Raw genomic sequence first — 142,778 nt, 5'->3', positions numbered from 1 at the left:
GAATTTAATTTACTTGCCTTTAAGCAAAGATAATCACCATTATAGATCATAATTAGTCATGAAGTGTTAATAGCAAACACTATTATCCAAAAGAAATAGCTTTAGAATTTCAATATTTACCGTGGCTGACCTTATCCAACAAAAAGAATTTAACGATTACAAAATCACAAATATATGTCAATCTTGAATAAACCAGCACATTTTGCTGCAAATGATTAAAAAAATCCTGAAAGACTATAATTGTTCCAAAATAGCCAAAATAAAGCAAAAAAGAAAAAAAAAACCCCTAAATGCACATCAGAAGCCAAGAGTGCTCTTGGCCCCTTGGTTTAAAAATCGGGCACCCAAGTTTTGAAAGGATAGGGAAATCAAAGATTGAATAACATAACGATAATTTGCTGCTAAATGAAAAAGTAAGCCCTCTTATAATGTTCAAGCATACCATACAAATGCATTTGCTGAAGGATAAACATATGATCCCCCATAGACATTAGCAGCTGCAGCAGCGGCTCGGAGCCTAGCCTGATGCAAGCTCACATTATCCTCTGCGACGCCACCACCAGTGTTCTGAGCAGATGCTTCAGCTGTACCAGACCCTGCTCACAATAAAATACAAATCTCAAATCAAACCTTTTCAAATATAAAATTTTTCTCCAAACAATGTCATTCAAAAGGAGGATAAGACAAGAATAATATTGCACCTCATTTGGCAAGAACAAATTAATAATAAGATAAAATATAACATACAGGAAAAATTTTATATAAGTGCAATTCTCTAAACAATCAAATTAGGGCGCAACTCAAAAATTTCACTAGAAGAGATTGTTCTGATAACCAAATATCCTCAAATTGATCATCTCGACCGCAAGATGCATGGACATGAGAAAAACATGGATTTCCAGTTTTGGAAATAGTGCATCTTGTAATGCATTTTTGGACCATCAATTTTCAAGATTTTCAAGTTTTCATAAATCTGTTTGATCTACACTATTTTTGAAGCTTTAAATTTTATGACTAGAGATGAAAATATATTTTAAGGCTATCACAAAGATTTCCAGTATTGAAACCACATTTCTCGACACTATTTCAAGGTGTGCTTTACTTTGATTGTTTAGAGCCTCGGCTTTATACAAACCGCACGCTAACATAAATGATTCACGAATAGGAAAGAGATCAAAATAAATACAAATATATTCATATGAATATGAATAACAGCCAACAAAACACCTGAATCCAGACCAAAACAGACTAAAGAGGAAGTAAAAGGACGGTATATAACTAATTTTGACCCAATGAGCTAAGAATTATCCGTTATAAGTAATGCACATAAATTACTTATTGATCCATGGGCCATATGCAAAACCTACCATAAGAAAATCAATATGCACATGAATTATGAGGGGAGAAGATGAATCCTTGAAGGGGTAGAACCATACCTCCTGCACCACCATGTTGATGTCGATGAGGCTGTGCAACTTGATGCCCTCCAGATGAAGATGTTCCATTCTCAGGAGGAAGAACATATGATCGACAGGTAGGGCAAGTTTGCTGCCTTTCGAGCCATGATCTCAAACAGTGCACATGAAAAAGATGTCCACAAATCAACTTCTTGGCAGTGACCATCTCTTCACGACAAATTATGCATGTGGCATCACTTCTGCATCCGAATGTTGTCTTAGGAGATCATGGATACAAGATAATAAACAAGCAAAAAGCAATAATTAATATCTTACTAAACTATAATACATATAAAACTCACGCATTAAGTTCTTCAGGCGTTGCATCAGGGAATCGATCGTTCATATTAGATGTGATCTTGCGATAGCGAATATAATCAGCAACACGTGCCTTGAAGTTACGAAATGTTTCATAGAGTTCCCGGATCAAATGCAGTGGCAAGCCATAGTTTCTGAAGAACAAATGCAACATGGTTAAGAATTGCAAACCTTGTTGTGATTCAATTCCAAAGCGTAAAATGAACAACAATGCAAATATCAAGCACAAAGCTCTAACACAGTGGCACCTCACATCAAGGCAGTATTTATATTGGAAAGATTTATTTTATTATCATGTAAGACAGATATGAGTTCTTCATCTCTTTCCCTTTTTCTCTAAATAATGAAGCTCCTCAATAGAAGTAAATTCAGATCCATTATTCTGGTCCTGATTCAAACTTTTTTATATTTTATTATCCAGAAGTTGTAGTTTATCTTTCTAATAGTGTCCAGAGCACAGAACAAATTTTAATACCATGTCCAATGAAGAACAAAAACCATAAGCTCCTATTTCATGTCATATTAGACACTTTGAATTCAATTAAATTATTGGCAATACCAAATAGTACTTTCATTCAACCAGATGCACATCTACAGCAAAGAAAATGGTTCCAGGTATTATAACATAACTTGTCATCCCATCAATATGTATTTCATATCATATTTGTGAAATGCTTCATAAATCACCATAAATCCATTCTATAAGGTGGGTATGAACTGTCATCTAACGTTTCAGATACTGCAGAATTATATAACTTTTTAACAATGTAAAGGTTGACTTATATTCAAACCAGTTGATTCGGCATGAATATAGCTTCACTTAACTGAACCACTAGAGGTTGTAACATAGCAGTGTCATCCCATTCAATTAAGAAGCGGCAAAGGGGGCTTTCTAACATAAAAGATAGGCCCATTTTAATCATGAACAACATGTCACAGTGAACCAAAAGCAAATTATATGTACTTTGACTTACAATTGGGAAAGTCATAAAACTCAAAGAAAGAACCTAAAACTTAAATGATCAATATTATACTTACATGAAAATTGCTAGGAAGAAGAAGAGGTACATGGACAAGTGAAGCAAGTCGCGGATAAGTTCTAAGTAAAATGTGTAGACAGCCTTTCTTTCCCATTGCCCTTCCATCAGCATATCACTGACATAGAAAACATACTTCAAAAAAGTTGACACTGTAGTGGTTGCCAGAATCATGTATCTGTGGATACAAAATACCAAGTATAAGGATTTTTAACAATTATCTCATATATGCAGAGGTAAACTATTAACAATTGGCCTTTTTTACAATTAAAATCAATGAGGAACTTCAAAGGGATTAACATATTGAGGTAACTGCCAGTATCTCAAAGATATATCAGCATCTTAGTTTAATCCATTTATTACTTAACCCCATCACCCTTCTAAGATTACTCCTGAGTTGCATATCTGTTGTTTTGGTTGGGACTCTTGAGTTTCCTATCAATTTCCAGAATTCATAATCTTCCTTGTATGAAAAAGATACTATCAGTGGTGAAATAGTAGATAACACAAACAAAAGAAAACAAAAGAATCAGCGGATGCCAATAAAAAATTCTGGATAGATGATTTTTTTCATCAGTTATTTCCTCATATTCAGTTTTCATGAATGGGTACAAGATGCTAACCAACAGGAGATAATCATACAATCAACAAATATTTAATAGTGTTAGAAATATTTCTTGTGAGATTTAGCCCAATCGTAGAAAATATCATCAAAAATAGAAAAGGGAAGTTAAACACCTGTGGTCGGTACTAAAGGTTGCATCCAAGCAAAATTCCCCAAAAAAGAATCAACAGGCATATGAATTATAGAAAATAGAGAAACTTACTCAAATGAAAAGAAGAGTGCAACTGATGCCCGCCTGGTCCTCAATAAATATGATACTGAACTGTACAAAAATATGCAATCTAATAGCAGTAGAAACCCAAGGAATGAAACAATTCGAATATGAGATAACACGGTAACCGTTGGAGTCGTCTCAATGTATTCAACCCGTTTTTGAGCCAACCAATGGAATGCCTTGATTAGCAATAGTGCAGTGACCATTGAAAGAAAAGCAACCGAAAACTCTTCTCTGAATATGGTTATTGCAAATAGGATTTCCATGATTTCTCGCCATGACTGCTCATTCAACCTTTCCACTTCAGCTTCTCTGAGGGACCCAAGAAACAATCTCTTGATACATTGCCATAGAATGCACATTATAACCAAACCCATATTGAGAAGAAGCACCAAACTGATCTTTGAGGTCGATAGATACACCATGGCTGGGTAAAACTGGCCTCTACTATTAAAGGCATGGTAAATAATGGCCATTGCACCAACGAAACTAGCGCCCGCGTATGTGCTCAACCTCATCATGATGTCACAAAATAGGTCTAGTAGAGCATCAAGATATTTGAGTGTTGAACCTGAATCTGTAACGACAAAGTCTTAAACTTAATGACTAGAGGCCAAATGACAATTATTGACCATGGGAACACATTCTATGACAGGCCAGAACCTTCTTAAAGAAATATCTCAAAAAATCTAAATGCCAGCAATAAGTGAGTGTTTGTACCGTAGTATTTAGAACAACAGCAGCATGGACAAAAAACCCAAATAGTTTGTTAAACAAAAGTTATTTCATGGTCATTTCGACAGTACCCTAACTAACAACCATGTAAGTGAAAGTAGCGAGCTAGACTCAAGTGTGAAAGGATTCAACTAGCAGAAGCTGAGTATACATTATACACTAGCCCAACTTTCCAAAAGAATACAATCCTCAAAAAATGAGGTAACACATTAACCTAATCATATATTATAGCAGACCAATTCTCGATCATGACAATACCTGAGTAATATGCAATATAAACCTTTTTTATTGTTGTTAATAATATGCAATGAACAAATGATTCAATTGAAAATAGCTTTAAGTGAAACTTGATCAAGAATGATAAGAAGTTATGGGTCAGAGTCTCCAGGTTTTGATCAATTCAGTATCTTTATGAGTAAATGGTACAAAATAAGAAAATTTTAATAATGTGGAATGACAAAAATAAAGAAACCATTTTCAAATTCTTGGACAATTGAGGATATGCTACACAGACACGGATACGTGCAAGGGACTGACACAATACAAGTGTTAGAAATGCCTTTCTCAAAATTGGCTTTTTCAGACACTGCATACACTATTTAGATAAGGACGGAGGTAGGATTTTAGGTGATATTAAGCATTTTTATAGTGAGATATTGATAAGAAATGCTAAAAAAATAAAATTCTTAAGCATCAAATACCAATTTCGTGTCCTATGTATATCCACACATGCAATACACCATAGGCACATAATATCCATGTTACATAAGTTAATGATGCAATCAGAGCCTACAAATATTAGGATTTCCACACAATTGAAAACGACAGAAAATTCAAACCCTAGATTCACTCCAGAGAATAAGAGCCAAATCAACCATGGAAGATTCTTCCTTTCAATGAGCTGATCACACTAAACTTCATTTCAAAATTCAAACAAAAAAAAATAAAAATCCTAAAAATAAAAAATCAGCGAGATAGATAAAACCAAATTGACTACGCAGGCGACCCCAATTGGCCTAAAAATGAAGCAACCGATATGCATTGAGACCCAATTCAATTGAAAAACCATAAATTCCTAAAAACCCAAGAAAATTACATGGAAATGTCAAGTATGTAGCTCGACTAATATCATGCAATATCAAAAAAACATTCACGTACAAAAGGACGGACAAAAAAAAAACCAATTTTTGACAAAAGGAAGAGCTGGGTGCTTACCAGTTGAATCGGGAATTAGGGTTTAAACCTAACATCTTTGACTTTAGGCGTCACAAGAGAGAGAAGGCAATTTTGGCAGGAGAGAGAAAACGAGCGGGGGATAAAAAGGCTAGAGAGAAAGTGACAACAATTATGGGAATAGAGAGATTAGAAGTGGGGAGGTAAATAAATGTTGCAGAGAGAGAGAGAGAGAGAGAGAGGGACAAACAGCGATACAGAAGTGAGGATAATTTCCAGATGAATGGAGGCCAAACACAATATAGAGAGAGAAAGAGAGAGAGAGAGAGAGAGAGGCGAAAGGCGTTTAGAGAGTAAATTTGGTACAGCGACAGGCGAAAAGGAAATTTAGAGAGATTAGGCAATTTAGAGAGAGCAAATTTGGTGCAGAGAGAGAATAAATATGGATTTGTAAAAAAACTAAAAATAAATGATACGGGTTTTTTAATAAATGGCCACGTCACCCACGAATGCGAGGCCACATGTTAATTGACACGTGTCAATAGATGCCATGTCACCTGAAGAACTTAATTTTTAAATTCCCAAAGAAAAAGTTTATATAGAGATGGAGGCTTTTCAAGTTTATATTGACCATCAATTTTTTAAGTTTTTATAAGTTTTTTCAATCCACATTATTTTTTAAGTCTTAAAAAACTTTTTAAAAGGTGAAAAAAAAGAAAAAAGATTAAAAAAAAAGTTTGAGATAAAATAGTATAAAAAGATTTGTCGGAACTAACGAGAGATAAGAGATGAGGAGGTGGGTGAAATCTATAGGGATTTTTTATGTAGCTTGAAGAAAAACAGAAAAATGATTTACCATAAAATAATAAGAAAAATTAGGATTTTATATGATTTTTTTTTTTTTTTTTTTTGTATAAAGAGGTCATAATTTGTTTTAACTATTAAATGTAGAATCTAATAGATGAAAATGTATCACAACATTCAAAAGTTTTTATTGCAGACATTATGCCTAAACAATGACACATCTTCAACCACCCGAATTCAAAAATTGGGTTGAAAATGGTATAAAATTTTTTATTGAGGCTAATTTTTATAATCAAAATCAATAAAAGAAGGAGATAAGATATGAGGGGCATGGTGAAATCTTTAGAGGTTTTTTTTCGCCGTTTAAAAACAAACAGAAAGAGATCTACCATGAAATAATACAAAAAATTAAAATTCTTCATGAAATTTTCCCAAAAAATAAATAACCCGAGGATAAGCAATCCCTAGTCTCTTTAAGTGGATGTTTGAGGTACATCCTACTTCTACTTGGTTAGCATAGAGTTGCAACCTTATATAACATTTTTCCTATGATAAATTTTTCAAATTTTAAAATAAAAAGTTAAAGATTTTGAGAAGGGTGCGGTTTGTATAGGGCCGAAACTCTAAACAATCGAAGTAAACCATACCTGCAAATAATGCGAGAAATGTGTTTTTAATACCGGAAATCTTTGTAATAATCTTAAACTATATTTTTATCTTTAATTAAAAAAACAAAAAGTAAACATTCTTGTATCAAAAGTAAAAAGCTGTATTGTATACATTTTCTATTGGAGAACCCTCCAATCGATCATCTCGTTATCGAGATATGTGGATATGAAGGGGAAAAAAAAGAATTTGAAATCTTAAAAATAGTGTCTTGTAACAAATTACACGTATCGTCTATTTTCAAGATTTTCAAATGTTTATTGATATATTTGATCCATAGCATTTATTAAGTTTTAAATTTCAAAATTAGGAATACAAAATATTTTAAAGCCAACATAAGGTTTTGGCACTAAAATTACATCTCCAAGCAAATTTTTAGGTGCGCCTTACTCATTAATTAATTATTTAACATTCTACCCAATAGCAAGTACACCAAGCCATAATAAGGTATATTTTGATGAGTATTTTTAAATTAAATCCAGAATTTTATACTCCCTAGGGAGTATACTGTCTATTTACTCAATCCAGAAAAACCTAACATAAGAGTGATTTGAGGACCTCAATTTTTGGGGATGTAGTCCGTTTAACCCATACCTCAATAAAAAAATTTCCTAAATGAACTACCTATTGTTAGAGAAAAATAATGTCTTAAGATTGAACAAAGACTGTCCATTTTTTCATGGACAAAATCTAAGTGTCAAATAACAAAATCTAAGGGTCAAATAGCTCAAAGTTCAAATTTATTATTCTTAAATAAACATCTTGTGATTCTTAGGTGGTTCCCAATATTTTAGACCAGAAAAATACTCTCAATTAGGTCTTTTGATAGAGGGGTAGATCCACAGTATATGCTCCTATGGGAGCATAGTATACCCACTCCAACCAGACACCTACTTGTTATGGGCTCCAACCTACGATTATTTATTGTCATGCTCCTGGTTTGGAACCCAAAAGCAAGAAGCCGTATGTATATTATTTGGTCGAGATGCTTACGGGGGGGGGGGGGGGGCGGGGGGGGGCGGGGGGGGGGGGGGGGAAATAATCAAAATATTCATATTCATATTCAATCAGGATTCCAAATTCAGGACATATGCAATTCAGGGTATTTTAAAATGAAGTCGTTGAAGAGGTAGGTAACTGTGTAAAATGGTCTTTTGAAAGTAAGGATCAGGCACCATGTCTGAGTATGATATTGAAGTAATTTTAAATAATGTCTATGCTTCTAGTGGTGGTGGAGTTGAGCAATTGTTCCGCGTAAAAAAACCGGTGGATATAAAAGTGGGCACTAGCTAGGATGGTGAATGTTGCATCTGAGTGCCATGTTCTGAAACATAGACGACGGATGTTGAGTCCGAGTATCTTGTTCCATACTTTTACTGGTATGAAATATTTTCCCTTGAAATAATCAACTTCACTATGAAATTATTTTGATTTGACCACCTCAATGTTGTTCAATGTGGTCTTACCATTTTAATTGATATTTTCTCAAATCCATGGGTTCAGGTTATTTTGATTATGACTAACCTGGAGCAGAAATGCAGAACCTTAACTTATCCATAGGAAATGAAAGGAAAACTTAAAACAAACAAAATATACAACCCCTTGCAGGAAATTTGGGGGAAGTATTAAAAGAAAAATAAGAAATTGTAAATGCAAATTTTTAGTTCATGTAGATTCATAACCTCTATAACTAGCATTTTTCAACTTGTAAATTCTCTTGTGCACTTATGATTGATTACGAAGTTATTTATTTAGAAAATTAACATAGAAAAAGAGAAAAGTATCCAGAGATTGAGAGAGAGGTGTTTCTCCTCAACTTTTCAGCAACTGAATAGCATACAACATGATTAACAATTTTTTTTTTTTTTTTAACTTTACATACAACATGATCAACACGACACTGAGAGAGAAACGCACCACACTCATTCAAACAACTGGTTCTTGTAGCACAAATTCCAGTCTGAATCACTCGATGCCACGACTCCCTCGGTACTGATAGATTCAGCGCAAGGAACTGGCCGTATAAATTTACCGAATTCACATTCTGTCACGTCATCTCTCTTTTCATGTATGAATTCAAAAGAATCAACCAACTGTGGGGCCAGGATCTTCTGATCAGATCCTAATTTGCACTCAAATGAACTTTCTTCACAAGAATCACTCTCTTTCCCCTCTTCAAGCATCCAATCCCATTCATCCAACTCATCCTGCTCGAAAATCCGGCTAACCAGCCCTTCTCTCCATGAGATCCTCATCTGTGAGAGGCTTTCATATGTGGGGCTCGAGAATTCTCCCTCTTCGCAATATGCTTCATTGAATTCATGCCTACAAGGGGCTTTCAAAGAGTTCTGATGTCGTAATTGATCAGTTGAGTTATGAGGCGTTAATGGACATGAAAATGCAAAGCTCAAACCAGGCAAAGGGAGAAAATCAGATGAATTATCAGGAGAAGGCGTTCTAATAAGGTTTCTATTTCCCGATGATTCACAAGAAAATGGGGAGTTCTCTGGTGAAAGTTTATATCGATGAGTGGAACCATCTTGTACATAATCAGATTCAATGAATTTTAAGTCTCCACGAGTAGCTCTATCAGTGCAATTACTTAACCGTCTCTCACTAAAACCAGAGGATGTCTTCTCTTGAGAGGGAACCCCTGACACAGATCGTCTTCTCACAGGGCTACATGAGCACAGATCTGAATTTCTCACCTTAAAAGAAGAGGCTCCTCGCTCTTGAGACACAACCCATGGTGAACCAGATGGACGGAGTCCATGTGGACTACCTTCTGATAAATTTGAACTTGGGGTCATTTGCAAATCACTAACAGGGGATAGTCCTCTAATATAGGGCACCCACTCAGAATTAGAGGTCCTACCTTTAAAACCACTGAATTCGTGAACATCTACACGGTCTGAAATCACTCCAAAGTTATTATTTTTGGCACCAGAACTAGATGAACAAGGATCCAGCTTTAGGTCGCTCAATGGAGATGAGCTTCTATTATGGGGTATTCCTCCAAAACTGGGGCCCTTCTTTGAAGATTTTCCAAGCTGATGACTTGAATCCAAATAAAAAATCTGGTATTTTGCCATGTAATCAGAAACTAGGGGCACATCACACTTAGAAGAAGGTTCCCTCTTGTGGGTCACCCCTTTAGAATTAGTCGTACTAGTTTTAGAGTCACCAAACTGATCAATCACTTGAAAACCTGGATCTAGCCCAAAACTCTTGCCTCTAGCCTTTATATCAGATGGACAAGGAGGACCAAGATATGGGTCACCCCTAGAATTTTGATGTGCCCCTTCGGTATTGGAACATCTGCTTTTAGGATCACCAATTTGATCAGTTACTTGAGAACTTGAATCTAGTTTAAAACTCCAATCCTTGGCATTTAAACCAGTTGAAAAAGGAATATCATGAAATGGGTCACACCTATAATTGGAAAGGACACCTGCAAATCCAGAGTAGGTCACATTTTTAGGGCTAGTACTCTGATCACATTTCACTTCTTTAGGGGACTGTAGCCATTTCATAGAGGCTTCTTCAGGGTCAAGAAGAGAAGAAACCCTTATTTCACAACCTTCTGAAAACCCTAAGGTTTCATCCCCTTTCCCAACAGTGAGGATGCCCCTTGGCTTACACTTCCTTCTGTCACTAACCCTAGCAACTACATGCCCTGCCCCAAAAATGGCAGGTGTACCAATAACCAGTGACCCACTATGTATCTCAGGGGATATAGAAGCCATTACAGGTGGTGTTGATTTTTCTGAGGTCTTAGCAGGAGTAGATGACATTCTTTTCATGGAACCAGGTGTATCAACTGAAACTGCCCTGGAACCAGAGTCAAGAGGCTTACCTGTGGCCTTGGTAGCTGGTGTGGTTATCAAAGATTGCATCTTTAGGCCCTCAAATTGCACGATTGGTGCGATACAGTGACCTTCATGGCAGCTTTCGTCAGCTCCAATTGGCCTTTGCGAAATGGGTAGTTCACAATTTTCATGGAACTGGTCTGGGACACTGGAATTTGAAGTTATAGTATTTGGGTCTTTTAGATCGGATTTTGTGCCATTTTTGTTGGGTGGGTTTGGGTCCTCAGAAATTGGGTGTATATCTCTAGAGTTAGTTTCAGGAGCTGAAATTTCACCATTTTCATGGTGCTTGGAATCACTAGATGGGTTCTGAGAACTAGACTGTGAGCCATATCTGTAGGGGAGGTTTGGGAAATTCTTGGAGAGAAGTTTTCCATTTTCATGGGACTTTAGGGCATTAGCAGTGTCCTGAACTTTTCGTATTGGACCATTTTCATGGGACTGATTCAAAACGGTCTTGGATTTGTGAACTGTGTTTGGACCATTTTTCTGGGATGATGCTCTACAGTGTGGGGATAGTGAATTAGGGTTTCTGGGGAGTGATTTTGATCTTGGAAGGGTAGTTTTGGAGGAGTTTGGAAGAAAAAAGCTTAAGCAACCTTTGGGGGCGTCTAGAGAGAGAGTGGGGTTGTTGAGGTCCTCTAATGGCTTCCTCTGGTTGGGTTTCTTCTTGGCGGTCGGTGGCACTTTTGGGGAGCATCTGCTGAACTTTGCCCGTTTCTCCATAGCTGAAAACACCTTCTCTCTCTGGCGTTCAAAACCACTTTCTCTCTCTAGAATCCAAATGTCATAACCAGGCAAAAAAAGGATGAAGAGGGTCAAGATACCACATTCAATCCCAAGAGAGAGAAAACAGTGTAGAGCTTCTGCATATCTTGGGTAATTGGTTAATGGCGGAACCACTTTCTCTCTCTAAGATCCAGATACCCACCATGAAAAAAGGACGCAAAGATATACACGGTTTACAGTCAAAGGGAAAGTAGAAGACATTCAAATCTATGTGTGTTCGTGGATCAAAATAAGAGAGAGTAGAAAACATTCAAATCTGTGTGAACACAGATCAAAAGAAGAGAGAGAAAGTATAAAACATTCAAAATTTTGAACTGGGATAAGGGGGTGCTTTTTATACCCGTTGAGCTCAGGCTCAACTTGAAGTGTAAGAAATGGACGGCTGAGATTCACTCCCCCGAATGCTCGGACTTGAAGCCCTCTTCGCTTTCACTTAGATCTGAACCGTGCAACTTAGATCTGAACCATGAAATTTAGGAAAATAGTTTGATAGAGCGGCAGCTGTATCAAAATAAGAAAGCGTCACCTCATAACTAATCAAAAATTACAATTCAAGCATCGGAAAACCTTTTACATTGATCGTCACAGCTTGAACATTGTAGTTGTTAAAAAAAAAAAAGATTTTAAGCTCCAAAAATAATATATATTGTAACAAATTATTAAGACCGTCCATTTCGCCGCAAACAATAGGTGTCCACGAGATTTTTTTGAGTTTCAAAATTTATTGTCGGTGTTGAAAATTAATTTTAGAGCTATCATGGAGATTTTCTTTGTTAAAAATGCTTCTGGATGAGGATTTGAGATGAAATTTATTTTGTTGTCATAAAACCTAGCCCTTATAGAAACTTCGTGTGGTATGCATAAAGTTGCTACCTTAAACAATCCAATTAAGGCACACCACAAAATTTTATCATAAATGTAATGTTGGTATTAACAATTCTTACGATGATACAAAAATTTATTTTCATTATTAATTATAAAATTTTAAATCAAACAAATGTTTCAAATCAACTAGATCTATAAACACATGAAAATATTGAAAAATAGATAGTCTAGATAATGTATTGCAATATGCAGTATTTTGGGACTCGAAATCTTTTTTTCTATTCATATTCAAACATCTCAATGCCGAGATGATCAATTAGAGAGTTTTTAACATTAAAATAACCTTGTATGATGGAATTTTACGGTGCACCTTAATTCTTTTGAATCCTCGTATAAACTTTTTCTTTTAGAAATAAACAAAAAATTATTAATATTACTGAAAATGCCATTTGATTTTTAAATGATCGAAGTGTTCTGATCATATAAGGTCAATTAGTTCGAGAAAAGTAAAAAAACAATAGGGAAAATATAAAAAAATATATTTTTAGGTTACGAGATAAAATCTTAATTTTTTTAAAATCTCATTGATACCCCTTTTTCATCACTATTTATAATTTTATGACCAAAATACCCTTTGCAGTATGCTCGATCTGTAATGTTTTAAGAAATTTTAAATTTTATAATTAAGATTGAATATTGTTTTTCAAACCATCTTAACATTTTTAATCACTGAAATTATATCTCCCAACAAAAATTATACAAACCTCACCCATATCTAGGAGAATAATCGCGGTATTATAAGAAAAATGGGTTGTCTACAAAGAGATCATTTATCTTGATGTCACAAATCATTCCCACTTATTAAGTGCAAAATAGGATGGCTCGGGGTGACTTAAAATGTCTGAGAATTTTTTTTAGGAACTTTATTTATATTAAATGGCACCCATTTTGAAATTTAAGAAACAAAAAAGATCATGACTTCTATACACAAAAGCATAAAAAAAAAAGTCTTTATAAAGTTGCAACCTTAAAATGTAAAATTATTCTTCATGACTTCTATGTACAAAATAATAAAAAAAAATTTATATAAGGTTACAACCTTAAAATGCAAAGATTCACGTCGAAAATCCATCGTAAAATGTTGTTATAATGTTGAAAAACCTGTTAAATGATTGTCTTGACAAAGAGATGTATGAATATGAAAAAAAAAAAAAGATTTTTAGTCTCGTAAATAATCTATCTTGCAACATATTATCTAGACCGTTAATCTTCAATATTTTTCATATGTTTATAGATCTAATTAATTTTAACTATTTTTAGAATTTAAAATTTTATAATTAAATGTGAAAATTGTTTTTCAAATAATCTTAAGCATTGTTTACACCAAAATTACATGCTATGATAAATTTTGAAGGCACACCTGAATTGGATTGTTAGAAAGAAGTAGTTTCTTTATGACGAGGAAAAATTTTATATAGAGCCGAGGCTCCAAACAATCAAATTAGAGCTCACCTAAAAACTTTCACTAGAAGAGGTTATTTTGATGCCTAAATATGATCAAGTTGATCATCTCGAAATTAAGATGCATGGACATGAGAAAACATGAATTTCAAGTTTTAGAAATAGTGCATATTGTAACGTATTTTTGGATCGTTAATTTAAGATTATCAAGTTTTATAGATCTACTCGATCTACACTATTTCAAAGCTTTAAATTTTATAATTAAATATAAAAATATATTTTAAGAATATCACAAATATTTTTCGATAATGAAACTATATTTCTGGGTAGCATTTGAATGTGTGTTTTGCTTTTGTTTTTTTGAGCCTCCGCTTTATTCAAACCGCACCTTGTAGACAATCCCAAGAAACTGGCTTTCTAATCGATTTAAAAGGGTGCGGTCCTTTTTGGTTAGGAAAGGTTGATGTGATGGGCGAACGATGGGGATTAAACCTGCACGTGGTGGATTCACAATCTTCGAACTACTTGGTTACATCCGCACCTACCCCTCGGACAGGTTTCAGTCTCTATTTACGATTGTATGAAGCTGAGGCCGTAAACAATCAAAGTAAGGTGCACTTTTAAATAGTGTTAAATGATAGTTTCAATGGTTGAAACTTTTGTAATTGTCTTTAAATATATTTTCACTTTTAATTATATAATTTAAAATTTAAAACTCTAAAAATAATGTAGATCGAGCAATTTATGAAAACTTAAAAATCTTCAAAATTGACTATCAAAATATATATTATAAGATGTATTATTTTTAAAATTTAAATTTAATTAATTTATTTATTTTTATTTTTTATATAGTCGAGATGATCAATTTGAAGATATATGAGCATCAAAACAACGTCAGTGAACTTTTTTAGATGCGGTCTAATTGGATAGTTTAGAGCCCGGCACTTATATAAACTTTTTCCTTTAAAAATGATACAGGTTTCTAGTGGCACTCCAAGAAAAGTAGGGGTAATGTTGTCATTTTGATGAGAATTCCCCTTAAAAAGGACTGCTCTGTTTTGTTTCAATGACGGTACATCAAAAAAGCCATGGGACGTGCGAAGAAATTGATCATTGATACAGATCCCGGAATAGGTAAAAATAAAAATAAAATAAAAGGCCACAAATTTGGTTTTCTTTTTCATTTTACATTGATTAAATCAATTTTATCACCATTATTATGTGATTAATGTTTTCTGCTTTTCATTTAATTAACAGGGTTATATTCAACCTTGATTTTTCTCAGTTTTTTCTTTTCATTTTTTTTACTATGGATTAAAGTATTTATAGTGAAGATTTTGAATATGTGAAACCCAAGAATATGGAATTTTAGGTCCTGCTTTATTGCCAGTGTGCTGAGCTTTATACAATGAAACTCCAAATTATAGTAGATTGAATCAGTTTTTTCCCTTTTTCTGGAGTGCCCACTATTATCAGAGGGCCTTTGAAATTATGAATTATTAAGTTTTTAACTGTTTTGTCTAATTATCGTAAGGGGACTATAAACTGGGGCTACTTGAATCAGTTTGTTTTCAATTTATTTTGATTTAGTTCAATTCAATGTGCTTAGAAAGCCTCGATATGGATGGATCTGGGTTTTGTTGCTGCATAATCAAGATTAAATTAAATTTTGCATTTTTCTTTGTACTTAAACATATGTTCATTTATTGGTGATATGTGATGTCATTAAATGTAGAAAATGAAGCACAAATGTTTTGTTTATGTTGAAGTGCTTTTTATTTTTGATTAATTTTGATTTATTGATAAAAAGTCTATTTGTTTACCTGTGCATTTTATGCTGATATGTGCTGTGATTAAAACATTAAATGTTTTCTTTTTTTTCTTTGCAAAGGAATCCTGGCCAATAATTTGGGCTTTAAATTCTTGTGTTAAAAAACTAAGGAATACTATTTCTATCCCAAGAACAAAAAAAGATAAAAATGGATCAGTGCACTGAAACAATCTAGGGCAGAGCTTTTTTTGGATTCGTAGGTTGGGTCATCTTGCATTGACATGATCGAGGACATATGTGGATCAGATCATTCTTGGTGAAATCTACGCTTAGATAAATCTGAATGAATCAGAGCATTTTTTATGAAATCCATGATTAAATACATCAGAAAAGTGGGATTTAGAATGCAGGCATTGTCCTCATTCTTTTCATGAATTTGAGATAAATTGTAGCATTTTCAGGTGAATTTTAGGAAGAGGTTTTTCAATTGACATATATTTGGGCAAAGTCCTACACTACAAACAAAAAAAGACTCTGAATTTATGTGTTATTTAGCAATTTCACAGCATTGGTTCCCTTCTTTTCAGTGTTTCATGTTTCCTGAAATTTATAGTACTATGCAGTTTGGTCATTTATTATGTCAAACTTCACAGTGTTATAGTAATTTCAGTGTGGAATCCTGAAATTCAAAGTGAAATGCCAAGTATGGTTATGGGGTTGTCTTTTACTTAGATATATATATATATTTTTTTTTCTGTTATCCTTTGGAGAACTACTTGAAGAGTTTTTGCATGTACTTTTATGATGGTAATAACAATACGATGAGTCCGTGGAACTGTTCAATTTGTAGCCTTTAGGTAGATGATACGTGAATTGGATTTTTTTCCTCACCAATGAATTGAGTGGATTTGGCTTAAAGCTCAAGTGAGGCCACTCATTGAACAATGAAGGACATAGATTGCTAATTTCACGAACTGTTTTTCTATTATATAAGATATCAATATTTCTAGGATTAGTAGAAAATAGAAAATTTCAAAAAAGACAAATTTTTAGGAGAAATCTAATAAGAGGAACATGAAAAGAAGAGATTTACCAAATGAAAATGGTAAATTGCTATATTTTATCTTATATTAGGGGTTGTATAGAAGCTCATAATCTAATATCATTGAAAAATATGTTTTCTTAGATAAGACTTACATTTACTTTGCAAAGGCATATTTACTCCGATAAAAAGCACCTACTATGAAAAATAAGGGTTCAACAGATTATTCTTTTGGGCCATTTTAGCTTATATTTGTCTCACTTGGTTTTATTGTATGAGCAGATGATGCCATGGCAATATTTTTGGCACTTAAATCACCAGAAGTGGATGTCATTGGACTGACCACGATATTTGGGAATGTTTATACAACTTTAGCTACAAGAAATGCTCTACATTTGGTATCTCTTTTCCCCATGAACTTGGAGATGACTATGGGAGCAAATGCATGATACTTGTTTTCATGGCATTATGCATTATTATTTTATTGTTGTAGAGATTTCCATTTTGATTAAGCATTTAAGGTTACATCAGATGGTTAGGCATTTGCATCTTCCTTGACTGTTTGTCATTGTCTGTTTTAGCTGGAGGTTGCAGAGAGGCAAGAGATTCCAGTGGCAGAAGGATCGCATGTAACATTGAAGGTTAGCTTTTCAGTAACGCCAAAGATTAGTTTTTCTCTCCTTTATTTCCATTATAGGTTGGTCAAATGGGACTTTTTTCCTTGTATTTTTCACTGCTTCTATCTGTTAACCTTCAACTACTTGATAACTGGTGTTTTTGACCCTGCAATCCACATTTAAAATCTGACTTCTTGAGATAGTGGTTGAGGATTTTTTATTTATTGTCATTTTAAAAAAGAGAAGTGCTGAAACCCACAGTGGACTCTATCCCATTTCTTGCATCTTTCACATCATGGATGAAAAACTTTAAGCTTTTTCTCTTGCTTGTTTATTATTAATAGTGATTTTGCCAATAAAAGATTTGAAATTCCATGTTTGCTTAACTGAGTTTCTTGTTATTTGTTTGGAAAAGAAAGTTACAAAGCTTCGGATTGCTGATTTCGTCCATGGTGCTGATGGGCTTGGCAACCACAATTATCCTCCACCTAAAGGGAAGCCAATCGATCAATCTGCCGCATCTTTTCTTGTAGAAAAGGCAAATCAATTTCCAGGAGAGGTCACTGTTGTCGCACTTGGCCCTCTTACCAATATTGCCTTGGTCGGTTCTTAGCTCTTGAACTTGACACAATTCCATCTTCTGCTTCTAATTTATCACAGTACGCACCTATTAATATTGCCTTGGTTAGTCTCTTAGTGTTCCAATCGAAACAATTTTACTTCTATCTTCTGATTAATCGCATTACCCATTTACTACTTTTGTTGATCTCTTGGTTTTTGAAACTGACACAACTCCTATCCGTGCTTTTAAGAAATTGCAATATCAACTTATGAATGTCACTTCAGCCAGTCCCTTGGCTCTCCAATCGACCCAATCCCTCCTTTGTGCTTCTCATCAATCACATGAATCACTTACTAATATTGCCCAGGTTCGATTTTTGGCTTTAACTTGCTTCCCTTGTGTGCTTCTAATTAGTCTTACTACTGGTACAGGCAATCCAATTGGATCCTGAATTTCCAAAGAAGATTGGTCAGATCGTTATTCTTGGTGGTGCATTTTCAGTCAATGGGAATGTCAATCCTGCAGCCGAGGCCAATGTATGCCACTTTGCGTTTAGATAGCCTATGTGCACTTACGTAGAGTTTCAAATTCAAATCTGGGCATCTTGATTTCACCTTACTTCACATGCTTCTTCCGTAGGAATGAATTCTGTTCATTTATGAAAGAAACACACAACTAATGTAGAATTTATGGGATCAATTTAAAGATTTTTGGTGACCCAGAAGCTGCTGATGAAGTCTTTACATGTGGAGCAGACATCTTGGCTGTTGGGATTAATGTTACTCATCAAGTTGTTATGACAGGTATGTAATACCCTATAAGAATAAATAGTGGCCTGTTATACATCAAGAAATATGATGGAGCTTATGTTGTCAATATCACTACCCCACTTTTCTTTTAGTTATATAGGACCTTGTTTATCTTAACAAAGACGTGCCTAGATTGGTACACGTTGACGAAACTCTGTCCAAAACTGGTCAATATTTTAGCAAAATCAGATAGAATGGGTTCAAAATGGGCAAATGAGGCCTAAATTGGTTCAAATTGATCCATATTGACAGAAGGCCATCTATTTACTGGCCTTGGGCTGCTTCTGATTGCTAATTAACGCTTCAAATCCAATTTTAGCAGCTATGCTACTAGTTGATTCATAATCACATATCGACGTCCTATAATATAGCAGTGATAGCATTCTCACCTTCTTACTCCAACTTAATAGTGGGTTTGTCTTGTGATTTTGTTTCCATTTTGCAGTTGCAGATCTTGAGGAACTTTCGAGATCTGAGGGGAAGTGTGCAAAACATGTATGCCATATGGCAAATCTCTACTTCTCATATCATAAGGAGGCATATGGCATGGATGGTGGGTTTCTTAAGAGGTTTCTTTTTCAAATTTTATTGCTCTATGATGTGGTTGTTCTATCGGTTTGAGACATTATGTGCCTTTTGCTATATGTTTGGTTTGATACAGGCGTTTATCTTCATGATCCTACTGCTATGCTTGCTGCCATTGACCCAACATTGGTGACATATGCTGAGGGTGTAGTAAGAGTGCAGACATCTGGCATCATGAGGGGCCTCACGATATTTGCCAACATGAGGAAGAGGTCACTTTCCATTGTTTTCGAACTTTCTTTTCACAAATGAAAAAAATCTTTAGGGGCTGTCTTAGGTTATTGGCATGGTTCTCTTGGGCTAGCCTGACTTTGTGGGTTTGATATTCAGCAGATTAGTTTAGTTTGGTTTCAAAGTTTTATTCAAATTCTTACCTCTTCAATGACATCCTGAATTTTCCATTCAAAATTTGTTGACCCACTCAATTTTTTGAGAAATACCCAAAATATCCTTTATTTTCTTGAAATGGTTATTGTGGGAGCTGGCCTGACAAAAATTTAGCTATTATCGATTTTTTTGAAATGGTTATTACAGAAACTGGCTGAAGTGCTTATATCTGTGATGTTCTCAATTGACCAAATGTTATCCGCTTGTCTGCTAAAAATAGCTTTACATTTCAAACAACTATCTTGCCCTTCATGTTTTCTGTTTCTTGTATTTGAAATTATTGTTCCCTTTCTCTTCGCTCATTGTTGTATTTTGCTCATGGGCCCTTGGAGTGGTTCAGATCTGATTTTTTCATCTGTAGTTGGAATATTTCAATCTTCCAAGATATAGAGGACTCGTGTGTCAAATGTTTGTCAACTTGATTTCTGGGTATTTTATTATTTATTATAGGTAACAGTTGTTTAAGAGAAACAAATAAAGAAATACTAAAAATCAAAACATAGCACAATATTGAGATTCAGGTTTGAATTCTTTTACTTTCACTTTCCTCAACTACCCTTTTTAGATCTTTTAAAATTCAGGAACTTGACTAGAAAAGGCATGCGGAGTGAAGTATGACAAACCCGCATTAAAGTTTTTCATTTTCCTCTTCTTTCTTATATAAAAAAATTACCCAAAACAATTTTTTTGATTAATTTTGTTGGGTAATTCTGCTAAATTTCAGGTTCAGTGAGATCACAGAGTGGACCAACAAACCGACGGTGAAGGTGGCGGTTACTGTGAATGCAGAAGAAACGGTGAAATTGCTCATGGCGAGGCTTTCCAAACCCTAACAAAATTGGACATGTGCTGGACTGTGATGGGTGCTCATCTTTGTAAGCGACACGTGGCGGCTCTTGATTGGATGCCATGAATCTTTCTTGTGCTGCTCAAAATAAAGGTGTTTTTATATTTTCTTTCTTTTTAAGCAAAAAAAAAAAAAACCAGTCCAAAAGGAGTGAGACTTTCTTCTTGATATGAAAAAGTGGGGTATTTGAATGGCATTTATGCAGTTGGGAGTTGAATGGTAATTGGGCCTTCTCCCTCTCCCTCTCCCTCCCTCTCCCTCTCCCTCCCTCTCTCACTTTCTCTCTCTCTCAAGTTTTTTGAACATCTAAATAGTGAAAAAGAAGTTAGAAAAGGACTACAAAATTAGAAAAGGAGTAGTAACACTTTTGTCTTGATAAAAGTTGAGACCTAAGACTAAGTGAATGTGGTAGTGCAAAATTTAATGAGAGAGAAAGAAATGATCCAAAGAATGTGATACTGAGGCTGATGCCTTGGCTAGAGCAACTAGAACAATTTCATCAGTTAGTAGATTTTTTGTTGTATAATTATATTAACTCTTTTGATAGAGAAGTCATGTTCCATGTTAATATGCGTGTTTGTTTGGCAGAAGGTTTGGATTTGGAAGACGAACTTTCCAAATTTTTTGGCTCCATGGGAGGCATGAAAGGGGTGGGAAAAAAAAAATTGAAACCACTCTTTCCATGCCACCCCGTGGAGCCAAAAAGTTCGGAAGGTTCAGCTTCTGCCAAACAAACACGCCTTTAGAGAGAGAGAGATTGCCCTTCTTGTGGATGGAAGTGCATAGAATGATGTAGTGATAATGCCGGCATAAGCTTTATCACCATTAATCATTGTTTTGTACGGTGATGGAGAGAGCTTGAAGGCACATGGGAATCAATCCGATCAGCTCTGCAATCGCTACCGTCCAAAGAAGTAAGTGAACGATAAATATAAAGTTCATTCATATTGATCATACTTTCTCCTCTTTTTTTTTTTTTTGAAGAACATATGGATCCTATTTTCTCCTTGTTGATATGGTACACCACATTAGTATTTTTAGGAAGAAAAATATAGAATCATTATCCAAGTCTTATTCCAAGTATTTGAGTTCAGTTACATGAATTATGTTCTTCCATTTTTCGATCAAGAGACGTAAATAAGAAAAAGAAAAATTATTTCATTCGAGCTCATACTACATTTCAATATATGCGGTCCAGAAAGTGTAAAGCAACCATATTAAAGATGAACACAAGTAGGTGTTCCATCTAAAACAATAGAAACTAATGGTCCAAATGTTTTCTTACTATAAACCGGGTCTTAAGAAAAATGCAAAATAAGACTATTTATCTTTAGTACATGTACTGAAAGTGTAGAATAAATTATTTACCTTAGGTACAAAGATGTCATAAACTTCGTGAATGTTAGATTTAAATTCAAATGGTTAGGTATCAGTCGTTGACCAAGCTCAAAGTTAAAAAGAAAACATCTTGAGCTATGCAAAACATCTCAAGCTTTCAGATTTGACACCCAACAGAGTAATTGCGACTTTCTTATAATGTAGGAAAATCGTTTTATATAGATAAATTTCATGGTAAGATGTATGTTTAAAAAAAATCACATATCTATATAGGGCATCAACCTTATACTATTGAAATAAAATGCACTTTAGAAAAAGTTGTTCCGATGTTGAAAGACCCTCAAATTGATCATCTCAACCTTAAGATTGATCGATATTAAAAAAAAAAGAAAAAAGAAAAAAAAGATCTCAAGTCATGAAAAATAATTCATCTTATAACATATTATTTTGACTGTCTATTTTATAAATGGGAAAACATACAAATATATCATTTACTTTTAATACAAGGAGGTCACAATTACTTTTGTCTATCAAATTTCAAATCGGATGGTTGTGAGTATCATTGACTAGCCTCTAAATACAAAAAAAAAATTCTCAAATTTTGTGACATCCAAACTATCCAATTTGACATTTAATGGTTAGTATGAATTGTGACCTCCTCATACGAAAAATAAATAACCTCATAATATACAATCCTTTTAGAAATAGATAATTGTTTATATATCTACTTGACTTGAATCATTTTTTAGCTTTGAATTTCATGCATAAGAGTGAATAGATTTTTATGCCATTTTAAGGCTTTACAGCGCCAAAACTACATGTAAAAACCTCACACCTATGCATTACAACAAAGGTTCCCACCTTTTTGTCATCATTTTCAATCTCTAAATTACACTTTGAACAAACACTCAAAAGTTTTTTAAATTGGAAGACACCCAATGTCCAAATTCATCACCCCAAAAAATAAACCCCTGATTGAAATATCAGGTGTCTGAACCAAGAAACATCCACGATAGCTTAAATAGAGTTATTGCAGAGCATAGAAAATATGCTATCCTTTTTCAAATATACATCTTGTAGAGGGATTTAACTAGAAAATTCATCAAAATTTTATGCAATAAAAATTTAAAATATTATTTTTTTCTTGTACAGGGTTTAACTACAAATTTGTCATCAGATGTTTGTGGGCATATGTACTCGTGGGAGTGTTTCTTTGCTCATTTTCTATGTAAGTGCCAATGATGGTACAAGGTGTGAGCCATATCCTTGGATTTGCCTAATTATCCCTAGATATATACAAATTGCCACCCCTAGATAAGTGCATTTTTTTTCCCCTGACTACGTCACTAAATTAAGGAAAATTTATTGAAATACCCATAAAAGATTGAAATACCCATAAAAGATGAACTATTAAATAATTTACCATTAGCAAATACTTTTAACTCATGATCATGTGCCTTTTTTATGGATATTTTGAAATTAAATTAGGCAGAACATAAAACAATTCATCTTTCATGGATGTTAGATTAAACTTCCCCCAAATTAATAAAAGTGATAGTCTCATTATATGCATTGCTTTACCATAAACATCGAAAAGATGAAAAAGGTTTCTATATGACAGGAACTTGTAGATGTAAGACTGCCATACCCTACATTGTTAAAGACATGATAAATTTTGATAGTATAAAAGACATTAAAAATCTATACCATCAAACTAAAAAGAACATTATAGAGTACCAAACAACCTTACTTCAACAAGTCAGCTTGCCGCATTACATGAACTGTATAAAAAAGAAAGGAAATGTATAAAATGAAATCATTTATTTTGCATACAAAGTAGTCTCAATCACTATTAACCATTAAGTTTGAAATCAGTTAATTGAGGATGTATCATCGTCTGGTCATAAAGTCCAAAATAAAATTTTTCGAATATTGTGACAAACTTTAATCTATTTGATTTTACAAATAATGACTAAAATGATTGTGACCTCATTGGACCAACAATGGTCTCCTAATATACAATCCCATAAAAAAAGAAGTAAACTTCAGTATCATAAATGTAAGAGAGGAGCCACATTTGAATATTAACCCTGCTGAACAGTAACATGCTCTATAGGAAAAGAATGATGTTTCTTCCGGACCCAAACAAAATCCATCTCAAAGGGTCTCTTTCTCTCTCTACCAGAATTAAATATTAGCCCTGCAGAATTGTAACAAATCTCTCTCTCTCTCTCTCTCTCTCTCTCTCTCTCTCTCTCTCTCTCTCTCTCCTGTGTGTTGTGCTGAGCAACCCAGACAGTTCATTCCTGATCTTATAGAGTAAAATCTCACTCTCTCTTGACAATTTGGTAGGGGATATATCAACTCATCCAAACATATTGGGGAGGGGTCTCACAGCCATGAATACATCCACCATCTAGGAAGAAAAAGGAAACAAAACAATCAAACAAAATTGAAAAACACAAGTGTATATAGCTAGATAACAGAGGAAACAAAACTTTTAACAACATAACCAAATGCAAATTCAAAATGCAATCCAGGCACAAGTCCAGCTGGGCGGTAGACTTAGTTAAGCCCAAAACCGCCACGTCTTCAAAATCTAAATTTTGCCAAATTTTCAGACTAAAGGGGACAACCATATATTGAGGAAATAGTTTCCTAATTGAGTCATTACAAAGCAAAAATAGAAACAAAAACAATATATCGGACCTCATAGCTTTTATTAGTATAGCTATTTTACAAAGTTAAGGGTCACATAACTTAAATTAGAAGAAAACACCTTTTGCATGGATAAGAGAGAGGTTAGCGTTTATAAAAAGTCGGACTCGGGTTCCCACTCACCTCAGTCGCGAGCTAGAGCCCATCATGGAATCAGCTGAGTCAAAGTCAAGTCTTAGGTCCAACTAAACCGATATTAACCATAAATATCACAGGGGATCCTGGGATCGGGAGACACCTTATTTTTGGCTTCTCCATAGTTAAGGGAACCGTGGGGGTAGGGTGGCATTCCTGCTCTAGAACCTCGATCCCACGGTTCCTCCGAGGGATCTCGTAGGGACCCCGGTTTTTCAATTTTGGAATCTCGCTCCCATATAAAGGTGATCATGTTCCAACCATTAATGGATTCCAATACTATTTCGAAATAGATTCCTGCTCCCATCAAACATAGTCCAAGGTTTTGGTACATTATAATCTTGGGTTCTATATATGTGGAATCTACTTTCAAAAACAGATGAATCTAGTTCCACAGTATTCCTACACCTCTCTCTCTCTTTGATATAAGTAGCAACAAATTTAGTATCCATGCAAATGGCAAGTTTTATAACAGAACAACAAATTCAGTATTCATGCTCTGATCAATACTAGATTATCCAATAAAATGTCAATTCAAGACAAAGTAACCAACACAACATTCATATTCGGATCCTACATCCAGATTTATCACATAAATCTTAGAAATTCAATGCATCGAAACCCATGCAAAATTCGTGCTTCAATCCAAATACCTGATTATGACATAAATCACAAAATATATACGAAAAGCAACAAAAAAACATTCATCTTGTCACTATCTCTCCACTCTCACTCTCACTCTCACTCCTCCCTGCACACACCTCTCTCTACTTCACACAACTCTCTCTCTACTGCGAACACACAATGCTCTCTACTGCACACGCACAACTCTCTCTATTGCACACACACAACGCTCTCTACTGCACGCACACACACCTCTCCCTCTCTACTTCACACGCACGCAACTCTCTCTCTCTCTCTCTCTCTCTTGTGCACACACAAGAGTCATAGAAATACACATGGAAAAAGCACAAGCACACATACCTATAGCATGGAAGAGTTGGGAGAATCGACCAGATTCACCAGAATGATCACCACATGCTAATGGCAAAGGAGCTGTGTGGGCTGGTTTTTGGGTCCAAGGGTTAATATAGAGGGAGGGAGACATGTTGGTGATCTAAGTATGTAGTTCATTAATATAATAGAAAAAATCCAATGGTGTACTTGTAGATTATTTTTTGGATTTATGTGTAAGGAATATCTTGGTGGTCCGAGGGACTATGTTATTAAAGTTATACCTCTAATGAGATCTGTAGCATGTATAAGAATGGTGTACATAAGTATACTACGGACTATCTAATAGAGTGATCTATACTTTTAGGATTTATCAAGTACTATATAGGCACCTGATGTATCAAATTTTAGTAATACGCATTTAATTAAATAGATTATGTCATACACATTATATTTTGGACTAGGGAACACAAAATAAGTAGCAAAATAATCCATACTCTTTAGATTTATCATGCATATAGGCATGTGCCGCATAAAAATATGGTTTGATGCACTTATGTAAACATAGGATGCCATGCATATTACATTTTGGACTATGGACCACAGACGATATAGTAATGTGCCTAAAAGTATTTAATATTTCATCAAGTAGCATGTATGCCTAGAAATAGGGCACAGTGGAATTATTTAATTAGAGGTTGTCATACGCTCATATGTGCATATTGGATTTTGGAGCAAGGAACTATGGACATATACAGTAACGTGTTCAGTAGTATTTAGCATTTATCAAGTAGCAAGTAGCATGTAAGCAATGTGATGTATAGAAATGGGAAACTATAGATTTATTTAACTAGAGGATAACATACATATGGGACTCGTTTCCTTAACCGAAGGTAGTTGCGGACCTTGGGGCCAATCAACTGAGGACCTTGATTCCTATACTCGAAGAATCTCGATATTAGAACAAGAGGAACCCCGTTATACAACAAATGGAAACCTCGATCCCTTAACCAAGGGAACCCGTACTAGCTCTACTTGACAGCCATGTTTAATGTGTTATAGAGCTTAGATTCTTGCCAGTCAAAACCTCGAACCCATCGATATGGGATCTCGCTCCCATAAACCTAAAGATCTCGTTCCCTCTCTTGTTCATTATACGGACGCCGATCCCAAACCCAGGGAACTTCCGCAATAGGGCGGTTCGGCTATTTCCAAACGGATCCCGCTTCCGTCTTCAACAACTATGGGCTTCTCCCTCCGAGATTACCATAGTCCTAATCCAGAGCCATTTCCCAAAATCCAGCATCTTGTAGATTGGAAATGTATACAATGAGCAAAGCGGAAACTTCACATCAGTTAAGGTGTCAGATGTCAACAAGGGTCAGCTAAGGTGTGTCATCCCTCACTCAAAGTCCATGAATAATTTAAACGGGTTATGAAGAAAGACCAGCACCTGTGTAGAAACAAGCCTCCTTCCTCCCCCCCTATGCTGTGCCTCGAGGCGGGGAGGGTGCCTAAATACCTTGCCTGGGCCGAAGCAGGTAGCCTCAGTCAGCCAAGGTGCCCAATTGGGTTGCCAGATGTCAACAAGGGTCAGCCAAGGTGTGTCATCCCTCACTCAAAGTCCATGAATAATTTAAACGGGTTATGAAGAAAGACCAGCACCAGTGTAGAAACAAGCCTCCTGCCTCCCCCCCTATGCTGTGCCTCGAGGCGGGGAGGGTGCCTAAATACCTTGCCTGGGCCGAAGCAGGTAGCCTCAGTCAGCCAAGGTGCCCAATTGGGTTGCCACATGGACCAAAGGAAGAAATTGCCCAAGGGCCATGGCCAAAATAGCCTTTTTCCCTCTTTTAAGGGGGAAAATTGGGGGGTGTGGTTTGTTTATAATCCCCCCAAAACCTTTTTAGAACTAATCTTGAGTTAACGCAAACAATCTTTGAAGAGTTTTGAAACTTTTTTGAAATTGAAAATATTCTAGAACTTCAAAGAATCTTCTGGCCCAATTTATTTGAATAAGATCTCTTGGAAACTACCAAGGGAGGTTACAAGATACTTTGGGCGATCACAGCTTGATATTCATCTTGAAACATTTGAGGATCAAAGACCTAAGCAGCAAAGGTTAGTGTTACATGTCAATCAACTGATAGTACATGCATGCGCATGCATGCATATTTGTGTGTGTGTATGCACACACACACAGACAACAAAGGTTAGTCAAATTCATAAATGTGTTTCAATTCAATTAATTGACAGCACATGCATGCGCATATATACATACATATATAAAGATAGATGACTAGTACATGCACAGGCACACGGGCACGCACAAGAACATTATACAAATGTGCATATATGTGTTTGTCGGGCGTGAGTGCATACAAATGTGATTGGAGCTTAGATATATGTATGTAAATGTGCATGGGGTGCACATAGGTTCCAGTATCATGCGTAGGTGGCCAGGCCCCTGTGGCAGCCAAGGCATTACATTCCGCTTTTTGAACATTGAATGACACAACCCACCCGTCCACTATTGAAATCCAACAATTCAGCTGATGTGAAAGTTTCGGAAGATTCACTGCAGTCATTGTATACTAATTCTTACAAAAGCGCACAAATAAACACCTTCACCAAGCATGAAAAAACTGTTGGTTCTCCCAAAGAAGATACCAAACTCAAAAAGCCAAACTTAAACATGAAATCACATCTAACCCCACCTCAGAGAGCGAGAAAGAGAGAGAGAGAGAGAGAGAGAGAGAGAGAAGCACAACTTCTAAAGAAGAATCAAGACAAAAAATTATCCAGGAAACTAATTGGTGAAACATTATGTTACCTCCTCTGTAACAGCAGCACGAGCCTTGCGATGTCTCTCAACCAACTCAGTCAGGACTTGGATAAGCTTTTGCTTAACCTCGCCAGTTAGCATCCGCCCAGACCCATACTCCTACAGAAGAGAGAGATAAATAAAAGAACAGAGAAACATAACTGAAGTCTCATAACTCATAAGAAAGTATACTATAATGAACTATGGTTAAATGAAGATCATTTATTCAAGACCGTCCCATAAAATGGATGGTCATGGAGAAAGATTGGGAGCCAAATTGGAGACATGCCCCCTTCCAGTGAGTACCACTCTCCATCACCATCCATCTTTCCAAAGCAGCAACGAATCTATGGACTATAGTCCATTGCAGAACAATATACTTTGCATTAACTTATTGCCCTCTCCAATATAACCCCAACTTGAGAAAACATCACTAAATCCTGTGTCAATCCACATATCGAAAGTTTTGTCCAACCTATACACTCTGCATTAACTTATATAACCCCAATTGAAAAAAAATCTACTAAATCCTGTGTCAATCTACATATCCAAAGTTTTGTCCGACCTAGATGACATGATAGAGAAGAAAATCAAATAAGAACCACTATCATTCCAAACTTCACTATGATGAATGAGCATTTGGCTAAGTTCCAAGATGTTATACTCTTAAAAAACAAGAAAATAGATAGCAAAGGTCATCTCACCTTTCTTATGTGCTCTACTTCATCATCATCATCTAGAAAGAAGGTGAGGTACTTGAATGGTATGTCAACCTGAAAAATCCAAAGATAATTGACATGAAAGAAGGCACTGGATAGTATTTAATTAGATCCTCCAAGTCATTTGCATAGGTACAGAACAAAATCGCAGAGACTAAATTTGCACAAATATAAAATATTAAAAAAAAGTTCATAAAAACATAAATCAATACATAACCAAAAAAGAAGAACCAATGTTGGTTTTTTTTATTATGGATCTACAGTTTCATATTTCAGAGATCAGATGCCGCAAAGTTCACTTAAACATAGTTATAGGTGTTCCAATTATTGCAGATATAAGAAAAAGTACAATCAGTGATTAAAAAACCTCAGCAGTGAACTTGGGAATCGCCCAACCAGACAGGAGGACCCTGGCAATTCTGGAGGGATACACCCAAAAATCAGCTTCCGATCCTAGAGTCCCCTAAGTTATTTTTGGCAAAAAATCAATCATATCACAGTCTCGGACTAGGCCAATTTTGTGATGGACTTGGACTCACGACCCTGGTAAGTCAGAGCCTGTATCCGACTTTTTAAACACCGGTACAAACCATACTGATTGGTGAAGAGGAAAAAAAGCACCTTATTAACCTTGTATCTCTCTCCCTCTCTCCCTCTTAAATGCACCCATAAACAATATATTATTATATCCATAGATAACAATCTCTTTTTTTTGGGGTAAGTATAACAATCTCTCTATGTTTCTCAATGGGATCCTGGCCACCCTCAAAAGTATAAATATTCATTTCCTGGGAAAAAGTTACAGTTAAAAAAAAGAAAAAGGTTGAAACATAGACGGTCGTTCAAAGGGATGAGAACCTCCAAATTCGCCCCAAGCTCCCTATGTTTCTCAATGGAATCCTGGCCACCAGAAAATGCATGATTGTTCACCTGCAAACAACATATAAGGAAATCATCAAACATGCCGTTTAAAATCTGTACCTTAACATAAAGTTTGAATTGAAAAGGAAGGGTTTCAAGATTGTTCTCTAAAACGCATAAATTCAAGGATAAAGTAATTTCACAAAGAAACAAATACTTTGCAGTCCTTGTATTCATAGAATACCAAATATATGAACAAACAACATGAAGCCAACAACATTTGGCCCATAAGCAACTAAGTTTCAAGTATGATAGAAATAACTAACTAGTAACTAGATCTTTTTATATTTTCACTTAAGAGTATACTTTGATTTTAGAGTAATTTAGCCCGGTTCAGCCAAAAGATAGCAAAACACCTGTTTTTTATCTTTTTGTTTTTTGTGAAACCTATATGTGAACGGTTGAGTCCTTAATCCAGTTCGAAGCTCTAGAGCTATAATCCTCTGAGACCAGGAGTAATATGGGTGCAATCAGATGGTGGAGAATATATGGGATTTCATTACACTTTGATTTTGTCTTCATCATTGTTTTGGAAACTGTATTGCTTTAGTTTTATAATGAATAATTATTTCTCCGGGAAAAAAAAAAGTTAGCAATGGCAATGATTTTTAAATAGGAAGTTTCATTATTAGAAATTAAGTTGCCCATCTTTCATATTGCTTGATTTCCCACAAATATAAAGACTGCACCAGATGGCTGGTGTAAGTGTTCATCCGATCAGCTACGGGTCCCTTGGCCAGGCCGGCCCAAATAGACCAAATTTCATCAAGAAACAGTAAAAAATAAATATTTGCCAGATTTGGCCGGTTCTAACTGGTTGTACCTATCAAACAAGGTAAGTCAAAAAAATATATAATATATTTCGTAGTTTTGACTATTTTCCTTTTTTATTTACTTTCAGAATCCAAAACGGTCCAGTGGGCAATCTCACCAGTTTTGTCTGGCATGGACCCCTAACCAATTTGCTAGAAGGTCCAATCCTGATACCAGTGGTCTTCCAAGTTTTCTTTCCTTTAGTTGCCGCGAGGATTGCTAGTCATTGAATGGCTTCAACTAAGAAGCTCCTCAAATAAATATTAGAAGCTCCTCAAATAACTATTAGCAGCTGAATGACATCAATTTATCAATTATCTCTACTTTTTGAGAAAAGGCCTTATTAACAACATAAAGGAATCATACAATTACAGAAGAAAATATCAAGAAGGCATCTCGAACTAAATTGTTCTCTAAAGAACTGGTAACAGATAAAAGAAACTGGTTAAACACAAAGTGTTTTGCCATGAATAATATTCTAACATAATGAGTGAAAAATAAAAGAATTTTGTTAACTCTCAAGTATAAAAAGGTTGAAAACAAACCTTCTTCTTGATATCTTTGGCAGAATCAGTGACATAAATTGCAGAATTAGGGTCACTAGCTGACATCTTACCTGTTTCACCCTGCAAATTTCAAGGTCTCAGACTATCAAATTCCAAATTAAAAAGGAAATGGGAATCAAAGGTCCGCCAAAGGGGAGTTAAAAGCCAAAATCCAAGGCAAAATACAAACAGAAAAAAATAAAGGAAAAGTGTTTTGTGAGTAAGTGGACTCACTACCCCGCTCACTCACAGAGATTCATCTTTAAGATGAACCTCCACAACTAAAATTCCTATCCAATGGATAGGAAAGAATTCTTACAAAAATGTTTTAAAATTCTTAAAAAAATGTTTTAAAATTTTATTTTATCTTTTATATTCAGAAGCATCATGGATCTCTACAAATTTGGATCCAAGATCTATATAAAAAATGAGTGTCAAGAGGGAGCCCGCATGATAAAAGTATGAGTTGGGGGACTCATAAAAACCAGGTCCAAAAATAAACAGGGGAAAAAAGCAAAAGAGAAGAATGAGCAAGCCCATTACATTCTGATTACAATGGCATCATTTCCTGTAAGAAAGGATACAAAATGGTCCACTATTTGGGAGTTGAAATAGAAATCAAAATATATAGCAGAATGGAAAAGGAGGGAATGTAAACCAGAAGACGTAAAACAGAAAAATTAGTGAATGTATAACATTCCAATCACAAAGACAATCTTTGCAAAATAATGAATGATAAAAATGCTCCATAGCTATGTATTCAGAAGACCTGCAGCGCTGGGAAGAACGAAGATTCTATCAATGCAGGCTTTTGATATCCTATCCTTGGAGCAACATCACGTGTCATCCTAAAATAAGGATCCTGCACAAAACTTTGAGAAGTTAGCAGGGCAATGATTTGGATCATACAAGGAAAAGGAGCAAGTACACAAGTTAACAAATAGAACTGATGTAAAAGAAAAAGGTAACGAACTATGCCAAGTTAGGAACAGAAAAAACAGGTGAGCAAAATATAAATTTCATACAGGAGAGACTGGTAATATCATTGTCCAGAAAAAGAAAAAGACGCGCATAATTGAAGATGATTGAACTTCACACACTGTAATTAACAACAAAAATTACAGTCTCTCCCCTATGATCACCCAGCTACCATCCCTTCCTAACACTATGACATACAGAGAGAGACTCGCACTCTCTCTCAATCACAAGGTGCAAGAACTGTCACTCCTAAAGTACGTGGCTGCTAGGGCTTTCCATCAGCACTACCATAGTTCTATACTATCTCTATTTAACAGTCATCCGTAGAGCTATAGTAATACAAGGTAACACCAGATCATTCAAGGAAGGACAAAGGTTCTCCCACATTGCAAACAAGAATCATTAAAAATTACCATAGTTTTAGGAGCCTTTACGCTTCCTTAATACAAGATTCCATCAAATAAGCACCCGAGTTAAAGAGTCCTAATCCCTAATATAGCCATAGTAAAAATCAGCCTTCCCCTGAAAGGACAACTCATATGGAAAGTGGGTGGACATCAAAAGTTGGAATTTTAGCTTGAATATTGTATTCACCTTGCTAAATATAGCACCACTTGGAAAACATTATTACAATGCCACCTCCACAAAATTCCCATCTGTTATATCCTAAAGAAGGACAAAGAAAGGCCACCAGGCCTAGAAGCTCAGTACAGAAAGACTAAACATGCTGCCTATTTCTAACACGAGGTTTAAAAGCTAATTTCTGATGTCAATGCAAAGTTATTATTCCAAACATTGTAATTTTGCAGCAAGGTAACAATGCATTAAGCAACTTCTAAAAAAAATGGCATAAAAAACCAAAGCAGTCAGAGGAAAATGGTGCCTTCTAGAAAGAAAAAGTCACAATGAACTCAATCATACTGACAACTGGAAAGAGAGAAGTAAACCTGGTCGATAGCACATGGAATCAGACAGCGGAGATCATCTTTGCCAGAAAAGAGATGTGGAAATGAGCTAGGAAAGGAAGGAACAGCCTGTGGAAAAAAAAAGCATACCTCAAAGTAGCTACACTAAATGTGAATCAGAACTATAAAATATCAACCAAATGACAGCCCATCTGAGCAGAATAAAATAATAGAAGGATCAAAATAGATGCATTTTGAGCAGAAATTTGTCCAGTAATCAAGCAAACCTGAACAGGAGGGAAACTGATTTTGCCTATATGATCTTCTGGTGTGAATCCAAATATCCCCACCACCTGGAAGAAACATTTTGATGGACATGAACTCATTAAAACTAATAGCATTGCAAGTAAGTCTAGTATATTCATTTCCAAAATAACAGTTCCCATTATCTTCTTCTGAGTTTTTATCTGTAAAAATTTTATTTCTTTGCACTCTTTTTTTTCTTTTCTTTGATATTATTTTGTTCCACATCCCAGAAAACATTTTTTTTATGTTATTTTTTATTATTCATTTCTTTTCCAACCTGAATTTGGTTCTCCTCATTGTTTCTAATAAGAACGGTCAGTTACCAACACAATAGGATTGCAAATAAAGGAGAATAAATAATAAAATGATTCTCTTTAGTACTATTAATAAACTTTCAGCCCAACCAACAAGGACAATAACAATAAAAAAGATCTACAATTTTTATTTTTTTTTGACAAGGTTACATAGGAATGGAACTTGAGACGTAGTGCTATGAAAATCTAGCTGCTACCACCTTGACCCAAGCTCGATTCCCTAAAAAAGATCTACATATTCGGAAAATATATAGAATAAAAACCAGAAAAGTGGAAATGGAAAGGAAGGACATCCATATGAGAATAACCTTGTTAAATGTAACACATTTTGCAACTTTCACCATGTTCTTGTAGAAGGCTCTGCCGACAATAACATAGATATGAGATTATTACAACTTTAAATGCAACAAGAGCAACAAATTATGATCATGTTCTTTTCCGATAAAGAAGAGACTATTACCATGTTATCAAAAAGAAATAAATTATACCAAATGAAAGAAGAAAGGATCAATAACAAAATAGATTAAGCCTTTATTTGGACAATGGAGTCTTAGGCCACTGATGGTATTAACTATTAAGAAACCAGGTGTACAAAGTTAGATCTAATCTATTCAACATAAGTAAAACTTACCCACCAACATAATCAAAGTCAGAGAATATGAAAGTTCTAGTGACATCAAAACCACATGCTATGATGTCTTTAGCATTTTCACGAGCAAGCCTCTGACTCTCTTCTACTGATAGATTCTTCCACATGCACTTCTCATCATCAGTGAGCTGTATAACAAGGGGAACTTTAAAAGCATCCTGCAAATATCTGGAAACAGAAATATGGCATGTTCACAAATTAAAGCACATCTAAATGATTGAGAAATAACATATTAGTTATTCCTTGTTTTCAACAGCATTGCTTTACTAGAAAGCATAAAAATGGATGCTTTTGACCCAAAAGACCAAAAGAATAGAGAGGCATAGACTACAGTTTTAAAACAAAATGGAAATTTTTGGTCCATGACTTGCAAAAATCATATGACTTTGTTGAAATGGCCAATGGTCCAATTCCACCAGGGGAACAATAACTTCGAAAATAAAATTGAAAAAAAATAGAGCAACCCAATTCAATACATGCACACAGCACATCACAGGAATAAGAAAAATATTTTTCTTCATCAAAAAGGGAAAAACATAATCTAAACAATGAATGTAAAACAAGATGGAATTGCAGAGAAAAAGGTGACCACATGGTAAAAACAAAAGGGACCAAGTGCCCAAATGCAGTTCATTTCTGAAAATTTTAATGAACTAAAATCCAGTTCAATTTATGAACATCAATGAAACCAGATTACAAAGAAAAATACACCTTCTTATAATTACGAAGGAAAATAGGATTTAAACAATCAATGTAGAAAAGATATAATTGCAGAGAGAAAGGTGGCACACTTGGTAAACATGAAGGGAACCAAGTGCCCCAAATGCAAAGCTTCTGATGATGGTCCTCTTCCTGTGTAAAGATAGAAATTCTCCCCTCTCTCATAAGCATCAAGAATCTCATTAAAATCCCTGGAAAAAGTCACACGCATGATGTGAGCTTTCAATCAATCATTCATATCAAAGAAAAAATGCTGCACAATGTAAATTTCGATTGAGATTATTCAGTTGGCATTTTCTATGAACAGGAACTCAGTAACCAAGAGAAACTGAAATCTTTTGATATTTTAATCAATAATTCACCTAATGAACAGAGCTCTATAATCTGGAAGAACAGAAAACTGAGAAATTACAGGCATGATGTGAGCTTTCAATTAATAATTTTGATGCAAAAAATGCATGCACAATGTGAGTTCTGACTGATAATTCATAAATTCAATCAATAATTTACTAAATAGAAGATTGAAAGCGAGAGAAATATAAAAGTTTCGATAATTTAATCGATAAACAGAAATCCAATAATCTAGAGTAATAAAAAACTGAGAATTTAATCAATAATCCAACAAATTGCATGTTTTATAATAAAAACCTTGAAATTTAATTAATAATCTGCCGAATCACATAGAAAAATGAATATTTTTGGTGATCGATAATTCACAGAGTAAAACAAATTTTAATATTTTAGAAGTGTCAAATGCTAGAATTCAATAGTAAAACAGCCAAATCAAACAGTAGCCCAATGATCCAAAGGAACCAAAAAATAAAATTTCCAGGAATTCAACTAACTATGAACCCAATTAAACAGCGATTGATTAGTTTATTAGAGTTATAAACTGAATATTTGAGCAGTATTCGAGCTTAAAAAAAAAGAAACTGCACAATTAAGACGATTCATAAGCTTGAACCTAGGGTTGGGGTTTGAGATAGCTTGCCTGTGAGCAAAGAACACGCCCCTTCGAAGGAAGACATGGGGAGGTCGAGAGGTGACGCGCTCAACCCTCTCAACAAACGAAGGGTCGAGGCGCTGGCACCCAAACTTGTCGATGAGCTTGTCGTAGTCGATCTTCTCGCCCTTTTTCACAGTGACCTGGAATGGGTTCACGATCTGGTCTTCTTCTTCCTCTTGGGGCACCTCATTCGCGTTCTCTCCCATTTCTCAGAGGTTTATCAGAGAGAGAGAAAGGAAGAAGAGAGAGAAAGAGAGGGAGGAGAGTGTGGGAATGCAGATCGTGAGTGCGAGTGGAGAGAGACAGTAGTGGAGAGAGACAAAAGACCGAAAGCATTCTTCACAAATCGCCCGTCCGGTTAGATGGGAACCAGCCCGCTGCCGGTTCCTGTTTTTGGGGATAAGCCAGTACTTCAAAAAAAATTTAAAAATATATATATAAATTCTCAAAATTAGAGTATTTGATTTGTAATATATTTTGAAATATTATTTACATTATCATAAAGATTAAAAATTGTTTTGGTCATTAATATTTACTTTTATATCTTCGCATTTTTTTTAACAAATTAAATATAGCTATCGAAAAATATAAAGTGGGTTAAAATCCATTTTTCATTAATTTCCAACTTCATTTGAATGTGATTTGTTTTAATCATTATTTATATATTTTTCATATTTTAGTGTTTTTTTATATGCTTTTCATATTTCAATAGATTTTTTTAAAAAAAAAAACGCTATTTTGATCGCCCGAGACTTGCCTGATCAGAACCGTTAAATCAGCCGATATACCGATTAGGTCGGTTAAACCGCTTCGAGGTCCATGACCGATTAGAGCCTTCATAGATAATTTTTTATGCTCAAAGTGCTCTTCAAATGAGGATTTGAAATGGGACTTTGCTTTGATAAAACTAAGCCAATTGCATCCAAATAAGGGAGAGGAAGAGGTGAAGCAAGATATACGAGCAAATGATTTTGATTAGAATCGTGATGAAGGATCTAGACCTATTGATTGAATGATTTAAATTAGATTATCATTATGATCATCAAAGTTTTTTACCATCTATATAGGATCTAAGTCATGGTCTATCTTCCTGCACTACCAAAGGTTATACTTTAGGTGAGACTATAAGTCGTCATAAATTAAATTATAAAATAAAAGTAATAATTCTATATATATTATAAAAAAGTTGTTCAATTTTTATTAGTCGTTGAATTTGTCAAAACCAAATGTTCTCAATGACCAAAGTCAGATGAAGAATAATTTTGGCGGTTCTTTAGTAAATCCAAATTTTGATTTGACCAACATAGCAAAGCAATGGCTTGCAGCTCAATGGGACCAGCTGATCCGGTCCGATTTTGATAACTATTGGTGCAAACTCCTATTATTAATTTTTATTCATAACTTTTAATATTTATTGTGATCATCGATCTAGATCGGTATTCTCACACAAAATTGTGGGTGGACGATCCACCCCACCAATTTGAGTTTTGAGAAAATTATGAGGATAGATAACAAGAAAAGTATATAAATGAGAATATTTAACTTTGGTACAAGGTGGTCATAATTAATCATGACTGTTGGATGTGAAATTGGGTAGCTACATTTACTGCATTGACCAAGCTTAAAGTTTAAAAGAAATTATCTCGAACTTTGTAATACATCCAAGCTATCAGGTTTCGCATTGGATCATTATGAGTAACTGTGACCTCCTTGTATATAAATAGTCTCTTTGTATACAACTCCAAATAACAAAGAGAGTAGATAAATACTAAGCTCCGGTTGGATGACAATTAATTTTATCAAATATAGTATTTTATGTGAAATTAATATACCGTATATGATATTATATCGTCGATTGTTTGATATGTACCTTGTATTTATAATATTATTTAAATATTTAATATTTTGGCAATATTCCGCTATTTTTGGACAACACAAGTGATTTTTAACATATTACTTTGACAGACCCGGTTTGTATGCGGCCAAGCTCGCATATGTAGAAATGCAAGTCTCTTTATAAATCTATTTTTGAGATGGATTTTAAGACTTGATTTTTAAAGATATGCAATCGCTAACATGGAGATCACGAATATGAAAAAATAAATAAAATTTAAAAACTATAAATAATAATTCTAGTAAGAAAACTTTTGGACCGTTAGTTTCCATTGTTTTCTGAAAGAACACCTACTTGCATCCATCTTTAAGATGGATGCTTTACACCTTCTTGACCACATATGTAGAACTGCGGTCCAATCTACATTAAACAATTTTCCTACTTTGAATAAAGTAGCAATATTATTTCAAAGATTGACATATATGTAAAGGGTGCCATTTGTATAGAGCTTAGGCTCTAAACAATCAAATTAGAGCCTACCTTCAAATAATGTCGATAAATGTGGTTTCAATATTATAAATCTTTGTGATAGCTTTAAAATATATTTTCATATTTATTTATAAAGTTTAAAGCTTCAAAAATAGTGTAGATCGATAGATCTTTGAAAAATTGAAAATCTTGAAATTGATGGTCTAAAAATGCGATACAAAAAACCCTATTTTCAAAACTTGAAATCCATTTTTTTCTCATGTCCATGCATCTTGGAGTCGAGATAATCAATTTGAGGATACTTGGACGTCAAAACAACCTCTTCTAGTGAAATTTTTGAGGTAGGCTCTATTTTGATTGTTTAGAGCTTTAGCTCTATATAAACTTTTTCCACATGTAAAATTACTTATAAGTTTAGGGATTGTCTACAAAGACACCATTTGTCTTTTGTACATCGAGGTCACAATCATTATTGTCTCTCCAATTTTAAAATTAGTGGTTGTAAGAGTGCCATTGAATAGACACAAATTTCCAAAAAAAAGTTATCGGATTTCATGACTTACCCCAAACCATCTATTTTGACATCTAATGAGTGAGAATAGTTATGACATCCATATATAAAAGATAAATGGCCTCTTTATAGACTATCCCATAAATTTATATCAAATACTTTATAATGCACATTGTAAAAATATATGAGAAATAAGAAATGGTGCAGGTAGCATACAGATGCATCCGTAGCTGTAGAGGTAAGGTGCACCTTCAAAATTTATCATGGTATATAATTTTGATGTAAAATATTATTAGGATTATCTCAAACTCTATATTTATATCTAATTATAAAATTTTAAAATGGTTAAAATCAAGTAAATCTATAAACATATGAAAATCTTGAAAATAGACGGTATAGATAATATGTTGTAAAATGGACTATTTCTAAGACTTAAAATCTTTTTATTTTTCATGGTCATACATCTTGATGTTGAGATGATCAATCAAAGGGTTTCTCAATATTAAAACTACCTTTTCCGATGGATTTTTGAGGTGCATCCGTGGTTCTATATTATAAGGTTGTACCCTTATATAAACTTTTTCCATAAGAAAGAGGTTTAAATATAGGAGAGAGATGATTGGGGAAAATACTAAAACAAAGAGAGAGAAAAAGGGGTTTTGAGATGAAGTAACCATAGGCAATTTCACCTCCATTTGGGAAAGTAACCATTGTGTTTTTTTAAATGATTTGATATAGCTATAGCCATATCGAAATAAATAAAACCTCATCTTATAACTCATCCAAAATTGCAATTTAAGTATTAAAAAAGTTTTGCATCGATCATATTGGCTTGAAGGTATGGCTGTGAAAAAAAAAAAAGAAAAAAAAAAGAGATTTTAAGCTCTAAAAATTGTGTATAATATAATAAATTTTTAAAAACACCCATTTCACCTTAAAAATAGGTGTTCATAGATCCAGAAGATATGTATTATTTTTTGAACTTCAAATTTTATTATCAATATTGAAAATTGATTTTAGAACCATGATGGAGATTTTTGTCGCTTAAAGTACTTTCCGGATGAGAATTTGAGGTGAGGCTTTATTTTATTTTCATAAAGCCCGGTCTTATATAAACTTCATCTTTGTTTTTCTTAGGGGAAATTACATATATATCCATTTTATTCCCGTTATTATAAAATGATTTTTTGGTATCTGTTATTACAAATATATCCGTTTTTTTTAACTTCAATAACATTTTTTTTTTAAAAAATGACCAAACTTCTCATTTTTGGGTTTAAAAAAACCGAAATGTTAAAAAAATTCGATTTTTGAAAAAAGCCAAAAAAATAATAATTTTTGCATTTTAAAAACCCGAATTATATGTTTTTCGATTTTTCACATATCTAAAATTTTGACATCCTCCTCTCCCACTCTGCAATGGGCTCCTTGAATTGTTACTTGCAGGGAAGAATAAGCCAAAGAGAAAAAGAACATGGAAGATTCAAAGCCATAACTTCCTTCTCTCCCTCTCCCTCTTCATTATTATTGGTCTTAGACCAAAAAAAAAAAAGATTTATCCCCTGTCGCTCAACCCTTCTCTTCATCGGCAATCCCTCTTACTCCTATCATTACCTACAGAGAAGAAGGTACCAAAAAAAATCGTAATCTACAGGGAAACCCTTGAAACAATAGTAGTCAAGCACATACTTGGCAGACCGCATATACCAAGTATTGCTTGTTCCGATCAAGGAGATACAAAGCACAAATTTGGCTCTTCAAAAACCGAATTTAGTTGATTTTGGGTTTTTAAAAAACAAAAATAGGCAGTCATGTATTTTTTTAAAAAAATATTATGAAGTTAAGAAGATGGATATAGATGTAATAAAAAAAAACTAAAAGGTCTATTTATAATAGGAAAAAGTTTATATAAGGATGCAACCTTATAAGGTAGAACTACGGATGTCCTTCAAAAATCCATCGGAAAAAATAGTTTTAACGTTGAAAAACCCTTTGATTGATCATCTCGACATTGAGATGTACGACTATTAAAAATAAAAAGATTTTAAGTCTTAAAAATAGTGCATTTCACAACATATTATCTACACCGTTCATTTTCAAGATTTTTTAAAATTTATAGATTTACTTGATTTTAACTATTTTTAAAATTTAAAATTTGTATAATTAGATATAAAAATAGATTTTAAAATAATCTTAATAATATTTTACATCAAAAATATATACCATAATATAATTTGAAGGGTACCTTATCTCTACACCTAGGGAGGCGTTTGTATGCCAATTGCACCCTCTATAATAACAACAAATATAACAAAACATATACATAATTTTCGTCTTCTTTTTTATTTTATTTATTATTTTATTTATGTTAACTTTGTTGATTTCATCAAGCGTTTTTTATGTATGCTAACTTTGTTGATTCCACCACCAAAGTTCACCTCCCTCTCTCTCTCTCTCAACGTATCTCCCTCTCTTCTTGCTCTCTCTCTCTTCCTCAGCTCACATATTTGACGTTTATCTTTCTCTCTCTCTCTCTTCCTCTTTCTCTTTCGACAGCCACCTTTCCATACGATTTCTCTCTTCCTCTCTCTCTATCATATTTCCCTTCTATCCATCTCTCTTACCCTCTTTTCCTCAACTGTTTTGAAAGGCAGGGTTTTTGAGACAGTAACTGTTAATCACCTGTTCTGTTCAATTCTTGAGCTGCTGCAAAGACGAGGTGACTCCATTCCTCCAATTCATTAATTTGTCTATACTGAAAATCTCCCTTTTTTCTCATATTTTTATCAAATTTCACTGCAAATAGTCATTACTGGTGTTCTCACTAAATTTACAAGTTCGATTTTGATTATTACTGCTCTCTTTCTCTCTCTCTCAGCAGTCTCACAAAGCCCTAGTAATGGTTAATTATATTGGATAAGGTGACATGGCATTTTGCAAAAATGGGGCTCCCCGTGAGTTTCCATTGAATTGTGATCATGCTTTCCTTTCTTTTCCTTTTTTAGTTATTATTGATAAGTTCTCCTTTTTTTTCTTTTTTGAAGCAACAATCTTAGGTTCGTATTGGTACTGGATTTTCTTTGTTAATTGCTCTGAAATTACCATATGGAGTCATTTGGCGTATTTATTGCTCTGAATTTCCTGTGAATATGTTCCTGATAATATAAACGAAATACTTTCAAGATGGTAATTGTTAGAAAAGGTCTCCATTTTTTAGTATCTTGTAATTATTGTTTACGTAACCTAGTGATAGAAGACTATTCATAATATGCTATAATAAGTTTAAAACCTCATTTTATTATTGAAATAATGCTGTATATTTTTCTAACCACATGAGAAGTGAATTATAGAGAGTAGTAATTTTTTTATTGAACTGAATGCCATTTGAATGTTAATTTGTGGGACTGTAAGTTCCATATTTCTTCTACTGACTACAATGGAAACGAGGTACCCCTCATTATTTTCTTGGTTGTCCTGTTATCATCTTTTATATACGACTAAAATTACTATCACCTTTAGTTCTTAGAAGACTGATGACTTGCTTTGCTTCTTTACTTGTCCAAAACAGTGTTGGAAAAGTTGGGCGAGCCCACTCGCCTGAGTTACTGTGCCAGTCCTGACACCATCCACATTGGAACCATCTGAGTTGGGCTGGTTCCTATTTTTCATTATTGTTATTTTTGGACAAACGCGGCTGGTTTCCATTATTTTTTATGAGTTTTGGACAAACTCGCCTAAGTCTCTGACAGACTCGGCCTAGTGTGTCAGACATGACTGGGAGTCAGGACCCTTCCAAGTTCTGAACTGAGTCCATGCTTCCCTATGCTGGTTTAAATCAACAACCTACACTGTAAACTATATAAAGTCTGCAGTACCAAAATCAAAACTTCCCTTTGCATTATATAGGAAATGACACTTCTGATACTAAACAGGATTCTTGCTAATGGTGTTTTAAGCAGATGGCTGCCAGGTGGGATCAAATTTTGACAATGCCAGTACAACAGCCATCAACCATTGAATTTTCTTCAGCTGATCTCACATGGTCTAAGGTGGAGGGCTGGCGTCAAGTGATGGACAAAGTTGCTCTCATCCCTTTCTCCAGAGTTGATGACTTTGTCAGAGGTGAATCCGCCAACCCTGAGTGTCCTACCCGATTTCATGTGGAGGCAAGGAGAAGAAAGCCCAAAGGAATGGGCTACAAACCTAGAGTGGATGGATATATTGAATATATACTGTATGTAATTCCTCTTTTTCCTTTTTCTTTCTGCTTATCAGGTTATATTTATGAAAACAACATCATATCCAATTCCACAACCCCCCCCCTCCCCCCCCAACACACACACACAATAAGAGCTTGTTTGTATCACCATAATTGACTTAACATAGTTATACAAGTGAAGCTTGCAGTTTCTTCTTTCCCTTTTAAAAGGTGAAACATAGTAGTTGGGATTTCTGTTTTTTGTTCTGTTTGGAATTTATCATGTGGTTTTTGTTGTCTTTTGCTTTTGTTCCTTCTGGGTACATAAATTGGGATTGAGTTGTGATGAATAGTATTGTGGTCTTCAACCTTTACACCTTATTAACAAGCCAAGAGGCTGAACTCCATAAGTGGGCAAAGTAAAATTTACTAATTTGGGACTTTTTTCCCCTCTTATTTGGGTGGGTAGGGAGGAGAAAGCCAAGATCGTAGTGTTGTGTCCTTCATGATTGAACCAGCAAGACAAGAGGCCAAACCCCCTAACCAGGTTGGCTGTATGTTCAGGTACTGGTGTTCCTTTGGGCCAGATGATCACAGAGTTGGAGGAATTTCTCGGCCAAGTCGAAGCTTCAAACCCCCAAAGAAGTCACCTGCTGGTCGTCCTGGTCAAAAGAGAGGATGCACCTGCCATTTCATTGTCAAGCGACTAATGGCCGAACCATCTGTTGCCCTTATCATATATAATCATAGGGAGCACATAGATAAGAGTGGTTTACCATGCCATGGTCCACAAGATGGTCAGGCCCTTGGAACTGGAGCCATGTTTGCCCCATATATATCTGACGAGCTTCGACAACAAGTGATCTCTTTGTTATATGTTGGGGTCCCAGTAGAGAGCATCATGCAGAGACGCAATGAAGAGGTGAAGAGGCAGGGGGGCCCACGTAACCGAGATGACCTTCTCTCTCACCGCTATGTTCGAAGGACAGAGAGGAGCATCAGGCGCTCCACTTACAAAAGGGACCCAGATGATGGAGTGAGTATTGAATTGTGGATTGAGAGCCACCGAAATCATGTCTTCTTTTATGAGGACTTCTCTGACAATGACCCATTTGTTTTGGGTATCCAAACTGAGTGGCAGTTGCAGCAAATGATTCAGTTTGGAAACAGGAGCCTCATAGCTTGTGATTCGAGGCTCGGAACAAGGAAATTGACGGTCAGTTCTGTTTGCTTGATATTTCTTACTTTTCGATTATCAGGGGTTTTTGACTTCTATCTATCTCTATGATTATGGGGGTCTTCAGTAACTTGACTGCTATCTTGTGGTGTTGGGGGTCTTTATGTTTACTTGGTTTCAATCTCTTGTTACTGTATTAGGAGTCCTCATATCCTTTGATGTTTAACTTTTGGATGATCAGAAAAAATAATGTAAGCAACACGGCCTTCTTTGATGCTAAACTGGCTAGTGTCTAAATCGTTTTGTGTAGTATCCTGTTTGTACTCTCCTCGTCTTCGATTCAAAGAGAAATGCAATCCCCGTTGCCTGGATTCTATCACCTTGGTTTGCAAAGGATATTGCGCATAAATGGATGAAAGCTCTTTATGACAGAGTCCGCCAAAAAGATCATACTTGGCAACTGGCAGGTTTTGTAATAGATGATCCTGGAACTGATGTACTTACTATCAGGTGTGTTTGTTTGTTGGATTTAGTTAACTTCTATGTACTTTATTGCGTATAGAGTATGGAAAAAGGAAAAAAGGAAATTTATAATTAGAAAAACTAAATAAAAAGTAGTTTTTCTTCCACTTTTTGTTTTAAATTCAAGTTTCAATTAACTTTTATCTTTTATTTTTAAAAATATATATTTTTCTATAAATTTATGAACTACATTTCCTTGGTAGCTTTACATTACAACTTTTTTCTCTTTACTCTAAACTTGGGAAATAAAACTGTGGAGGAAATCATTTAGTTTTAAGCAAATCAGCTTCTCTTGAAAATTTCCACCTTGTTTTCTTATTAATTATTTATCATCAATGACAAATTTGAGAGCAAATTACGTACGGACACTTTTGGGAGGGGTCAATTACCAAATTGGCAGTCATTTGCTCGAAGTTATGATTACCACCCCTTCCCCCGCACGACATTTATTTATTTATCTTAAGTTGCCCTTCTGTCCAGCAATTCAAATACCAGATAGGGGAAGGGCTAATTTCAAAAGTAAAAGAGTTGTTAGGCATTTCAAATATTGGACAGGGTGAGGGCTAATTTTAGTTGTTTGTTGTTTGGTGTTTGAAATACTAGACAACTCTCTGAAAAAGAAAAAAACGAATGGGAACATTGGTTGTCTCTCTCTCTACCCAAGGAGAAACTTTGGCATCTCACTCAAGCAAAATTAAAAGGGAATAGGAATGGCTGTGTAATGGCTGAACTTTATTATTAGCAGTAGAGAAGTAGCAGTAATGGTGGTGCCCCTCGTGCCAATTCTCCATGACCCACATGCATGCGTCTCCTGCAAAATATCTCTGCTCCCCCAGTTAAAAACCACCTCTTTCTCTCTCTACATTCATTGCTTCTTGTAAATCTCCACCTCTCTCTCTCTAAACTTCGTGGATAAGTTCCAAAAATCAATCAAATTGTAGACCTTTTTTTATATAGTAGAGAGAGAAAATGGCGTAGGATGAGTGAGAAACAGGATATATCAGAGATCCCCATAATCTATAAACCTCAAAGAGGATGAGCAAATTGTAGTGTTCTGAACAATAAAAATAGATGGTGTTCTTGCAGTGGTTCATGAAACCATGGAGAAGAGAAAGCAACAAAAGAAGCATCCTGATCTCTGGGACAAATCACTGCAGAATCACCGCATAGAAAAGCTTCCCATCCTTTTGGCTTGGCAAAACAATGAAACCCAGTTTCTCTCTCAGCAAGTTAGAAAGAGACAACCAATGCTCCCGTTCCTTTTTTTTTTTTTCAAAGAGCTATCCGGTTTCAAACACCGGAAACAAACCCGCTGTCCGGTATTTGAAATGCCAGACAACTCTTTTACTTTTAAAATTAGCTCTCCCCCTGTCCGGTATTTGAATTCCTAGACAGGAGGGCAACTTAGAGAAAAAAAAAAATGTCGCGGGGAAGGGGGGTGGTGCTTGTAATTTTGGGCAAATGACTGCCCATTTGGTAATCGACCCCTCCTAAAAGTGTGCGTATGTAATTTGCTCCAAATTTTATTATCAAAATAAATGTTACAAAGAAACTGAAAAACATAATGCAAAGGTCAAGAGATGTCAAGACACTCAGGATTCCAACACTGAATAGAGTAACATAGAGTGACTCTTGGAGAGTTTTTGGAGGACCCTTGATTTGCAAGGGTATCAACCTCCTAGTTAGCTCCCCTAAGAATGTCCATAAAGTCAAATTCTGCTGTTTGTTAGCTCTACTTTGCTCCTTTCTTTCAATAATTTTTTGTGAGTCCTTTTCTTTTGTCTTGAATTTATGAAGTGGCCTCTGTCTCTTAATGTTTTTTGTTTCTCAGGGAAGTGTTTCGGTGCTCCATCCTAATATGCTTTTGGCGTGTACGTCATGCATGGCATAAAAATGTTATAAAGAAGTGCTCAGCCACTAACATGTGTGTTGAGATGTTCAGAAGGCTTGGACAGGCAGTATGTGGTATCTGTAGAGGAAACGGGGATGTGGATTCCTTTGAGGAGTTTATGGTGGACTTTGTTGACAACCCTGATTTTTTGGAATATTTCAAGGCAACTTGGATTCCTAGATTAGGTTTGTGTTAGCTACTTGCTGTTGCTAATGTGGGATTTCTTTTCCTTCAGACCAAATTGATAAATAATTGCTAGCAGTTGTGTGCTGCATGCAAGTGTGGATGCTAATACTTGAACAGTGAAATATGAAACTAAAAAAAGGATATGTAACTGCAAAGGGTATATGAAAGTAAGATGAAGGAACTCAAAAAAGAGACAAAATAACAAAAGAAGGAACATAGAAATTAAAAAGAAAGCAGATTATATACAAATTATAGAAAAAGAAGAAGCAAGGCAAAGATAAATGAAAGCAACAAAGAACAAAATAAAAATAAGGAAAAAGTTTATATAAGGTGGTGTCAACCTTATACAATATAAGTAAGGTGCACCTCAAAATCCAACTGAAAAGATTGTTCGAACATCAAAAAACCCAACAATTTATCTTCTCGATCTCAAGATGTATGGAAATGGAAGAAAAAAAAAGACGACTTCAACTCCTAAAGTAGTGCATCTTGCAACACATTTTCTAAACTATCCATTCTCAAGAATTTTAAGTGTTTATAGACCTGCTCCATCTAGACCATTTTTGGAGCTTTACATGTCATAATTAGGGGGTTAAAGTAAATTTTTAGGCCATCTTAAGGGTTTACAACATTGGAATTGCATCTTTTAGAAAGATTTAGATGTGCGTCTTACTTTGATTGTTTAAGATTGATACCTTATACAAACCTCACTCTAAAAATAAACGAAGAGAAAATGAAGTGTAAAATGAAATGAAATAAAAGAAAGAAACTGAAAACTATAGCAAACAAAAATAATAAAGTGGGGAAAGGCTTTTCACACCCCAACAAGGCAGGGAGGTTACCAATTAGAAGACAGAGAGTCAACTTCTCTTTGTAAACTTCTCACTATTAGTTACTATTGGAGTAGTTGGTATATTATGCATATGGAAAGTTACATCAGTAATTATCCTTCTACACTCACACTTCTGTGTTGTGCTTTGGTTCGTATTTGGAAGTGTATATCTGTGTGTTTCTAGTTGGCTAACCATGTCTGCGCTCTTCCACAGGCATTTGGGTTTCGGCATTGAAGAGTTTTCCTTTTGCAAGCCTAGAAACCTGCGCATCCATGGAATCATATCACCATAAACTCAAGGTCAGGTTGTTGAATGAGAAAGAGCCGTCAGTTTATCATCGTGCTGATTGGCTCATTGATAAGCTGGAAACCAAGGTCCACTCCTATTTCTGGCTTGACGAGTTCCAAGAAAGGAATAAGTTCTCTCGATATCGAAAAGACGAGTGGGTCGAAATGGGTATTACCTCCTGGTCTCGGGCATCAGAGATCCCTGATTCTAATATCACTTTGGAAGGAAGGGATGCATTGGTAATGAGCCAGAGTGACCCAGAACATGTGCACATTGTGAGGAACCCCGGCTTCGAATTTGCAATATGTGATTGTGAATGGTCAGCCTTGGGTTATCTTTGTAAGCATGTTATAAAGGCGAGCTGGGTTTGTAGGAATCGTGGCTTGGTTGGTCCCTCAATAAGCCTGTTCCAGTATAACAGGACACTGGGTCAAACCCTCAATTGCCCACCCTATGATTCTCTTGTTCTTGATCATGCTACTTCAATGGCTATTGAGGTTCAGGGGCAGTTAAAGAAGGCGGCTGAATTACTTCATGGTCGGAGCTCTGATGAGGCTAGTGTAATTGCTCAAGGAAATGGTAACATGTCCCTTAACGTAGTTTCTGAGGGAGGGGATGGAGAAGAATCAATGGATGAGGGGCATTTAATGAATCGTACTAATGGTGAAGCTGCTACTGATGGAGCAAATGGTAATGCGGTTCATGGGGGTGGTGTTGCAGAGGAGGTTGAGAATTGTAACATGTCTGCTAATGGTGTCTCAGAGGAAGGGGTCAGGGATCCTATGGATGAGGATCCATCCATGGTTGAGAAGGTTTCTTCTACAAATGATAGAGATCAGGTCAATGGTGAGACTGCTGATGATGCAAATGTTGCAGAGGAGGCGAGCCATGGAGTAACTGCAAATGTTGCAGAAGAATCTAGCCATGAAGCCAATGAAAATTCTATGGAGGAGGCTGTTTATGGTTTTGATGAAGATGTTGGCCATGGAGTTGATGGAGATGTTGCAAAGGGAGGTGACCATGGAGTCGATGCTGATGTTGGCCATGGAGTTGATGGAGATGTTGCAAAGGGAGGTGACCATGGAGTCGATGCTGATGTTGCAGAGGAAGGTGGAAATGGTAACACATCTGTTAATGGTGTTTTAGAGGGAGGGGATAGAGATTTGATTGTTGATCGACCATCTATGGCTGAGAAGCCTTCTTCTAGCAGCAGTTGGGAGCATGTTGATGGGGAGACTAGTAATGATCCACCAAATGACAATCGGATTTGTGAATGTGATGTTGCAGAGGAAGGTGGTCATTGGGTTGACACAAATATTACAGAGGAAAGTAGAAATCAGAACACGTCTGCTAATGTGACTTCAGAGAGAGGGGACAGAGATTCAATGGATTGCAGACCATTGACGGCTGAGAAGCTTCCGTCTGCAGGTGGTGTGGAGCATGCTGAGGGTGAGCATGGGGTTCATGCTGATGATACAGAGAAAGAGAGAAATTATCACATGTATGTTTCTGGGTCTGATTTTAAGGTTCATAATGATGTCTTAAGCAGAGAAGGTGATGATCAATTGGGTTTCACTGAGATTGCTTCTCGGGATTATAGTAGTGTTTCAGAGAGAGGTGGCGATGATCATGTGATGGTTGATGAAACGAGCGTTGATGGTGGTTGTGATAATGCCATAAGAGAATCTGGTAGTCCTCAAATTGTTGAAGATCCTGCATCTGGCAGCAGAGTTAGTGGTGAAGCTGTTGAAGAAGCTGGTAAAATTAATTAGGTTACAGTTTATTTTTACGATCTTCTGTATATATATTTTTTCGGTTGTGTCACTTTTGAGGAAGCTGGTGGCTGATATATTGATTTCTTTAGTTGTTTTTTGTTTTGATCATTTTTTATGGAAGTAAATGATGTTCTATTTTGGGCTGTCTTAAGCTTTTGGAGGCTTTGTCCATGTGGTTGGTGCAGATGTTGGAGAGAGAAGTGTTAATGGTGAAATGAGGGTATCTGGCTTTGGCTCTAATGTCTCTCATGATGTCTCTGAGAAAGGTTGTAAGGATAAAATGGCTGGTGAGCCTACAATCAGCAATCCCACTAATGAATTGGGTAGGCCCCAAATTGTTAAAGATCCAGCAGTTGGTAATGCAGTTACTGGAGTTGCAGATGAAGCTGGTAATAATCATTTAGAAACTGATAATTCTCAATCAGTTTTCAGGCATAATATGATCAATTTCTATTGGGTGTTTCTTTGGGCGCTAAACCACATCATTTTATTGCTGTGAATTTATGGTGCTCTTATTATGTTTCTTGGATTTGGGCCAGGTTTTTTTCTGAATTTGTACCTCGGCCTTTTTGAGGTTCTAGAGTTATGTTACTTTTGAGCATTTGAGCTGCGATTAATTACCAGGAGATCTTGGCATTCCATATTGCAGGTCCCAAGGTTTGTAATGATGTATCAAAGGAGGGTCTTAATGAAGAGATGGCAATTGATGTTAAAACTTTTGATGGATGTGATAACCCTGTAAAAGAAGCGGTTGGCTCCTAAAATTTCACGATTTGTAATGGACGTGGTGCCATTAAACAAGAACTGGTAAAATTCCCAAGAGATTCTACTATTTGCGAGATTTATTTTGTCCACTATGCTGCTTCTGCTAATTTCTATGTACAGGATGGGGAATTAGATTTATTTATTTTTGCGTCTATTCTTTTGATTTAAAAAGTTAGAAGTCATTACGTTTTTTCTTTTATTGGTAGACTGCACCAGAACTGCAATTTATTTTTTGCATTTTGTTTTCGCTTTTTTGGGGGTTGGCTCAGGTTCTTCCCTTAGTATTTGTGCCTTTCGTTCTTTTTCGGATTTGATAAGACTTAAATGTATTGTCTCATGAGCTCCGAAGTGATTGCTAATAAAAAGATATTTGACTGTGACTGATTGAGGATTATGTGATGCCATTGCAGGGCATATTTCCATTGATTTGAAGAGAGATGTGGAGTCTGGGTGTCGAGAGAGAAACTAGTGTGGAGACCGAAGGAACAAGTTCTAGAGAGAGCAAGTGATGTGCTCTAAGAGTTTGGCAATGTAGCAGGTGGAAGTTGGAAACTGGTTCTAATTTGATGACGAAACTTGCTGTGGGGGCATGAATGGATGTAGTTAAGTATCTCAGATGTGGTTTTGTGAAGGATTATTCTCATGTTGAAGAAAGAAGCAAATACCCCATATATATGAAGTCCTGTTCAATTGGTGGAGACTCAATTTCCAGTCATTTAGGTGAAGCCTGGCCAGAAACATTGCACGGTAGGGGCCATAGCTTGCTCGGCCCGAGAAATTAGCTTTTGGCCTAGCCCGGGCCCAGCCCAAAATTATAGGTCAGAGCATAGCCGAGGCCCAAAAGCAAGCTGGACCCTGTATAAACATGGAAAAAAATTTGTTTTTTACATGTAATATATACACTTTAAAAAATATTCAGCCTAAAAGGTCGGGCTGGGCCAATACTGGCTGGGGTCCAACCTAAAAATATTTCAGGACTACCAAGCGGATTGGGCCTGGCCATGGCTAACAGGTAGCTCGATCCCCTCCGAAAATTGGTTTCAGAGCCGGCCCAAAGGCCCGTGGTCCAGCCTTGGCCCGTTAACAGCCCTAGTTGGGAGTCGATGAGGTGAATGCATTAATGCCTCTGACCATGTTGGAAATTTGTAGCTTATTGAGTAAGGGGAACAATATTTAAAGTAATGTCAAAAGATTTTATACTGACTTGTAGCATACGGCACATGGACTTCCCAGGGGGAAGAGTTTTATCTATAGTCTGTGTACAAGAAGTTGAACGGTATTATCGCCTTCATTAAATCTCTTCTTCCTGGTTTAAAATCCAGAAGCATTATGAAAATTTGAAGGGCGTGGTTTGTATAAGGCTGAAGGCCTAAACACCTGAAAGAAGTTGTTTTAATATTGAGAATCTTTGTGAAGGCTTGAAAATTTATTTCCATCTCTAATTATAAAATTTGAAACTTTAAAAATAATGTGATCGAGCAAATCTATGAACACTTGAAAAACTTGAAAGCCCAAAAATGCATTACAAGATGTATTATGTCCAAGACATGAAATCCATTTTTCTCACCTCTATATATTTGGAGGTGTGTTCCTCGTATTTTTGGTCCTAAGTATAACACAGTCCCTCCTCTCATCAACTTATGAGTCAGATCTGTCATCTCTCTTGGGAAGTTTAGGACTCTTTCTTGTATGGGTGCGGTTTGTGTAGAGCCGAGGCTCTAAACGATCAAATTAGAGCCCGCTTTCAAATAGTGTCGAGAGACCTTAAATTATATTTTTCATTTTTAGTTATAAAATTTAAAGCTTCAAAAATAGTGTAGTGAGCACATCTATGACAACTTGAAAATATTGAAAATTGACTGTCAAAAAATAGATTACAAGTTGCACTATCTATAAAACTTGAAATCTATTTTTTTCTCATGTCCATGCATCTTGATGTGGATATGATTAATTTGATGATATTGGGCATCAAAACAACCTCTTCTAGTGAAAGTTTCGAGATTGGCTCTAATTTGATTGTTTAGAGCCTAGGCTCTAAATAAACTTTTCCCTTCTCATATATGTTTTTTTTGGGTAAATATTTTCTTGTATTAATCTGAATTTTGTCCTCTCTCTCTCTCTCTTTCTTTCACCTGCTTATAAATCAACAATGCGTTTGGAGTCCTTGAAAATTAATTTCTGGGATATTATTATCTGGAAGTGAGGCATATCTATCTAATGATTCCTAACAATTGGTGCCCAAAATTAGAGGAGTTATGCTTTGGTCATCCTTATTTTTACCTCATTTTTTAGCAAAAAGATTTTCAACAATGTGTGGAATGTTTATTATCTGAACATGTAGATTATTTATTATCTGAAAGTTAATATTTTTCACCCCCATTCATCTCTCACTCTTATAAATCCCATGCCCTCTATCCCACAAACCCTCTTATCATCTCTTTTTCCTTGTACTTTTCAAGAAACTTTTTTGTTTTCCAGATGAGCCCCAAAAGTTTAGATGTCTCTTCTCGTATTAATATGAATAAATTTGCACCAGCAGTAAGCCTCCTTTGAAAAATATTTTCTAATGGAGAAGTCTTAAAAACGTCGTTAAGGTGAAAATGAATAGTGTTTAGCCTCACAATGGCTCATGTTGCGGTTTTTCATATTTTTCGCATGAAAAATTGACCGCACCGGATTTAGTCGATTTACCCATGTCGTCTGAAAAATATCAGATGGTGCTGAGTCTATAGACGAAAACACTATGCATATTCACCCATAGGCATTGCGTAGTGGTTTATCTCCATCAAACACTGATTCTTGTCATTCAAGTTACGGCATGGTTTAGCTAACACAAGTTACGTACATGTATTTCATCAACCACTCCAAAACAATCCTACCATGCAATGTCAGATTAGCTAAAATCAAGTGGCCATGCACAGTGGACTACTTTGAAAAACAATATATACTGGTGGGAGAATGTGTCTCCAACTGAGATTCAAGGATGTGTTCTCATCGCTCGGAGGCATTAGGTACTATACTTTTAAGGCCAATCTAGCATTCAACGCTTCATTGAAATATTTACTAATGCTTTTTTCCAGAGTTTCAAAACTTGGATTAGTGGGGTGGATCATTTACCCTATTTTGGATTGTTGGATCGGCAATCTGGATTGGTGATCCAAAACATACTTAAAAAAATAAAATTTTCAATTAAAATAAGAGTTTATGAGGCCAGGATTAGAGGAACTTAAAAAAACATTAGATACCAAATTGGAAATCGTCGGGCTTTGAAACATTGTCTCCACTAATAATGAATTTGCATTAACCCTATTGCACTCATTATGTACAATGGTGTGCAGAAATGTTGCCTGCCAATCTTCTACCAATGTATTCCTAGTACTATAAAGCAAGATTTCTTTGTTTTAGAATCCCACAAATGTCTTCTAAAAAGTAGTGATGTCCATACACAATAAATCCAAACAACTTCAACAATTTGCATTGATTAAATACAAAGCAAAGGCAGACCTAGTTTGTGGTGCACTGTGAACCCACAACCTCAGAATGTGCGTATTGTTGTACAAATTAGGGGTGGCAATGGACCCGGACCCTGACCTGACCAGAAACTCGAGGGGTAGACCCGATCTAGGCTGGGTATGAGTCCAAAATATGGACCTAATAGGTCAGGTCCAGGTCCAAATCTTGGACCCGAATACTATTCACTTCCGGTTCAGGTCCGGTGATATTTTTTGGGTCCCAATATATGAAATATAGTTAAATATATAGATATTTTTTAAAATTTTGGGTTGGGTCCAGGTCTGAGTCAAAGTCCCATACCATTTTTCGGGCCGGATCCGGACCTGACCGGACCCATTGCCAACCCTAAAATATAACGTGCTACCCATCTAGCTAAAACTGTGGCAAAGAATTGTGCTCCTATTCTGGTTCCATAACAACGGAGTTTTCTGCAATCTTAATTGAAAAAAGTGTGATATAAGTTAAAGACTCAAAGCAATGGATCTAAAACCCTCACAAATCATAGAGAAAGATCAAACATCACATAAAGATAAATTGAAAGATCATAATAAATGTAAGTGTCATCACATTTAAAGCCACTGCACTCAATGTTTCAGCCACCTGTTGAGTAAGGCCAACTTGTGCCATTTGAGGGACTCGCGAGCTGCAAGATTTTCGACGCTTCTTAGAAGCCATTGAAGATCTTGCATTGCCACTCTATGACAATGAATCAGGCGCCCCCTCCACTGGGTCAAAGATGGGAGATCCAATGTCAGCAGGTGACATGCCACCGGTCACATCATGAGGAGTGGTATCTCCCAATGGTGTATTCTCTTTGACGGGAGCATTGGGTCCAGTTCGACTGAAGCTCCCCATCTGCAACTGAGTCTCCTAAACAGATGGTCAGGTCTTCATAATTGCACACAACCATTTTTCTGTAGTTGGCAGCCCATGGGTGTCCCTGCACATTTAAAGGCAAAGAATTTTGTCACACAAACCTATATTGTTACACAAACAATAGAAGCATTTATCAGAAAAAGTAAAGAGACTCGCCTGTATGAAATCATCCCAATCTGCCTCTTCAGCCACCACTATCTTTTTCTCTTCATTCCACCTAAAGCCAGGTTGTTGGAGGAGTTCCTTTCACATTGGAATACTGACCTTTTAGTGTTTTCAGTCTATTCTTCAGCCTATCCCTATCAAAATCCACCACATATTTGGCTTTCACTGCCTTCGTCATATTATTCCAAGCATTTTTGTGGAAAGATCCCCCAGTCTTCCGCCCTCCCATGGCTTAATGTACTACCATATATAGAGATAAAGCATACGATAAATAACCAACATTTTACCATAGTTTCAGCATTTTCATCCATGCATTGAGAATACCTACTAAGGGCATCACTGAATCATCTTTCTAGCATTATTTAGATAAGGGAAAGGGAAACAGTCACCTTTTTGAAATAAAATTAGTTTCACCTCCGACAATACTTAGTTGTGGATGAAGTATGTTGAAAATTATTTGGAGCAGGTGCAGAATGCCGGACCATGTCGTAGAAAAAACATTTCCCTGTTGTCTCCAATGATTTATTGAAATTAGACTTTTTGGATGGTTTCCATTGCATAATTTGATAGTAGTAGCTTAATTTTTGTCTAGATTGCTATTCTCTCTATAGATGATGTTCTACCTAGAATCAATCATCATGGGTTATGTACTGGGTTTGGGTTGTTTCTCTTATATAAAAGTGGCACTAAAAGCTTCCCTTCTGCTAGATTTTTATGTTTTCTCTTTCTAGAGGATATTATATACTGAAGCAATCATGGCTATTTTAAAAGGAAAATTGTTTCATGTGGGCTGGACCGCATTTCTACATATGCGGTATAGAAAGTGTAAAGCATACATCTTAAGGATGGATACAAGTAGGTGTTCCATCTAAAAACAATGAAAACTAACGGTTCAAATGTTTTCTTACTAGAATTATTATTTTTAGTTTTTAAAATTTATTTATTTATTCATATTTATGATCTCTATGTTAGAGATTACATGTCCTTCAAAATTAAGTCCTAAAATACATCACAAAAGTAGATTTATTAAGAGGCCCGCATTTCTACATATGCGGGCTTCGCCGCATAGAAACCGGGTCCATTTTAAAATAGTGATTTTAATTGTTTCCATGGAAAAGTTTTCTCAGACAAGGTTCTCTACTACTCAATTTCCATGGTTTCTTTCTCTAGATTCATATCCCAGGTAAAATTACTATGATTTATTTGAAACCACTATGTATATGATTTGAAGGATATAGCTTTTCTGATGCACAAATTAATGCTTGAAACTCAAGTATTTCCTCTTATTACTTATGCCTAAATCCATTACGGTTGTTTCCCTTTTTTATTTGTTATACATAAGTAAGGAGTGTTAAACTCTCAATGAAGAGTGTTATGCCTATTTTCATGTAAAGGCTTATCCAAAACCGCAATAACATATTCCACTATGTTTAGGGAAGATCGTTACAAAAGGCTGATATTCATGCTAACTGTGGTTTGACAAGTTTTTGTTTTAGACAATTGGGAATTCAGACATGTTTTTCTGCTGTAATCCAAATCATGTAGTCACTAATAGTAGTGTGACCTGTGAAAATAGTTGGACCATACTTGTGTATATATATATGGGTGTGGTTTCTATAAGGTTGCAACCTTAAACAATCCAATTAAGACGCACCTCCAAATTTTATGATAACATATAATTTTGGTGTAAAAATTTCTTAGAATTATCTCAAAATCTTTTTTCACATTTAATTATAAAATTTTAAACTCCAAACATTGTTAAAATCAAGTAGATCTATAAACTTATAAAAATCTTGAAAAATCGACGGTCTAGATAATGTGTTGTAAGATGCACTATTTTATTTTTCATATTCATACATCTTGATTCAAGATGATCAATTAGAATGTTTTTCAACATTAAAACAACTTTTTCTGATGAATTTTTGAGGTGCATCTTTGATTCTACATTTTAAAGTTGCAACCTTACATAAACTTTTCATATATATATATATATATAGGAAAACACTACGCAACGCCTATAGGCGAGAATGAACAGTGATTTCGTCTATGCTCATCACCGTCCAAAGTTCATCGCACGATCTCAGTTGTTCAGTAGTGTTTCAATTTTCATTTTGTTTTCTACGAATCGAAATGATCTGAAATTTGGAACGTGTGTTCATAAAAAATAGGAAAATCTAATAAAAATATAAAAAAATAATTCTTAAAATATAAATTGACCAAAATGCCCCTGAAAAGTTATGGGGGTATTTTGATCAATTTATATTTTACGAAATATTTGTTTCATATTTTTATTAGGTGCGCTTTACACACGCTCCAAATTTTAGATCATTCCGATTTATAGAACAAAAATTAAAATTGAAACACTATCGGACAATCGTGACCACGCGATGAACTTTGGATGGTGATGAGCATAGGCAAAATCACTGTTCATTTTTGCCTATAGGCGTTGGGAAGATATATATATATATATATATATATATATATATATATATATATATATATATATATATATATATATATAGGGAAAGTATATAAAGAATCCATTTATCTTTGTTACAAGGCTGTCACAATTAATCTTGACCATTGAATGTGACATTGGGTGCTGCATTTATTTCATTGACCAAGCTCAAAGTTCAAAAGAAATTTTCTTGAACTTTGTGACACACCCAATCTATCAAATTTTACATTGGATGATTATAAATAATTGTGACCTACCTATACCAAAGGTAGATGGTCTCATTATATATATATATATATATATATATATATATATATATATATATATATATATATATATATATATATATATATATATATATATATATATATATATATATATATATATATATATAGGATAGAAAAAACCTAAAAAATGCCTATAGACAAAATGCTACAGTGTTTCGCCACTGCCACGGACTTGCTATGTTTGTGGCGGTTTATTGAACGAACATGCAATGTCCGCATGAATTTTTTATTGCCACGGACATGCTAGGTCTATGGCAGTCAAAAAACGCATGTCGACTGATTTTTTGGCTGATGATGAGCCTATGGAGGAAAACACTATTCATTTTCGCCCATAGGCGTTGTATGGATACTTCCATATATATATAGAAAAAGTCTTTCCAACTCCTATAGGCGAAAATGAATAGTGATTTCGCCTACCCTCATCACCGTCCAAATTTTATCTTGCGGTCACGATTGTCCAATAGTGTTTTATTTTTCATTTTTTTTCTACAAATCGAAATGACTTGAAATTTGGAGAGTATATACATCTTACTGAGGCTCGAGGGTATTTTGGTCAATTTTTTTCATGTAAAATATTTTTTTTATAATTTTTGAAGATTCCCCTATTTTTTATGAATACATGCTCCAAATTTCAGGTCATTCCGATTTGTTAAAAAAAATATAAAAAATAGAACACTACCGGACAATTGTAACCGCGCGAGGAACTTTGGACGATGATGGGGTTGACGAAATCACTGTTCATTTTCGCTTATAGGCGTTATGTAGTGTTTATATATATATATATATATATATACTTGTATATTTGCAATGGCAAAGTGAATTTATAATTCCATCCAACATAATTTGAAGGAAGACTAAAGAATCAGAACATTAAGCATTTTATTAATCCTTGGTCTTACCTATCTAGCCATTGATGCAAAAGGAGTCCGGGAAATTAAATCCGGCCTTCTTTTGATCTTAAACAAATAAAAATTCAACAATACTGAAGGGGAAAATATGGCTGTAAATCAAACCATGGAGAAGAAAAAACTATCTTTCTTCATTCCTAAACAAACTTTGTAAAAATATTACAATCTCCTTTCTAAGGGCAAAGTTCCACCTTAAATACAAGCTAATTAAAAAGAAATAAAAAAAACCCAACATACTCTCTCTCCCCCATGCCAATCTCTCTCTCTCTCCACCACGTATATCTCTCTCTTGCTCACGTTAATCACTTCCTCTCTCCCCCACAATTTTCTCTCTCTAGCTCATCTCCTTTACACATGAATCTCTCTCCCATTAAATCTTTCCTTAGATCCCATAAAAATCTCTCTTTTAAATCTTTAACCCCCCATTCATATCCCACATAAATCTGGATCAAGCAAATCAACTTTCCAAATTCTCCTATTTTCTCTCATAGATCCTCTTTTCTAGAAAATTTCTCTACCCCTCACGTGATCAACCCTCTCCCATCATTCTCTTTCTAATTATCTAACAATCCTACCAAAATAGGATCATGGAATTCTATAAACTAAAAAATCCATCCTAAATAAAATTAAAATCCCTTCTTAACTCCTATATGAATGTCCCTAAAATTCAGTCCCAACAATAAATAAATAAATAATACCTTGAATGCAATTTGCATCAGCTATATAGCAAGAGCTTCTCCATAAATGTGAAGTTCATTGGCTCAATTCCTTGGGAAATTGTTCTAGCCAACTACGGCTTAGTACTTACCAAAAGGAATAGGAATGGGCCACTACAGTTTATATGATGATATCAAGTTCCTGTATTCTAGTGAAATTTTCATGACGTTTGTATTCACTTATTAGCTATTAATAGAAGTCAAGAGTCTCAAACCATCTTTTGAGTGAAATTTGTATTTAATTATTAGATAATGCCTAGCAGCAATTGAAGTTATTGTGATGCAGGAGAACAGATTTGATCTCGAACCTGATTGACCCAAAATGAAAGAAACAAAGCCAACAGTGATATTCTTATCATCATTGACATTGTTGAGTATTCTTTGATATTAAACCATGATTCAATATGAGAAAACTGACTAATCACATTTAGGGAAACACTGGTTTTTGTCCCTTTTTTGATGACTTCGATTTAGTTATACTTCGAATCACCATTGAATCATTTACTTGGAAGGCCAAAACTGCAGGCCACACCAACAGAGAAGTTTTTATCTGAAGTAGATGACGCCTAAAACTGAGTGAAAGGTTTCTGTGGGGTTGGAAAATTAGCAACTGGCAAGAACATCCTCATGCAATAAGTAACCTCAGATATAAGTAATTCCATGGCGTTGAATCCGGATGAAGGGAAATATGAAAATCTTTATGCGGAGAACCAATCCAGCACAAGTACCATGACACCCCAACCTTAGGAGTCCTTATTTCATTTCACCATTTTATAGGTATAGGCATGGGACATATTCAATCATGTTCCAAACTTTATCAGACACAGACAGTACATGAGTTCAATGAAGACGACGCTCAGGTTGTTTACCCAATTTCAACAATGATGTAATATTTTCAGTTGAAAGTTATGGCATAAGTGAACCAGAGGAAGCCAATAAAAGAATGATTGTAATATAATACCACTGTACAAAGCACGGAAACTTGAGACAGCAGATCTACATTGCCTACAAAAGATTAATTGCTTCTTCATGTTACAGAATTCAAACATGCATTTTGCACCATCTAGTTTTCAAATATATATGTCATCGTTTGCTTCATCACCCAAAGTCAAGAAAAAAAAATGGGGATAAACACAACCAAACACTAACTTGAAAATTGAAAATGATTTTTGCGGAATCAGGTAGAAGATGTGATAAAAAACAATACGATAAATCAATACTTGGATGACAAGGCCTCTACCAAGCAAGAGAATCCTTATACAAACCAATGCAATTGTCATAAACTTCCACATGGGAAATAACAGAACAAGGGACCAATATCATAGAGAAAATGCTTTTGACACAAGGAAATCTCAAAAACGAAAGAGTAAGCTATTGAACATAAACCCCAAATTGCTTTCTTTCTTTAGCTAAGCAACAACCAGAGTAAGTAAATTTACATTTCATTAAAAATAAATAAATGAAATAATAGCTATTCAACACAATCCTAAACCTGCTTTCTTTCCTTATCTAAGCAATAACCATAGTAAATAAACTTAAATTTCCCAGAAAAAAAGAAAAAGAAAAACTTAAATTTCCCAGAAACAAAGAAAGAAAGAAAGAATAATCTATTGAACACAAACCAAAACTGCTTTCTTTCCTGGTCTAAGCAACACACAGAGTAAATAAACCTCAATTTCAAGAAAATAAATAAATACTTCAATTTCCCAGGAAAAAGAAAGAAAGAATAAGCTATTGAACACAAACCAAAAAAAAAGAAGAATAAGCTATTGAACACAAACCCAAAACTGGCTTTCTTTCCTTATCTAAGCAACAGCCAGAGTAATTATACATTCCAACTGTTTATGTGTTTTTTATAAAACTTTGGAGGTATGAATTTGTGATATTTCAGGTTGATATTTTTGTTCAATAGCTTAGCTATCTTTAATTCATTCCTAGCCTTATCTCATGAAGTAAAAAAATTTAATACTTTTTTTTTCTCTTTTTATTTTTGAAATGTAAGTTTATTTACTCTGGTTGTTGCTTAGATAAGGAAAGAAAGCAGTTTTGGGTTTCTCTTCAATTCCTTTTTCTTTTCTTTTTTTAATACTAAAGCAAGCGGGCATGCACTATATCAAAAGAAACCTAGGTCAAACCTATAAAAAATGCAATAAAAATGAATTTTTATACAAAATAAAAATTTTCATCTAAAAAAAAAAAAACTACAAAAGATTGTGATAGAGAAACCCGATCGCCTTATAAAAAACATTTGATAGTGATACCCATGGTGTTCCTGATCACCCTGTCACATCCTACAGGTATTACAACACCATTGGCCATAAAAAGGTATCTCAAATATAAATTGCATAGAAAAGAATCTCCACCTCACAACAAAATTGACTACATAGCTTACAAAAAGAACTTCCCTGAAATCTGAAACTTCCAATTTCCAGTTTACCTTCTCTTGCCTCTCACGCATTTTTTAACCTGAAATAGGAAATCAACCAACTCATCCAACACTGCATCCATGAGATCCCCCTGAAGTCAATTCTCTAACTCATACCTTGAAGCGCTTAAGTGAGACAAATGCTAAAATTGCACTCTGAGTCCCATATAAAGAAGGCTCAACCATCAGTCTTTTCGGAAATTATATCTATAGCCATTAGCAATAACAAATCTCAAAGTATCCTTTGTATCACCAATTTAATCTATAAAATCTCTAAATCATTTGGAAAATCAAGTGTTCTCTCACCAGTTTACAAGATACTTAGGATAATTTTTCACATGCTCTGCACCAACTTGCACGATAGCATTTACATATTCTAAGTGAAATACATGTTTCACATGAGAAATCGAGAAGCCATATCTGGACACATGAGAAACATGAAGCACACAACAAGGATGCAAGCCCAACTATAAGCCCCCTTTACGTATTTTGTATTTTACATATTTTCTATTTAAATCTCATTCATAAGCCAACAATTAGAGCAACAGAGATGTCTTATAGAGGCATTTTCATTAAGTTAGAATAGAAGTTTCTTTTCTTATGCATAAATAAAGAAAAATACCCCACAACTTGTTTCAGAGAGGGCATTCCCATCCACACATAAAAGATAGCAGCTAAGCATCGATGATAATCCTCAACTGCCTCTCTTTAATGTTCCAAGGCAATGACCATGTAATTAGTTGCTTTCCAAGCAAACTCTAGCGCCAGACTGCAGACTGGTAGCTTTAGCCTACTCAGGTTGAGGCTAGCATTTTTATCAGCCCAAACTAGTCTAAGTTGTCTGAGATGGATACCATGCTAGCAATTTGAATAACTAGTTTGCTCTTGAAGCCATTCTCAAGTAGGAATCTTATTTAAAACATAAGCAGGGCAATGTCAGCATACAAAGTAAAAGTGTGAAGCATTTGCTGTCCGTCTGATTTCACAAGTGCATAGAGGAAAACCGTTAGTCCTCAAGTACTAATTCCCAGCAAGAGCATTGCATCAACACAAGAAAAATATATTATAAATTTTTTAAAAAAAAACAATCCTTGAAAGTATGACTATTGTTTAAAGGCATTTGGAAAAAAGGGACTCATATATTTCAATTAAAATTATATTTTATTCAGATTTAAAAGGAACCAACAGAAAACGCCAAAAACCATAAGCCACTAAGGTGCTTCTAAATTGATATTGAAGCTCCCATGGAAGCGGTTTACAGTTACCACTAGTCATTGGGCCATAGGAGTAACCATTCTGCATGAGTGCAATAATTTAGCAATGTTAATTCCATTATATTGTGTGCATAGATGGATAACATGATGCAAAGATATCTAGAGCAAATAAGCATAAATACCCATGATTTCATTACTTGAGAATCAGTTTCATAAGGGACAACTAAAATAACAAACTACGAACATTTCCACAGTTCCAAGAATTTGGTCATCCGGTCTCCTGTTCAAATTCATCACCTTCACTCTCCTCCACATTGTCAGCATCATTGTCCTCTGCATCAGCATCAAACTCTTCTTTGTCATTTTCAACTTTTACTTTCCCAATCCAAACCACAGTGCCATTGGCCTTCCTGATATCACTCCACTACAAAACAAGGACCATATACAACTCTTCAATCAACATAATTGAAAGAAAATGAATCATTAAATAAATACTTAGAAATGAACATGCGGAATTGTTTGATATTCAATCAAGGCCCAATGAATTGAATTCAGTGATTATCCCTCCATTTTCCCATCCACCGATAAGCAAAAACTACAATTTACAGGTGGCCTTTGAACAAACCCTCCTTGCTTAAGGTTCTAGAACCCTTTATACCAAGATAGATTATCTAGGTATTCCCCACTGGTACTTTCATCCGATTTGTTTGTCTTATAAATAAAGAAAGTCCAATACACGGTTTCTATGTACCCTCCAAGTATTTCTCAATAAAGGAGAAGGTAACAAGGATGCATGACGAGGAAGTAGCTAGCTACACATTAGCAATAGAACATCAATACACTGAAATTGAACGGATCATAGTTCATAGTTACTCAAAGAAATTTCCTATGATCAACATTTGCATACATTCCAAATGGACTTCGCGCTTAGTGAAAATAACTCCAGTCAATAACAACCAGAAGTGCAGTGTCTGCATAAAGCTTCCTTTGGTTGGTGCATTTCTTCATTAGCAGAAGCTAATATAGGGTCATTCATTAACAATTATGCACCACAAACTGTATGGCTCTTATTTTCTTTCTCTATTCCATAAAAAAAGTCTTTGGAAATCAACAAATTAAATCGAGAAAATGGCATTAAATCAATTTAAAAGGCTTAAAATGTCAGAGAAAGTCCACCAATTCACACCAGATATAGATTGAAACCACGATATCATATAAAGATAGAGATGAGTGGGACAAACTAAGCAGACCTTTGTTCAAAGAATGAGATTTGAAAGAAATTATTTTCCTACAATCCAATTTGATATCCAAAAATATCAGATCAAACAAAGACCCACGAAAGAAAATAAAACCAAAACCCTAGACCCTAAACCTCGAAACCAGTCTAGATACCAACTCAATCAAACGACTGAAGCAACAAATATAATAATGGAGAGGCCATGAAAGCTATACCCACTCAATCAAGCGATTTAAGCAACAAATATAATAGTGGAGAGGCCATGAAAGCTAAACTATGTAAAAAGGGATTAATCAGGAATATAATTTATTTGAGGATGGGAATACCTTCTCTTCGAGATCAGACTCCTCCATGGCAAGGAGCAGGTCCTCGTTATGTGTCGGAGGGGGCTGCGATGGGACGAGGAGAAAAGATGGAATCAAAGAAGAGGAAGGGAATCTGTTCACAAATGTGGAGAACTGCAACATTTCTCACTCTCTCTCACTACAACTCTCTCTCTCTCTACCTTGATGCGATCCGGCTCAGACACTCTCTCTACCTTGATGCGAACCGGCTCAGACTCTCTCTCGCTACCTTGATGCGATCCGACTCAGACTCTCTCTCTCTCTCTGTAAATTGATTTGAATTTCTTCTTGATTCCCGCTTCAAAGTTTCGTGGCATTCCCCACAATCGAAATTATCGATATCCAATAAATTAAAATTTCATAAAACAGTATGCCAATAATCACCGTCCTCTAAAAGTGTTTTAAAACCCATCCATCGGTCGGATTGCCCACCCACAAATCCAGCGATACAGATCGGGTTTGGATAAGTCGGAATCCACGATCCAAAAATAGTAAATTAAAATAAAATAAATAAAAATAAAGAGTATAGAAAGTGGGGAGAGTGTAGTTTCTATAAGGTTGCAACCTTAAACCATTCAATTAAGGTGCACCTCCAACTTTTATCATAGCGTGTAATTTTTGTGTAGAAAATTATTAGAATTATTTGAAAATCTATTTTCATATCTAATTATAAAATTTTAAACTTTGAAAATAATTGTAGGAAAAAATTTATATAAGTGCTAGGTTCTAAACAATCAAATTAAGTGCACCTCAAAAATTTCACTAGAATGAATTGTTTTGATGCCCAAATATCCTCAAAATTGATCATCTTGACATCAAGATACATGGACATGATAGAAAAATAGATTTCAAGTTTTGAAAATAGTGCATCTTGTAATGCATTTTTTTTACCGTCAATTTTCAAGATTTTCAAGTTTTCATAGATCAATTACACATAAAATCAAATAATTCGAGACATATCGTACTCCATGAGTATCAAATTAAAGCAAATTTATAGGTATTTTCAGTTAAAAAAAAAAGGAGAGAGAAGACTTACCGAAAACACTGAAAGAGAAAGGCCCAAGCATACATGTATATCTCTTCAGGCTCGACCTTTGAAATTCAGCCAGGTGCTAAGATTGATTCTACGCATATTCACGTGACTGAGCTTCTTTCAAAGACTCTAGTAAGCAACCCCACCCATGTAATATTCATTCGTATGTTCAAGGACAGGGGTGCTACTTTCGTTGCTCCTCCAAAGGCCATGGATGCAGCGGTTAAGGTGGTTTAAGAAATGTCCAAAAAATTAAAGGATGAGACTCGAATAGACCTATCTAAGCTCCCTGTGTGCCATTATTATAGTTCAACAGATGACCTGGAGGTCTCTTCACCTACCTCTAAAGTTATACTGAAACCTAATTTAAAGGCGGACTCTAAAGTTGTGCGCTCATCGTCTAAACTGGCTGCTCGTGGCTCTCGAGGCGCTTCAGCTCCTCCTTCAGGTGGAGTGGTTTTCAGGATAGATCGTGCGACTTCGAATAACCACTCCTCTTCTAGTTGCAGCGGCAGCACTTGCTCGTCCAGCTCATTTCGTCCCTTTGAATATGGTGGCTTCGAGGGACTCGGTGAACCTTCATCTCGCCCATGAAGATTATCAGTTGGAATGTGCGTGGTTACTGTGCTGATCGACGCAAGAAGGAGGTCAATTTATTGATTTCTAAATTTAAACCTTTTGCTTTTATTATGCAAGAATTTAAGTGTGCTGCACCTCTCTTTTGGATGTCAAGACTCTTTGGGGTAATGGTTCTGTGTGTTTTGAGGGTGTGGATGCCATTGGATTTTCTGGGGTTCTATTGGTTCTTTAGGACCCAATAATTTTACTTTGCTTGGATGTTTTAAAATCTGATGGGTTATTGGCAATTACTTTTGAATGTTCTATCAGGGGTTTCCGTTGGGTGCTTATTAATGTGTATGGGCCTATTTAACCTTATTCGCCACCCAGATGAAATTTCTACTTATCATCAGTTTAATTCTCATATGCATCTATTTAATGACTTCATTATATAGAATGATTTATTAGATCTTTCTACTACTGAAGCTCACTTTACTTAGTCTAATAACTGTTATTCTAATCTGATTATATCCAAGATTGATCGCTTTCTTGTCTCAGAGGCTTAAGAAAAAGTATTCCCTTTGGTCAAGGTTAATGTTCTTATCAAACTTTCATCTGATCACCTCCCTATCTGTTTTCATACTGATGAAGTCTTATCTAGGCCTAGACTTTTTCGTTTTGATATGCACTGGTTGGATGAGCCTGAAGTTGTGGGTAGTTGTTATGTTTTGGGTAGTTTTGGCTTCCGTTTTCATAATAAGCTAATCTGCCTGAAGCACAAACTCATCTTTTGGAAAAAAGCAAAACAGTATCAACTTAAAGGTAAGATTGATATCACTTTGATGGCTTTAGAGATAATTGAAAATTCTATCCAGGAAAACCAAGTTTTATCTTATGAGATGATTGTTAATAAAAATTATTTGCTTGATAAGCTACATGATCTCTTTAGGATGGAGGATATTTATTGGAAACAGAGATCAATAGTTAAATAGCTTAAGGAGGGTGACAAAAATACCAAAATTTTTCATGCTATCGCGAATGCGAGTAGAAGACAAAATGATATTTCTACTATTTCTACTATTTCTCTACCGGGTGTATCGGAAGGTGACGTTTCTGCTCGTGATGAGGCCATTGTTCAACATTTTGAGTCTACTTTTTCTAGTGATTTTAACAGTGGGATTATCTTAGATGGTATTCATTTTAAACCTTTACCATGGTTTTTGATTTGGAAATGGATATTACTTTGAAAGAAGTTAGACTGGTTGTTTTTGCTCTTTCTGGGGATAAAGCCCCTGGCCCTGATGGTTTCCCTCATATATTATTTTAGCGTTTTTGGGATCTACTACACGATGATGTTTATTTAATGGTTAATGAATTTATGTGCATTGGGAGTGTTCTCAAGGGCATTAATTCTACTTATATATCTTTAATTCTAAAAAAAGATATCATTGCTGATATTGGAGATATTAGGCCAATTAGTCTATTGTTCAGTATTTATAAAATTATTGCAAAAGTTTTAGTAAAGAGACTTAAGTTGGTTATCCCTTTTGTGATATCTGATGAACAGTCAGCCTTCATTAGAGACCGCATGATCACATATAGCATTCTTATTGCCCAGGAATATATTCACTCTAAAAATATTTCTAAACAATCGGGAGTGGTTATTCAATTGGATATAGAGAAGGCTTTTGACAGAGTTGAATGGCAAGTGCTCGATGAGATTACGAGAATAATGGGTTTCGGTGTTAGATGGATTTCTTGGATTATGGGGTACATTTCTTAGGCCCATTTATCGGTTCTTATTAACGGATCTTCTAAGGGGTTATTCCATGCTTATAGGGGCATTAGACAAGGAGACCACCTATCTCCTTTTCTTTTTACCTTAGTAGCAGAGGGTTTTAGTCTGATGTTTAAGAATGTTGTAAATGCAGGTCTTCTTACAGGTTTCTAACTTTCATCATCTGGGCCTACTATTTCATATTTGTAATATGCAGATGACACCCTAATCTTTTGTGATGCCAGTGAAGAGGGATTGCAGAATCTAAGCACATTCCTCTTATGTTGCCAGCTAGCTTTGGACATCAAAGTAAATTTCCATCATACTGCAATTGTAGGTATCTCTTGCTCTAACAACCTTTTGGATTCTCTTACTTCAATTCTGGGTTGTAGAGTTGAGAAGTTTTCCCTTAAATATTTAGGGTTTCTATATTTAATTGTAAGCTCAATCATGCAACCTGGGACCCTCTTATTCACAGGTATCAAGTTAAATTTAACCTATGTAATACCAAGACTTTATCTTTTGGTGGGCGTATCACTTTGGCTAAATCTACCTATGCACAAAATTTTATTTATTTGATATTAGTTCTACAAATACTTAGTGAAGTAATCAAGCTTATTGAAAAATATATGCGAAACTTCATTTGGGGTAATATGGAGGATAACCACAGAAAGTTTCATTTGGGGAACTAAGACAGGTTTGTATGCCGTCAAAGCTGGGGGGTTTGGGTATCAAAAAGCTTAAACTTGTAAACTAGGCGCTTCTTTCCAAATGGTGGTGGATAATCTTTTAAAACTCTTATCATCTTTAAAAGGATGTGCTAATTGCTAAATATTGTTTCGATCATCGAACCCACTCGACTAAAAAAGGTAGAGGAGGCAAATTTACCTCACAGATTTGGAAGGATATTTATAGATGCAGAAATATTATTTTCAGCAACATCAGATGGCTTATTGGCAATAGAGATAACACTCTATTTTGATTCAACAAATGGCTTGGTGATGCACCTCTCTCTTCTACTTATCATGACCTATTTGTCATAGTTGTTCAACCTGATGCAAAAGTTTCAGAGTTAATTTATCTTTCCCCCTCTAATTGTATGATCTGGGACATTAGATGCCACTACAACAAGCTACCGAATATGGTTATTTTGCAACTTCATAATCTCCTCCAACAGCTTAAACAAGTTTACATCTCTTCTAATGCCGAATATTTGGTCATATGGGAATCAGAAACTGATGAAGTTTTTTCTGTCAAATTAGTGTATAGGCTCCTTTTTATGGATCGGGTCCGTATTGTTCCTACATCTTTGGGTTATATTTGGAAATGACCAGTTCCAGTTAAAATCCAAGCCTTCCTATGGGTCGTATGTTAAAGGAAATGTTTAACAGTAGACAATTTGCAAAAGATGGGTAAAATTATTCCAAACATTTGATTGATATGTAAAAATGATGAAGAATCTTACTCTCACCTCTTCCTTCACTGTCCTTTTGCCTCGAGCTTATGGCTATGAACCTCTCCTTATTATGTTTTTTCTTCATGATACTTTTGAATCTCATCAACATTATTAATCATCTTTCTGTCATTGATTACCAAATAAAGGAGTTATTATTTGGAAAATTTTCAGAAGTGCAATCTTATGGCATATTTGGTTAGAACGTAACAGAAGAACCTTTGATGGGGTATCTCAGAGTATTGAAAGGGTAAAAAGTCTCATTTTACAATCTTTTTGGAATTGGTTTTCCTCCACGCTTGAAAGACTGAGTGCTCTTTGGACTGATATTTATATGAATTTGGAATTTTTTGCTCATTCCTCTTCTCACTCTAGCCGTCCCCTTCGAACTTGGACGGTACTTCTACAAGCTTGCCTCGAACTTAATTTTGATGGTAGCTAATTTGGAAATCCAGGGCCCGCAATTGTTGGTGGGTGTTTTGGCAACAATTTGAGATTGGTTATTTTTTCTTACTCGGATGTTTGTGGGACCACAACAACAAATCATGCTGAATTGGCTGTTCTCCTTCAATGCCTTCATATTATCACCGACAGGGGTTTCATTGGTGATATTATAATTGAAGGGAATTCCTTCAATGTTATCAAGTGGTGTGGAAAGTGCAAAGGATCTCCTGGTCCCTATTTATCTCCAGTGGTGTAGAAAGAGGATCCATAAAGGATCTTCGGCCACACCATGCGTGAAGCAAACGATGTCGTTGATGGGCTAGCTAAACATGGTGTTTCTCTTCCTTTTTGGTAAGTTTTTAACGATTTGATCAAATATTTATAATCTCATACTCTTGAAGCATTGCTTTAATATAAGTTCATAACATTTGTCAAAAAAAAAAAGGCATTTGTAAGTAAACAGAAATGGATATCCGGATCCGATGAGAGAAGTAGCTTACTCTAGTTCGTAGAGAGAGAGAACTTCCTGTTTGAAGAATTGTGAGGAGGGAGTTTGTAAGGAGAGAGGAGACTTATCTTATTGGAGTGAGAGTGCTATCCTCTAGTTCATAGAGAGAGAGAGAGCAGAGGAGCTCTAGTTCATAGAGAGAGAGAGGAGGGGTTCTGTTTCAAAGAGAGAGAGAGGCTCTTGGTTGGCATGGAACCGATTTTCCATGAATGGTTGGAAGGTTTTAGAAACTGGTTTCTCTTTTACTGAAGTAAACTTTTAGAAATCAGGAATTGAATAAGGAACCGGGTGTCGGATCAGCAACCCTCTTTATTATTCCTGATTTTATTATTCCTGATTTGGATTGGCATATATTCTCAGGTTAAAATAAATAAATTTACACTAATATCTCCTAGTTTTTTCAGAATTAAAAATGTATCCCATATATTGTAATCTAGGCTAAGTATCCTATTTTCAAATTGTTTATTTTATTTTATTTCCCAAAATTCCATCGATTCAAAATTTCGATATCTAAACCAATAAATAGCGAGTATATAATCTAGAATGTGGCTCAGATTTTCAAATCCAAATCTGTAGTGGTTTGGATTTTGAAAATCTGAATTGTTTTATGGAAACATAGGGTTCATATTACCTACTTTTGGTCCGGATATTGAATGCTCGAACCAATGTTTTATTTTATTTTTATTTATTTATTTATTAACTTGGGCCATTATTTTTAATTTTAAAACAACTGGGAGCATAAATTTCCAAATAAAAAAATAAAAAAAATAAAAGTAAGTGGCCACAAGTCTACTGATAGAAACGGCCACATCTCAAATATAATTGAGTGGTTCTTACCAAATTGGATCAATTTATGGTTCGGTAACGTAACATGGTTAGTCCTGTATTGAATTCAATCCGATTAATTACCCCAAAATCAGGATCAGCAATTTTTAAAACCCTGGTCAGAAAAGACATCTCTCTCAATAATCTTTGCAGAAGTTTTAAACTTTAACAATTGGGAGATATTAGCATAAAATTCCTAAACAAAAAATCAAAATATAAGAGAAAGCGGTCGCTAGTTTATTGATAGAAACGACCGCATCTCCAAAATAATTAAGTGGCTCCTACCAAGTTGGATCAGTTCATGGTTCAGTAAAAACAGGATTAGTCCTGTATTGAATCCAATCCGATCAGTTACACCAAAATTAGGATCGGCAAACTTTAAAACCCTGGTGAGAAAAGACAAAAGACATTTCTCTTAAATAATATTTGTGGAAGTTTTAAGCATGTCAACTTTGCTTGGGAGACCATTTCATTTAGCAGTTATTTGTTAAATATGGGGAAAGCATTTGATATGCAACATTAGCATACAATGATACCATATGCCTTTGATACAAAGCGGTCACAATTATTTATAACTATACGATGTGAAATCTGATAGTTCGGATATGTCACACAGTTTGAGAACATTTATTTTGAACTTTGAGTTTAGTCAATGAAGTAAATGCAGCCCACCCAATTTCACATCCAATAGTCAAGATTAATTGTGACAACCTTGTACCAAAGATAAATGGTTTCATTATATATTTTTCATGGTATTAAAAGAATATAAAATACATATAAGTGGCCATTTTCAATATAAATGTACATATTAATTTGTTTTGAATATTAAAAAGCAAAATAGTAATTAATTTATAGAATTATTTGAATAAAATCAATAAAATTTACATAATAAAATTTTAAACTATATTGCGAACTTCAACATCAAATGTATTATCTGTATTATCATCAATTAGGTCAGGTAACTCGAGCATACTAAAGCACTTAAATAATCCTGCGTGTTTAAGATTTTAAATCATGCATAAGGGCAATTTGATCATTGCAATGTTTAAATAATGTGAAAAGGAGGTGAGTGTGTTGTTTAAATAATGAGAAAATATTTTATGCTCCCATAAAGTAGATGTTTATTTGTTCCCTTGGGCTAAACTGAAGCATGGAGTATCTTTTTGATTTCTAAATTTTGGGGATATAAAGAAAAAATTCAACTTGCACTTGCCATGTGATTAAAAAAATTGTGCCAAGGTTGAACCGGAACCATCCAATTTTCAGAAGAAAGGCATAAAAAAAAATTGTATTTATCTCTTTAAAATAATAATCTGTAATATTTAGCCTAACAAAACCCTATTTAGATAGATCTAAAAAATTCGCAAAAAAAAAAAAAAATCCTTTCAAAGTAGTTGTTTTACCCGAGGTTATTGTAGTACAGTACGCTCCCGTGGGATCATAAATAATACCTGCCACCTTCGCTCCAGAACGCTCTCTCGCTCTCTCGTCCTCATCTCGCTCCTATCTCTCTCTAGTGTGTCGCCCTCTCTTTTTGCGCATCTCTCTCTCTCCAGAGTGTACACAAACGCGTTAATGGAGCCAATACGACGAGTAGTAATAGAGGAATCCCTGCTATTATCTAACGACAATGGCGAAGTTCCAGTTTTTCAGCAAGGGGCAGAGACACTACTCCAAAGACTTCGATTGTCTAAGCTCCACACTGTAAACTATCTTTCTCTCACAATGTTTCATTTATACTGTTATTATTTGTCCTTGTAAAATACTGTGGAGAGCATTTTTTCTTTTTTTTTTTTCATTTGGATTCCTCTTCATGTGTTTATTTTTTAATTTTCTTCACATATGTTTTCAAGAAGATGGGTTTTATTGTTAATTGAACTGTTTATAGAAAATGTGAAGGCTGGGAATTATTGTTGCTATTAAATTTTCGATACTTGGTTATTGCTCATTATTAAAGAACGATCTGGTATCTGAGCAACTATGGTGAAAAAAAATGCCCTTTCACTTTTTAATGGATTTCTATTTCCCCATTTTCTTTATTATCTTTCCAAAAATGTTGCATTTTGGGGAAATTATTCAGATTGCGAGAAGCCAATCCGCTCCTGTTTGTGTAAAAACTGACTTTGTGATTTTTTATTTAACCATGTGAGTTGTTACTGATAATTCTCAGAGCCCAACTTCTAAAGTTTTAATCGATGGAAATGAAAATATAGCTGGTAATTTTTACTTTCCTGAGAAAAAGTGGGATTTATCTACGGATTATTGGAGAATGATCAAATGGAAATATATTTTCAATTTATTGTGGGACTCTACTTGACATTGATAATGGATATTGTATGTTAACAATTTTCAAAAGGACATGTCGAGAGATATGGTGACTTATGGTCTGAATAAAGGCATGGCCATTCATATAGCGGAATGGCTGAATGGGATTAGTGTAGCTGACCCCATAGTTGAGATAAAGCTCAGATATTGATGATGATGATATCAACAATTTCCAAAACAACAACATTGTTTTTGGGTTTCCTATTTGATAGACGCTTAATCCATTCCTAAAAGGGTAAGGTTGGAGATGGATTTTGGATCCAAAGCTTTGCAGGTCTATCATCTAAACCTCCATGATCATGAATCCAAAAAAAAGCGATTAACTTTTGGGCCCAAAGATGGTTTATTTTTTTTGGACCATAAATTTTATTTTATTTTTCAAATATCGTCAGATCTGCATTGTCTTTGGAGTTCCAAATTCATTGATCTGAGGCAGAAATCGTTTTACAGTAATTCAGGATGTGTTTCGGGTCCAAAATTTGCTGAAATTCAGGGTGGAAGCATGAGTTGACTAACTCACCAAATATACATTTTCTTTCGAAAATCTAGGTGCCTTTACTTGTTTTGATATGGAAAGATGTTGCTCTTCACTTTGTTGCCGTATTGTCATGTTTTGGATTATTTGAATATGATTGAGTTTTTACATCATAGGCAATCAATTTAAAACTTTGCCAAAACTTTCCATGTATCCTAATTCTACAATGATGATTGAATTTTTACATCTTAGTTTGGACATTACTGGATTAATGTTTTAACCAAAACAGACTTTACTTGGCTAATGTGCTAGTAACATTTGTTATGGTCGTTATTATTAGGATTGATGTTTAAAAAAACGGAAAAAGCTACTGATGCTCATTTGATGTTTTAGAGGGGTGATAAGGTGGGATAAAGCCTTGTTGCTTAAATCTTCAATTTTTTTGATGTTTATGCCATATATGTTTTGCAGGCAATTGGTTTTGATTCGGATACTTCATCTCAAAAGGTGTGTTGAGCTCTTTTTTTTCCCTTGTTTTTTTTTAATATCTGAGCCTCTTTTTGGGCATAATTTATGATGTTTCCTTGAAGACTGATTTTGTAGTGTGACGATACTTTGCATATTGCAGGTGTCTTTTCTTAACAATATGGTGGAGCAATACTCATTTGATTGCATGGTGTTAAATATATCCTGTATAGAGGATTCTTTATCTAAAGCCTTGCGATATTGGAATGCCACTGGGGAGAGTTGTTTATATGTGACTTCCAGAAAAGATGAAGATTTCATTCTGAAGATCAGTAGTCAGAAGTGTAGAATTGTTGTCATGAGTGAGTATTTTCATATCCTATTCTTGATAAACAAAATGATACTTTCCTTTTTTTCTCATTGAACCATGCGGACATGTATGTGGTCATCATGCGATGTAATAAACTAAAATAAGAACATTGATGATACTTGGATGCTTATATTCAAGTTTATTTATGCTGTTTTCAGGTGTAGAAACTGATTCAGTTGAGAAATTGGGGTTGACAGTTATTAGCAAGCTAGAAGAGCTGCCTTTAACCATATGTCGTTTGAGTAAAATGGTAAGTATTTCAGTTCCAATGCTTTATAACCCCAGATTTTCAGATAGGCCATTTTGGCCCTGTGTTATTCTTTTTGTTTTTTTACTATTATAGTTTAAATGCCTAATGGGATATCCCCTTCTTCGTTCTGTAACTTTACTATTATAGTTTAAATGCCTAATTGAATATTCGCTTCTCTTTTATAAGTAGAATAAACGAACCACATTATTATTGGTGGGCAATGCCAGGTAGGTGTTCCCTTGGATTGGTTACATCGGAGTTCCCTCCCATCTTTGGATTAGAGATCTAACAGTTGTTGGAATGATGGTTACTCCGCTACCCAATAACCACCAACCTGCTATTGGTAACAACCTTCCCATAGCCCATTGTATGTTTAATCCATTGGTTTGGGAGGGAAGTTCCGTACAATCAAATACAGCGGGTCTCCAATATAATTGTTTCCCATTCTCTATGGTTTTTTATGCTTTGTTGTTTCATTTTGTGGGTGATATCCTTTTTCCTTGTTTTACAGGTTCTAAGTGATTCCATTCTAACAGTTGGGTATATCATGAAACCTTCGCGGGAAAAGGATTTCGCAAAGGTTATTGCTCTGTTCTTTTAGGTTTGTAAATAAACATACTTAAGGTACTATAATTCATTGGAATGCCAAATGATTATGGTTATGGAGAGTGTGTGCATCAGGGCCTTGTTCTGTTCTGGTTGTCTAACCTTTTCTATCACTATTCATCATTTGATTGGATGATCCGATGGACGTGTGTGGCTTTGTTTAATTGTGAGTGGGCTGTACTGCGCTGTCTGTTTATTTTATTGATGGATGGTGATTACTTTGATTTTGGCAGAGGGGTGCCTTTCCCATGGTTCCTATTGAAAGTGGGTTGATGTTTGTACCAATCACATTTGATCTTCCCTTATCATGTCAAATCCAAGAACTGGATGTGGTTCTTCACAAAGCCACCGATGAGATTGTGAGTGTTGATTTGGGGAATTTGTTGGATTTTCCTGGAGGAATTTGTTTCTCGAAGGGCATGCAAGAATTGCAGAGGTGATATTTGCTTCAAGATATCATTGTAGTGTAATGGGTCTAAGACGCATGGGAGCACTAATGTGTTTGTCTTGTTTAATCTCTATTTGTTTGACGTGTTGTTATAGACATGTATGAGAAGGTAGCTGCTATAAGTTACTCTCTAATCACTTTCTAGGAGCGCTATTGGGCTTTCATGACATCTTTTTAAGTGATTATTGTCATGATGTTGTGTCCATGACATGTATATCTGTTGTGATCATTTTGAGGAGCTATATGTGTGCTTATGAAATTTCATTGAAAGTTTAAGAAAGTTTAAAGGTTATGAGCTCCATTGTAGAGACTTATGACATGTTTGGTATGCATGAAAATACTTCCATGAAATATTTTCACGTGAAAAAACTCTCAGGTGATTTGGTGTGGGAGTTTTTTTGGCATCAAATGGCTTCCAATTGGTGTGAACAATGCACTTGGACCAATTGGTGTGAAAAACTCCTACACCTAGTCACATGAGGGAGTTTTTTCGCTTGAAAATACTTTCACAAAAGTTTTCTCATGCGTACCAAACGTGCCTTTTTGGGAAAAAAAAGTACTGTCTTTGTAAAGTGGTTATTTGTTTTCACTATCATGCCATAAGAAAATATTGATAGCACAAACTTAGACTAGGGCTTCTTGCTTTTTTGCATTGTCTCAGTTTCTTGCTTTTCCACATTGTCTCAATAGAAATACATGGAAAAATTAAGAATTCTACATTATATTGCAACATAATGCAATACATGAGAATTCGTACATCTTATTTAATGACCTTTTGACATTTTGCAGATATATCCATGATCATCCATATTGCTGTGTGATTGATCCTTTCAAGAATATTTACCCTTTATTAGATCGCCATAGGATCCAGCAGATTTTGATTGGTTTGGAGGATCTCAATTCAGGAAGTTCTCATAGGATTCGGGCACCTCATTTCTTAAAGGTTATGAATTAACATTGTCATTTCGCTTCCGAGGCCTTTATTAAGTTAGGTCCTCATTGGTTAGGGTGTTGAAATTTTTTAACTGTCAAATAAAAAAGGAAAAAGTTTATATAAGGATGCAACCTTATAATGTAGAACTACGGATGCACCTCAAAAATCCATCGGAAAAGGTAGTTTTAATGTTTAAAAACCCTTTGATTGATCATCTCGACATCGAGATATATGACCATGAAAAATAAAAAGATTTTAAGTCTTAGAAATAGTGGATTTTACAACATATTATCTACACCGTCCATTTTCAAGATTTTCATATGTTTATAGATCCACTTGATTTTAACCATTTTTGAAATTTAAAATTTTATGATATAAAAAATAGATTTTGAGATAATCCTAAGAACATTTTACATCAAAATTATATACCATGATAAAATTTGAAGGTGCACCTTACCTCTACAGCTACGGATGCATCCGTATGCCAACTGCACCAATAAAAAAAGCTGCTATACTTGGTAACATGAATAATGATGATAAACTATTCAACCCATAGTTGATTCTTGATCACAGACTCATCCCAAAACATAATTCAATAAGCTAAAAGTTAAATCCGAGTCATGTGCAATATTTTCTCCAAAGGAGCAAGGGATTATAATGCTCTTTGCCCAGTTATGTCCTTTTTCTGGTGGATCCCGTGCTCTCTCCATCTTCATCCATCAGGTTATTAGACATTGATGACAAGTATGGGCTATCGTTTTTTCATAGTCCACTGGACTATATTATACTTTCCTAGTTATATGTATGGTTCTATGCCATATACTTTGACACAATCACAAGTTCAAAATGGTACTTCTCATGTGCAGGTTGATGATTTTAATGCTTCTGATCTTGCTGAAAAACTATCCCAGTCGCAACTTTCCCTTCCAGCCATTGTAAAACCTCAGATTGCTTGTGGTGTATCTGATGCTCATAGTATGGTATGGACTTCTACACTCTTCTAACAACTCCATGGTTACAGGAAAGCATCCCATAATCCGACCATGTAAAGCAGTAGTCCCCATTGAAATTAGGGAGATGATGGAGATAAAGTGGGACCCACGAGAAGAGTGCATGACCTCAATGTTGGACCCCACTCTCTCCATCACCATCCATCGTTTCATTGGATGGTATTGACCCCAATGAACTATCGGTTTACGAGAGTCCATGGACTTGTAAGAGACTTTTTCAATCAAGAATTGTTAATGTATGAATCAGCAAATGGTGTGTATTGTTGAAAGAAGAAACAAACTCTTCAGCTAATTGATTTATTAATAATAAATAAGGAAAGAGCTAATATATTAAATGGTTTTGTCTTGTATGCATGTTTCACACTAATATCTTTTCCCTATTACCTTGGACAGGCCATACTCTTTAACATTGAGAATTTTAGTGGTCTTCAAGTTCCACTTCCAGCTATTATTCAGGTACGTAAGGTTTTCATGGTGTAGGCTATTTTATTCTAAATTGGAAGTAGTCTGATTAGATATAGGGACTTATGGCCTCACTGAGGATATGGCCTTTAGTAGCGCAGAATGGAGAGGATTTATGTAGCCAACCCCAATTAATTGGGAAAGGCTAAAATGATGATGATGATGAGGTTGTTTTATTCTAATATTCATCTTTAAACTTGTACTGTTTTCTTTTTATGAGTTTAACTGCTTTTATGCATTTGTAGAAATACATGTGTGCATTTATATGCTTTTCTCTACCTTAACAAACTTATCATGCGTATGCTTATATAAGCACGGATTCTTTTGGAGTGGCAATTGTCCTTAAATTTAGCGTTTAAAAACCCTGAATTGGCTTCCAACTCAGGCACCTGCCCGGGCAAATTGGCCCAAAAGGAGAAATAAAATAGGAAAAAAATCAAGACCCAAAAAAAAAAGGAAAGAAAGAGAATTCAATTAGAGCCGGGAATCACTTGAATCCCTACAGTGAATGAGGCAGTTCAGTACAGTCAACTGCCCTGTTCTGGACAATGCGGGACCATCCAGAACTAGGGACCCCCTGGCTCCGAGATGCCTTGGGCGATTGCAAGTCAGCTCACTAATTTTTATATCACTGCTTAAAATAACTAGGCACCCCAAAGACACTAATTATAGAACTCTTATTAGGAAACAGATAAGAAAAGAGTCCAACTCTATTTTTGAGTAGATCTTGTTTGAATTAACCGTGGATACTAATTTTAGGAGAGAACACTAATAGTGAGTACTGCTTGAATTAAATCTCAAGTTTTTTAGTATTGACCTGCTGAGTGTCAACCAAACATTTGCAGATCATCCAAATTTTTGATACACTGCAGCCCTCAGTAGTTAGAAGGCATCTAAACTGCTTCAGTGCCATGCTTGTTAAAAGACTAGAATAAACATTATTAGTCATCGAAATGTCTTATGATAATCAGGGGCAAAATAGTTAGCTTCCTGACCATTTCAGGTGTTTTTACGTTGTATAATTTCCTGAATATTCCAAGCTGATAATACCATTTTCACTGTTCAATTTTGGGATTCAGTTTCAGTTAATGATGTCCTTATTAATTTGAAATTTGATTATTTTCAATGGTAATGCAGGAGTATATTGACCATGGGTCAGTTTTGTTCAAATTTTATATGTTGGGGGAACAAATTTTTCATGCTGTTAAGAAGTCTACACCCAATGCCCATCATTTGTTGGTCTCATCAGATAAAGATGGCTCTTTACCAGTAGTTTTTGATAGGTACATTGCGGTGAGAGGCCTGCTTATTTGGTCTGGTTTTTAGGCTTAGTATGGCTTTTCTTGAATTCTTTTATGTGGGCTTATTTCTTTGTATTTGCAGCTTAAAGTCTCTTCCTACTGGTGACCAAACTTGTGAGACTGGACAATGTTCCCTTGATATAGAACTAGTCAATAATGCAGCTATTTGGCTGAGAAGAAGGCTTGATCTTACCATTTTTGGATTTGATGTTGTTGTAAGTGGAAACCCATTTCTTTTCATCTTGTAAAATTGTACGAGCTTATCTGTTCACAAACATTATTTTCATTCTGTGGTTGAGAGAGTAGCTGATATGTTCTCACTCTCTCACTAATTACATGTAAGAGAGAGGGACACTCTGTTCTCTCCTGCTAATTATTTTCATATTTGAGTGTGCATAGAGAGAGAGAGAGAGAGAGAGATTGACAGTTTTTATTGATTATTCAGATTCAAGAAGGCAGTGGGGATCATGTCATTGTCGACGTCAACTATTTGCCTTCGTTTAAGGAGGTTACAGACAGTGTGGCCATGCCGGCGTTTTGGGAAGCAATCAAGACCTCTTACCAATCACGAAAAGCAAAATGAAAGAGACCCAACACTTATTTATATCTCTGATCATGAATAACCAAAACAAAATGGAGTTACAAATTCTCACCCATCAATCTTCTCACTAGAATGTACAAGTCTTTAAATTCATGTGGTTATGAGTAGCCATAACAAACTGGCCTCAAGTGTTCCCAATTGTCAATCTTCTTAGAGTTTGATGAAACTTTTTTTCTATTTTATTTCCGAAATTTGGAAATAGTGGTTTGTCTTTCTGTGTACTTTTGTTTCTTCCTGGCATGGAGAGAGGGAGAGAGAGAACATCATATTTGTGTTTTATTGGAGAGAGAGATGGGAATAAGCATCCTATGTTGTTAGGTTTCCTTTGAATCTGATTGGTGAAAGTTGTGGTTGCTTGTCATTTATTGAGAATATTTATGATTTATTTTACTTGGAATAAATTCTCTTGTCTAAAATTAAGATATTCTAGGCAGTATTATTTTATCAACAGTTTGGTATGTACATTGTATTATATATAATATTATTTAGTTATTTAATTGGTAGTTTCGAGGTATTTTTAGCAATTTCTAACTAAAAACATGATTTTCGGCGTATTACTTTGAATAAAGTAAAACTAGCTTTTGAAAAAGATAACTTTGTATGAATATTACCTGTAAGTTTATCTTATATAATTTTATGATGGATGCCATAAAAAAAACGAAACAATGAATTACCAGTGAATTATTGAGAAGAAGTACATCCAAATAACTCTTTATATAGGATTTATTATAATCTAGAATTATTCTGAGTTATATAAAATTGTTAGTTCTGTTATATAAAATCGCTTTAAATTGATTTGGGAAGAAATTGAGAGATCAAAATTTGAGGTTTTTTTTTGGAAAAAATTGTTCTTAAATATGTGGATTATTGAGTTTTTAGTTATGATTTTATTGGGCATTCGCGTTTATACTGTATTAGCAGCGATCTACAAATAGGTATTAAAAATTTTACTTAATTTTTTTATAGATTTGGGATTTTGTGTTTTTTTTTTTTCTTAAATAGATTTTTGGAAATAATCCTATATTTTTTATTTTTTATGCACAATTTCATCGAGCATTTTAATGTTCTGGCCGCCATCTGGTCGGGTATTTATGTTCAACTAATAACATATTTTTTACTATGAGAAATTCAGGAAAATTAATTTTTTTGTTTTTTCATGTAGTTTTTATTTTATTTTATTTTAATTTTTTGTTTTTTGTAGTTGTTATTAGTATTTTCATGCTTATCCTTGTCTTTTGTTAAATTTGTAGATTATCGTCTACTGTTTATTTTTTATAATTTATTTTTATATTCAATACTTTATCAATTTCTTCGGTTCTCTTTTTGCGGTATTATTTCTCCATTATTTACTCTATAATTTGTAAAACTTTAACAGTCAAAAAAAAAAAAAAAAAAATTGTAATACTTTTTTGCATTATTGTTTTGTTCATTTAATTGCTACATATTTTTATGTCGCATAAAAAAGAAGGCCCTTAATGATGCCATCGTTCTAGGCTTGGGAATGGATTGGGTCCAAGTCGACCTGAAAGTGGACCCAACCGGATTAGGTTTATGTTAAATTTGGACCCAACCAGGACCTTGGTCAGATTAGTTCTAGGTCTAGAAATAAAAATAAAATAAAATATATTATCTATATTTTTTGAGGGCACAGTTAGCATGTGGCCAAGTCTGTACATGTAGAAATGCGGGCTTTGCAATAAATATATTTGAAAAATATAATTGATCCTAATTTTGAGGGAGTATATAATTTTTAACATGGAGATATTTATTTTAAAAATATAATTTGATCCTACTTTTGAGAGAGTATATAATTTTTAACATGGAGATCATGAATGTGAATAAATAAATAAAATTTAAAAACTAGAAATGATAATTATACTAAGAAAAAGATAGATGCTTTATACGATCACATATTGTACAAATGCGGTCTAGCCTGTTCTATTTTTTACACATGGTTACTGTGTATGTTTTTTCTGTCTTATACATAAATAATGTGTCGACTTGATTGGACCCAACATGATAGGGTTCAAGCTTAGGGGTGGCAACGGGTTGGTTGGGACAACTTGATCCGAAATCACCAAACCCGAAGCCGAACTCGAAAATATAGTGTGTAACCCGGACTTGGACCCGACCCAAAAAGTAAAATATCTAGTGTTTAGCTATATTTAAATATATTTCATAAATTAGGAATCGAAAAATATTACTAGACCCGGACCCAGACCCAAATAGTATTCGGGTCCAAGATTTGAACCTCGAGCTGACCCGCTAGGTCCAACTTTTGAACCCAATGTTAGATCCAGATCGGGTCTACCGCATGGATCCTTGGTCGGGGTCTAGAACCATTACCACCCCTATTCAACTTAGATAGGACCTGGACCTAACGTGGGTCACTTCTAGGTTAAGTAGACACATGTCCAACCGGGCGGGTCTATGTACGGTCCGATCAAGTCAACCTATCAAGCACGCAGGTCGACCTGACCCGTTTCCTAACCCTAATGTGCTCAGGGCATACCACGATGGAAATGAACAAATTGCAAATTGCAGAAGACCAATTAATAGTAATTTAAAAGCATCAGATGGGGTGGACAAATAAATGGGTGAGGTTTATGTAAGGCTGATGCCTCAATCAAGACAAATCTATTTAAACATTAAATTATGAAATTTAAAGCTTTAAAAATAATAAATTCTAATAGATTTTTTTTTTCTCAAAGAAGTTCCGTACTTGTATTAAATAGAAGCTAGAAAGAGATTACAATATTGAAGTTAAAAAAGACACACAGGTCGAACCCCTTTTTGCAAGATGATCAGCTAACACATTAGCCTCACAAAAAATATGCACAAACGAATTATCAAGAGTCCTATACAAATCCTAGACTTGCTGCAGCAGGGTGGACCTAAGCTCCTAGGGGGGGCTATGGGTTCCATTACACTAATTAATAACGTTGAGTGAATCCTCCTCCATAATACAGAACCGGCCTAGTTGCCTGTCAATGAAGATCTTTAAGCCATGAAGAAGGCTTAGCATCTCTGTATAGTTAGTTGTTCTGTCCCCAAGGGGGCCCGCATAAGAGTACACCACCGTACCATTTGAGTCTCTTAGAATCCCTCCAATACCAGCAGGACCCATATTCCAAAAGAGCTTCCATCAAAGTTAAGTTTAAAAGTTCCCTCCAAAGGAGTTACCCATCTACAGTTCGGCCCACTTTTGAAGGCATTTATACTGAAGAGGATTGAAACGTTCTTCTTGAAATCAACTTCCAACAAATCGGATCGATCCTTCGAAACTGAATAGAAGAGCCACATGCCACGAAGAATATTGTCCAACACGTTTGCAAAAGGTAGGCTGACACCATCGAAAACCCTACGGTTCCGTTCCTTCCACACTTCCAAGAGTATTGGGCCTCTCGCCATCTGCCATAAGATTGAGCCAGCTTTGGGTAGGGAGCTGACAAGTTTGAGATGATCCCAAGAACATTAGCGGGCATCACCAAGGCAAGACCAAGTTCATCAAAAAACCAGCACCAGATTCTAAAAGTGAAAGGGTAGTGAAGAAAGAGGTGCGGTCCTATTTCAGAATCCAATTTACACAATAAGCACACATTAGGCAACACCTTGCCTCTCTTGATAAGGTTGTCAATAGTGAGAACCTTATTTTGCACTGTCAGCCAAAGGAAAGCTTGTATCTTTAAAGGTAAAGGCCATTTCCATATCTGAGGCATCGACCAACGCCAACGGTCATGGAACAAGAGGTTATTCATGGACTTTACAGAGTACAGTCCATCGGACTGAATCTCCCAAAAGACTGCGTCGGAGGCATTATGTGGAACACATACCTCATGGAGAAGGGAAAGCAGCCCAACGAACTCCCAAAAAACAACATCGGGAATCCTACTATAGGGGAGAGAAATGTCTCAAAACACCTCGCTACCCCTACGAACAAACACATCAGCCACAATAGCATTGGGATTAACCATTTGTTGAAAAACAACGGGAAAGAGAAGCTTCAAATGCACATCTCCAACTCACTTGTGGTGCCAGAAAGAGATGTTGCAACCATCACCAGGCCCCACCAGACATCCCTGTGATTCAACGCCTTACACGAATGAATGTGTCTCCAGAGAGGAGACATCGCCTGTGTACCACTTCTACTTCCTACCCACATATGAAATCGATCAACCCCATATTTTGCAGCGACGACTTTGTACCACTACTGGTATTTAAGAATCAAGCTTCTCCACCATCACTTAGACATAAGTGCTTTGTTAACCAAGGTAACTCGCTTTAAGCCTAGTCCACCTTCCATCCTTGGGGTGCACAACCTATCCCAGAGCAAGAGGGGAAACTTTTTAGAGCTGTCGAAAGAGGCCCACAAAAAGTTTCTCATCAAGGTTTCAATCTTCTTGGCCACGCTGTAAGGAATCTGATGCAATAACATTTGGTAGATCAATAAATTCGAGAGGCATGCTTTAATTGAGGTAATCCTACCTCCAAATGAAAGGTATTTATACTTCCATAGATCAAGCCTAACTTGAATTCTTTGAATTACTTTATCCCATACAGGCAAAGGTAACCTCCCATATGAAATAGGCAAACTCAAGTACAGGATAGGGAAGTTCTCAAATTTGCACCCTAGGGTGGTTGCAATTAGGGCCACTAAGGAGTCATCACAGTTAATACTAACTACAACTGACTTCGCAAAATTGGCCTCAAGCCCCAAGGCCACTTCGCAAATGTTTAAAAAGCTAGCAATATTATCAGTCTGCTCAGTCTTAGCCTCACAAAAGAGCAATGTGTCATTAGCATACTGAAGGTGCGAAACATACGGGCCATCATTGGGCATTTGAAAGCCCCGCAAGTGCCCCTTAGCCACCACATTGCATAAAAACCTATTGAAGCACTCAACATAAATGGTAAACAAAAAGGGGGATAGGGGATCACCTTGACGGAGCCCCCTAGTAGCACGGAAGAAGCTAGAAGGACTTCCCTTAAAAAAATAGAGAAATGAGAAGAAAACAAGCACCCACTAATCCAGCTCCTCCATTTCTCACCAAAGCCAATGGTTTTCACTATCTCTAGTAAAACACTTCATTCTACTCTGTCATAAGCTTTTTCCAAATCTAATTTATTGACCACTCCATCTTCACGACTCAAGATCCTCGAGTGAATGCACTCTTACGCAACTAGAACACTGTCCGTGATAAGCCTATCCTAATGAATGCAGACTGAGGACCAGAGATAATATCAGGCATTATAACTTTAAGTCTCTCAGCAAACACCTTAGCAATGATTTTATAAAGACTTGAAAGAAGGCTAATGGGCCTGATGTCCCCTAGGGAGGCAACAGTAGAATTCTTAAGGATAAGAGCAATAAAATAAGAATTAACCCCTCGAAAGATTTCACCAGTCCTCAAGAAGTCACACACCATTCCTAGCACCTTGTTACTGACCCGGTTCCAGAAATTGAGGAAAAAGAGAAGGGGCAAGCCATCAGGGCCAGAAGCCTTATCCCCAGGCAAGGCAAATGCCCTTTTTTTCACTTTTTCCATAGACACATCCACCTCGAGGACGTCACGCATGCCATCCGAGAGACATTTAAAGCCCACTCGAGACAGACTTGGAGTGGTCACCGTCTTCGAGGTGAAGGCTCTTTTAAAATGGTCAACAACCGCAGTAGCCATGTTGGCGTTGTCGTTAGGGTTAATTCCATTGATCAGAAGACCAGAGACATCATTATGCCGTCTCCTGGCATTAGCAATGGCATGGAAAAAATTTGTGTTCAGATCACCCTCTTTCAACCATTTAACCTGTGATCTCTGCTTCTAGTAAATCTCCTCCACTCTACGAACCTCCTGGAGCTCAGCAACTTTAGCAGCTCAAGCCAGCACCAACTCTGCAAGGAGGGTACCAGAAGACTAGACAACACCGTCAAACTCTGCTAAGCATCTAAGAGTGTCATCAATTTTGTGCCTAACATTAACTGGTTGTCACTCCTCCAAGCAGTAAGCCTACGCTTAACGCTGAGGAGCTTATTATGGAGCAGAAAGTCTATAGAGCCAAAAGAGATGAGAGTTTTCCCAGGCACTTCTAATGAGGTCAGGAACCCCTTTTCAGCAAGCCAACCTTCTTCAAATCTGAAGGGTTTAGGACCTGAAGAATGGGTGTGTGTTTCGAGGACAGTCAAGGGAGGGCCTTGACAAGAGTACAAGGAAAACACTCCGACCAGTTCCCGAACGCCAAGAATCTGTCTAATTTAGACATAGATAAATTCGAAGAACTGTTATTGGTCTAAGTGAAAGCAATACCACAAATAGGAAGATCAATCAAGGCATGAGATTCAATAAAGTTACTGAACATACGCATAGTTGACGTAATAGAAACATTGTAATTACTTTCATGAGGCCACCTAATAAAGTTAAAATCCCCCCAAACAACAATGGTAAGGGAAATCAAGACAGAAATCAGACACCTTAATAAAAAGATGCTTTCAGGCAAAATATGTGGTCCACAAACATTAAGCAGGCCCCATCGAAAATCTAAAATAGGTCCACAAACTATTCAACTCGAGCACTACTTGAGTCTGGATTTGGGTCCAACATTATATTTTTAGGTCTTAATTTATGAAATATATTTAAGGAAAAATATCCATTTTAAAATTATAAATCTTTTCATTTTTGGGTTGGGTTGGATCCGGTCTAGGTCCTTTATATTTTTGGGTCCAGGTATTGTTCCAGGTCCGGTGACTTTGGGTCCGACCTGACCCTTTGCCTCCCCGAGTTCGTACAGCCCATGTTCGAGGCTATAAACCCATCCGAAATTTTATCCAAACTTTCGCTCGCTTGCGGCCGATACCGAAATTTACGCTATCTCACGCATGCGACGTTGTACGTGTCGGATCTGGAACGGTGTCCCTTCCCTGCATTTGAAGTTTGCCTCCTCTCTCTCTCTCTCTCTAAACTCTTCTCTCTCTAAACCAGAAGCCAAACTGCCCCAACAAAAGCCCTAGAAGAAGAACGAACTCTCTGAAACGTTGATTCTATTTGAAAACCGTAAACCCAATTATCTGAGGCAGCATTGAAGAAAGTTTTGGCTGCATAGGATAGGTAAAAGTCCTTTTTCCACATTTTTGTCAGCATCTCAGACAAGTCTGCGACTTTATTTTATGAGCGCTGAATGGACAGGAGAAGAGCTTCTCTAACGCTCGGTTTTTCTGAAATTTCCCCAATTATCATACCCAGACCCTAATTCTCTGTAAGCCTAAAGATATCACCACCTTGCATTTCTCAGTATCCGCCATGAAAGCTTTGAAAACCCTAATTTTGCAAACCTGACTCTTTATGAACCCCTGCCACCAATTCTCTGTGACTCCTGCCATGAAAGCAGGAGCAGCAGCAGAGGAAGAGGAGGAAGATGGGGAAATAGAATGATACACAGTCAATGATAAAGAAAAGGAAATAATCCACTGTATGAAACTTGAATTCCACCATGAAAGCTGGGCCAGCTCCATTGGGAATCGGTTCCATGGATGCGGAGACTCTATTTTGCTCAAAAGCAGTTTCAGAGATCAGAACAGTGGAGGCGAATACAAGGAAAGAAATCGAGGCCAAAAAAGAGGACCTTCGCCAACTGGTAGGAACAAGTTACAGAGACCTCTTGGCCTCTGCTGATTCCATTATCCATATGCGAGACTCTTGTCTTCGAATATCTCAAAACCTTAAACGTATTGATGGTGCACTTCTCTCTCTAAATCCTAGCCCTGACCTTAGCCCTAATCCAGATCCCAACAGGACAAATGCAAAACAAACAAGGGACAAACTTTACTCCATAGCCTCTAGGGTTAAATATCTGGTTGATACACCTGAGAACATATGGGGTTGCCTCGATGAATGCATGTTTCTTGAGGCAGCAGGTCGATACCTTAGGGCAAGAGCTGTATATGATCTGGTTGCCAATGCTCGAGTTGATGAGAATTCAATGATTTTGTCGAATTTTCCTCTGCTCAAGCATCAATGGCAGCTTGTTGAGAGCTTTAGGGTTCAGATCTCTCAGAGGAGTAGAGATCGATTACTTGATCAAGACTTGAATCTTGGGTTTTATGCAGATGCTTTGTCGGCCACTGCAATAATTGATGATCTCCATCCAAAACAGGTATTGACACTCTTCTTCGATTCTAGACGAACATGGGTTTCTCAAAAGTTGAGTTCTTTCTCAAAGGAATCAAGTGATCGGGATCTCGTTTCTAGGGTATTTTGCAATGTGATCAGGGTTATCCAGGTGAGTTTGTGGCAGGTGGGAGAGCTATTTTTGCAGGTTTTGAATGATATGCCATTGTTTTATGAAACAGTTTTGGGCACACCTCCTGGTTCTCAACTATTTGGGGGAATTCCAAATCCTGATGAAGAAGTTAGACTATGGAAGCTTCATAGAGAGAGATTAGAGACTGTTATGGTAATCCTACCTGGTGAATTTGTGGCTGAAACTTGTTTATCATGGGTTAAATCTTGTGCAGATGATATCGGTTTGATGGGTAGGAGGTATTTGAATGATGTTATTAAAAGTGGGGAAGAACTCTCCTATGTAGAGAAGTGTGTTAGAGAGACATTAGAGGATCGGGGGGTATTGGAGGGGAGCCTAGATTGGCTTCGCAGTGTGTTTGGTTCAGAGATTGAATCTCCATGGCAAAGTGTTTGTGAGCTCGTGTTAAAGGAGCCAAAAAATTTATGGGAGGAGATGTTGGAACCTATTTTTGTTGAAAGAATGAAAGAGATCGTGCACTTGGGTTTCGAAGATCTTGAGAGAAACGTTAACATTAGGGCTTCAATGAGCGGAATTAACGAACCCGAAGCTTCTTCAAGGATGAATTCCTCAGGTGGGGTCTGGTTTGTGGAGCCAAAGGATTGGAAGACAGGACTTGGGTTGAAAAGCGTGCCTGAAGATATTGAGTTCCACAGCTGTCTCAATGCTTATTTTGGGCCTGAAGTTGGTCGAATCAGAGATGCAGTGGACCAAAGATGTAAAGATATATTGGAGGATTTGTTGCATTTCTTCCAAGCTCATAATTTGCAGTCTAGGATGAAGGAGCTCTCACCATATCTTCAAAGTGAGTGCTACAAATGCATAACAACCATTGTAAAGGAGCTTGAACAGGAATTGGAGCATTTATACTCAATTTTAGGGCACCACAAAAAGTCTGATTCACTAGGAGATCAATCGTTAAACCCATCTGTTATCATTGAGAGGACTCTTTTTATCGGTAGGCTCTTATTTGCTCTTCGAAATCATTCAAGCCACATACCATTGATACTAGGGTCTCCGAGACTGTGGGTTCTCCAGGGAAAAAGTGGAGGTTTCCATGATGGGTTATCACTATCTAGGCAATCTAAAGCAAATTTTGATCAGTCGTCCATAGAGAGCCCACGAAGACAGTTGTTTTCGCCTCGAAGTGGCTTTGTTAGTCCCTTTGCAGTGGATGATGCTTCCAACCTGAAACTTGAAGAACTAAGCAGGACTCTAAGAGAGCTTTGCGTCAAGGCACATGGGCTGTGGATATCATGGGTTTCTGATGAGCTATCAACCACCTTGGCTGAGGATCTCCAGAAGGATGATGTGTTATCTGAAACGACTTCTATGAGTGTATGTGGAGCTTTATTGATACCTTAGAATCTCTTAAGACTGAAGATTTTTTTATTTTTCATTTTTGTAATGATTTTAGTTTTGAACACTCACTACAACTTTTTGCCCCAAACCTTTGTGCTTTTTGAACTATATCTTTGAGATGGTGTCTATTCTCCTACTATGAATCATTTGGATGAGGCATGGGCATTATAGTCTGCATTAAATTCCAGCAAAGGCCGAAGGATTCCTTTTTTTCCAATGGCATTTACATTGATTTACTTTGTTGTTTTATTATTGAAATTGAGGTCTAAAATTTCAGAGTAGATTTTCAATATGGGTATGCGTATTTTGTATAGTTGATTAAAATATATTGGAAGAACTGATGCAATTTGGAATGTGGACCTTTTGTTTTAAAGTTATGGAAAGGAAAAGTCATCAACATAACACACATTTCAGCTAATTGGGCAGAAACTTTGATGTTACTTATTAGCACTTCAGATCGGTAGGATAATCTCATTTCATTTAACCACCAGAAGACCACCGTTTATTTTATTTTTTTGTCTTTTCAATCATTGCTGAAGATTATCATTTAGGTAAAGGAGAGCATTTACATCATAGCATGTTTGCATACATCTCTTAAAACAAACGTATTGTTTTGCTGACCTGAATAAACTTGGAAGTAGTGGAGAAATGTAAAATATTTTGTTAATCTTGTATATGCCTTTTTGTTTTCTGTTCTGTTCAATGAACTAAAAGTCGGCTGCCCAGCCACCTAGGTGGCATTTTTAAAAAAATGCCTAGTCTTGGACTAGGTTGCCTGTTCTAGGCAGCTTTTGCTAGGTGCCGGCCTAGGCGGTGTAAAAGGCGTGCGCTTGGGCGCCACCTTGAAAGGGGGGAAAAGGGTTTGAGGGGCCATTCTTGTTCCCAAAAACATTTTTAGTGAAGTTTAGAGTGAGACAACTTGACAAAAACTAGATTTGAAGATTTGTTGAGAGATCAAAATTTTTTTCGACCTCCTCGAATGGTCATGATAAAGGACATTCATCCCCAATCTTTTTGAGGCTTATAGTGGTTGTAAAAGAGGAGATTTGAGAACCAAAATATTTGGGTTATGCCCAATATCGATTCCACTTCAAGAAGGTTAGTATGTTTCAATACTTTTTATTAGGTTATGTATTTGGCTTTTTCACATTGTCTTATGATGCTATTCTTTGCTATTTGTATTTTTTTTGGTGATACTTTATGATATATATTTGATATGTTATTGTTTATTTGGATTATTTTTTTCCCATTTTGATATGTAGTCTGGGTCTTTGGGAAACAATTCAATAAAAAAAGTCCATTGTCCCTAAATCGAATGAATATCGTTTTTTTACCCTTTTTTTTTAGCGTTTTAAATGTTGCTTTTGAATTTTAACTATTTAAATTACAGTCTATAGTCGTATGTTGCTTTTGAGTTTTAACTATTTAAATTACAAAACTTACTTATTAAAATAAAAAAGTCATTTCTTTATATAATAAAATGGGGGAGGGTGTGGGTGGGCTAAAAATCCGCAAGGATCTGCACTGCCCCAAAAAGCAGGCCGCCTTTGTCTCTGGGTGCCTGCCTAGGCACCTTGGCGGCCCAGAGATCAAACCGCCTAGGCGGCCGCCTCCGCATTTTTGAACATTGGTTCTGTTTTTTTCTTTGGTTTCTGCCAAGACAGTGCTTAAGAACTCAAAGATTATTTAACTGGGTTACCTGAGTGCTTATTGAGCTCTAGACCATATAGGTTTATTTTAATACCCACAATAATGAAACTTATAACATATCATCTTGAAAGCCTTATAACTTATAACATATGAGGACATTATTACAATCTCTTGTCATCTTACTCAAATGTTGTCTTCCTAAACATATTGCCCTTACCATATGTATAAATTGATTTATAGTTACACTGTGAAATTCTTGCAGGGCTGGGAAGAAACAGTAATGAAACAAGAGCAGCCAGAAGGTGGCCCATTGGAAATAAAAATAGCGCTTCCTTCCATGCCTTCACTTTATGTCACTGCTTTTCTGTTTCAAGTATGTCAAGAAATTCATAGAACTGGAGGCCATGTCCTTGACAAATTCATTCTACATAATCTTGCGAGGAATCTTTTGGAAAAGGTAAGCAGAATATTTTGGTTCTTCTTATCGGCATGGATTTTATTTAACAGTGAACCATTGAATAATCTAGTTAAAAGGTTTAGGATTGTATCTTTTTCCCTTGCTGTTACTTTCATTTTGTTAACGGTTGGCTTGAGTCGATGCTTTTATTATTTGTGGGCAGTCAGTGTGATATTTGTCGATGCAAATGGTTCACAAGGAAACTTATATATATACACCCACACACAAATACAAGCCTTATCCCATTGGGGTCGGCTATACAAATCCACGTTTTGCCATTTTGCTCTATCAAGGGCCATACCCTTGGTAAGACCCATAAGCCGCCATTTGCTTACAGGGAACACCCTAGCATGATCAAATATCATTGAAACTGGATTCATGAAAAGATGTGGCAAAGTTTTACGTTGGTTGCATACCTAACATAAACCTTCTCCTTTACTCGGGCTTGGGATCGGCATGGGGCTGGCCAAGGTGTGTGTCTATATATATTTATATAAATATGGGCTCAATGATTCTTAAATTAGAGGAGCAATTAGGGTGTCTACAGTGATTAATTGGCACTGAAAAATCATAGGAACCTTGTACCTGTGATGGTACTCGAACTCTATCATCCCCCTCATACTCCCAGATCCTGTCCTCTAGCTGCTTCTTTCGCCATTGTCATTTAAAATGCAGGCATTGGCCTGCTTCTGCTTTTGTTTGCATCTACCACTTCCACTATTGGGTCAGTGGATTTAGAAATAACGGGAGATGTCTGAAAATTGCAATTTTACGCAGTGGCGACACTCACTTATTCCTTGATATGATGTCCCACAAAATGCAAATTGTTTCAAGCTATCTTTTGCGTATGTAAGCTAGACTCAAAGAACTTTAGTAATCAAGATATCACTGAAATCCAATGCACTTGAAGAATCAGCTCTCCGAAGGTCCCTGTTGTCTGCTACCTACAGAACATTGGCATAGACAGTAAAGCCCTGGATTTTGGAGTGATAAACCAACACAGTGCGCTGTTTGACAGCCAGGAATCCTTCTAGGTTCTCAAGCCCACATATAGGGAGGTCCAAGGCAGAGCCTGTCTGGGCTTGAGGTTAATACTCCTTCTCTATCTGGTGGTTGACCGAGTCGAGCATGCTGAACGAAAGTTCATGGAGTAGACCGCAAGATACAACCCTCCTTGGCCTGGGTCCTTAGTCCTTATGCTCATAAATTGGGTTTACGACACCATTGTATAACTTCTAGGAGGTCCCTTGCCCTTCCTTGTTAATCTTGGATGCAAGAGACATGTCCTCCTTGTTCCTCCGAAGAGACATGTGGCCTCAATTTGCTTCATGAAGGTGACACCTTGCCAAAATAACCTTCCTCTTGTTATACTAGCAATCATTGACCCTATCTCCATATGGGTTAATCAGTTCTAGACCAGGCACCAGCCACTTTAACAGAGATTTTTCTTCTTTTGAGGACCAAAGGCTTAAGTACATGTGTGTTGGGAGTTGAAACTGTCTTTTGGTTTCACCAATAGGATTCTTTAGACATGGGAGTAGACATATGTGCAAAACTGCATTTATGTGTGCATTCAAGCAGTAGATCAATGATCTTTCTTAGTGGTGGAAGGTGGAAGTCTCTACCGGACAAATTATCACCCATGGGAAGTGGAAATTTCTAAGAAAAATTCATTATTAAGGTTTTCATACCGGTGTGAGTTGCACTATACATATTCCTGCACTTGCTCGCACAAATTAACAACTTCTTAAGTCTCACTACTCTGGTGGCAGCTCCCACTGCATGAAACCCGCCTGCATAAGCAATAGAGCGATCTGAGACCACCCCACTGAGAGCACCAAAGAGGGCCATGCCACATACTCCTACTCTCTAGGTGATAACTTTCTACTTCTAACTCCGTTTTGGGTCTATGACAACTTGCTGAAAAGCTATCATTGACCTTGTTTGGGAAGCACCCACTTATTGGGAAGCTCACACTCTCTAGGGCATAACCTTTCACCCTGGTACTGTTGGCTGGAAAATTCAGTTTTATGGAGCCACCGGGCACTAGCCCTGGTCTCAGGTATGTCTAATCATGCAGGGCCCTGACTATATACCCAACATCTTCTCCTGCTCAACACCTGTATACTGAAGTTTTCTAAAAGGAAAGAGTTTATATAACTTGTCGACTTTATATTGTAGAACTGTAGAAGTTAGTTACACTTCAAAAACCTGGCCAAAAATGTTGTTCTGACGCTTGAAAACCCTCAAATTTATCATTTCAAACTCTAAGATATATAGATATAAAAAAGAAAAGGATTTCAAGTTCTAAAAATAGTCCATCTTGTAGCATATTATATGGACCGTATTTTTAAGTTTTTATAGATCTGCTTGATTAGTGCCATATTTTGAACTTTTAAATTTTATAATTAGGTGCGAAATATATTTTCAGTCATCGTAAGCTTTCCGGGACCGAAATTGCATCTTCTAATAGAATTTGAAAGTATGCCTTACTTTGATTGCTTAAGGGAACCCCACATTTTCTAAAATGATTAGGCCTTTTGTAGGGGCTTTAACAGTTTGGGGGTGTTGTCTCCTTTGGACCTAGTGTCTGTGTTGCAAGGAGTGTTTCTTCCTTGTGAAGGGGTTGGTGGTTGGGTTAGCATTGAAAGATAAGTTGTTGGTGAGATGTTTTTTTTTTCCTCAAGTTCATAGGGCCTCCTAGGGTACATTGCATTGTTCCAGTTGGTATGAAATGCACTGGTTCCCGTGATGGTTCTCTTTTGGTTGGTTTGAATTGATAAAAAACCTCATATTAACCACCTTCATCATAAATGTAAAGAACTACCCTATATGTAGCATGTGCAGACCTGGGAGGGGGGTGGAACTGCTAGCCACATCGTATTGCACGTCTTAGTTACTTGATTAGTTTGATCCTCATTAATGAGGGACTTTGATTTGGACTGGGTCAGACCTTTTGACTCACTCTTTTTGGAAGGGGGCATGTTCCTGTTCCTGATTTGGTGCCACACCCAATATATGTAAACTGCTGGCCACCTCCTACTGCACTTCTTGGTTACCTTTTTGGTTTGATCCTCATTCATGAGGGACTTTGGTTTGGACTGGGTCAGACCTTCCTCAGTTGACTCACTCTTTTTGGAGGGGGGCATGTTCCTGTTCCTGATTTGGTGCCACACCCCGTGGAAGCTCTGTTCATTATTGGTTGTGTGATGTGTTTGGAAAGAGCATAAATCATGGAATATGTGAGGGGTTTCCTACCTGGTGGCAGTCACAAGTGATGGGATATGTAGAACACCCCTTGCTACTGATAAGTTTTTTGTTTAGGGTGGTGGAGCGTGGGATCCATTTTTGTGGAGAGATTTCATATTTGAGGAATTCTTCATTACCTTTGCTTGCATTCTTGATGGATGCCAGTTCTCTTGCCAATCTACAATTAAAAGAAGGTTTTGGTTGGACCTTTCTATTTTTTTCTTGTTCACCCTCTACTTCATGGCAGGGTTTTTTGTAATCATTCATTTCTGTTGTTTTTTTTTGTGGGTGATACATAATTCTTTTTCTCAATGAATTTAAGTTACTTGTAAAGAAAAAATGAGGGAAAGTAGACTTAGGTGGTCTGGCCATGTATAGAGTCGACTCACTATAACACTAGTTAGGACGTGTGATTTGGTTCAAGTAGAAGGATCTAAAAAGGCAAGGCAAAGGCCTAAAAGGGAATGGATGGAAGTAGTGAGAAAAGATGTGGACTTATGGTCTTACTGAGGGAATGACCTTTGCTAGAGCAGAATGGTGGAACAAGATTTGTGTAGCCAACCCCAAAGAGTTAGGATAAAGTTCTGATGATGATGATGATGACAACTTGTAAAGAGGGATTCACTGTTGGAGAGACTTATATGAATGGGGAATGAAAGTTCCTTTGATGCATTCACTCTTGCATTCAACGAAGTCTACTGATGTCAATGTATTGCAGTCTTGCAGCTTTACTTGTAAGATTAGTTGGCTTTGTAAGTGGCAGCAGGAGTGTGCTTTGATCTAAATCTATGAGTGGTTTGTTTTCTCGTATTACTGGGATTTCTATAAACTGTTTTGCACGCCAATCTGATGGTAATATTAGTGGGTGGTCAGGAACTCTTTTAGTTTATGCTTATCACTATTTTTGATTAATTTCATTTCCTAGTAATTTGTTTGCTATTAATGTATCACTGGAGGAAGTCCTTAAGGTTCTATTCTGCTTGAGCTCATCCTGTACCATCTTGGAGGGGAGAGCTTATTGTGCGCCCTTATCATTTCCTTGCCATTGTAATCTTTATTTTCTAAATGATATTGTTACCAATACCCAAACAAAAGAAAAGAATAAAGAATGCTGGAAGGGAGAGTGTGGCACTTGGAGCTGTGCTTGTCCATACAACTTTTGTAAATTATGGCCATGATTGTTTAGCATCCATGCTTGACAATTTACACTGAATATGGTTGGAGATATTGGCACTTGGAGCTGTGCTTGTCCATACAACTTTTGTAAATTATGGCCATGATTGTTTAGCATCCATGCTTGACAATTTACACTGAATATGGTTGGAGATATTCTGGAATTTGAAACTTAGATTGCATCATATGCATGCACAATTGTCTATGTTATTTGAAATTTGAAACTGTTATACTAGAATATTTTGGATCGACTTAATTAGTAGCTGTGCCTGGTTTTCCCCTTATTGTACTCAACTTGCTTTAGTGACATGATCTGTATAGGATACTAAGTTGTGATGTTTCCTTGTAGGTATTGAGTATCTATGAAAACTTCCTCTCGAATTTGGACAGTCTTACTGTTCAAGTAACAGAAAAAGGAGTTTTGCAAGTTCTGTTTGACCTGCGGTTCATTTCAGACATTCTATCTGGCGGAGGAAAAGAAATATCCTTTACTAATACCGACTCTAATGCCATGGGGACTGAGTTATTGAAAAAGATAATGTCTAGGCCTCCTAATAGGAGGAAACCTGTACCTCCTGTCCAGCCTGATTCTGCTACTAGAGATCGTGTGATGAAATTACTCAATAATCTTTCAGAGAGGCTGGATCCTATAGACTGGGCCACGTAAGCATATTAATGACACTTCTTTTAGTGACTAAGAAGTTTCTTACCAAGAAAAGAAAAACTCACAATAAGAATATTCCTTTGTCTATTAGTACCATATGAAACTTTTTGAAACTGTTGTGGTCCTCTTCTTGAACATGCTTTTCAGCCAGCCTGATAGGAAGTGAAGTTGTGTTCTTGTTTTGAACTTACTCATGTTTTCAACTCTTTTCAAACAAACACATTTCCATTGTCGACTATTACTTGTTTTAGGCTTATATGCTGAGGTTTGCAACTGGGCAGATATGAACCGTATCTTTGGGAGAATGCGAAGCAGTCATATCAGCGACATGCAGTCCTGTTTGGATTCTTGGTACAGCTCAATCGTATGTACACTGATACTGTTCAAAAACTGCCTACAAATGCAGAGTCAAATATTTTGCGGTGTGCCACAATACCTCGTTTCCTGTTTCTTCCAATTGGGTATCTCTCAGACCATATTTTATTTTCCTTTTTTGTTTGGGTTGTTCAGTGGCAGGAGTCGAACTTGGGACAATGTGTTGTGAACAACTAATCAATAAATCCCAAGTCCGATTTCCATTTTCTCTACATGGGGCTCTTCATCTATTGTTTCTTATTTAATGTTGACTTCTCTTTTTCTTTTTCTTTGAAATTGTTAACTGTTAATGTTTGACTTCTCATTGTTGGTGAAGTTTTCTTATATTACTATCTGCCTGGACTTACTATATGTGAGATACTAGCCTAATAATACCAATCCTAAAAAAGAAGGGATGGGCTCTAGAAACCAAAGTTTTGCAACTCCAGCTTTCAACTTTTTTAACCAAATCAACTTGATTTGGTCAAAATAGGTGGACTCATTTTGTGCACACTATCCTGACTCAACTCCAATTGAGTGCTGAATATCAGTTGCAGAAGTGTCATGGGCCTGCTTTAGACACCCAATCTGGAATATGAAATTGCCCAGGACCGCATATCCTTGTAGTTGGGAAAAGGCTATGATGATGATTATATCTTGTGCATGTTTTCTGGAGAGTCCATCTTGTCTTCTTTTTTGTTTCCAATTCAGTCATTAGATATTATGCCTGCAATTTAGTTTCTTTTTGTTTGTTTTGTTAGATAGTTATAAATAACTGTGGTTGTCACGAGACATTTACAGTTATTTTTGTCATGCTTTTGATGGATACTGACAATGACAGTTATTGAAGGACACAAGGATTTCGATTATTAAAGATAACGTTACTATTACATGAAAATATGGGTTCTGCAGTTACTTATATTAATGAACAAAAAGGATGTGGTCATTTTCATCATGAAACAGTGGTAGATTTAATTGTATATAAAGCACTAATACATAAAAGAATGTCAGAGGTGAGAACCAACCTCTGGCATTCTTTGGTCAATGGTTTTCCCTATCAAGAATCAGTTTTAGATGTGATGTATACTAGCACAAATGCATAAAAGTATGTCAGAGGTGAGAACTGGCCTGTGAATAAAAAAGAAGACTGGCTTTGGGTCATTGGGAAGTCAGGCTACATCACAGTATCATATCATAAATTGTGGGATTCACAGACATATTCTACTAGCATTAATTTTTCATTGCATCTTTAGAATCCCTAAATAGTTGATGGCAGTGTTAAAAAATTCGGCTGCCTGGCTGCCCAGGCAGTCTAGGAAGGCCACCAAACTGAAGTGGCCCACCCCCAGGCAGTCATGTGCCTAGGCGGGTGGCTCGACCTGCCTAGTGCTACCCCATTAAAAGAAACCAAAAAAAAGGGGTAAAAAATGTAAGTCCCTTTGAAATAAAATATATAACAAGCAAAATCAAGGGCTAGAAAGAAGTGTGTTAAGCCCCTTAAAAGAAGGCAGCAGGGTTCAAGAGAGAGAGAAACACTTTAGAAAGAAAAACCCTAATTGCCTATTAACGTTGCAGTGACCTTCCACTCTCTCTCTCTCTCTCTCTCTCTCTTTCTTCCCTGAACAAACAACAGCAGGTTGTCGCAAAAACAGCAGTGAGCAGGAGAGAGAACTTAAAAAACCAGAACCTCCATTAACATAGCAGAACCTCTCCTCTCTTTCTCTGTCTCTCTCTCTCTCTCTCCTCTTTTTTCTTCCGTAGTTCACACCCTGAGGACAAAGATATAATGTAGGACTATAAAATATGACAAAATTACCTCATTTTTTGGAATTTCTAATGGTACCCCTCAGTCTTCTCTTCACACTACTCTGGTTGTCCAAACCACCAAAGAAACCCTCCCAACACCTACACAGACAAAAAACCCACCAAACGACAATTACAACCCCACTTTAGGGCTGCCAGGGTTTTTAGGTGCCTGCCTGGGCGGCGGGATCTGAATTTTTCTACTTGATGATGAATTCAAGGCTTGAAACTAAAGAACATAACAGGAATATGCGAGAAAATTTAAATGATGAATGTGACTAAATTTCAGCCATTTATAGAATAAAAGTAACTATGCAAATTCTTGCAGGAAAGGCACAAGTACCAGAAGTTAGGCAACAATGATTGCTATGGGATTAGCTTTTTGCATTGTCTTGATTGCTAGAGTTACGTCAAAGTTTTTGTATATTCAATAGTCATCAGAAGGCTCAGTGGACCCAATACCCGTCAACCCTTTGCAGAAAGCTGGGGATGTGGCATTGACTCTCTTCCCTCAACCTACCTTGGTTTGCCTCTTTTCTACTGTAAACCAAAAAAATCCCAGTGGAGCCACCTCATAGATAAATTTGACAGGAAGTTGGCATCATGGAAAGGGAGGTACCTCTCCCTGGCTGGTAGATTAACCTTAATAAAAGCAGCTCTATCCGGTGTCCCCATCTTTCAAATGTCTCTCTTCCACCTTCCTGCTTCTGTAGCCTCATGTCTAGAACAATGGATGCAAAATTTTTTGTGGTCCGGAGAAGGGACTACCAAAAAAGACCATCTTTTAGCTCGGAACAGTGTGCCGACCCAAATCTGCGGGGGGTCTGGGGATCCAAAGCCTGAAAAAGAACAATCTTGCTCTATTATGCAAGTGGTGGTGGAGACTAGCCGCTCACGGTGGTCACTTGTGGCACCTCGTTCTAAGCCACAAATACCGTCTTTCCTCCTCACATTGGTCCATCCCAGATTCTCAACCCCAAGCCGCCCCTGGTTTTTGGAGGCCAATCTCTCACTCCCTTCACCTCTTCAGAACCTATATTCGATTTCACCCCAGAAATGTTTCAAAAGTGCGATTCTGGCTTGACCTTTGGTTGGGTGGCTACCCCTATCGACTCAATTTCCACACCTTTTCTGCCTTGCCAGAAACCCTTCAGCCTCCATCGAGGAGTTCTTTCCTTCCTCAGGCTCTTTCAAGATCTTGGAACCCCCACCTTCGCAGACCTTTGCGGGATGAGGAACTCTCCGCCTTCCTAGACTTATCATCTGTCCTGTCCTCTTCTCACTCGCCATCTTAAGGGGAGGACAAAATTGGACTCCCTTCAAGGGTCTTCTCGGTCTCCTCTCTTTTCTGCAAACTCAACCTGCCCCCCTTGGGGGACAGCTGCATGCCCACCCCTCAATCTCCAAAGCTTGGAACCCTTTCATCCCCCCCAGGATCCAGGTTTTCAACTGGCTTGCCCTGTGGGGTAGAGTCTTAAATTAATAGTGGACCAACTACAAAGGAGAGGAATGCAAACCCCAAATAGATGCGTGATGTACCTCTCTGCAGAGGAGACTAACGGTCACCTGTTATTCACTGCCCACTCATAGATAACATCTGGGGTGATACCCTTCAACTTTTCGGATGGGAATGGGTAAACCCTTTGTCCGTTCCCAATCTATAGAAGCTTGCAGCCTTCCTGCCGTGGCCAAAATCTGGATCCTTGCTCTGGAAAGACACTGTTGTGGCGAATCTTTGGGCGATCTGGAAGGAGCGCAATAACATAATATTTCATGGCCTTTTTGCACCCATCCACAAGATCAAGGAAATGATCAGGGGCCTAGTCATTTTCTGGGCCACAAATCATAGCCACTTCAAACTTTTATCACCCTCCGAGTTCCACCTAAATTGGGCCAACATCCTCTTACATAGGCCGAGGAAGGTGCCTTGTTCAGCTCTTTTGTGACCTCTCGAGATGGGCAGTATTAAGCTAAATTTTGATGGTTCCTCTTTGGGTAATCCTGGCCCGGCAGGAATTGGAGGCATATTCAGAAACCACGAGGGATGTGCCTGACTTATTGGGCAACGACTACCGATTCTACTGAGGCAGAGGCCCATGCCCTCCTCGAAGGTCTTCGGGGGTTCAACCACTCATGGGGCTCTTCCCTCATAGTAGAAGGGGACTAAAAAAACGTCATGTCTTGGGCCTCTTGCAAATCTCACCCACCTTGGAGACTATGGAACCCCTTTGACGAAATTACTGATCTTTGCAGGCATATGCTCTCCTGGGCTCATATCTTGAGGGAGGCCAATCAAGTAGCTGATGATATAGTGAAGCAAGGAGCCTCTTCGGGGTAGTCTCATTACCTGATAATCCTCGGCGCAGGCCGCTATGCATCTGTTTCTTTGGGTGTTTTCTTTTATTATCTAGTTTCCTAGGTGGCCTCTTTTCTGCTTTCTGTTTGTTTGTCACCCCCATCGGTGACGTTCTTTTGTTAGCCCGTCGGGGTCGTTTTGAAACTTTCTTTTCATCAATACAATGTTGGCATTATCAAAAAAAAATTCATCAGAAGGTGGATACTTATAAGTACAATTTAGAGGCCACCATAGTGGAATGAAATTCCTAATCCAAATGCCTCGCCATATTCACTCACAAGGTAGCTATAAAGAAAATTTTACATATTAAAAAATTAGTGAAAATTTTCTAATTGGAACACTAAGGCTAGGGCTTGTAGTGTCTGGCATAAATGGTTCTTTGGTCACTGGCTTGTTGCGCTTCCAGTTTTTAGTGGTCACACCTTTTAATCAAGGAAAAATAGACCTCCAGTTAGGCACCTTGCTTTGTACGAATTTTGAAAGACAGCAGAGGTGCAGTTGGTTTCTAGTGGGTGTGAACTGCTTAATTTCTTTGGTAACATGAAGTGTTCCATCTTTATGAAGCAATTTGTTGAGGTGAACCAGTTGGTTGATGTTGAATATGGTTGCATGCTGTATTGTGGTTTTTGGGTAAAGGGAGGCTTGGAGATGGTATCTAAGAGCATATTGGAAGAAAATGGGGTGAAGTCTTTTTCACCTGATCTTGGGAAGTGGTTACTAAGGAGCCAATCTTTGTTAAACTTAGACGTCTTGACATAATGCAGGTGGTGACATGTACTTTCGTGATGACTGGTTGGTGTTTGGATTGTGTTTGTTAAGATGCACCATAAGACCGTGTGAGGTCCAGTTGAATAAAACAGCGGCTTTGTTTTAGAAAAAGCCATATATGGCTGATGACATTTAATTGGTGCTTTCCCAGCAATGGTGATCATTTTGGGTAGAGGGGATCAATAAACAGGAGTTTATTGTTTGCTAATAAACAGGAGTTTTCGTTTGCTAATAAACAGGAGTTTCTTGTTATAGACAAGTTTGGATGGGTCACTGATGTCTACAGATAAGGAGAGTATGATTTGAAGAGTTTTGGATCTAATACAGAGCCCACAGTATAAACCAGTAAATTAAAAACTCAATCTCAACTCGGTGAAACTCGCCAAGTCAACTCTGCTCTCCCTCTTTCCTTGTTTTATGAATGAAAAAATTGGATTTACTGAGTTTTTGGATAGGATAAAAGAAAAGGAAACCTTGAACATGAATGCAGTAGCACAAAAAACTTGGCCAGACGAATTAAACGCTGTACCTGTGGGGTTAGCCTTTTGCATTGTATTGATTGCTGGAGTTACTTCAAAGTTTCTTTATATTCTATATTCATCAGAAGGTACATACATATGAGTACAATTTAGAGGAATGAGATTCCTAGTCCACATGGCTGGCCATATTCACTCACAAGGTAAATGAAGAAAATTTTACATGTCAAAGAATTAGTGAAAATTTATGAGCTTTTATTTTGTGATTGTTTAGGCTTCGTTTGTGAACACCCTAAATCCTTAGTGCGGCCCTCTGTTGCAAAAGTAAAATAGGAAAGAAAAGACCTTCTGAAGTCTAAGAGCAGTGGTGTCTTGAATAGCCGCTCAATAGCAGGAGGTGATATGGTTATCGATACCACCATAGCATTCTTAACTGCATTCGATCTCTATTGCAAGGAAAACCACTTCCCAGAATTTAGCCTTCACTTCTTTCTTATGCTGCCATCCTCAATTCTATGCTGGATTTGTATGCATTATGCATTTTTTTTCTTCCACTTCTCAGATAGTCTGCTTTCGGATCCCTGTGATTATTGAGTTCTTCTCTTGTGCATGTGTTACGGCTGTTTATTTATTTTATTTTCTATATTTTTGCACAATTGTTCTTTCAGCGATCCTGTGTTTTCGTCAAGAGGAACGTCTACGTCAACTGTTTCGGCTTCATCAGATGAATTATCTTCGAGGAGCTCTTGGAAAGCGTACTCCAATGGAGAACTCTCTCCAAGACTCAATTTTGATGACAACTCGAACTTTGGTGCAACCCCACTGCTGAAGTCATTGATGAGCCAGGTATAATTTGAATGGTTTAAGAAAACCGTGGGTAGTTTTGTTGTTTGTAGCTGAACTTCTGCGTGTCTTTTTTGTGTGTGCGTGAGAGAGAGATCATCTATCTAATCCCAACTTTTTGTATGCACACTAAATATGGTTTTTGGGTTTAAACACAGGTTGGAAGCAAATTTGGAGAGGGCACCCTCAGACTTGGTTCAATGCTCACTGATAGCCAAGTTGGTAGGCTCAAAGACCGATCGGCAGCTGCCATGTCCACCTTCGGGGACATGTTACCAGCCCAGGCAGCTGGTCTTCTTTCTTCATTTACAGCAGGGACCACTAGGTATGATTCTTGAATGGCCGTGATGATGCCACATGGATCTCAATTGTGAATGCATGGTCTGGATTGGCCAGGGACTTTCGTATTGAGAGAGAGGGAGAGGGAGAGGGAGACGCCGATTGTGTATGTTCTTTTGTTGGATTCTATTTTTTTTTGTTGCTATAAAAGGAAATGAGAGAGCGTGTAAAAGCTTTTTGTCAGGGGAATAAGAGGCTTCATTCGGGTTCCATTTTTGATTTACTTGTGACCTTTGTATTTGTACATTGGATTGACTCTCTCTCTCTCTCTCTACCAAATTTGCTTCCAACCTGAGTTCAAATCCATGGTGGGGATCACCTTCATTGTATACTTAACAGAGGATTAGATTTTTGAGATACAGTCTCTCTCTCTCTGCTTGATTTAGCTTCCATTTTTATTTACATGTTTGTGATTTCAATGTGGTTGCACAATGGAAACGACTAGACATGATCTCTCTCCTCTCTCTCTCTCTCTCTCTCTCTCTCTCCCCCCTCTCTCTCTCTCTCTCTCTCTCCCCCTCTAGATTTGTGAAATGCAGGCTCTCTCTCGCTCTCTCTAATTGTGAAATGCAGGCTCCCTCTCTCTCTAATTGTGAAATGCAGGCTCTCTCTCTCTCTCCTCTCTGTCTCTCTCATGGTAATGCACTAGAGGACAGCTCATTTGGGTTCTTTAATTACTAGTCTCTTTGGAGATGAACCTATTTTCTACAATATTTGCTCATGCCCTTCTCGCCTGATGATACATAGAAGAAGGATTGGAAGTGTAAATGTTATGAAGATACACACGATTGAAGTGTAGTCTTTGACTAAATATATAATCCACACACATTTGAAGTGGTCCGATAAAATAATATAACATACTCTAATGCATAATACAACACTTAGTAAAGCAAGGATATGACTTGTTATTTTACTATTTTATGATTTACGAAAGGGTATGGTTTGTATAAGGTTGCAACTTTAAACAAACGAATTGAAGCGTACTTCCAAATTTTGTTGTAGATATGATTTTGGTGTCCAAAATTTTTGAGATGGCTTGAGAATCTATTTTCATCTTTAAATGTAAAATTTTAAATTAAAAAAATGGTTCAAATTAAGTAGATTTATATACACTTGAAAATTTTAAAATGGATGGTTTAGATAATTTGTTGCAAGATACACTATTTTAGGACTTGAATTTTTTTTTTCTTTTCATATTCATAAATCTGGATATCGAAAACATCAATTAAAACAACTTTTTATAAAATCTAGTTCCATGTATTTTCCTAAGAGAATAAGATTTTGGCCCCACAGGAACAAATTGTGCACTCAACCCTTGAGGAAAAACCTTAGACCCAAATTCACTGAAAGTTTGAATAAGCATTCCAAAATTTTGGACGGAAAAAAGTGAGCCCCATGATTGAGCACAAATCGAGCACAAACTTTAGGAGAAAACTTAGATCCAAATTTAAAGAAAATTTTAAGGGGCATTCTAAAATTTTGGAGGAGAAAAAGGAATCAAGCTCTAGGATCGAGCACAAATTAAATATGGACTATCTGCTTCTTTTTGGATTAGTTAGATTTAAGTTTTTAAGAACTCAAAATGTCTTCTATATTTTTATTTGAAAATTTGTTTTCAAGGAAACTAAGGTGCCTCCTAAAATTTTAGGCAAAAAAATCCTAACAAATTTGCTCCCATGGGAAGGTATGAGTTTGGAACCACTTGGGTATGTGGATCGAAATCCAGACTCACACCCTTCCAAGTGGAGTCCGGACTGGCTTATCTGAGTCAAGACCCAACCCAATATATTTGTGTGTGTATGTGGAGGTTATTTTATACTACCCTGCTTTGATGGTGAAATGAGAATTTCCCACTTCATTCCAAGGGCGAAATTGGAATTTTCTTGAGCAAATTAACACATCTATTGTCTATTTACATTTGAAGGCAGACACTGTGCCTGAATTTTAACGTTTTTTAATGTGACTTTAATTATCTACTTACAACAAAAGATGGATTATCATTTTTTTTTTCACAATACATATGAGTGTTATCAAGATTGGACTGACCACTAAACTGTTGAGGCTTTTGGTCAAATCAAAATTGGTTCAATCACCAGTCAAACCAGTTATACAGATTTTTTTTAAAAAATGAAAGAAAGTTCGTTATAATAGTTTAAAAATGTAAAATATATTAAGAAGCATTTTTCAACTTTATTTAATTGGTCAAATAGGTAAAAAACCGCTCGTTTGACTGATCAAACATTGGTTTTGACCATTATTCAACCAAACCCAATTTTATTTTGGACTATACAAAGGCAACGGTCAATAGGGACCACAAGTTAGGTCAGGTCTTGATAACTCTCGAGGTCAAAATGATCAATTGGAGTGTTTTTCCATCAACCTTTTCTAGAGTATTATTTTTTGGTTTGCCTTGCTTCTATAGTACAATTGACACCTAATACAAACTCTTTCTTTTTTGTAAATAATAATGGACAAAATCAACTAATACTTTTCAACAATTTAACATATTCCAATCTTGGTCATGTGTATTTTGATGGAGATTTTAAAATTAAGTAAAAAGTATTGTAAGATATTAAATAGTTTACCTCTTATGTGTATCTTGATAGACTCCCCCAATCATAATTCATAGAAAGAGGGTGGACCTACAATAATACTTTTACTCAATGTTTTAAAACCTGGATGGTTAGGGCTCGGAACGTTCACCCATAGATCCTTATGGGATCGTTGGATTAGTGATCTGGATTGAATATGGCTCTATCTGAATCGGTGATAAAAAAATATTGAAAATAAATAAAATAAAATAAAGGGCGAGGTTTATACAAGATGTCTTCTTTATACTATTGAAGGTATGACATACCTCTAAATTTTGCTTGGCGATATTGTTCCTGTTTCGAAAATCTGATGACTTGAAAATTTATTTTCATCCTTAGTTATGAAATTTAAAATTTTAAAAATAACAAAGATCAAGCTCATTGACAAACATTTAAAAATCTTACAAAAAAAAATAGAGTAGATAACTTATTGCGAGATACTTTATTCTTAAAATTAATTAGTTTTTTTCTCATATCAATACATCACATGGTTAAGATAATTAATGAGAGGATTTTTCAACATCGTAACTCTCTCTTCTAGATTGACTTCTGAAGTGCACCATAATTCAATTGCATAAGGTAGAGATACCTTATACATTAGCTTTTTCCTTAAACAATAATTAAATTAGGGATTTATAGAGCGGAAAGAATCGGCCGGTACTTATATCATCCCCGAACCGGTTCGTCCTCATTGGTACACATCCAAACAAGCGATCCGGATTGGAAATTGCCGGGTTTGCTTATGTATGTGTTCCGTAACCATGTGCACATGGTCATGCATGCATGACTCATGCTCATATGATGCAAACATGACGCACAAACCCTGCTACCTCAGCTCTAGGGCTTGGCGAGGCTACGTGCACACCTTATTAAACACTCTCTCTCTCTCTCTCTAAACCTCTCTCTCTCTCTCTCCTCCTTTTCAAAACCCTAATTCACACGCAAAGAGTTCTTTCTTCTCTTTTGTCCCCCGTAATGGGTCCCACCCCTTCTAATTAGTACAAGGTAAATGACCAAATTGAGTCTTTACAAAAGTATATCCGGTCAAAGCCTCATTCTCCGCACAATCTCAGAAAGACAATGAAGCCCAAAATTCATTTAAAAGGCAAAAATGCCCCAATTCTAATTTCCCCCAATCTCAGCCCTGAAATTCACCTACATCCGGCTCTACTTGCAAACAAAAATTGGAACTAATAAGTACTGAGAAAAAAAATAAAAAATCATATAATTTTTTTTCAATAGTAAAAAATAATTAAAATTTTGATGGATTTTAAGGTGATAGAGTGAAATTTTGACATGACATGACACTACCATTACCTAAAAAGTCAGACTCGGGTTCTAAATTGCTAGGGGGCTTGTCGAGTCGATTAGGCGGGTTATTGGATCCGGTTTCTATGTGGTCTTGCATACGTAGAAATACGGTCCTCTTAATAAATCTATTTTTGAGATGGATTTTAGGACTTAAATTTTTAAAGACATGTAATCTATAACATGAAGATCAGGAATATGAAAAAATAAATAAATTTTAAAAACTAGAAATAGTGATTCTAATAAGAAAACATTTGGACAGTTTGTTTCTATTGTTCTTAGATGGAACGCTTGCCTCCATCTTTAAGATGGATGCTTTACACTTTTTTGACCGCATATGTAAAAATGCGGTTTTGTCCGCATGATTTTTTTTTTTTAATATTTATATATTTGTAACTATTTCAACTCATGATCGTGTGTGTTTTTATGGGTATTTTGAAAGTAAATCAAATAATGTGTAAAGTGTTAAATACTTCGTATCTTAGGGTTATTTTGATAAAATTTTCAAATGTAAACTATATAAAAATGGGGGATTTAGGTGACTCAGGATTTTCCGATGCAGAATCACTTGGGTCTCGTTCAGCCATGCAATCTTTTAAAAATAAAAACTTATAAAAAAATACCTAAAAGATGAACTATTTAACCTCTTGCTCTTGTTATATAATTTCAAAAATTTTAGGCACTAATCATGAACTACAATATTTTATACTTTAAGTGTAATTAAACGGTAAATATTTTAAACTCAAATGTATTTTGATAAATTTCCCTTTAGACAATTAGCTACATAGACCTGGTCATTTTTATCCATAAAAACTAATGTTTTAAATCACGAATCACTGGGAACCATCTTGAAGGGGTTTTAGGGCTAAAAAGCTTTTAAGAAAAATTGAATAACAATAAAATGCAAAAAGGGGTTTAAAGTGGATCGGGTTAGTTCTAATATTTCTTTAGGACATAACCCGATCAGAACAATTCCTATTCCCTGTTAGAATCCATGATTTCTGATCAAATCCTCTAGCTTTAAAACCACTGATAAAAACCAAAGATAATAATTTAAACATACTAGCAAAATAGTGTTGCTCTCCTCAAGCTAAAAGATTTTACATTCTTGCGGGAGTAAAATATCTATTTACTCTCTTGAGTAAAATCCAATACAGGAGTAATTTTAAGACCCCAAAAATTGGAGACGTAAGTTCATCTGCCCATAGATGGACAACACTAAAAGAATTCCAAATCAAAATTTTTATGTACTAGTAATGCACTAAGACTAAACGGGCACCATCCAATTTTTGAAGGGTAAGATTTAAGTCTCAAAAAGCTCAAAATTCATTTTTATTTATTTATTTGAAAAACAAATATCTAATGATTTTTAGGTGGCATCCAAAATTTTAGACAGAAATAATATATCTCAAATAGTTCTTTTCAAGGATTGTATACAATTAGACTATTTATCTTTGAATTAAAGTGGCCACAATCACTTAAAATCATTATAAGTGAAATTTGATAACTTAAGTGTATTTTAATGTTAGAAAAAATTTCTTTTGAAGATTGAATTCGGTTAATAGAATGGATGCAACCACCCAATTTTACATCCTAATATTAATTGTGATAACCTTTGTGGAAAAGGCAGAAAGTCTTCGTCCGTAATTTATACTTTTCTTTTTAAATAATATATGTTATTTTCAATAATAAGAGTAAACTTGTAAATTAGGCGAAGGATAATTCCGTCATTTTGAGCCTCACAAATCTATCAAATCCCAAGATAAAAGTGGAAAAAGGAAAGGGTCTTTAAACCCCTGATATGACATGTCGCACATAATTACATGCATTACCCTTCTCCAATATCGAGGCTTACAAAACCGCTAGCGGTTTTGTAAGGCCTGAGTTACGCTGGCCGTTTGTGGATTAGGGGGGAAGCTTTAAGGTTCAGTCAGTCTCGACGGTCCTCGTACGTGTCGTATTTAGCATTAAACACGGTACGTGTCGTACTTAACATTAAAAACGGGGACCTAATTTTCAGTAAATTCTAATAATCAATATTTCGCACAATTAATTTGTTTAGGGGTTGGGTTCGGGAGTTGCTATTAGCAATCTTGTTTTTGTTATTTGAACCCCAAACCGGGGTGGAAGAAGTGATTTGAAAATCATACTGGGATTTAGGTGGCAATCGACCTGGACCCGACCCAAGACCTGAGGGGTGGACCTGATTCGAAATTGGGTATGAGTCAAAAAATTGGACCTTATGGGTTGGGTCTGACTCAGATTTTGGACTCAAATACTATTCGGGTTTGGGTCCAAGTCCGATCAGGGTCTGGATCCCATATCATATTTTCAGGTCCTGGTTTCGACCCAACCCGACACGTTGCCATCCTTATTAGAATTCGGTTGGGTCGGATCAGAATTGGTAGACAAATTTGGATGGAAGATTCATGGAATTATTGAATTTTCATGATCTTGTTAAAAAATCTTCACAAGCTATGTTTTTTTTTGTTTTTTTATGAACGTTATCTTACCTTATTAATAAGCTACACGAACAAGAATACATCATTAAAAACCAAAAGAGCGGACAAAGAAGTATTCCCTTAGTCAGGGAACCGGCCAATCCATTGGCTTCCCTATAAACATGCAAAAATGAGATAATAGAGGAGCTAACTATATCCAAAACCTGAAAGAGTATAGCCCTAAATTCCCACGTAACTTTCTACGCTTTGTTGCACCATTTTATAATATTTAAAAAATTCTCTTCAATAACACAACAAGCCCTCAAATTCCTTGTGGCAAAGAGTTTCAAACCATGTAGAAGAGCATAGAACTCAACAAAATTTGTAGTAGCCTCACATAGCAGTCCAGCAAAGGAAAAAATAACATTCCTTTCTCAATTCCTTACTACTCCTCCAAATCCAGCTAGCCCTGGATTTCCAAAAGAGTTACCATCGAAATTAAGTTTGTATGCTCCCTCCAAGGGTGGGATCCTATGCATTCTAGGACTGCTCTTCATAAAACTTGAATGGAAGAATATAGAGAGATTAAGCCTCACATCCACTTCTGGTACACCCCAACCTTTCTTTAGTTCTAGAAAGCCAAAACCATAGGGACTACAAAATGGTTTAAAAAATCTTATCAAAAGAAAAACTTATCCTATCAAAAGTTTTCATATTTCTCTCTTTCCACACCTCCCACATCACCACACCTCTAACAATTTATCAAATAACTTTCCCTGCTTGAGGCAAATACAATAGAGGAAGGTTAGTAATAATCCCAAAAACAGTCTTCAAGTAACGCTAAACTTATCCCTAGCTTTGAGAGAAACCATGACTAAATTCTAGAGGCGAATAAACAATGTAAAAACATGTAGTTGATTGTATCATTAACCATATCTTAATTTTGATACGAAGAGCTTACCATGAATCTCTTGATTTCTGTTGCTTCTGTTATTGCTGGGATTATCAACTGTCAATAGTTTGTTTTGAGCAGCCAACCACACAAAAGCCTCAAATTTAAATGGGATCGGTTTTTACGAGTCAGCTCACTCATCAAATTATACAAATGTTCCATCGAGAGTCTATTGTTTGATTATGTCTGGAAGAAATATGAGAAATGCATTACCATCAAAATATGAAAATATATGACTATGTTTGGCTAACATGATTAGACTTTCGTTTTAACATGATAAGTCATTGAGATAATATGATTGGAATAACCTGATTTTATTGTGATAAACCTTATTTTTATTTATTTATTATAGAAGTCTTTCAAATGTCTCTTTGTATATAATTTCAAATAAGCAATAAATTTATGATACCAAAATCAAAATCTTCATGGTACAAGTTAAAAAATGGGAGCAATAAATTTATGATATCAAAATCAAAATCTTCATGGTACAAGTTAAAAATGGTAAGAAGTTTGATTAGTAAACTAGAAGGTTTGGTAATTGCAGTAGAAAATTTTAAAGCATTAGAGGAGACTAAAAATGTATCTTATTTCAATTGAGTTTTTACTATTCTCTTATGAGGATTATGTTGTGTGAATTTTTTTATTAGGATTGTGTTATGTAATTTCTCATTGATTACCCATTATTATTATTATTATTATTATTTTTATACCAGAGTTGATGGCAGCTACAACTTAAATTGGAGTTAGAGGGATGCAGAACTTTTTTTTTTTTCTTATTGCAGTAGAAAATTGTCTCTCATCAAGTTCTATAACTGTTGAAATCAATTTAGATTTCTTCTTACTTTTATTTACCAATTATTAAAAAATTATATTTCAATTTAGATTTCTCTTTACTTTCACTTAACCATTATTAAAAAATTTTGTTTATATGATAGTAAGATAACAACCCAAATTGGGATAGCGGGATTTAAAATTTTTTTATTATGATTGCAGTACAAAATTGTCCTCGTACACCTGTTCAAATCAATTTTGATTCCTCTTTTCATATCCCTTACTTTCACCTTCTACTTGCCTTAATAATTATACAATACAACTTATACTTGAGAGAGGGAAATGTTTTTTAAGCGAAAGATTTCCAAAGATTAACCGTCAACCTATTTTTCACCCCTCACTCAGAGTAATGAATGTAGTGATTTTTTAATGGATTTTGTGATTTTTTGAGAAATCTTGAGATTTAAATTTTTGAAAAAATCTCAAGTAATTACTCGATAATGGATTTCGTGATTTATGGGAAATCTCGAAATTATAATTTTTAAAGAAATCTCGAGTAATATTTTTCAATTTTCCTACTATTAAAGTTTACCTAAACCGTGTATAAATTATATTTTATTGTAATCTATTGTCACGAAATAGATTTTCACGTACATAAGCAATGCATCGATCGAAATGAGATGAAATAAAATATACGGGCGTGAGATTATATTACATGTGTTTGTGTAAGCAGCACTGCTCCCTTTGATTTTATTTTTTTGGTCTTTCTTACTTTGAATTGTTTCTTCTCCTCCCCCGAGTGGTCTGCCGGTCCGTACGCCCGGTCGACCGGCCGAGGTCGGGCGCCAGTCCCAAGGCCCGGCATGGCGCAGGTGGCGGCTAACCGGCAGTGGTATATTTGTCTTGTGCATTTATTGACTGGGATATGCCCTCTTCCCCCTTCATTTCTACATGCATTCCAATTTTCAACAATGTCTTTCTATTTTTTTTCCTTTTTTAAAGAACTTATTTGTTAGCCTTTTTCGTTCGAGTAAATTACGTATGGATCTGGAATAATTACCTAAAATATGAAATTATTCGATTATAGTTTGAAATTACAAGGAAGGTCGGTTAATCATGTTTTTTTATTTATTTTATTTTTCCAAAATTGGCCCTCGGTCCTCGGATTGCATTTTAACTTTTTTTTAGTGTTTTCATTAATAGGGCAATACCTGAAGCTTTAGGGACAGTATGAGGTTAGCATTTTCGTACTGCCTTACGAACACAGCAAAACCCCAATAGAGCAGTCTAAGGTTCCAATCCTCATACATCTGTTTTTGTAAAAAAATAAGAAAAAAAGCAGGGTTCGAGCTTGGGGACCTCAAACGATGTTTTTCTCAAAAAATAAAAAAAAAGGAGTGGTTCGATGATGGGGACTTCGTACCGCTTAAGAACTAAGGCATGCTCAGTCTAGAGGGCGGTCTGAGGATTCTAACCTCGGATCACTTGGTCACTGCAGTACTAATGAAAAACTAAAAAAATAATTAAAATGTTGATCCTCGGACCGAGGTACAATTTTAAATTTTTTTAAAAAGACATTTAACCTATCTTCCTAGTAATCGAACCATTTCATATTTTAGGTACTTATTTTGGGTCCATACATAAATCGCTCTTTTTTTGGCCTTTTGAATTACTTTGTCGGTGAGGTTTGCATAAGGTGGCCACATTATATTATGCAAGAAATGCACCCCTCTAATTTCAACTAGAAGATGTGGTTTCCGTGTTAGAAATTTTATGATTACTTGAAAATCAATGTTTAGCCCCAATTATGAAATTTAAAAATTTAAAAACATTACAAATAAACTACGTTTATAAAAACTTAAATATTTTTAAAATAGACGGTCAAGATAACTTGTTACAAAATATATTATTTTTTAAATTTCAATTTTTTTTTTTATATCTGTATATCTTCATATTGAGACGAGTATTTCAACTTCGAAACACTCTTTTCTACTTAATTATTGAGGTGCACGTGTTTCAACATAATATACATTTTTCCCTTTTTTTTTTTTTTGTCGTCGTCCTTTTAAATTGCTTTCCTACCCTTACTTTATTGGACATGGTATACGTACATCCCGGGCAGCCCTTGTTATTTGTTAAGATAAGTCCACCCTCTCATCAATTTATCTTCCATCTCGTTAGCATTGGATGGGCCGTGGGATCTGGTCTGGTAAAAAATGGTTCAAGTAGTGTTGTTCGAATTAGTTAGAGTATATTTTCAAAATAAAAAAAAATATATACATATATTTTCAAAATAAAAATTTTTTAAAATTTTGTGCACTTTATTTAGTCCGCCTAACTATCAAAGCTAATCGATCTCATTAGTTTTGACTAATTTTCAATTATACTTGAAATTTGCTTGGGAACATACCAATTAAGACATTAGTTGGTGATTGGGCTAGCTAAAACCTATTGATATCAGTTTATCCAATATTTTTGATCAAATTTGGTTTGCACTTTAGACCACACTGGCCAAGCCACTGATTTGCAATCCAACAGGTCAAACTGACTAGTCCAGATCTTGATAACTATGATCTTTTTGATGGTATGAAATTCCATTCCATTTTGGGTCTAAAATTTAGCAGGGCCACAATGCATTTGAAAAGACAAAAAATGAATTTTGAACTCCAAAATGGTCATATTTGTGTTGTCTTGGGCTATACACCTAAATTCTGTGAAGATCATTGAATCTGCACTTTTTTTTTGGGCCCTAATTTCTTGGATCACAGACGAAAATGGATTCAGAGTAATTTTGGAAGTGCTTTGATCGTATATAGTAAATACCTAGAAACTAGGTGAAAGCATCATTCGACGACTCTCCAAACACATTTTTCCTTCTTTATTTTATCTATTTCCAGGATCTTTTTACCTACACCTGTTTTGTGGTCCTTCATAGCAGAATCTACACTTGCTACTGGGTAAATTGAGAATCTTTTTAATCGATTTTATGGTCCTTCATAGTAGAATCTAAACATTAAGAAAACTACATATGCGATCTGTAAGTGCTTGAAAAAAAAAAAATCTTAAAATTCAATACAGCTAGTCCAATTTATAGATGGTCAAATCCAGATGTATAGAAACTCAAAAACCAATTTCTTTTAATACCAATGTAGTAATTTTAATGTGGATACCAAAATTTTAAATGACAAAATATTCATCTAAACGTGTTTTTTAGCTTTGTGTCGTTACATGTGCGCTATTGATTGTACTAATTTTAGAAAAAATTTCTCAATTTTTGTAGAGAAAAATGATATACCCCAAGTTGACTGATTTCACATTTGACAAGTACTGGTGGTTTTGACCTTCTTGTTCTAGAAATAAACAGTGAAAAATGTTGAAACTTTTTTAAATTGATATGTTCAAATGAACAACCTATATTTCATTATGGGGTGGCAACATAGTGGAGCATTTTTAGATCTTGAAATTATTTTTCTTAAAAGAATTAATTTCAAAAAGCTTTAACTTATGCTTCTTAGGACATATCTAAATTGGAGCTCATAAAAAACCTCTATGCGCGGTGTAACTTTTTAATCTACACTTGCTACTGGATAAACCTAGGCATAGGTCATAGATTTTGGCTCTAGGGCCTAGCCTAGCCCCATTCACCTCAAATCCTCGTCTAAAAAGTAGTCTCGACAACAAAAATCTCTATGATGACTCTAAAATCAATTCCCAATGCAGATAATAAAATTTAAAATTAAAAAAGGTATAGATCTTGAGGATATGTGAATACTTATTTTTGGGGCCAAATGGACAGTCTAGATAATTTGTTACAGTATACACTATTTTTGGAGCTTAAAATCTTAGTATTTTTCACAACTATAACGTTCAAGCCGAGATGATCAATACACAAATTTTCCAATGCTTGAATTGCGATTTCTTGTGACTTTTGAAGTGAGGTTTTGCTTATTTTAATTAGGTTGCAGCCCGATCAAACCATTTTCTATTATTTTGAGGTATAAATTTATGAAATGGATATACAATACCATTTATTTTTGGTATAAGAAGATCACAATCACTATTGATTGATGTATCGTTGACAAGTTACAGAGTTCACAAAAAAATTCTCAAATGCTTTGACACACTCGAATTAGTTGGATTTCACATCGAATTGCTAGAAATAATTGTGACCCCATGTACCAAAAGTGAATGGTTTTATTGTATATGATTCCTTAAATTTAGAATCCTGTAAGATTGATTTTGGTAAGGGCCACATTCCAATAGAGATACACCAATACTTTTTCTTAATTCCTTGAGCATCCACACTAATTTTTTTTGTCTAAAATGCCCTCTTGCGGGAACACGATACTCCTTGATTTCCCCATGTATAGCAATGTTTATACTAAAAAATGTGGCAAGGGACTTCGCCCCCGCCTTGGTTTCGGCTGCAATTGACCAATCCACTGCTGCTAAGCCCACCTGTTCCTGACAAACCCCAGTTCTTACCTCTCTGTGAAAGATAAGACCATGGGGATGTGTTGGGTCAATACGATGACCAAGAGAAAGAACGAACCATCTATTACCTAAGTAAGATCTTGGTCGACTATGAAAGTAAGATATTATGTTTTATCACAGACCATAAAACTCATATCAAAGATGGATCCACTGAATACTTCTTTAATGACGGTCAACAAATATTGCTCTTTAATGAGGGTGATACGGCTATTTCAGAATCTAACGCCACTGGCAATGGTGCCGGCAGCCTTCCTACTGCCTTCAAAACTCTGTTAGACACGAGTTGCCTTCTCCTGATTCTGATCTCTATTTGATGGATCAATCACAGCTTGGAGTTACTCTAAATGGTGCTGGAGATAGTTGCAATGGCGCCAAGTGTTAACTGGCACGGCGTCTTAGCTGTAAGGTCTTCTGATCGTTGACCAATCAAAATTGAAAAAACCATAATCTGTACTGACATCTTACATGTCAGCACGGTCCTGTCGCACCTGCTAGTACGGCCTAACGTGCCGTCACATTCGTCAATCTTATCGGCCAGGCTGTTTCCCACCGTTTGAGGTCTTAGGGTCTAGCGACATTTCGAATGGCATTGTCGACATTTGCCTTGTCGTCAGATTTCTGTCTGTTCCAATCACTTGTTTTGTGATAGAGGTGCCTTAGTCGTCTGATCTTCGGGTCATGGCATAGCTCTGGCGGCCTTTGGAGCAACGCCAAAGTCTTTCCTTTCGCAAATGCTTTAAGTCGAGCGATTATGAGTCTGTCTTCCTTGTTCGACTTTTTAGTGCCTTGGATCCCATCGAGGCAATATCTCTCTTTTCTTTTCCCCTTTATTTTCTTATTTGGCAGCTTAGCTCATTTTCTAGATCTTATTTGCTCTTTTCCTTTATTCAAGTAATTAGTTAGAATATATAGTTTCAATGCTTTTTACTCTCTTGTTCTTTTTATATTTTGTAGTTACATTTTTCACTCTTGTGTTTCTTTAATTGTATTATAGAGTGAATGGTTCAAAATGTCTAGATGGTCTGCCTAGACATTTCAACCTATCAGCAATTTTTCCGGTAGAGATTGGGGCGTCTACAAGCAAAAGGCCCTATGGATAGCAGGATTGGCCGATTTGGATGCTGCTGAATATTGGGAACCAACCAGTTCTCCTATTGAACTGGCTGCATCTATCATAGAACCGATCCTACTTTATTTTTAAATATTTTTTCAAACTTTTTATTTTTTAATTGTTAAAAAAATTTATTCGCCAACTCACTGGACTGAATTGCCTATCCAAACTGCGGATCAGTCAGCCCATACTGGTTTTTCGAAGGGGCGATCTTGGTTACTCAACTACGTTTAACCTTGGTTGAAATTTTGTCATAGGGATTGTATACAATGAGACCATTTACCTTTGGTACAAGAGGTTACAATTACTTATAACCATTTGACGTGAAATCTGATAGCTTCCGTGTATTGCAATGTTTGAAAACGTTTCTTTTGATCGTTGAGCTTGGTGAGTGAAATAAATGCAGCCACCTAATTTCATTTTTAATGGTCAAGATTAATTGTGACCACCTTGTACTAAAGATAAATGGATTGTCAAAAAGACCATTTACCTGTTATACAAGAAGGTGACAACTATTCTCACTCATTATATATGAAATTGGATGCTGAATCACGAAGTTCGATAAGCTTTTTTAAAAAAATTATAATTTTTTATCTATTAAATGACACTCTTACAACGACCCATTTTGAAATTTAAGTGAATTGTGGAAACTTCAAATATATTTAATGGTCTCCTTGTATAGTTTTTCCTTGTCATAAATGACAGTTAAGCCCTAAAGGATAAGGTGGAAAATAGAAGTTTCAATGAAGGGTATATCGTTAAAAATGCGGTCACAGCCATCAAATGTCACACGTGCAAGTGGCTTGTCACCTGATTGGGATCGCTGACCTTGAGTCAAATACTTCCCCGATGAAAACGGACGGTCCAGATGACCTTAGGTGTGTGTGGAAGAATCTTAACAGTCCGATTAAATGTTATCGGAATTAAGAAATTCAGTATAAATAAAACCCGCCTTCCGCCCTTTTCTCCCGCTTCCTCATTCTCTTTTCATGCTTCTCACTCTCTCTCTCTAAAATCTCTCTCTCTATCTCCAAAGAACTCTGTAAGTCTTTTCCCTTCTCTCTCTATTGTCTTCTTTATCTGTTCCATCTAATTGCGAAGGTCACCTCACATTTTTCTCTCTTTTTCCCTCTCTAGAACTCACTCTCTTGAGTCTCTCCCTTCTCTCTCTATCCTCTCCTCTGCTCCTCAATTGCGAAGACCACCTCCCTATTTTCTATCATCTTCTCTCTCTAGATCTCATGAGCCTCTCCCTTCTCTCTCTATCCTATTATTTATCTGCTTCTCAATTTCGATTATCATACCACTGTTTTCTCTCTCTCCTCTCATTTGGAATATCAATTTGAGGAACGAGAAAGCAAAGATATGTAATTGAGGAACAAAAGGAGCCATTAGACCTTAAAAATGGAAGAAAGCTGAGAAAATTAAGAGAAAAAAATCAAGATTCAGAACAGATCGGGAGAATGTGCAGGGATTCGAAGAACCGAGATCGGCAAAGAGGCTCAAATCCTTAGAATTACCATCTTTTCTCAGAAAGAGTGCTCGGTAAAGGCGAAAGAGTCCTAGGATTTCTTTTTGAGAGGGCGGAATTAAAGAATTCCTGTTTTGAAAGTGAAAAAAAGGTGTACAGAAAGAAAGTTGCAGCTGAAGTGCGAGAAAAGGGCTGGATTTTTAAGGTAATATATGCATTGCCAAAATCTTTGGATATATTGATTTTCTCGGTAAATTTGCTGCGATGAAAGCCAAGAATTGTGCGATTTCTTCTAAGAATTCGAGAACTCGAGCTTTTGCAGAGTGAAAGGAGGTGTTGAGAGAGAAATTGCAGGTGAAGAGAGACAAGAGACCTGGATTTTCAGGTAATTTTTGCATTTTTTTTGTCGTTTCTTTTACTGTAAGATTCAATTTGACAGAATTTTCATGAAATTCAAAATACTGTTTCTTTCTCTGCAAGTAAGATAATTTATTATCTGAATTATTACTCTTCAACTTTTAACGATCGATTTCCTTTTTCTATTTCTTTTGACTTTCTAATACTATTTTTCAAATTAATTTCGAATTTCATAATCAATTTTTTGAAATTCGATGTAAATTTCTCGATAGAATAATTACTCTTAAAATGTATATAAATTTTTTTCCTTTTTTTTTAATATTTGACTAAGTAAGATATGGTTCGGTTTATTTATAAAAATTATTTCGATACTTAAATTTATTTTTTTTTCAAAAATTCTTTTAAGTTCAATATTTTATGTTCTAAAAAATAAGAAAAAAAGAAATTTTCAGATTGGAAGTGGCTTTCCAGGATGTAAGGGATCACGCTGACGTGGCATGAGCCTTCGGTTCCCACGTCCATTCGGATTTCAAGGGTATTTTTGGAATTATTGAGAACATGAGGGATATCGCGTTTTGGAAATAGGACTAAATTAGGGTGTAAAATTTTGATGCGATTCTAATTCAAAAGAACGGTGAATGATCAAATTTATTGGGATGGGACAGGACAGGTCATCAAGTTGGTTAGAGATTTAGTTCAATCAAAACAAGATAGATAGAATTATTCTATGTTTACAGGTTGCAACCTTAAAATGTAGAATTAAAGATGGAATTAAAAAATCCATCGGAAAAGTTCGTTTTAATGTTGAAAAACCTTCTAATTGATCATCCTGATGATATCGAGATATATGAACATGAAAAGAAAAAAAGATTTTGAGTCCTAAAAATAACATATCTTACAACACATTATGTTGGCATTCCATTTTCAATATTTTCATATGTTTGTAATTCTACTTGATTTTAATGATTTTTGAAGGTCAAAATTTTATAATTAGATATCAAAATAGATTTTCAAATAATCTTAAGAATTTTTTATGCCAAAATTATATGTTATGATAAAATTTGGTGGTACATCTTAATTCGATTGTTTAAGGTTGCAACTTTATAGAAACCACACCTATAGTTAGATGATATAGATGAGCAAAGAGTTTCTCAACTTTCTTTATTGTCGAACTGCTCAAAATGGGACGGTATAGCCAAAACTTTTAACTGACTTTCAACTAAATCAGGTTTTTGCTTAGAACTAGATCGAGCAGTTGTTTGGTCTTATGTCTATAACATCTATCCCGCGTTATTTTAAATGGAAATATTAACATAAAACCATCTAATTGTTCCATTATTCTCACAGGCAGCCCCTGTTTCGTATTGTCCAGAATCGGGGAATCGCCCTGTTTGTTCAAAGTTGGGCAGTGCAATATAGTAGTGATGCTACTGGAGTCGCTGTAGGGACACGGCGGACTCTTTAAGTTTTTTATTGTGAATAATTTTTGTTTTTCATGATACTTTTTGTGTCCTATTCTTCTTAATGGGAGAGCCGACGTCGGATTATGCAATCTGACTCGAATCGGTATTGATGGTCTGTGAATCTCCAGTAGATTCTTGTTTTCTGAACTTTTCTGAAAACTGATCGTGTGCTTTTAGATTCAAAACGCTTGTTTAGTAATTCTAATGGAATTTTCAGGATTATTAATTCACTCCATGAAAAAATAAACATGGACTTTGAAGAGGGGTAGCAAAAAGTTTATATAAGGTTGACACCTTTGTAGAATTAATATACACCTCAAAAGTGCATAAAAAAAAAAAGGTTTTTTTGTCATAAAAAATCATCTAATTGATCATCACGATATCAAGATGTATGAATATTGGTAAAAAAGAGACCTCAAGTCCCAAAAGCAATATATCTTGCAACATATTATTTGGACCGTCCATTTTCAATATTTTCATGTATTTATATCCCTGCTTGATTTCAATCATTTTTTTATCTTTAAAATTTTATAACTAGAGATAAAAATAGAATCGTGGGCCATCCTAAGAATTTAATCGCCAAAATTGCATCTTATGTTACAGTATAAAATTTGGAGGTGCCCCTGACTTTGATTGTTTAAGGTTTTGCAACCTTATACAAACCATACCATAGCAAAAATATTTCTCACAAATTCGGTTCGGTAGAAATGATAAAATTACTTGACAGCACCGGATAAATTCATTCCAAAAATCTAACCCCAGTTCTAATTGGTAAATAAATTTGAGTTTGGTATTTAAATTCCTTTTTCTTAATATTCTTACTATTCTAAATTTTTGAAATATCTGTATCTCTAAACTCAAAAATAATAATTTAAACCAAACAGTTAAAATATTATTTTTATTAAATTTAGATATCTTGAAGAACATTTTTCTCTCGATGCATAAGCCTAATTGTTTAAGCATTTTTTATGGAATATACAGAAGTAAAAAATAACCCTCTAGCCCTAAAGTTTGTCCCCCCACGAAACATAGAAAACGGAATTTGAGGGGTTTTCATAAGTTCCTCTTTGCTAAGGGCCCCTAGAGTTTGACCCATTGAAAAATTTTATAAGCAAACAGCGGTTAATATTTAACGATTATTCTTTAATTAATTATGCACACAAAATTGAGATAAATTAAATAGAAAAGGTTTGAACATGACTGCGACTTTAAAAGTTTGCTTCTGACGTCTCACCAGAAAGGATTGTTTTCACATTAGAAAAAGTTTATAGAAGGGTTGGGTCCTATTTAAACTTTATAATTAGTGATAGAAAATAAAATTTTAAGCTTTGAAAATAGCACATTTTATAATGCATTCTTTTGACGGTCAAGTTTTAAGATTTTTAAGTGTTCATAGATCTGATCGACCTACATTATTTTTAAAGTTTTAAACTTTTTAATTAGAGATAAATATAAATTATCAAACTGTCACAAATTTTTTTAATATTAAAATAACATATTTCGATGCTATTTGAAGGTACGCTTTATTTTGATCATTTAGAGCTTCAGCCTTATACAAACCCACCCTTTAGCGTATATTGAAAAGTCGCGTGTCACAAAAGTTGTTTAAGCAAAACCTCAGTATTGATAATCTTGACTTTAACAATTATAAATTTATAAAATATAGATTTCAAGTACTAAAAATAGTTTAATTTGGAATACATTATCTATAGCATCTATTTTGAAGTGCTCACAAAAATTTTAGATTTGTACAATTTGTAGAGTAAAAAATCCTTACCGTAGCCTCAAAACCTATCTCTACTTTTAGATGTGAATTTGAAGCTCTGAAATAATCGATGGAATATAAATGATTAAAATCTTAAAAACAGAAATGTGGAGATGACATGTTACAAAATACACTATTTTCAGGATTTAATTTTTTATTTTTATATATCCCCAAGTTGATATCTCTTATACCAACAGTAAATAATCTTGTTGTATACAACCTTATTTTTATTTAACAAAGCTACCTATTATAGAAACTTTTCTTTTTAATAATCACAGACAAAAGATTTCCAGGCCATTATTAGCATTTGCAGCATCAACATCAGATTCAGAACTGCATTTTCGGATTAGGTTTTGAAATGCCGCCTTACTTTTTATCACAAAGCCGCGGCCGTGGATTTACCTTGCCCGTTCCAGGAACACTCCCCTCCCCCTAAAATTAGTAGGGTTCCCCTGAAACCGCTGGTATTCTTCTTTCTCTCTCTCCAGTTTCTCCCTCTCTCTTGTTTTTCGGGGGAAGACAGATTTCTGCGTCCGTACGTGCTAAACGATGAGTTAGGCCAACCCAATTTTGTTGCGTTTCTTTTTAGCGTTTTCTCCTCCCTCCCACGGTTAGTTTCTGTCTCCATCTCTCTTCGAAGATTTTTGCTCTTTCTCTCTCTAAATTCAATGTTTGCTCCTCCCTTTAATGGTCGGTTTCTCTGCTCAAAACTTTTAAGACTCCACTCATAATTCCCTAAGATTGGTACATGTCCCTATAAAACCCGGTGTTCTCCAAGCCTTTTCATCTGCGAGCTCTCTCTCTCTCTCTCTCTTTCTCTCTCTAAAATCGACCTACGCGCCCCTACTCCTCTTAAAATAGGGGGGGTTCCTACAAAGCCGCCGAATTTCCAGTAGCATCCTTTCTGAAAACAGGTCGGATCTCTCTCTCTCACTCCCCTTCTTTCTCTCTCTTAAAATTAACGGATAGAAATGACCAGCCAATTCTCCAAAAGTAGAAGGCTGCAGCCCTATAAAACGGCTGCTCTTCCAGTGCAGCTCTCCTCTCGCTTATTCCTCTTGTTACAGTATTTCTTTCTCTCCCTGCAAAGCCACCATAGTTTTCCTTTCCTACTGCCGGTCATTTCTCTCTCTAGAAATCGGCTGGTGTTCCCGTAGTATCGTACTGTCTCTCTCACGGGCGTCTCCCTCCTTTTTCTCTCTCTTTGCGCTTAAACTGGTCTTCTCAGTGTCTCTCTCTCCTAGTAACGGGTTACGTCCTGTACCCATTAGGACTTCTCTCTCTCTCTCTAACCCAGTAAGTGTATTTCTCTCTACCGGTAGCGTCTTTTTCTCTCATCGTTATATAACCCGCACACATATGTGTGTGTGACATAGGGTGGTCTCCTGTTTAACCGCCTGCTTTCTAGTAGCTTCTCTCCACAAGCCCGTCCTCTACCACTCTCTCTACCAGTAACAACCCTCACGACATAGAGCGCACTCCTATATAACCGATTCTCCCATATCCTTCTCGCACTCTCTCTCTCTCTACACTACCAGTGGATCTCTCTTTAAACCCTCTCTAGTCCAGCACCATCTTCTCTAAAAGCCTTCTCTCTCTCTCCCCCATGGATCTCTCCTCTCTATTCTAGGACCATCTCCTCTACCAGTATTCTCTCTCTATTTCTCCAATTGAAACCCTCGAATCTTTGTAAGAGACATATCTCTAATATAAGAGAATAAGTGCACTCCCTTCTGGATTAAAAGGCCATATCCAGTAGCATCTCTCTCTACAAGTCTCTAATATTATAAGAGAACAAGCATTCTCTCTTACAGTTCTCTCTCTAAAAGCCTGTCTAGTTTTCTAAACTTGGATCTTCCCCACTAACCCCAAGGCTTAACTTGTTTATTGCGATGTTTGATATCCAGCACCACCATCACCAGCCGCAGCCCCAGCGCCGCCGCCGCGACGACACGGCCACCGCCATGATGGCCGCAGCGCCGTCCTCGTCCTCGTCCTCCTCCTCCGTCCCATGCAACTCGCCGTGCGCCGCGTGCAAGTTCCTGCGCCGCAAGTGCACCCCGGAGTGCGTCTTTGCTCCGTACTTTCCCCCGGACCAGCCCCAGAAGTTTGCCAATGTCCACAAGGTCTTCGGGGCCTCAAATGTCACAAAGCTCCTCAACGACTTGCACCCCGCCCAGCGGGAGGATGCTGTCAACTCCCTCGCGTATGAGGCTGAGGCGAGGCTCCGAGACCCTGTGTATGGCTGCGTCGGCGTGATATCGATGCTCCAGATACAGCTGAAGCAGCTGCAGGGGGATCTGGTGAGGGCGAGGGCCGAGCTCTCGAAGTATATCAACGCGGGGCTGGCGGCCGCAGTGGCACAGCAGCAGCACTTGCAGCAGCACGGATTGGTAGGGTTGAGGGGTGCGGTTTATGATGGGCATAATGGGGGGTATGAAGGGGGGATTGTAGCGGTGGGGTTGGGTGGTGGTGGTGGGGGTTTGGGGCCATTGAATCAGTTTGGAGGAGGGGTGGGGAGGGGGGAGGAGAGGGGGGGCGGAGATGGTGTAGGGACTGGGTTCGGCGGCGGATCCTAGTGAGGTATGTGCTTCTCTCTCTCTCTCTCTCTCTCTAACACTATCTCTACATCCTCAATTCTATCCCCCAAAATCTATGTCTATGGCTTTATGGCTTCAATCTAGTTTTGCTCTCGGTCTTGCACTCATACTATTTGGTGCTCTTTCACCTTTGGAAAATGGAACCATCTTTCTCTCTCGCTCTTTGGGTTCTGGCTTCTTCTATCTCTTTAGACTGTCGCTCTCCCTCTAAACATCTTACCCTATAATTTTGTCTTGGGTCGTTCTGTGACTCTCTCTCTCTCTCACACACAACACACCCTTCCTATGATCTTTTGTTTTTCCCTTGTTGTTCTATGGGACTCTCTCTCACTCTCAACTTTCTATATTTGGACATTTCTTCTCTGTATGTGAGCATAGTTGCACTTCATCCCATTTTTTCAGAGGAGTTCAAAATTCTCGCCGTTTACGAATTTATTAGCACTTCTCCCCCCCCTTAGCACTCTTTCTACCTGCTCTCTTTCGGTCTCTTTCAATCTCACTCAAGTCCGCCGATTTGGGTCTCTCTCTCTCATATTCCCATCTTTCGGGCTATCTCACACAAGTCTGTCGATTTGGGTCGCTCTCTTTCTCTCTCCCTACGCTATATCTGTCTCTTCAGGTCTCTCTCCTATTACACAACTCCTACCCCGCATGTCATTTACCTGTAATTCTCTCTCTATATATCTCTCTCTCTCTACCACTTCTAAACCTACCTTTCTCTCTCGCTCTCACTCTCTCTCTCTCTTACTCTCTCTCACTGCACAAATTCATTCGCATTTTCACCAACCGCCTTCGATCTCAACTCATTTGCGATATTCTCTCTCTATGATTGTAGCTCAATTATCTGATATTTCCTTTCCTCTTTTCACTTTGATTTCATCGTAAAAAAATCACAAGAGAGATTGAAAAGGGATCCTCTCCTTTTTGTCTTGAGTACCAATCAAGAACTCCGCCAAGTCAGAATGTGGGTTTTTTTTTCTTTTTTTATTTCCGAAAAAAAGAAGAGAAAAAGAATGTGGGTTTTCCCAATGGGTGTTATTTTAAAGTAAAATATTTTTAAATGACATTAAAATAAGAAGATACACTTATTTCAGATAAAACGGCAAAGAATTAAAAAATAAATAAATCGCATTGCCTTCAGCTTATTTATTAATATTTTCCTGTTACAAAATCAGTTCCTGGTTGCTATTGCAGCTAATATTTAAAAAAATTAAGATTAGTTTATATTGATCATGGCGTGGATTTATAGAGTGAGATTAAGATGAGATTTACTAAATTATAAATAATTCAAGTTCCTGGAATATAATATCTAAACCAGAGTAGAAAGCCGGCAAGATCCTAGAGAAGACTTTTAATTTTTGTATTGCAAAAATATATGCTGAAGTCTTCGAGGTATTTTATCTAAAAAATATTCCAGTTTGATGGAAACTCTCAGTTACAGAGGATCAATGCTGTTATTTAATAAAAAAATATATTTCTTGACTCTCTCTCTCTACCTTAAGGCCTTCAATTTTTCCACTTTGTTGCCTATTTTCATCCATTTCATGCCAGTTAGGGGGCTCATATCAATCGGCCCCAAAACCCCAATCCTGTCTCTCTCTTTAAACCCTAAAGCCTTCATTTTTTCCATTTCATAGATTTTTCCCTTCAATTCATATTAGAGAAGGGCTCATTTCAACCCCCAAAAGCCGAATATTTCTTTCTCTCTCTCAATTGTGAAATTGTCAAAGAGGTTCCAGCCTTGATTTCTTGCCTCCTTTTGTCGACTGATCTCTGTTCCCTTACATTTTTGGATTTACTGCTTTTCTTGGATTATTTCCTTTTTTTATTTCTTTGGACAAATTTAAACTCACTTTTTCGTGGAAACTGCATTTTTTTGAAATTTTCTTTTCAAAAAGCTAATCATTTCGTGTGTATTTGAATAATTAAGAAATTTATGACACCAGATCTGATAGATCGTATCCGAAATTATTTGTTCTTTCTTTTGCTATGCTTCTTGATAATTTGGAGCCGTAAATTTAGCAACAATTCAAAATTGATTTTCTTTCTTTCTTTCTCTCTATTTTTTCTTTCAAAATCTCAGTTAACATATCTGTGTTACAGTCGGTACCGTAGGAGATAAAACTCAAGGGCTCTTTTTCCTCTATCGCTCACTCTCTCCATTCTTGTGGGGTCACTTCTGTATCTTTCTGTTTTATCTTCACTACCCAACAGCAAGTGACAATCAATGTTTCTTTCTACTTCTTGAAATATTTACCATATTACATTCTTAATCTTTCTGTTTTGTTTCTTTCTAGTTTCTACCGACTATTTATTGTATTTCTTTACTGTATTGTAGATTTCACACCTCTCTCTCTCTCTCTCTCTCTCTCTCTCTCTCTCTCTCTCTCCATTCTTGTTGGGTGGCTTCTGGTTTCTGTATCTTTCTGTTTTTTATGCTCAGTACATAATAGCAACTAAATGTCAAGTTCTCTCTCTCTCTCTCTCTCTCTCTCTCTCTCTCTCTCTATTCTTGTTGGGTGGCTTCTGTATGTCTGTTTTTTATGCTCAGTGCACAATAGCAACCAAAAATCAAGTTTCTTTCTATTTACTGCATTCCTTGACTATATCATAACGTTCCTTATTATATGTTACAGATTTCACCTCTCTTCCCCCTCCCCCTAATCCTATACTTACTGTATTCCTTTACTATATCATAGAGTTCTTTACTATGCTATGGATTTCACCTCTCTCTCTCTTCCTCTCTCTAGGTCTTTATCTCTCTGCAATCATTGGCTCTTATCACCTTTTCTGCATCCTGCATTTTTAGCAAACTTTGAATTAATGTTTTTATTGGGGTTGCAGGTTCCTCTGGTTGAACATATATCTGGCCTACAACTACAAGTGACTTCCTCCCCACTTTCTTTATTATCCCTCTTTTCTCTTTTAAGAGTTATTGTTATTAGCTTTAGCTTTTGTTTTCTCTTGTCATCCTTTTCATTTAGTGGAACGACATTGTTTCCCATTTGTTTTCTTTCAAGTGCTGCAGTTGTGGATGTGGTAGCAATTAATTCATCGGAATTTCATATCGGTGTATCTCTCTTTGTTGCATCTAATTTTCCTGCAATTTATTAGCTCAATTATGCATGCACCAAGTGTCTCTAATACTTGTGCATGTGCATGCACCATGTGTCTCTAATACTTGTGCATGTGCATGCACCATGTGTCTCTAATACTTGTGCATGTGCATGCACCATGTTTTTTTTGCCATCTGATATGCTAATGTATCCATACCCATGGATGTATAATTAAACACACACCCCCACACACACCACATACAAACAATCCCACCCCCACAAACACACCACTCACACGCACAATTGTCAAAAGCTTACCCAATCTTATTGGAAAACTATACACACCTTTCTAGTTTCATTCCCCCACAACAAAAATAGGGGTGAAACACTTGATTTAATCAGCTGCAGTTTTAGGTCTCCGGGTCTTTTATTTATGATCCATGGTCATTGAGGACGAGATGATTGATTTGCAAATATTTTGGTGAAAGAACTGCATTTTCTTACCCATCAACAATTTACTTAATCTCAACTAAGCCAGCTCATGATCAATATGTATTTTGCAACGTTATATTATAATAGCAAGGTGCACCTCAAAAGTCCAATAAAAAACAGCCTTTCGTAAGTTGGAGAACCTTCCAAATGATCATATTGTCCTCGAAATATATCCGTATACAATGAAATTCAAAGTCCTAAAAATAATGCATCTCATAATAAGTTATATTTACAAGACTTTCAAATGTTTATAAATCTGCTTGATTTTTGGAAATTTAAATTTCATACTTAAAACTGGACATGGATTTTCAAGATAATGTCTGGCTTTTTGGACTTCAGAATCGCAGTTTTTTTTTAAATTTAGAAGTAGGCACTTTGTACAAACCTCACCTAATATTAAAGGAAAAATATACAAATATATCATTTACTTCAAATACAAAGATGTGACAATTACTCGTCCATTAAATGTCAAATCGCATGGTTATTAGTATGTCATTGATTAGATTCAAAGCTCAAAAACATATTTGTCACATATTTATGAAATCTTTCAGTTACGCCCAAGCCATCTAATTTGATAACAATTCCAACCTCATTGCAATATTAAATAGTTGAAACCTCGTGTGCATTTTTCATATATTTCCCATGTGCGCATGTATGCATGTTGAACTTGCATGTAGGTTATATATGACGATGTTTCTTACATCAAGTGCATGGGTCACGTGCACCGGTGCACGTGTGCAGTTTGTGTGAGAGGGGCACATGGTCTATGACACGAGGAGCTACGTACTCTCGCTAGTGTACAGTAATTTATATGTGCACACTGTTTTCACTTGCACGAATGCCAGCTGTTTTTTTCATCTCCAAAATGTGCGCGTTAGAGAGAGAGAGAGAGGGAGAGAGATTTGGAGAACTCCTTTGCCGTCACCAAAATGAGCTGTTAGAGATAGAGAGAGGAGCTGAAATTTTGCCTTGTGTAGAGAGAGACAAGCTGTATGCATGTGCTAATGAGATTAGAGAGAGATACTCTCATTTGATGGAGATGCATGTGCTAATGAGATTAGAGAGAGATACTCTCATTAGATGGAGATGAGAGAGAGAAACTCTCAAATTTGTATATATTTATGAGATGAGAGGGTGACATGGTGGAGAGAGAGAGTATAAGTTAAGCAGTTGAGGCTAGAGAGAGAATGTTGTCTGTATTGGTGCAATGAGATAAAGATCTCTAGGGAGAGAGAGGAGCTTATGTTAAGCATTTGAGGCTAGAGAGAGAAAGTTGTATGTATTGATGCAATGAGATAAAGATAGGTAGAGAGAGAGATTGGTTTCTCACTCCGGATAAGCCATATGTACGATGGCCGAGAAGTCTTTCTACTATTTGCCAAAGAAAACATGAATCGATTGACAAATGATGGAAAATCTTGCGTGATTTGCGCTGGTTATGAGCATTTAGCACTATTTTGCACATTATACTCAAATTAATCTGAGAAATTACTATTATCATAGGATAGTCCTATAATAGCGAATGTCTGCCTTGCCCTAATCTCTCCGTCTTCTCGTCTTCTTCCTTTGGCGTACTCACTTTTTCTCTCTCTAGCTACAGTAATCGTTTCACTAGATTCTACAAAGATTGGTCTTTCTCTCTAGTTTGTAATAAGCAGTGTTGTGAAAACCACTGGATTGCAATTTGCTGATCTGGATCGGATTCCAGGGGCGGGCGATTAGGGTCTTCCCTATCCTTTCCAATATTGTTATAGCAATGTGTTTAAAGACCACTCAATTGTAATTTATGGATAAGGGATCGGATTCCAGGGGTGGGCGATTAGGGTCTTCCCTATCCTTCCCAAATTTGTTATAGCAATGTGTTTAAAGACCACTCAATTGTAATTTATGGACAAGGGATCGGATTCGGTGGGTGGCGATTTGGATCTCCCCCTTGAACTGCCGAAATAACCTTATTAGTAATTTTTTATAGTAGGGTTATGCCCTAATGTTTGGGGCGGTGCCCAGTTAATCCGATATTAGTATAATCAAAACGCCTTTCATGGTGCTCTTCAAAGCAGTCCGAAACTGGCATCCTCAGGAAATACTAACTTTGTAAAGCATTAAGAGGTGGTACGAGCAAGCCATTTGCTGACCGCCTTCTCTAGTGCTTTTCATTATCTTATTTGTTTGTTAAGAGATAAGGCGTTCCGAGGATGCCAACCTCAAACTGCCTTCTGGATTGGACACCGACCTTCACATTAGAGCATCATGCTATTAGTGAAAAAATTAAAATAATAAATAAAGACGCCATCCTCAGTTCGAAGACAATTTTGTAAAAAAAATTAAAATATACAGGTTGACCGACCTTCTGCATAATTTTCCCCCATAATTAGCCTATTTCGTTTTTTTTTTTTTTTTTTTGTATCCATGTAAAAATTAATTTTTTAAAAAAAACTAAAGAGCTTCCCCTTTCTGTGTTGAAAATGGGTCTACTCGTATTAGTTATAAAAAATAACAATAGCCCCTTTTTAATTTTATATTTTTTTTTTAACGTTAACACAAATACAATAGCATCTCTCTCTCTACTTATATAGAGTTATAAGAAAGAACGATAGCCCCTCTCTCAATCTCTAGTACAAATCAGATTCAGAGTTAGGCTTCTCTCTATATCTCTTTGATTCTCTCTCTAAATGTCCCTAGCACGCCATGGTTATTTTTGGGTAGGTCCTGTCAAGGCTTGCAGCCCCAACTTGTGACCAGAAGCCCTGAAAAAATGAATCTAGTCCTTAACCTAATTCTCCAATGGCTTTAGTTCTGAGCCTCACCCAACCATCATCATTTTCCTAAACTGCCCAAACCCAAATAAATAATACTTCATTAAATACCATCCCACCAAAGTTTCCTAATCCCCAAAATACCCACAAAAAATTAAACACTTTTCAATAGTTTTTTAATTTAAATAAGAAATAAATGTAAAAATAATAATAAATAGCCTACTGTACTTAATCATCACGTAAAGCCGTTGCAACATCCTCTCATGTGTTGTTACTTGGCTACCAATGCACAGACTCCAAAGAAGTGGAGTTTTAGTAATTGCCCCTCTTGAAAAACAAATACCAAATATACCCTTGTGTTTTAGAATATTGATTAAACTCCCATGATTTAAGAATTTGGTAATAACTATCTCGTCTTAAAAAAAAAAAAAACATGACTTGGGATATGGAACATTTGTGATAAAAAGAAAAAGAAAAAGATTTCGTGTGATTTGGGAATTTTCTAAATCCCTAGTGGAGGTATTCGCAATCCAAAACTCCATACTCACTAACATTGATGTTTCAAAGTATATGATTTTTATCACTAGGAAAAGATTGGGCCGTGGTAGTACCTTATACTTAGTTACCACGTTGTGGTTTTCAATTTTTTTGACATTGTCAATAATTTTATTTTTAATTTATTTGAAAAACCAGATAGAATATGTCATCTTCACCATCGAATTATCGAAAAAAAATAGTCCTACAAAAAACGATTGAATACATTGAAATGAGCAAAAATTTAGCAAAATTATTAAATACTTGATGGGCTAATCTTGGACTCGGTAAAAAAAACCCTAATACCATTGTAATAGAATATATTTACTCTTAATTTATGAAATTCCTAAATTATGTGCCTCATTTCTTTGTTACCCGTGGAATTTGGTTTTTAAAAATGAATTATGGACCTCAAAATAAGGATGGTCTTGTTATTTTTAGAATGTTTTAGGATTCTATTGTAATTTTTTCTAAATACTCAATTTAAGGCAAATTTACATTAATTTCTCAACTTTTTGTGGAAATAGTGGCATAATTGTACTTTCACAAAGTAATAAATAGAGGGCATTAAAATTTAGTGATGTTTCCATTCAAACGTAGTCAAATAGGTATCACAATCATGGCGTACTTGCGTAATGATGACACCACCCTTAAATGCATGCATGTGATGCCGTGTTGTACACAGAACCATGCGCGATATATGTTTGAATAGTGCAAGTGTGATCTTCACCTATTATTTTTAGGGCCGGAAACGAGTCGGGTCGAGTGGTCGGGTCCTGAAATTGTATGGTAGTTTGCTAGTGGGGTTGTGACTTTGTTAGGTTTAGGTCCCAATGGCTTGGATTTGAGTTGTTGAGTTTGCGAGTCGAATTTGACTGGTTGGTTTGTAACTTAGACTCAGACTTGAGTTAAGATAGACTTGTTTGCGTTCAGAGAAACTGGGCACCAATTCATACTTGAATCCAATAGGGTCAAGAGTTGTGGGATGAAGATCGACTGGATGGGTCTAGTTTTTTGGGCTTAGATTTAGACCCAGGTTGTCGGGTCAAATTGGACACATTGAATGTATATCAACCTCTCATTGATTGTTTATTTAATTTCAAGAGGCCCATAAAAAAATTTCATTTAATTTCAAGATGCCCATAAAAAACAAATCATTATGAGTTGGAAAATTATCAAAATTAGAAGATATTAAATGATAAATTTTTAAAGTATATTTTGATAAATTTTTAAAATAAATTAAAAATCATAATAGAAGTCATTTTCCATCAAAATATGAGCTAACAATAGGTTAGGTCAACCTTGGCCCAAGCCTTGCTCGAGTCCTATAGGGAACAGGGCCCTTAGCCCAGCTTGGTCCTAGTCCAATTCAAGTCTATTAGACTCAAATAAATAATATAAAACAATTTCAAGAATAAAACTAGCAATATCGGAGACAAAACCCAACTCGACCAGGAGTCCAATTCTGTGTTTCGGGCCCTAGTTTTTAAAAGTAGAATCAAATATTTTATGGTTGAGGTCCTAGTTTTTTAGGGTATAGTCGCTTGACCTAGTGCCATCCTTGCCATACTTGATGGCGTGCTCTTTCTCCACATCCTTTAAATTTTGCTCAAAGCCCGAAACTCAAAGGGCATCACGAATTCTTGTTAGGAACACAAGTCTTTTCAATGAAAAGGAAGTGAGAGAATCAAGAGAGAGGGAGAGAATAAGGAGTGACAAGTCCCTTGAGAAGTCTAAGAAGAGAGAATGAGAGGCGGAAGAATGAGATGAGTGAGATGTTCATGAAGAGAGGGGGTGCGGTCATACCTCCATTAATGCACAAGGGTCCATCCGATCTCTAAAGTTAAACATGCTTGAATAAAAAATAATATTAAAAAAAAGAAAAAAGAAAAATAGAGTATAAGAGACAGAGAAAATAAGTTGAGTGTGAAGTTTAAAACTAGATCGGGGAGTAGTGATTAAAAAAATGGCGAAGCAAATGGGAACCGGCCGAGGAGCAGTGATTAAAAGAATGGTGAAGCAAATGGGAACCGGCCGGTTTGGATAATGAATAAGTGGGGCTAGATAATTTTTGTCGAAAAAACATTAGAATCGATCAATCCTCAACTTTTATTTTTAATTTATGTTTTGTTTTTTAATTTTTTATATTTTTTATTAACCGATTCACTCAGTTGAATACAGATCCAAATTACCAATTTATCAAAAAATAATTTTGAAGATGGACAATCTAAACCACCAATTCCATTTTTTTTTTAACCTTGCTATAGAGAGAGGGAGTTGGGAGTCAATTTTGGTTACTACCACTAGTAACAAGTTTATCAAGATTCAAGAATAAGGAGAGAAAAGAAGGTGAGAGAACATGAGAAGAGGTGAGAGAAAGTCCTAGAGAGAGAAAGTTTAGGGCATGATAAGAAGGGGACGGTTTCATGGGTTGGAGGATATCCCGACAGTTGCACGCGCTTCGGAGTGTGCATTAAATTCACCACTGACCCTACAAACAGAATAAGAATATTTATGGCCTGAGAATTCAATGTTTGACATTTAATGGACAGTGCCAACCCACACTTATTTTTTAGAGAGAGAAAGTGGAGACAGAGAAAATGGGTATAGAGAGAGAGGTGGTAAGTGACCCCTCAAACAGAATAAGAATATTTATAGGCTGAAAATTCAGTGTTTGACATTTAATGCATAGTGCCAAGAGACATGCTTTTAGAGAGAGAAAGTGTAAGGGTAGAGAGAGAAAGTGGGGGATTGAGGAACCCTCATTTGACTATACCTTCTTGGAGTTTGGCATGCACACTTCCCAAAATCCAATATCATGCCCCACCTTAAATACATGCCTTTTGTCCCCTTCACACCACCTACTTTTTAGCAGTTTGACCCACTTGGCTCGCTCTCTCTCTCTAACCTGGCCTGTTTCTTGTTCTCTCTCTGTTTATCCTTTTGTCTCTCTCTCTAAATTGGCCTCTTCATGTTCTCTCTCATGCCCTCTTGAGGTCTCTCCAGTCTCTTCTCTTTTCACTTTTAACCATGCCCTTTCAGATGTCTCTTTCTCTCTCCGTGACCTATTAAGTCTCTCTCCTCTCAATGGTTCTTTAATGGCATCTCTCTACCCCTCTCCCTAATCCCCCCCTCTCTCTCTCTACATATTCATCTGCAAATTTGCCTTTCCTGAATAATTTGAAGAGTTCTATACCACCCTCTGTCTTCCCTCATCTTTCTCTCTCTAGGATAGTAGAAATGACCAGACTTTGAAAGTTGCCGGTTGACCTAGTTTAGAAGTTGACCTAGTTTGGGACTCCCAAACTGGGCTTGCAGCTATGTTATGTTAGGATTTGGTCATAGCTCATAGCCCTCTTTTTTTAGCCTGTGTTAAGATTTGGCCCAACAATTTTCAAAACAAAGCCTTTTTACTTACTAGTTAAGCAGAGGTACTTTCTCTCTCTAGGGGTGGAGAATAACACTTTCGCTAATTTCTTATTCTTTGGCCTAAAAAGAGAACCATCAAATGATCAACCAACAAAAATTTTACATCCATCGCTCTCTTTTTTTTTATTAGGGGCGGCAATGGGTTGGGTCCAACTGAATTCAGACTTAAATAGTATTCGGATGTGGATCCTATATTTGGACTCGAGGTTGTTCTACCTGTGTGTTTGGGTATAGTAAGATCTATTGCCACCCTATGACTATAAATGCCCTTTTGTTTGATAACATATACTTACAGTATTGCATAACACTAATGAATAGCCACATATACCTATATTCTCTATTGTTTTATGCAATAATTGAAAATTCATAAGAAATAAATGTATTGGCAACATTTGTTAATACCGCATATACCTATATTAGTTGGGTCGCGTTCGGCTGGCCACCCGGACCCGGACTTGAATAGTATTTGAGTCTAGGTTTTGGACTCGAACTCGACCTTTCGAGTTTAAAATTTAGATACATACCTAAACCCGAGATCGGGTCTACCTGTCGGCTCCTGAGTCTCGATCACCTTTACTTTTTATATATCAGATGAAGTTTTTATAGGGCCTAGGATTTACGAAAACAAGATATAATCTCACCTCAAATCCTTGTAAATCTCCGTGTCTATATCAATTTTCAATCCCGATAATAAATTTTGAAAGACAAAAAATGCGATAGCTCTGGTGGATTTATGAACAATTAATTTAAAGATAAAATGGTGTAGATAATTCGTTATAATATATATGATTTTTAGAGCTTAAAACCTTAATTTGTCTTTACAACTAATATGATGGATGTAATAAAAGGTTTGTAATTTTTTATGACTTATGAGGCATTAATTATTTTGATAAGGGTGCAGCCTTATCAAACTTTTTTTTTTTTGTATAAATCTTTGAGGGGTTCTTCTCTCTCTCATCATTTTGTCGAGAAACTAGGCTTTCGTGCACGCCTTTCAAATGTAGTTTGGAGTGGGGACACGGGTTTCAAAAATTTTGGGGTTAAGGATTTAAAATTTAGCCCCTTAGGGTGGGAGGTCCACAACATTTACACTCTCTCTCTCTCTACATTTAAAATTTAGCCCCTTGGCTTGGAGGTTCTTATAATTACAGTCTCTCTCTAAGTTCTTTGGAATTACCATCTCTCTCCCCCCTTTATTGTCTAAAACCGGGCTTTAGGCTCTTAAAATGTGATAAGATTTGCTTCACATTAGGATGGGAGATCCACAAAGTTACCATCCCTCTCTCTCTCTCTCTCTACATGATACAACTGGTGTTTCTTAGCTCTTGGTTGATTATGCTACCAAGTGTTTCAAAAAATACTAAGCTAGATTGGGAAATGTTGGGAATTGTAGATCCAAATCAAATCTAGTTGGTAGATAAACCAAGTCTCTCCTTTTTAAATGGTGTATATTGTTCTTTTAAAGAAAAAATTTTTTTTGAAGGAAATTTACATACGGACCGGATTATTGATCCATTATAACAAAATGGCTTAAAAATGACCTGTTATTATCAAGAAAGATGGAGTCCACATTTTTTTTTTTCATAAGTTTGCTCCCTGTCAACTTTTTAATCCATCTTTTTCTCCACGGAGGTCCCTTGGACGGCTTTGGGTGTGTTTCTTTTTTCTTTTTACAGTTTTTTTTATAAACTAAGCGGCCTGCTGTTTCTAACATCAGACCGCAAATCGTTCAATTTTTACCTTCAGTCTAATGTTAGAAATATCAAAATGCCAATTTTTTCATAAATTAAACGATCCGATATTTCTAATATCGGACCGTAAACTGTTCAATTTTTACCTTCTGTCTGATGTTAGAAATATCAAACTACCAATTTTTTCATAAATTAAATGATCCAATGTTTCCAACATCGGACCGCAAACTGTTGAATTTTTTTCCAAAAAAGGGAAGAATAACATGCGCAATGGACATTGGATTTGATGAATGGGGAGGTCACCATAAACGGGGAGGAGGAGGCTGAGGAATGGAAACGACGTTGCATTTACAAAGTCCCAGGCTTCCTAACAGAACTCCGCAAAGAAGCATTCATTACCAGGGTTATATTATTGGGCCCCTTCCACCATGGCAGCCCGCACCTCTAACCCATGGAGCAACACAAGTGTCGTGCGGTCCTCCGCTTCTTCCACCGCTCGGTACACCCTCTCCAAGTCTATCTGAGCGCGCTCGAAGCCAAGGAGCCGGCGATCCGGGCCTGTTATGAGTGGCCCAACCACCTGGCCCCACCCATCAATCCCGAGTTCCTTGACATGATACTGCTTGACGGCTGTTTCCTATTTGAATACTCGGGGGAACTTCCGCGCCAAAAGGAATGATGGGTTAAAAAGTGGTTCGATGTTTACAATATCGGACTGAAACAAACTTGTAAAAAAAAAGAAAGAGGAATTTTGTCCTTTTTTATAATAACCGCTCATTTTGGGTCATTTTGTTATAAGGCATCAATAATCCGGTCTGTACATAAATTTCTCTCTTTTAAATTATCTTTTACCACTATTTTTTAAAATTTGTGGTTTGTATAAGGTCGAGGCCCTAAACAATCAAACTAAGGCACAATTTCAAATAGTATCGAAAGATGTATTTTCAATACCAAAGACCTTTATGATGGTTTGAAATTTTATTTTCATCTCTAATTATAAAATTTAAAGCTTTGAAAATAGTGTATATATGAACACTTGAAAATCATGAATATTGACAGTCTAGATAATGCATTATAAGGTGGATGCATTGTTTTTAAGACTTGAAATCCTTTTTTTTTGTTTAATGTATTTCAAGGTTGAGATTATTGAATTTGAGGGTTTTTAGGCATCAAAGCAACTTCTTCTCAGTGTGCTTTAGATTGGTTGTTTAAAGCCTCAACCTTATATAAATGTTTTCCTTTTTAAAATTATCTTTTACCAATTTTTTCACTTGCGCAGCCAATCCATCCAGACTATCTGGGATTTACAATACTATTACTATCTAATCTATTCTCAGCTACTCAAATTCAAATCATACCATGCTCTTGCAATTTCACAAAATCACATTTTCAAGTGAGATGAGATCAACTTCAAATAAGAACAATGTAAATTAGGAAGCTTTTTAAATCTTCCCAAATTTTCCCCTATTTTCTCTCTTGAAGGGATCTCTTCTTGGTTCAACCTTTCTTGAAAATTTGCCAGTTTCGGACTCGAAATCGTTCCTCGGACTCGACTCTAAGCTTGAGACACTGCTTGTTGCTGAGCTCTTCGATACCCTAACATTGTAGTGGCGATTTTCGCCTGCTGGGTTTCTTCCTATCTCCTATAAAACAATAACCAAAGTTTGAGAGAGAGAGACTTTGTGAAGAATTTTGATAGATTTAAGAACAAATGACGTATGGACACAAAGTAAATAAATAAATGAAATACAATATGGGTCAATTTTGGGAAAACATTATGAGAAATGTGTCAACTGTAGAGTTTTTTAATTTTTTTCATAATGCCTCTCGGTGTAGGTCTTTTTTTTTTTTTTTTTTAGTGTTTTTCGATTGTCTGGGCCGTGTCCTATGTTTCAAGGCAATTGGGGTCCTTAGATCACCCAGATTGTGGTGTTACAATACATTACAGGCAGTCCTAGACCCCATCCTCAGACTGTCCATATTATCATATTTTTTTTGGGTAATTCAGTGGGGATGACGAACCCTGCCCAGATTATAGTATTACAACACATTACAAGCAATTCGGGGTCTCCATCCTTAGAGTGCTTAGATTGTTGTATTACACCACATTACAGGTGGTCCGAAGTCTCCATCTTTGGACAACTTAAAAAGTGGTTGAATGCCACAGTATGGGTGATATGAGGATGGGGACCTCAGACCGCTATATGTAGTGTAACACCACAATTTGGGTGGTCCAAGGATGGGGGCCTCATAATGGTCGCCAACTGTCTTACAACATAGGACGCGGCCTAGACCATCGAAAAAAACTAAAAAAAAATTTAAAAAGGGTCTCGAGATAGCATCCACGGACCGAGGGGCATTATAGGAAAAATTAAAAAACTCTACAATAAATGACCTTTATTGTAATTTTTGGCAAAAATTAACCCATTTTATTTATTTATTTGGTGTCCGTACATAAATTACTCTAGTAGTACATGTACCGCAATAAATGTAAATTGAAAACATAAAGAACACAAAAAATGAAAATTGAATTAAAGTTATAGGGAACAATAGTTTGATGAGATAAGTGCGATGGAGTTTACCAAAAAAAATTCAATAAAATTGAGAAAAACAGGTGGTCGCGGTAGCGGTGGTGGTACAATTGAAGTTGAGAAAAAGTATTAGCAGTCATAGTAGTAGTATAAGAAAGTGGTGCAATTGAAGTTGAGAAAACCAGAAGTAACCAGTGTAGGAAAGAACGAACCAGGAACGGAACCTGGCCATGGGCCAGTCTGAGTAACCCAGACTGAGTCCAGGTTAGGCAGGTCTTGGCTAGGCTCAAAAGGGTTTAAAATTTAAAAACAAATCTCAAAAAATACCAAAAAAATGTGAAAGGTGTGTGTAAAGTATAATTAAACAAAATACATCTTAATGAGATTAGAAGAAAGTATTGAAAAAATGGATTTTGAAAAATCAATTTGTGCCCAAGGGTACTTTGGAGATCGACAAATTTATTTATAAAGTTTAAAGTTTAAAAAATAATGTAGATTGACAAATCTATAAAAATCTTGAAAATTGATAGTTCAAAAATGCATTACAAAATACGCTATTTCCAAAACTTGAAATCTATTTTTTTCTCATGTCCATACATCTTGATGTTGAGATGATCAATTTGAGGATATTTGGGCTTCAAAACAATCTATTCTAGTGAAATTTTTGAGGTAGGCTCTAATTTGATTGTTTAGAGCCTCGGCTCTATATAAACTTTTCCCCTAATCTACATATCAAATTCAGATCAAATTTGGCACATTAGATCACACCGGTAAAAAATGCAAAAAAAATATTTTGAAGAAAATTACCAAAACACCCATGAATCATGTTGTGGTATTTTGGTCAATTTTATTGTAACTTATTTTCTTTATGTTTTCTATAAGTTTGTAATGATAAAAAGTATGAACAAACCCCTTAATCCAATATATAGAAAAGAAAAGTTAAGGTAAAATACAAAATGCTTCATTTATAGATATAAATTGCAAAGAAAGCCAGTCAACCTTCCTTTTTAATTTTTTCATAATTGCCCCTCAATCAATCCAAATTTGATTCTTTTTTTTATTTTTTTGTAGTTTTTTCATTAGTAGGGCACTGCCCCAAGCTTTAAGGCATTGCATTACTAATGAAAAATTAAAAACACTAAAAAAATAATCAAAATTCCGGTTAACTGAGTGGTAATTTTGGAAAAGATAAAAAATTGGGTTGACCGATCTTTTTTGTAATTTCTGTCAATAAGTGGAACATTTCGTATTTTACCTAAAATTTTAGGGCCTGTACATAATCACTCTATATTTTATATATAAAATTTCAAAAAATAACATAGATTTTTCTATAACAACAACAATAACAATAGCACCAAATATAATAATAATAATAATAAAATGATAACAACAACAATAATAACAATATTGACAACTAAGTAAGATATAAACTTGGTTTTTGCAAAAAATATTGTATAATAACTTATACTTTTTATTGATCATGGGAAGAACTTACCATGTGTTTGAGGGCCATATTTAATGAAGTTCGAGACATCGTCCTCCCAAATCCTGAGCCATCCATTGAGGTTTGAATTTTGAGTTGAGATTCATTCCCTCCATTACCAGTTCTCCTTGCATTCATCACTCTTTCAACCATTTTACTACCAAGAACACCAGGGACCCCAGAGAAATTTGACGTCTTCACTTTAGCCAACGGGTTCTGATCGCAGATTCTTTCATTCTCAGGCCTTCTTCCCCGTGTCGTGCTCGGAGAGCATGATTGCCTTCTCATCTTCCCGGTTTCTTCCATGGGCTTTGTCGAGCCCGATCTTCCTCTCGTGGTCGATGCAGGACGGTTTGGCAAGGAAGTCATCTTCGGTTTCAAAGATGTTTCATCTGAGAATTTGTTTGTCTGGTTTGGCAAGGAAGTCATCTTCGGTTTCAAAGATGTTTCATCTGAGAATTTGTTTGGCTTTTCCATGTTAGAAATCTCCGTTCTTCCTCTCGAAGCGGAGGTAGAACGGTTTGGAATGGAAGACCTGAGGTTAGAAGGAGTTTCGTCCAAGGGTCCGTGACGGTATTCGGAGCTCAAGGCTCCTGGTCTGCCTCTCGAATTCGAGGGTGGGTGGTTCGGGATGGTCGTCCTCAAGTTTGAGGGAGTTTCATTTGAGAATCCCTCAATCTTTGCAATGGCTGCCATTGATCTTCCAAATGGTGACAAGCCCCTTGTGGGCTTGGATTCGACAGGTTTAGGGGATCTTTCAGGGTTGTGTCTACTTCCAATTGTTCCTACATTGTGCTGTTCATT

General features: G+C 36.1%; 11 protein-coding genes and 1 long non-coding RNA gene across 31 annotated transcripts in view; 5 read left to right on the top strand and 7 right to left on the bottom strand.

Annotated features, from left to right (window-relative positions):
- LOC18448598 (ERAD-associated E3 ubiquitin-protein ligase HRD1B) overlaps positions 1-6,012 on the bottom strand; it is an 8,216-nt gene extending 2,204 nt beyond the window's left edge. The window contains exons 1-6 of one of the 2 annotated variants that reach the window (XM_006858659.3): positions 5,602-6,012; positions 3,640-4,228; positions 2,814-2,990; positions 1,760-1,909; positions 1,437-1,657; positions 443-596 (exon numbers count right to left, since the gene is read on the bottom strand). In XM_006858659.3, the coding sequence (XP_006858721.1) occupies positions 443-596; positions 1,437-1,657; positions 1,760-1,909; positions 2,814-2,990; positions 3,640-4,172 (1,235 nt within the window). In that variant the 5' untranslated portion in view covers positions 4,173-4,228; positions 5,602-6,012. Of the gene's footprint in view, positions 1-442; positions 597-1,436; positions 1,658-1,759; positions 1,910-2,813; positions 2,991-3,639; positions 4,229-5,482; positions 5,577-5,601 lie in introns of those variants that run through there. The other variant, XM_088869312.1, reaches the window with a different exon arrangement.
- A 2,808-nt stretch (positions 6,013-8,820) lies between these two features.
- Positions 8,821-12,249, bottom strand: LOC18448599 (GPI-anchored adhesin-like protein). Its single transcript, XM_006858660.3, has one exon. The coding sequence runs from the start codon at positions 11,622-11,624 to the stop codon at positions 8,952-8,954; it is 2,673 nt and encodes an 890-aa protein (XP_006858722.1). The 5' UTR covers positions 11,625-12,249; the 3' UTR covers positions 8,821-8,951.
- A 2,792-nt stretch (positions 12,250-15,041) lies between these two features.
- On the top strand, positions 15,042-20,789 carry URH2 (uridine-ribohydrolase 2). 5 transcript variants are annotated; one of them, XR_016057411.1, is made up of 9 exons: positions 15,042-15,107; positions 17,069-17,184; positions 17,368-17,427; positions 17,819-18,004; positions 18,397-18,501; positions 18,605-18,768; positions 19,220-19,327; positions 19,436-19,571; positions 20,471-20,789. XR_016057411.1 is itself a non-coding variant. In XM_006858661.4 (9 exons), the coding sequence occupies exons 1-9, from the start codon at positions 15,062-15,064 to the stop codon at positions 20,577-20,579; spliced, it is 963 nt and encodes a 320-aa protein (XP_006858723.1). In that variant the 5' UTR covers positions 15,042-15,061; the 3' UTR covers positions 20,580-20,789. The 5 variants fall into 5 exon arrangements, 2 of the variants coding, with proteins under 2 accessions (XP_006858723.1, XP_088725437.1); XR_016057409.1 differs by having other exon boundaries at positions 18,216-18,501; positions 18,672-18,768; XR_016057410.1 differs by having other exon boundaries at positions 18,216-18,501.
- A 2,961-nt stretch (positions 20,790-23,750) lies between these two features.
- Positions 23,751-36,725, bottom strand: LOC18448601 (Nucleotidylyl transferase superfamily protein). Of its 4 annotated transcripts, none has more exons than XM_011630388.3 (12): positions 36,421-36,725; positions 35,501-35,620; positions 34,692-34,877; positions 34,369-34,420; positions 33,728-33,793; positions 33,483-33,569; positions 32,327-32,419; positions 31,558-31,638; positions 30,137-30,208; positions 29,264-29,332; positions 28,569-28,679; positions 23,751-24,347 (listed from the first exon to the last, which is right to left on the bottom strand). In XM_011630388.3, the coding sequence occupies exons 1-12, from the start codon at positions 36,639-36,641 to the stop codon at positions 24,297-24,299; spliced, it is 1,209 nt and encodes a 402-aa protein (XP_011628690.1). In that variant the 5' UTR covers positions 36,642-36,725; the 3' UTR covers positions 23,751-24,296. The 4 variants fall into 4 exon arrangements, with proteins under 4 accessions (XP_011628690.1, XP_088725435.1, XP_088725434.1 ...); XM_088869309.1 differs by having other exon boundaries at positions 34,696-34,877; XM_088869308.1 differs by having other exon boundaries at positions 34,692-34,837.
- Positions 36,726-44,279: 7,554 nt separating this feature from the next.
- Positions 44,280-52,240, top strand: LOC18448602 (uncharacterized). Of its 2 annotated transcripts, XM_020676294.2 has the most exons (8): positions 44,280-44,503; positions 44,609-44,683; positions 44,955-45,154; positions 46,998-47,242; positions 48,290-50,122; positions 50,325-50,528; positions 50,789-50,946; positions 51,315-52,240. In XM_020676294.2, the coding sequence occupies exons 1-7, from the start codon at positions 44,288-44,290 to the stop codon at positions 50,899-50,901; spliced, it is 2,886 nt and encodes a 961-aa protein (XP_020531953.2). In that variant the 5' UTR covers positions 44,280-44,287; the 3' UTR covers positions 50,902-50,946; positions 51,315-52,240. The 2 variants fall into 2 exon arrangements, with proteins under 2 accessions (XP_020531953.2, XP_006858725.2); XM_006858663.4 differs by having other exon boundaries at positions 44,280-44,683.
- Positions 52,241-54,921: 2,681 nt separating this feature from the next.
- Positions 54,922-55,706, bottom strand: LOC148781873 (uncharacterized). The gene is made up of 2 exons (XR_016057408.1): positions 55,450-55,706; positions 54,922-55,357 (listed from the first exon to the last, which is right to left on the bottom strand). It is a non-coding gene; the product is annotated as an uncharacterized LOC148781873 (long non-coding RNA).
- A 7,929-nt stretch (positions 55,707-63,635) lies between these two features.
- LOC148781872 (uncharacterized) lies at positions 63,636-65,429 on the bottom strand. The gene is made up of 2 exons (XM_088869306.1): positions 65,030-65,429; positions 63,636-63,890 (listed from the first exon to the last, which is right to left on the bottom strand). Exons 1-2 carry the CDS (start codon positions 65,168-65,170, stop codon positions 63,735-63,737), a joined length of 297 nt encoding a protein of 98 aa, XP_088725432.1. The 5' UTR covers positions 65,171-65,429; the 3' UTR covers positions 63,636-63,734.
- A 7,644-nt stretch (positions 65,430-73,073) lies between these two features.
- On the top strand, positions 73,074-81,091 carry ITPK4 (inositol 1,3,4-trisphosphate 5/6-kinase 4). 5 transcript variants are annotated; one of them, XR_002283422.2, is made up of 12 exons: positions 73,074-73,349; positions 74,917-74,952; positions 75,074-75,272; positions 75,439-75,530; positions 76,042-76,110; positions 76,370-76,572; positions 77,374-77,527; positions 78,385-78,498; positions 78,922-78,984; positions 80,128-80,283; positions 80,374-80,506; positions 80,737-81,091. XR_002283422.2 is itself a non-coding variant. In XM_006858666.4 (12 exons), the coding sequence occupies exons 1-12, from the start codon at positions 73,221-73,223 to the stop codon at positions 80,872-80,874; spliced, it is 1,476 nt and encodes a 491-aa protein (XP_006858728.1). In that variant the 5' UTR covers positions 73,074-73,220; the 3' UTR covers positions 80,875-81,091. The 5 variants fall into 5 exon arrangements, 2 of the variants coding, with proteins under 2 accessions (XP_006858728.1, XP_088725431.1); XM_006858666.4 differs by having other exon boundaries at positions 80,128-80,273; XR_016057406.1 differs by lacking the exon at positions 77,374-77,527 and having other exon boundaries at positions 80,128-80,273.
- Positions 81,092-85,132: 4,041 nt separating this feature from the next.
- Positions 85,133-86,570, bottom strand: LOC148781871 (uncharacterized). Its single transcript, XM_088870915.1, has 3 exons — positions 86,116-86,570; positions 85,439-85,778; positions 85,133-85,312 (listed from the first exon to the last, which is right to left on the bottom strand). Exons 1-3 carry the CDS (start codon positions 86,568-86,570, stop codon positions 85,133-85,135), a joined length of 975 nt encoding a protein of 324 aa, XP_088727041.1.
- A 1,515-nt stretch (positions 86,571-88,085) lies between these two features.
- LOC18448606 (Vps51/Vps67 family (components of vesicular transport) protein) lies at positions 88,086-104,888 on the top strand. Its single transcript, XM_006858667.4, has 6 exons — positions 88,086-90,522; positions 92,459-92,653; positions 97,425-97,738; positions 98,021-98,200; positions 104,165-104,342; positions 104,498-104,888. The coding sequence occupies exons 1-6, from the start codon at positions 88,375-88,377 to the stop codon at positions 104,675-104,677; spliced, it is 3,195 nt and encodes a 1,064-aa protein (XP_006858729.2). The 5' UTR covers positions 88,086-88,374; the 3' UTR covers positions 104,678-104,888.
- A 14,424-nt stretch (positions 104,889-119,312) lies between these two features.
- Positions 119,313-129,071, top strand: LOC18448607 (LOB domain-containing protein 25). 6 transcript variants are annotated; one of them, XM_088869301.1, is made up of 5 exons: positions 119,316-120,022; positions 120,140-120,202; positions 123,681-123,866; positions 125,310-125,985; positions 128,847-129,071. In XM_088869301.1, the coding sequence occupies exon 4, from the start codon at positions 125,367-125,369 to the stop codon at positions 125,979-125,981; it is 615 nt and encodes a 204-aa protein (XP_088725427.1). In that variant the 5' UTR covers positions 119,316-120,022; positions 120,140-120,202; positions 123,681-123,866; positions 125,310-125,366; the 3' UTR covers positions 125,982-125,985; positions 128,847-129,071. The 6 variants fall into 6 exon arrangements, 5 of the variants coding, with proteins under 5 accessions (XP_088725429.1, XP_088725427.1, XP_088725430.1 ...); XM_088869303.1 differs by lacking the exon at positions 123,681-123,866 and having other exon boundaries at positions 119,313-120,022; XR_016057405.1 differs by lacking the exons at positions 123,681-123,866; positions 125,310-125,985; positions 128,847-129,071 and adding an exon at positions 121,522-121,780 and having other exon boundaries at positions 119,317-120,022.
- A 10,230-nt stretch (positions 129,072-139,301) lies between these two features.
- The window catches only part of LOC18448609 (uncharacterized), a 7,300-nt gene continuing 3,823 nt past the window's right edge, over positions 139,302-142,778 (bottom strand). The window contains exons 4-5 of one of the 2 annotated variants that reach the window (XM_011630467.2): positions 141,987-142,778; positions 139,302-139,603 (exon numbers count right to left, since the gene is read on the bottom strand). The exon at positions 141,987-142,778 is cut by the window's right edge and continues 366 nt beyond it. In XM_011630467.2, the coding sequence (XP_011628769.2) occupies positions 139,403-139,603; positions 141,987-142,778 (993 nt within the window). In that variant the 3' untranslated portion in view covers positions 139,302-139,402. The remainder of the gene's footprint in view (positions 139,604-141,986) is intronic. The other variant, XM_088869299.1, reaches the window with a different exon arrangement.

This window comes from Amborella trichopoda, chromosome 6, assembly GCF_054954075.1.
Source record: "Amborella trichopoda isolate Santa Cruz 75 chromosome 6, AtrichopodaSantaCruz75HAP2 v2.0, whole genome shotgun sequence".
NCBI classification, from domain to species: Eukaryota; Viridiplantae; Streptophyta; class Magnoliopsida; order Amborellales; family Amborellaceae; genus Amborella; species Amborella trichopoda.
The sequence above is the reverse complement of the archived record's forward strand: the minus strand, read 5'-3'. Positions and strand labels throughout refer to the sequence as shown.

Coding starts and splice junctions, on each gene's coding strand:
- LOC18448599 (XM_006858660.3), bottom strand. CDS start 11,624: ATGGAGAAACGGGCAAAGTTCAGCAGATGCTCCCCAAAAGTGCCACCG.
- URH2 (XM_006858661.4), top strand. CDS start 15,062: ATGGGACGTGCGAAGAAATTGATCATTGATACAGATCCCGGAATAG. Junction 17,428..17,818: donor GATCGCATGTAACATTGAAG/GTTAGCTTTTCA, acceptor TGTTTGGAAAAG/AAAGTTACAAAGCTTCGGAT. Junction 19,572..20,470: donor TTTGCCAACATGAGGAAGAG/GTCACTTTCCAT, acceptor GCTAAATTTCAG/GTTCAGTGAGATCACAGAGT.
- LOC18448601 (XM_011630388.3), bottom strand. CDS start 36,641: ATGGGAGAGAACGCGAATGAGGTGCCCCAAGAGGAAGAAGAAGACCAG. Junction 34,878..35,500: donor GTTCCCTTCATGTTTACCAA/GTGTGCCACCTT, acceptor TTCTGTTTCCAG/ATATTTGCAGGATGCTTTTA. Junction 24,348..28,568: donor GTGCTGCTGTTACAGAGGAG/GTAACATAATGT, acceptor TTTTCTTCCTAG/ATGGTGGATGTATTCATGGC.
- LOC18448602 (XM_006858663.4), top strand. CDS start 44,288: ATGTTTGCCCCATATATATCTGACGAGCTTCGACAACAAGTGATCTCT. Junction 45,155..46,997: donor ACTGATGTACTTACTATCAG/GTGTGTTTGTTT, acceptor TTTGTTTCTCAG/GGAAGTGTTTCGGTGCTCCA. Junction 47,243..48,289: donor AACTTGGATTCCTAGATTAG/GTTTGTGTTAGC, acceptor GCTCTTCCACAG/GCATTTGGGTTTCGGCATTG.
- LOC148781872 (XM_088869306.1), bottom strand. CDS start 65,170: ATGTTGCAGTTCTCCACATTTGTGAACAGATTCCCTTCCTCTTCTTTG. Junction 63,891..65,029: donor AGTCTGATCTCGAAGAGAAG/GTATTCCCATCC, acceptor CTTGTTTTGTAG/TGGAGTGATATCAGGAAGGC.
- ITPK4 (XM_006858666.4), top strand. CDS start 73,221: ATGGAGCCAATACGACGAGTAGTAATAGAGGAATCCCTGCTATTATCT. Junction 74,953..75,073: donor CGGATACTTCATCTCAAAAG/GTGTGTTGAGCT, acceptor TGCATATTGCAG/GTGTCTTTTCTTAACAATAT. Junction 75,531..76,041: donor TATGTCGTTTGAGTAAAATG/GTAAGTATTTCA, acceptor CTTGTTTTACAG/GTTCTAAGTGATTCCATTCT.
- LOC148781871 (XM_088870915.1), bottom strand. CDS start 86,570: ATGGCTACTGCGGTTGTTGACCATTTTAAAAGAGCCTTCACCTCGAAG. Junction 85,779..86,115: donor GATATTATCTCTGGTCCTCA/GTCTGCATTCAT, acceptor GTGCTTCAATAG/GTTTTTATGCAATGTGGTGG. Junction 85,313..85,438: donor CTTTGCCTGTATGGGATAAA/GTAATTCAAAGA, acceptor TTATTGCATCAG/ATTCCTTACAGCGTGGCCAA.
- LOC18448606 (XM_006858667.4), top strand. CDS start 88,375: ATGAAAGCTGGGCCAGCTCCATTGGGAATCGGTTCCATGGATGCGGAG. Junction 97,739..98,020: donor GATCCTATAGACTGGGCCAC/GTAAGCATATTA, acceptor GCAACTGGGCAG/ATATGAACCGTATCTTTGGG. Junction 104,343..104,497: donor TGAAGTCATTGATGAGCCAG/GTATAATTTGAA, acceptor GTTTAAACACAG/GTTGGAAGCAAATTTGGAGA.
- LOC18448607 (XM_088869300.1), top strand. CDS start 125,295: ATGTTTGATATCCAGCACCACCATCACCAGCCGCAGCCCCAGCGCCGC.